The 144179-nt window shown below is 38.8% G+C and overlaps 4 protein-coding genes and 1 long non-coding RNA gene across 7 annotated transcripts; 3 read left to right on the top strand and 2 right to left on the bottom strand.

The window, feature by feature from the left end:
• Positions 1 to 36736: 36736 nt before the first annotated feature.
• LOC122037404 (SH3 domain-containing protein 3-like) lies at positions 36737 to 115081 on the top strand. 2 transcript variants are annotated; one of them, XM_042596868.1, is made up of 4 exons: positions 36737 to 37002; positions 114018 to 114140; positions 114574 to 114643; positions 114779 to 115080. In XM_042596868.1, exons 1-4 carry the CDS (start codon positions 36943 to 36945, stop codon positions 115000 to 115002), a joined length of 477 nt encoding a protein of 158 aa, XP_042452802.1. In that variant the 5' UTR covers positions 36737 to 36942; the 3' UTR covers positions 115003 to 115080. The 2 variants fall into 2 exon arrangements, with proteins under 2 accessions (XP_042452802.1, XP_042452803.1); XM_042596869.1 differs by lacking the exon at positions 36737 to 37002 and adding an exon at positions 112580 to 112725 and having other exon boundaries at positions 114779 to 115081.
• Positions 37011 to 53450, top strand: LOC122037403. Of its 2 annotated transcripts, none has more exons than XR_006127643.1 (2): positions 37011 to 38349; positions 38860 to 39475. XR_006127643.1 is itself a non-coding variant. In XM_042596867.1 (2 exons), exons 1-2 carry the CDS (start codon positions 38333 to 38335, stop codon positions 53399 to 53401), a joined length of 1005 nt encoding a protein of 334 aa, XP_042452801.1. In that variant the 5' UTR covers positions 37011 to 38332; the 3' UTR covers positions 53402 to 53450. The 2 variants fall into 2 exon arrangements, 1 of the variants encoding a protein (XP_042452801.1); XM_042596867.1 differs by lacking the exon at positions 38860 to 39475 and adding an exon at positions 52414 to 53450.
• Positions 115082 to 122928: 7847 nt separating the features above from the next.
• Positions 122929 to 123261, bottom strand: LOC122037406. Its single transcript, XR_006127644.1, has 2 exons — positions 123192 to 123261; positions 122929 to 123093 (listed from the first exon to the last, which is right to left on the bottom strand). It is a non-coding gene; the product is annotated as an uncharacterized LOC122037406 (long non-coding RNA).
• Positions 123262 to 130830: 7569 nt separating this feature from the next.
• On the top strand, positions 130831 to 136402 carry LOC122037394 (SH3 domain-containing protein 3-like). Its single transcript, XM_042596854.1, has 10 exons — positions 130831 to 131088; positions 132382 to 132504; positions 132952 to 133021; positions 133157 to 133305; positions 134042 to 134143; positions 134267 to 134464; positions 134549 to 134611; positions 134696 to 134785; positions 134855 to 134929; positions 136046 to 136402. Exons 1-10 carry the CDS (start codon positions 131029 to 131031, stop codon positions 136163 to 136165), a joined length of 1050 nt encoding a protein of 349 aa, XP_042452788.1. The 5' UTR covers positions 130831 to 131028; the 3' UTR covers positions 136166 to 136402.
• Positions 136403 to 136646: 244 nt separating this feature from the next.
• On the bottom strand, positions 136647 to 139608 carry LOC122037393 (putative pentatricopeptide repeat-containing protein At5g37570). The gene has a single exon (XM_042596852.1). It carries the CDS (start codon positions 139568 to 139570, stop codon positions 137885 to 137887), a length of 1686 nt encoding a protein of 561 aa, XP_042452786.1. The 5' UTR covers positions 139571 to 139608; the 3' UTR covers positions 136647 to 137884.
• Between the last annotated feature and the right edge of the window lie 4571 nt (positions 139609 to 144179).

Genomic DNA, 144179 nt, shown 5'->3' with positions numbered 1-144179 from the left:
AAGAACACATGGTAGCTAGGAAAAGGTTCAGACCTTTGTACAAAATTTTTGTACAGTGGAACCTCTAGGTTTTCCGAGTAGCAACCAACATCCATCAATTGGGATCCAACTCCAATCGATTGAAATGATGATTTTGGGCTGGGTAAGCTAGATTTCAGTATTTTTAGTCTATGTAACCATTCTTAACCACTCGAAACACTTTTGTATACATTTAAGAGGAGTTTTCATGATGAAAACAAGGCTGGATTGGTTAAGGAAGACTAAGTTGAGGTTTAGGTTGAGGTTTGGTTTCAATATTGAATTTTTGAACCTCAAAACTTCTAAATTTGGGTTTCCTATATGTTTAGGGATTCGAAGTCATTGTTGATGCAATGACAGAAGTTACGTGCATATCTTTAGAGGGAGTTACTCTTTAAGGATATGAAAATCTATTTTTTCATACACCTTGGAAGGTGGTTAACCCTCTTTAGTGAAAATGCTATAGGTTGGGCATTTGACTACAATGGAGAGTGGATATCTTCATTGTTCACGTGGTAGATGCTCTCGGATGAGCATTTGATGAAAATGAAGGGTATGAGACCTTCATTTGAAGTGTGTGTGGATATACTAGGTGGTATATGTTGGAACCCCAAGGTTGGTTTTGGTGTGATCAACAAGTTAAGTTAGGTTCTGTTGTTTTCTAACCTTGTGTCTAAGTGTGCAGGAGCTTAGGAGCACAGGTACTCGAGCGGAAGACGCAGCTAGCGAGAAGGACGGCACACGGTGCGTCCGAGGGACGTGGCGCTGCGGAAGAGTACACCGGTGGACGAGAAGGAAGTGCGCGCGATGGTTCCGAGGTACGAAAGCAAGAGCGGAAGATTGCTCAGGGAGCAAGAGACGCAGCTAGCGCGAAGGTCGGCACGGAGTGCGATCGAGGGACGAAGTCTGCGGATGAGTACGCTGGTGGACGAGAAGGGACACGCGGCAATTCCGAGGGACGAGAAGCCGGAGGGAAGCACGCTCGAGAAGACCGGAAGATGGGTTCGGGTGAGCCCTATTCCGGATGTCAGAGATCACCCAATCAAGCGGATCCGGAGCAGAAGACCCGGACCGAGACGGGGACTTAACGGAGAAGTGGTCCCGGACAAAAAGTCAACCGCAGTTGACTTTTTGCTCCGGGGCGCCCGGACCCTGACCAAGATCGCGATTTACGTGATCTGAACGTTGGGGGATTAAACTTTATCCCCCCCAGGGCGCCCGGAACCCTTCCAGGCGCCCCGACCAAGGCTATAAATATAGCCTTGGTCCAGAAGCTCTTCATCAGTTCAGAAATTGTAAACAACACTTGTGTGCTTCCACTGTTTAGATTAGCTTATGTCTTTCTGTGCTTACACTGCTGTAAACGAGGCTTCTCCGCTTGAAGGAGCTCTTAGTGCGATCTTCATCCTTGGATTAACAACCTCCCCGGTTGTAACCAAGTCAAATTCGGTGCCTCGTTTTTATGCTTTATTTTCTGTTTAATCTATTTTTTATGTGTTAGCTTAATCGTACGAGAAAGGGTTGTGTTTGATTTTTCAGGGCTATTCAACCCCCCCTTCTACCCGGCCGCATCGGTCCTACAAGTGGTATCAGAGCCGAGGCGCTTCAGGAGGACTAACCGCCGAACGAAGCAACAAGATGGCCGGATCCAACATCCACGCACCAAAATTCGAAGGGGACTTCGCTAGCTGGAAAAATCGAATGGAGGTATTTCTTGAAATAGATTATGATTTATTACTAACAATGGAATTTGGCTATGAAGCACCAGAGGGCAAAGCAAGAAATCAATGGTCAAAGAAGGAGCAGGCTGACCACGTGGCAAACAAGAAAGCAGAATTCCATCTGCTAAGTGTACTTCCAACACAAGAAGTCAATCGAGTCGGTACCTACAACTCGGCAAAGGAGCTTTGGGAGAAATTCCTGGAGTTACACGAAGGAACATCCGAAGCCAAACTTGCAAGACGGGATTTACTTCGTAACCAGCTTACAAACCTCCGATTTGAAGAAGGTGAAACAATTGCACATCTACACTCGAGGATTTAGGAACTCATCACTAGACTTACGAATCTCGGAGAAGAGGTAAGTAACCGAGATTCGCTAAGGTATGCCCTAAATTCCTTTCCTAGAAACTCAAAATGGGCATCACTAGTAGATGTCTTTTACATTTCAAAAGATCTAGAAAAAATTTCATTAGACGAATTCTTTTCAACTTTTGAAGTGCATGAGTCAAGATGTGCAGGTCCGAAGGAGCCCAAGAATAATGTCGCTCTTAAAGCTTCGAGAGACGAACCTGAGTCAGAATCTTCTCTCGACGACGAGGAAATGGTAATGATGGTAAGACGATTTAAAAATATTTGTAAATCTAGGAAATCTAACCATCCGCAGGGAAGAAAGAAAAGAAACATCCGCTGCTACCATTGCGATGAAGAAGGGCACGTCAAGGACAATTGCCCTAAACTGAAGAACAAAGGGAAGGATAAGGGTAAGAAGCCTATCCAAAAGCGCAAGGCCCTAAAAGCGACGTGGGACGATACGTCGTCGGAATCGGAAGTCGAGGAGTTCTCCGGGCTCGCGTTAATGGCGAGTCATCAAGACAACGACTGCGAGTCAAGCTCTTCCGAAATGAGCATCGAAAGCATCGATGAAGGGGGAGCCACGTCCGAAGAGAGCAGCAGTTCAGGGGGAGAAACCGACAACGAGATCGACAAGGTAAGTGAGGTACGATCTCTTCCTCCTGATAAAATGTTTAAATTCATTAAAATTTTAACAAAAGATTGCTGCAAATTAGAAAATGAAAATAAAGATTTAAAAGCAATATTAGCTACATCTTATCCGTTAGAAATGCTAGATAAATCAAATTTAGAAAATAAAAAATTAAAATTAGAAATTCAAAATTTAAAAATTCAAGTAGAAAACTTGAAAAACTCTGCTTGCTCATCTAAAACCAATTTTAGAAGGTTCAATAATTTGAATTGGTATTATAGATATCACCAGGGACAAATTAAAAATATCTCTAGAAAATATGTCCCTAAGAAATTTTTAGTTAATCCAGTAGGTTGGAACCTTTATTGGGTTCCTAAATCTTGCTTAGTGTAAATTTTAAAATCAAAGTTAGCGCTTTAAGTGAGAAAATTAAACAAAAATTTCTTTATGGACTTTGACTAGAAAGTGGTTGTTGCTCCAATAACCAAGAAGGCCTAGTGCCTCGCCACTGCCTGGAAGCCAAATATTGAAATAAATGTTTAATTAATAAAGCATTAATACTAGAATTATTTAATGCTTTAAAAAGTTATTCAAACATGTTTCAAAATTTTGACATAAATTGTTTTTAAATAATTATTTTTTTTTAAAATTCTATTTTCAAAAATAATTTTTACTTAGAGTGTTTAGAAAAATTTTCAAAAATTATTTTTTCCTAAGTTAAAATTTTACTTAGAGTTTTTTCTGCTTTTATTGATTCAAAAATATTTTTCAAAATATTTAATTAAGTTTTATTGATTGCAAAATTCTTTTTCTAACTTAGAATCTTTTGACTTAGAAATTTTTTTTAAGGTAGCTTTTCAAAATTTTCTAAGTCTTTAACCCTTAGATTTTTTTTGGAACCCCATTTTTTTGTGATCAAAGGGGGAGAAGGATAAGTATAAGTCTAGGGGGAGGTAGCCTAAAACTATTTTTTTTCTATCTTTGTGCACTAAATTGTAAATTTAGTTAGTTTATTTTTTGTCTAGTTAACCCTAGCTTAACTTGGGTTGATCACACCAAAAAGGGGGAGATTGTTAGAACCCCAAGGTTGGTTTTGGTGTGATCAACAAGTTAAGTTAGGTTCTGTTGTTTTCTAACCTTGTGTCTAAGTGTGCAGGAGCTTAGGAGCACAGGTACTCGAGCGGAAGACGCAGCTAGCGAGAAGGACGGCACGCGGTGCGTCCGAGGGACGAGGCGTTGCGGAAGAGTACACCGGCGAACGAGAAGGAAGTGCGCGCGATGGTTCCGAGGTACGAAAGCCGGAGCGGAAGATTGCTCAGGGAGCAAGAGACGCAGCTAGCGCGAAGGTCGGTACGGGGTGCGATCGAGGGACGAAGTCTGCAGATGAGTACGCTGGTGGACGAGAAGGGACACGCGGCAATTCCGAGGGACGAGAAGCCGGAGGGAAGCACGCTCGAGAAGACCGGAAGATGAGTTCGGGTGAGCCCTATTCCGGATGTCAGAGATCACCCAATCAAGCGGATCCGGAGCAGAAGACCCGGACCGAGACGGGGACTTAACGGAGAAGTGGTCCCGGACAAAAAGTCAACCGCAGTTGACTTTTTGCTCCGGGGCGCCCGGAACCAATCCGGGCGCCCGGACCCTGATTTTGACCAAGATCGCGATTTACGTGATCTGAACGTTGGGGGATAAAACTTTATCCCCCCCAGGGCGCCCGGAACCCTTCCAGGCGCCCCGACCAAGGCTATAAATATAGCCTTGGTCCAGAAGCTCTTCATCAGTTCAGAAATTGTAAACAACACTTGTGTGCTTCCACTGTTTAGATTAGCTTCTGTCTTTCTGTGCTTACACTGCTGTAAACGAGGCTTCTCCGCCTGAAGGAGCTCTTAGTGCGATCTTCATTCTTGGATTAACAACCTCCCCGGTTTTAACCAAGTCAAATTCGGTGCCTCGTTTTTATTCTTTATTTTCTGTTTAATCTATTTTTTATGTGTTAGCTTAATCGTACGAGAAAGGGTTGTGTTTGATTTTTCAGGGCTATTCAACCCCCCCTTCTACCCGGCCGCATCGGTCCTACAGTATATGCTCAAGGTTGAGTGTTAAGAATAATGAATGGTATGAGACCTTCGTTATTGTGTTGTGAACAACGAGTGAAGTTGTGAACAACGTTGGATAACTTTTCAGGGGGAAAGTTTTTGATGTGTGCCAATAGGGGGAGAATGTAGGGTTTAAGTTAGGCCTTCATTACCTAAGAGGGGTTTTGCCCTTTAGAAAGGAGGAGAATGGAGGGAATTCTCATTCATATATTGGCATGAAGGAGGTTGAGGCTATGAGATTAGCCTAACTTAAAGGAGGTATTGTCAAATATCAAAACGGGGGAGATTGTTGGTGCAATATTCCCTAGGTCAAGGTTGACATGGTTGACTGAGCTTGAATTGGGTCGAGCTCGAGTCTTGATATTTGGGTTTCGATGTTTGGCAATACATGTAGACAATACATGGAGATTGCAGGTGCAATTGTTCATGTGAAGAGATTGTGAAGGAGAGTCAAGTAGGTCAAGGTTGACTGGATACTTGACTGGAAAGTCTTAGTGAGTAAAGCTAGGCAGAAGAGAAGTCCTGGTGAGTGAAGCCGGGCAGATGAGAAGTCCTAGAGAGTGAAGTTAGACAGTATGAAAAATCCTAGTGAGTGAAGCTAGGCAGAAGGGAAGTCCTAGTGAGTGAAGCTAGATAAAAGGAAAGTCCTGGTGAGTGAAGCTAAACACAAGGAAAGTCCTGGTGAGTGAAGCCAGACAGATGAAAAGTCCTAATGAGTGAAGCTACGAAGTATGGAAAGTCCTAGTAAGTGAAGCTAGGCAGAAGGAAAGTCATGGTGAGTGAAGTCAGACAGATGAGAAGTTCTGGTGGGTGAAGCCAGACATAGGAAATCCAGATGGATCAAGGCTAATCGGACATCTGATGTTGGGAAGTCCAAGTAGGTCAAAGGGATTGACCGGATATTTGACACGAGAAAATCCAGATGGGTCAAAGTTGACCAGAATTTGGTAGAAGTCCAAGTGGGTCGAAGGGATTGATCGGACACTTGGTGAGGGAATCCTAGTAGGTCAAGGGTGAACAGACACTAGGCATGATATATCAACAGGTCATGATTGACCGGATGTTGACTTAGGGGACTTTGGACTTGGTTTTGGGCAAAAATCGTGAGCTGGATCGATCAATCGATCGATTGGCTCATGTCCAATCGATCGGCTGATCGATTGGGTGAGTCCCCACGACAAGCCTCCTCCCAATCGATCGGGCGATCGATTGGGAGAAGCTTGCGATCGCACAGAACAGCTCTGGATCGATCGACTGATCGATTCAGAGCCTCCAATCGATCGGCCGATCGATTGGGAGTTGCGATTTCGCACGATAAGCCTTGGATCGATCAATCGATCAATCCAGACAATTCCTAAAGAGTACAGAGGCGCTCTGGATCGATCGGCCGATCGATTCAAAGCCTCCTCAATCGATTGGGAGCAATCCAATCGATTGGGATTTAACCGTTGGCATTGTTTTTAGCCGTTGGCTAGCATTTCTCTGGGTAGAACTTCCACGGCTTTGATTCTTTCTCTTCAGCGATTCCACAGCTTCTCCACAGAGCTCTCACCACTAGTTCTTGATTATTCTTGGAGGCTTGTGCTGGTGCACGTCCAAGTCAAGAGGCGAGGAAGAAGTTAGGGTTTCTTATGCAAACTTGTAAGATCTCATTGTATTTTGTTTCCCTTTCCTTTCTTCTTGTACTGAGAGTTTGTAAGGCTTCTCCGCCTTCGGTAGTTACTGTAAAGGAGTGTTTTCATAGTGGAAGGTGCGTAAGTGTGTGGATCCTTGGACTAGTCACCTCTTCTTGAGGTGGATACCAAGTAAATCCCTAAAGTTAGCGTTGTGTGTTTGTTTTCTTGTATTTCCGTTGCACATCATCACAAGAGGCAAGCAACAACGAGCACGAGATCGCGCTGAGCTATTCACCCCCTCCCCCGCTAGCTACATTTCGGTCCCAACAGTAACGGAAATACTGCAATATCTCTTGATATCCTTTTGGGAGATAGCGCCGCTGACATGAGGCATGGTTGACAGGTGGATCGTACGGCGGAAGTTTTTACTGTCTTGTCAAGGATATACTTGCTCTGTTAAGGTATGATATCAGAGGTATTTTTTGATAGGTCCTTTTATAAGATGCATTGGAAAACACACCCATGGCTCGAGAAACTTGTACGTCACCCACCAGGGCTCTATATAAAGGGGGTCCATTACCGATGGAGGTACGTGCAATTGCTATTTGGCGTTAGTTCTACTGTTGCTCCACTTCTACAAGTTCCGGTGACTGACTTGAGCGTCGGAGGGTCAACGCTGAGGACCCCTTTCCTGACTCGGAACTAACGTTACTTGTTTTGCAGAGCGGAGCGAGGTCTATAGTCGATCAGCGAAGCTGCCACATCCCCAGCTTTCCTCCTTCATGCTTTCAGACAGGATCAACAACCAAAGAGCGTTGATCCTGTTCGAAAGCGGGGAAGATGGTAAGCTGGGGATGTGGCTGGAAGATTGACGAGATGAAAACTCCAAGTAGTCTTACAACACAAGAGGCGTTAGTGCCGAGACAGGAAGGAGTTCTTAGCGTTGGCCATCAGACACTCAAGTCAGTTTCTAACGGTGTAAAGAATAGTAAGAATGTTGTAGCAAAGAGTGTGTAGAAAAATAAAGTTGCGCATACCTCTGCATATAAATGAGAACCCTCTTTTATAGTATCATGGTAGTGTTTGCACATATATCTCAAAGCATGCGCACATTTTCCAATGCATCGTATGAAAAGATAGGTCAAAAAATGTTTCTGACACACTTCCATAAGCGAATATGCAAATCTCTAATGTGACATGCTGGAAGATTCTAAAGTATGATTTACTTACAGGACATGCTCTGTTGTCAATGGTGTAAGTATCTAAAAGGGTACGATGAGATATGCAGGTGAGTCCCTTTGCAGGTCGACCGGTGGCCGCTCGACCAGGATCTCCCAACTCAATCGTACTGCATAAAGCATTCTCCCTTCACTTATCTTTCCTTGGTCGGAGGGTTGCCTCTCCCCCGAACGATCATGCCGCCTGCTCGGTCGGGCTGGCAACCGGGGGATGTACTATATGTTTGTCTCCTAACTTACGTTATCCACTTGGCCTTGCTCGCCCGATCGGACATGTCGTCCGTCCGACCATGACAGGTCCATTTGACCGATCTCGCTTGATCTGTGGATGTTGTCTCTTTGTCTTCCTTGACTTTAACATCCACATCAGTTGGTCTTCCTTGCATTGACCTAGCTTTGGTGGGGCCCCTCTTCATAACGGTATCACAAACCTTCCTCTTAAGTCTAGTCGAAGGAGGTTGCAAGTCTGACTGACTGGACAGTTAGTATGTTCTGGGCCTCCTTTATCCCGATCAGATGCATTAGGGTTTAGAGATACCGCTCGACAATGAAATTCATTGCACAAGGGTTTATAGCCACCACTCTACTGTGATGTTCGTTGTGCTAGAGTTTATAGTCGTCACTTGACTTTGATATTTGTCGTACATGGGTTTATAGCTGCCGCTCAGCTCTATTGTGGATAGCACTTAGCCATTTTTCTAATTTTCCCTCGATCTCTACTTTGACTGCTCCTTACGTAGTGCATTTTAATTGTCACTAACGTCACCATAATTTCTTGAAAATCATTCGAATCCCTAGCTATTAATGTAAAGTACGTTTCGTCATGCCCCTCTAATCATGTGCTTTCTCTTCTCATTAATGTCACCTGTGATCGAATGTCACGCGACTATTTTTCCTACCACCGCATGCATGATATGGCAGGCGCTTGTTAGGTTTGTTGTGATGGCGCCTTTTCAAATTCCATGATCGCGATGAACCTTCATTTTTCAAAGCCCTTGATCGAGCGGCCTGGATAAATCGCCTGCAGGATTTTTAAGCCCTTAAATTTTTCCTTCACCCTATCGCATTCCTCGTCTTCGTCTTCCTCATCTCCTTGATCTTCTTTCTCTGTTTGTTGCTGGCGATCTCTCCTTTTCTAGTAAATTCTTTCTCCTTTCTTCCTTTAAATCTTTAATTTCTATCCTCTACTCCATTGCGTGCTCTCCTTCCCCACCCCAGTTGTCCCCGAGCTGTGGTATACTTTCATCGAATCCAAATTTAATGGTGATGAGGTCAACCAAATGAAACTGACCTATCATTTTCTTGACGATTATCAAATTGTCATTCCCTCCGCTTATGATCGCCCTCACACGCTTCCTGCTTCCAGATGGCTTTCTCCCTTCATTAAAAATCAGTTTTACGTCGGCCTACGCTTTTCCATCTATCCCTTTTTCTCTGAAATTTGTACATACTTTCACATTCTCATGCATCAGTTAGTGTCCAATTCCTTCAGATTACTGTGCGGGGTCGTTGTATTATTCCGTCTGCATAGGATTCCCCTTATTACTTGCGGGGTCGTTTTACCAAAAGCTATCCGAGCTGGGTGCCTTCCTTTTCCAAGCCCGAGTGGGCACTGTTTACTTTGACAAAATGTCCTCATCGAATAAACACTGGAAAGAACATTATTTCTATGTTCGCTTACCCGCTCGACCCGCTTTCCTGACCGGTTGGTAGATAGAATTATCAAAGCCTCCTTCGCTCAGGCGATACTAAGGCTAGTCGGCTTACCTCCAAGTAGGTACGAGTTTGACCGATCAGAAGTATCATATACAACGGCTTCTCTTGGAGAGTGTCTTGTATGTGTTCGGGCTAAGCCCAATCAGAGCATGCAGATACGTTTAGCTCTAGATCGGAGACAAGCTAATGTTTTAGGAAAAAAGGAATATCGAAGCATAGGATTACAAGTAGTTATAGTCAACAGCTAATGGTTCAGTATACCAACACACTTAGAGATTTTATTGTTGATTATTATTTCTAGTTAGTGGATTTAATTGTAAGTTGTGCATATGAGTACAAATTAAATCCATTAAAATGATCTAATTTAAACTTATTAGATTTCGGGTTATTGGAAGTGGGTTGAATGTGTAGAATCCTTTACCTCAATCTGTTATCATCTATGAACTGATAATGGATTGGTTGCTTATATAAGGAGAGGTCTCTAAGGGTTTAGGGGATCATATCTTGACCTAGTTTCTTATTCCCATTGACAAAAAATTTCGACGTCGTCACCCCTAAGTCCCTTGGAAGATCTTCTCGGTTTGCTTCTGCTTCCTCTTCTTCCTCAAGATCTACCAAAAGACGCTAAAAGACAAAGAGAATAATTCTTCAATCAGGTTCCTTGTTATTTTTGTTTATGCTTATATATTATGCCATGTTTTTGATAAAAATAGATTATGTCTTGTGTTTTCTCGATATGAGTTCTTATTTCATTCCTAGAATTCATGTGGTTAGGAGAAAACTCAAATTTTATTAATTGGTATCAGAGTCACAGGTTCTATTTATCGTTTTCATTAGTAATAAAGTTTAAGTTTTTCATCGATTTGTTATTTATATGCTAGATCAAGTTTTCCTAGTATAATATAATTTTTTGATCATAAAAAATCATATAAGAAAAAATTAGGATAAGTTTTTTTTTTTAGTATTTTGTGTTTTTGTGAAGAACATGAAGAATGACTGAAAATGTCGATGTTTTACTTAATTTTAAGTCAAAATTGTGATGGTTCAATCGATTACTTTGATTGGGTAATCGATTGACAAGTCTAAAATAATGAACAGAAATTGTAAAATACTGAAAAATGACAAATTACCATAAGTAAATTTTCCGAAATTTTTAGGAATTTTCTGGAAATTTTTCGGAGGCTGTATGGCTCGGGTTACGGAGATCAAAATTGAGCCTCGAGAAAGCCTGTTTAGGTTACCACATTTAAGCGAGGAAAAGTTTTAATTTTCTTTTTCTCTTTTATTTTATTTTTGTTTTTCTGTTTCTTTTCTCTTCCTCATTTTCTTTCCTCGACCCGCGTCACCCGCCTCAACCATCGCCGTTTCTTCTTCTTCCCAAAACCGACGCGCCGCCTTGCCTCTTCCATTCCTCACTCGTGCATAAAACAAAGGCCAAGGAAACAACCTTTCTTCCCTCTCCTCAGCCCAAGCGATCCTTTGCCCTAGGTGCCGACGCCGCCGACGCCCTCTCCGATCTCCTCTGTGCCAGCCACTGAGACTCCTCGGCCGAGCTCCCACCGTGCCCTAGCCTTTCGCGGCATCGCCTCACCGATCCTCATCTTCCTCGCGCAGCCGGTGCCCTAGGTTCTTAGCCGGTGCATCTCTACTGGGGTTGCTTCCGGCCAGGAGCAAGGAATTAGGTCCTAGTGTCTTTCTCGTGCCCTAATTTGCGATCCTCCTCAGTCTCCGCCCCTCTGACCTGATGCCCTAGTTCCATTGTTGTCCTCTGCCGGTTCACCACCACAGTAGCAAGTGGAGTTCGCCTGAGAGAAGGCTGCGAATCTGGATTTGGGGTGAAGCTTGCAAGGTATTGGATTAGCAGGATTTGATTTCATGACCTGTACTGGAATTGTAAGCTATATGATGGATATTTGACCTATACAGCAGGGTTTGGGAATTTTAGTGTGGATTTGGAGGTTAGCAGCTCCACCCAGCTCCGGGCATCATTCTGGCAGCAACTACTCCGACTGTAATTCAACAAAGGAGGGCAAATTAGGTAAGTTTAGAGGTGATTTCATTTATACATTGGAGTTGATTTGGAAGGGTCAGGGTTAATGGAGCTAACCCTAATTAACTTGTGAATTATATTTAATTAGGGATTTAAATAATAGATTTAATCTAAGTCTCGGATTTGACTCTAGTTATGTAGCTAACCGAGATTTAATAAATGAATTAGGGTTCTTGGTAAATAAGGATTTTAATTTAGCTATTTTGTTTAAAATAAAAACTTAGCTAAACTGTACGATTTATTACAGGATTCGGATTCGGGACGAGCACATCGACATAGAGGTTGATTAGCTCGATCTACATTGAAGGCGGGTACCTTGACCTATCTATTTGATACGTCTTGTTGATATGTTTAGTAGATTTTAACAAGTAGTAATAATCATGATTATATCTGCATCGCCATGTCATTATTTATTTCCGAGCATGTATTGTTTATTACCTGTTTATTATTTATGTTATAGAGGTAGTGACATGTCATGCTCTATGATATACTGGACTGGTTAGATACCCTACTTGACATGTGTACCTAGATCATATTATTTGATCTACATATCTTGGTACACATTATATGGAGAGGGATAGGATTAGGATATTTCCCGGCTTAGTGACATGCACCATCTTGCATGATTGCATGCTGAGCGGTTGACAGCTCCATTATTGTTGAGCGCATCACCGGTTACATGGATCTGCACACACAACCACTCATGGATTAGTGGTTTTTATTCAGGCAGGGTGTGTTGCAGCAGGTTGCTCTGTTTGGCTCCGTTGGTCCGCTCATGGGTAGTGTGACGTAGCGTGGTAGTCGGCAGGGATTCCTCCCCGTCATCGCGTACCGAGAGATGAGAGCATTGCGCTCCCTCACTATGTTTGAGGTAGGAGGATAGGTGTACTCCAACAACATCCTGTCCACTCGGTCACTCATCAGGAGTAGTGACGACAGAGTGCATGGTTGTCACAGCCCTACCCACTCGGTCTCACCATCGTGTGTGAGATGACTAACTGACGTCAGGGGTGACCAGGACATGTTATTGGCATCATATGCATTATTTGCATTTATTGCTTGTGGTTGCTGCAAATATGTTGCATATTGGATGGATGCATTTGATTGACATGCATACAGGTTTATGATACTCTTCGGTCTGACGACCTTACTTTTCCTTATATCCAGGTCCTGGTTAGTACAGTTACTCCTTACCTTATAGTTTTACATTTTATATCCAGGAGACTGTATGCATATTTATTACTGTCGGTTATTATTTACTATGCATGTCAACTAGGTATTCGCTGAGTTTTGGACTTACACCCCGTTATTACTATTTTCAGGTTGAGGCTGTTCAGGAGGTTCCAGTCGCTAGTCCCCCCCCCACCCCCCACCATTGCGCGTCGCGACGAGTTCGCACATTTCAATTTTTCTTATTATGTTAGACTATGTTTTCAGACTTAAAACTTTTGACATTTGGATCTTGTATGGTTTTGTTATTTGGCAATGGATTTTCATTTGGATGTATGATGGAGTTTTGTACTTTATGGGTGTAGTTGAGTAGGATATTGGATTTGAGCTTTATGGATGTAATTGAGTAGGATTTTAGAGATGGTTTTCCTTATCGTTGCATTAGTTTAATTTCACTATTAAACTACGTGGGTATTTACTTATATTTGTACTGTTATATACTATTATTGTTCTGGACATATTGGCCGAGGTATATGTGGCCCTGAGGGTATTGTAGGAAGTTTCATATTGTCACCCGTACAGGGGAGATGATACCAAAATTTCATCTGGCAGGGACTACCTGGGGCGTGACAGAAATGATGGAATAATTGATTGATCAATCAATTAAAAGTTTTGAGTCACGATAAAATCTTGTTGTGCGATCTTCCAGAGAAAGATGGACAATTGCTTCAAAGGTACAGAGCAATTCATTACGATATATATTGATGATATCTTATTATTTTCAGAAACACGACGGGAGCATGAGCAGCACTTTAAAACAATGCTAAATATTTGCCAGAAGAATGGGCTAATCCTCAGTCCTACCAAGATGAAGATAGCAGTCAACAAAGTAGAATTTTTAGGAGCAATTTTGGGAAATAACAAAATTAGGCTACAACCTCATATCATCAAGAAAATTGCAGACTTCAAAGATGAAGAACTAATGACAATAAAAGATATGAGGTCCTAGTTAGGAATTCTAAATTATGTCCGGAGTTACATTCCTAACCTTGGAAAACTACTAAGCCCCTTATAAGCCAAAACAAGTACAACAAGAGAAAGGCGTATGAATCAGCAGGATTGAAACCTAGTCAAAAGGATCAAACTACAAATTTTGCTCCTTGACTTAGAAGTCCCGCTAGAAAAAAGCTATATAATCCTTGAGGTAGACGGTTGTATGAATGGATGGGGAGGGGTATGCAAATGGAAGCCACAAAAATATGACCCTAAGAGCTCTGAAAAAGTATGTGCATATCCTAGTGAAAAATTCTACCCTCTCAAATACACCATAGATGCGGAAATTCATGCGGTCATGAAGACTATGGAGGCCCGAAAGATCTACTACATTGATAAAAGGGAAATAACTATCCGCACTGACTATCAAGCTATAATACGCTTCTTCAACAAAACTACTGACAACAAGCCATCAAGGGTCAGATGGATGGCCTTTGTCGATTATGTCACGAGAAGCAGCATTGAAGTGATTTTTAAACATATAGATGACAAAAATAACCAACTGGAAAATTCCCTATCCCGACTAATTAACGTGTTAATATTTTCAGGATGGAGGGAGGAACAACTGGATCTTCTCGACCTCTTGGCAGGAGCGACACAGGAAGTTCAGGCCCAACCTAACAGCAAAGTAGTGTGGGAATGCCAACAAATAATTCATCATATCCTAACCTCGCTGAACAATACCAAGCAAGCCTTACCCAGTACCACGTCGAACTCCAACAAGGACTCAACCTGGATAGGGTCAAAGAAATTGAAGTCCAAATGCGAGGAATTTAGTCAGAAGCAGCCCAACAGGCCACAGAAGCCCTGCAGCAGTACAGGGACTTGCACTCAATTAAACTCAAAGAATATTACTGGCAAGCTACTCGACGAAATTGGTACGGCGATTGGCTCCCAGTTGTCAAGCAATAGGATGAAGAGATGGAAATTAATAGCTCTAAAGCTTGTCCAAGATATAAAGCAAAGAGCCCATAATTTTGACTTTTGAGCAGAGTGGTGGACCAAGAACCCACTTGCCCAGAATAATCCAAAGCTACTCTACTTTTGGGGATAGACCGAATCTACTTTTTCTAAAGCACCAAGTCAGAAAAAGATGGATTGAGCCCCTGGGAGCCGTCCATTAGTGTCTACTAGTGTATAAGAATCTTATCACGGGAAAAGTAAGGGAACGGATAAGGATGTTGATGAGACCCAATGAGCACTCAGTCCTTATCGCTCTTGCTATATAACCAGTCTAAAATGCTCTTGCTAGGCATCAGTTGAACATTGAGAGCTTACTTGAGCATAGAACTTGTAAATGTCCCTTGTAATTTTCTTTCTCCCTTTCAAGTCTGTATATTTCTCTAGTTCTTTTATACCTATCTTGTTTAAGGGAGTTAGAAGCACTCTCTGTATGCGCACTCTTTATCGATTAAGAATTTTTCCTAATCGATTAACAAGCTAAAATTGTGACATACTCGATTGGAATCGATCAACTAATCGATTGGTGCCTTCAATCGATTAGGATTGAAGTTCAATCGATTAACAGCTTTAAACTCATGACTCTGTCAATTTTAATTAATTTTAATTGATTGAGTTTGTTTCTTAATATATTGAGATGCTTTTTAATCGATTGAGATGACTCTCTAAAACAATGGACCATTTCTTTACTTATCATCAATTAGGGGGTCATGCAACTAAGGAATGCTACAGTTATGCTAACAAAATTCAAAGGGCTGTCGATTAATGACCTCTTAATCGAAGGCATCGTTCTTCCAAACCTTATCATCCCACTACTTCCCAAACGGATCACTATAACAATGAAGATTATCAATTGGACAAGTGTGCTTGGAGGTCTCCCAAGCGGTAATGAAAAGCATCAACTCCTCCAAGAGAAAACAACAAAGAAAATGACAAAGCTAAGGCTAAAGTCGGACCCCCCCTCAAGGGAATGTTGGCATGATTTTCGGAGGACCAACCAATGGAGATTCAAATCGGGCTTGAAAAACCCACACTCGTCGATTGGAAAATTATTCAATTAGGACCAGTCTAGAGCAAAGAGTCGGTCCCTCCATAAGCTTCGAGCCAGAAGACTTAGAAAGAGTTGAAGCTCCTCATAAGGGCGTAAGCCTTAGTAATCCAAGCTTTGATTGCTAATTATAATGTGAAAAGAATCTTTGCAGATACAGGCAGCTCAGTTAACATAATCTTCAAAAGGACCCTCAATCAAATGCAAGTTGATGATGATGAGTTATAGTCCATAGCCACTCCCTTATTCGGCTTCACTGTGCATCAAGTGTAATCACTCAGCCAACTCTACTTTTGCCTATCACTCGGAGAAAAACCTCTGGAGAGGATCAGACGAATGTCTTTTATAATGGTAGATACTTCTTTCTCTTACAATGTATATTGGGAAGATCGATGCTAAATGCTTTCCAAGCGGTAGTTTCTATATTTTATCAGAAGATTAAGTTCCCTAGTGAGTGATCAAGTCAAGGAAGTCAAGGGAGACCAGTTAGCTTCCAGGAGGTGCTATGTTGACGTTGTCTGTACTGACTCCTGTAAAGTTTAAAAAGTTCAGAAAACATTGCAAGTTGTTTTTGACACTCCTATCACTCGAGCGACAAACGATGAAAAATCTTACCGATCGGAAGAAAAGTAGGAAGAGGTCTAGATTCATCCTGAGCGGGAGCTAATAAAATCAACTGATAAAGATTCGAAAGAGCTTAACCTCCTTGAGCAGGTGCTAACCAAAGGTCTAAAAGGGCTCAACATTCCCAAGCGGAAGCTAATAAAATCAACTAACCAAAGGTCCAAAAGGGCTCAACCTCCTCAAGCATAAGCTAATAAAGTCAATTAATCAAAGGTCCGAAAGCGCTCAACCTCCCCAAGCGAGAGTTAATAAAGTCAACTAATCAAAGGTCTGAAAGAGCTCAACCTCCTCGAATAGCAGCTAGCCAAAAGTTTGAAAGGGCTTAGCCTCTCCAAGCGGGAGCTGATAAAGTCAACTACTCAAAGGTCCCTTCAGGGGCTCAGGCTCCCCGAGCGAGAGCTAGCCGAAGGTTCTTTCAAGGGCTAAGCCTCCCGAGTGGGAGCTAATCAAAGGTCCCTTCAGGGGCTCACCTCCTCGAACGGGAGCTAACCGAAGATCCGTTCAAGGGCTCAGCTTTTTCGAGCCAAAGCTTACCAAAGGTCTAAAAGGGCTCAACCTCCCCAAGTAGGAGCTAATAAATTCAACTAGTCAAGGGTCCCTTTCAGGGGCTCACTTCCCTGAGTGAGAGTGATAACAATGATTTTGCTACACTATTTTGATTCATACATGCATGATTTAATGTTTTCTTTTCATAGATGAAACTCATATTTACATCACATTTCATGCATTGCATTTATTCTTAGACTTAATTATAAATTATCTTATTATGACATTATTTGATGCTAATATTCGATATATTCTTTGTAGGCATTAAAAATGTCATGGACCTGATCAGATCAGACCAGATTTTTGCTCGAATCGTAGTTTAAACAAGACGATCAAATTTTTGAGAAATTTGTACCGTTCATCAAGAACAAGAGATATTTGAATCATCCATTGAAGATCTGATCCATCCAAATCAAGGGGAAGTATATCACAACCATTGATCAAGATGCGAAGCTTTTGATCCAGATCTGAATTTATCCAGTCATTAGATGAGATCTAAAGTGTTCTCAGCCGTTCATTGAGATTTGAGTTGATTTAAAAACCAGTGAGAAGCTACAGTGCTTCGAGCTCGGGCATTTTTCCTCTCCTCGCAATATTTTGCCATTGTTCACCTTTGTCCCCGACACTCCCGTTCCCATTCCAAATCCGAGAGCTAATCTTCTTCAGAGACGGCTATCTCTGAGGCACCGGCGACCGGCGTTCATCCTCCGAGGTCAAAGAGCGACAGAGGGAGGTACCCCAGTCTACGATTTGGATTTTGTTCACCGTCGCATTCCTGATTGAGGGAGATTCCCGATCGACGATCTTCGCATTCAACGGAGCTTGAAGGGAGGTTCCCAGGAGTTTCTGATCCTATTCCGATCCTCATTCCACAACTAAACTAGGTTGATTTGATCAATCGATCTAGTTTGGCAATTGTAGTGTCCAAAATCACTTATTTAATTAAGGAAATTTATTGAATTAAATTATAATTTAATTAGAATCTGAATTTATTTAATTAAGGGAATTTACTGAATTAAATTATAATTTAATTAGAATATGGATTTATTTAATTAAGAGATTCATTGGATTAATTATAATTAGATTTTAAATTTATTTAATTAAGAATATTTATTGGGTTAATTATAATTGCTCATTTGATTTAATTAAGAATTTATTTACATAAATAAATCTAATTAATTCAGCTAGCCCACAATTATGTAAATTTGATTAATCAAGTATATTAAAAAAATAGTAGGACCTAAATATATAAAATTTATAAAGATCTAGTACTTATATAACATATGTGTATAAATTTTTATATAGATTATTCATCAAATTAATTAGAAGTAAAACATTAGAAATATATTATACATAATATAAAAATATATATAACTAAACAAAAATAAGAAGAATATAATATATATATGTATGATGTGTATTATGTAGAATATATAGTATATATTATAATTAAAAAATTATAATATTGAAATATACTAATTATATATATTACCATATATGTTATATATATAGTATTGATACTGTGCGCGACTGTGCGCGTCGCGCACAATATCAGTGTTTTTTTTATTTTTTTTTATTTTTTTTAATTTTTAAATTAAAAAATAATTAAAAAATTTCTTTGTGATTTTATTTATAGGGTTCAGGCTTTGGGTATAGTGTTAAAGCTATTTTGTTTTTTAGATTTTACCTATAGGGTTTAGACTTTCTAATTAGGTTATAGTATTTGGTTTTAAAAAAAAATTAAAATAAAATTAATTTAAGTATTTATTAAGTATTGTAATGTGTTTAGGAGATATATCTATATATTAAATTTTAAATAAGGAAATGTTGAATTTTTTAAATTCAAAAAACTAAAAAAAATTAAAAAATAAAATAAAAAACACTGATATTGTGCGACGCGCACAGTAAGTATATATATATATATATATGAAATTAGTATATGGATATAAATATATATACGAACTTAATGCAATAACTTAGTATTATAAACATGAATTATATGTTACTATATATAGCTAATATAAACATGGATATATATAAAGATAAAATTAGTATATGGATATAGGCTTCTATTTAGAGTTAGAGTTAGTATTAAGTTTTATAAAAATAATATAAATAATTTAGCATTTATAAAACCTATAACTTACTGATTTTTATATTTGTGGATGTATATAGAATTATATTAAAAATTATAATAATAAGATACCAATATATAAATATTTAGTATTTATAGAAATCATTCTTCTAAATAATATTAAAATGAAATATAAATAACATATTATATATATATATATATATATACATATATAGTATAAAAATAAGTGTAAGAACATGTAAATAAGAAATATTATGTATAATATAAAATATAAATTATATAGTATTAAAAAATGTAAGAAAGTGTAACAAAGAAATATTATGTATAATATAAAATATATTATATAAATTATATAGTGTAAATAAAGATTAAAGAAGTAAGAAATTAAAACATGTGGATAAAACTTAGTAGATAGAAATTAAAGGACTTAATATTTATGGATAAAATTTAGTATCTATAAATTTATAGAGAGTATTCACCTAATTAATATAGAAATAAAATATATATAATATATTATATAAAATGTGTAATATAAATTATAAAGCATAAATAAAATTAAATAAGGAAAAAATATATATATCATTTATAAAACCTAAAACTTACTGATTTTTATATTTGTGGATGTATATAGAATTATATTAAAAAAATAATAATAAGATACCAATATATAAATATTTAGTATTTATATAAATCATTCTTCTAAATAATATGAAAATGAAATATAAATAACATATTATATATATATAGTATAAAAATAAGTGTAAGAACATGTAAATAAGAAATATTATGTATAATATAAAATATAAATTATATAGTATTAAAAAAAATGTAAGAACGTGTAACAAAGAAATATTATGTATAATATAAAATATATTATATAAATTATATAGTGTAAATAAAGATTAAACAAGTAAGAAATTAAAACATCTGGATAAAACTTAGTAGATAGGAATTAAAGGACTTAATATTTATGGATAAAATTTAGTATCTATAAATTTATAGAGAGTATTCACCTAATTAATATAGAAATAAAATATATATAATATATTATATAAAATGTGTAATATAAATTATAAAGCATAAAAATTAAATAAGGAAATATATATATATAAAAGAAACCCAACGTGTAACATATTATTTCTATAAATAATATATTATATATAATATAAAATATATAATTAAATAAGAATAAGGGAAAAAAATAAGATTTAATATATTATGTATGTAACGTATAAAAGAGATAAAGTATATATATAAAAAGAAGAGATAAATAAATTATACGGTTTGAAGGATAAAATTTAGACAAAATCTTAATCTCCAGTTCTTTAAACACCCTACCTCCCAAAAGCCCCATCCCCTTGAGGTGCCGCCTGCCTTAAGGAGCTTCTCTCCTTCCCATTTTTCTCCACTTGTTCTAGAGCCCCAAGGGAAGATAAAAAGAGGGAGTTGGTGGTCAAAGATCTAAAGACATGTTCTCCACCATGTTATGTAGTAATTAGTCTGTATAGTCTTGTGTAGTTTTGGAATTTTTATAGCTTGTAAGGTTAGCTTGTTTTTCTTGTTAATGAAAGCATGTTTCAACCTATATGAATTGTGCATGTTCCCTACTTTGTTAAAGCTTTAATTAGTTTCTATGTCTTGTGGAATCTAGATCATGTAGTTCTTGGGCACTCTAGGTAGATTTCGGGTTCTAGGTTTTTGATATGTTTCAGATTAAGTTTAGGTATGTGTATGTGTCCTCTTACTTCTTATCATAATAATGTTATAAGTAATTATATGTGCGAATTTTGGATTTTAGGTTAATGTTTATGTTTCTTCTTAATTCTTATAATGATAACTTCATACAATAGGGATTGATGTTGGTTAGAGTTTTAACGTGTTATGAAAATAATCATGTTTGATAATATGGAAGTACATATTAAATTAGGATTTTTACTAGTTGATTGGTTAGTCGACTAAATACGGATTAAGTTAGGTAAATCGATTTAATGATTAAATAATGGGATTGATGCATGAATGGATTGAATAATTGGTAGAATATTTGGTCAAATTAATTGAAAGTAAATTAATTATGTCGTTGATTGATTAATTTTTAGATTATCTTGTTAACAATATTAATTAATTGGGTTAAATAATTTATCAGCTAGTTAATTGATTATTGACTAATAAGTTTAGAGAATGAATAATTGTTTGGGTTAATTGATTAACTATGCTAATTGAATTTTGATTATCGTGATTAAATAATCCATTAATTAATTAATGAATTAAAGGCGTAATAGATTATTAAGTTCATTAGTGATTATTTTAGGTAATTAATTTGATAGTTATTAATTAATTTAATTAACTCATCCGTATATTGAATTCTTTAAGTGGAGTAATTTAATTATACGGTAACTAATTCTTTAATATGTTGAATAATTGGATTAATAGAGTATTACATGAATTAATTGATTTCATGATTTCTGTTAAGGGATCAATTAAGTGGAGTAAATGTCTATTCAATTTATATCTGTTATAGATTAATTAAGTAATAAATGTGAAGGTTAGGATTTCCCTCGTACTTTGATCAATTAATTGGCGAATTGATGACCTCCTTGCTTAGTTAATTCATATTTACAAATTTATTTAAATTGGATTAATTGAGTAATTTAATTCTAATTAGTTGGAACTCATGGAATTAATTAAAAGCAAACTAATTAAGTTATTGGTTGATTAATTATAATATTAGCTTGATTAACGAAATTAATTAATTGAGTTAATGCATTGACTAGTAAAAAAAAAGGGGGTGATTACTGATTTAAGGGATTAATTGAACATGTTAAATTGTTGTTTGTATTCGATTAACCATCATTAGGAATGGATTAATGCATGGATTAGTTACAATCGGGATTTCTGTATTTTAGGAATTAATTGAACATGTTAATTGTGGTTTGTATATTGTTAGGAATGGGTTAATGCATGACTTAGTTTAACCGGTGATTTAATTACAAATTTATTGAATTTGTAGATGAATTAATTATTAAGTTAAGAAAGCCGCTGCAAAATCGTTAAAGGAATAATAATAATAATAATAATAATAAGATAAATTATTGATTTGTTAATTAACTAATGGGTGGGTCATCACTTAACGAGTCCATTTAATCAATGGATTAATAAGGCGTGCAAGGAGTCTAGTTCAGAGAGAGTCCAGTATCGGATAAATTAATTAATAAAGATTTAATAAGGATACCGTGGGGGAGAAGGCCCTAGAGGGAGCCTGTTTACGGGAGAATGCCCTAGAGGGGGCATGTTTACGGGAGAAGGCCCCAGAGGGAGTCCATTTACGGGAGAATGCTCCAGAGGGAGCCCGTTTACAGGTGAAGGCCTAGAGGGAGCCCAATATCAGGTAAATTAATTAATAAAAATTTAATAAGAATATCGTGAGAGAGAAGGCAGAGGGAGCCCGTTTACGGGAGAAGGCCCCAGAGGTAGCCCGTTTACGGGAGAAGGCCCCAGAGGGAGCCCGTTTATGGGAGAAGACCATAGAAGGAGCCCGTTTACGAGAGAAGGCCCTAAAAGGAGCATGTTTACGGGAGAAAGCCCCAGAGGGAGCCCGTTTATAGGAGAAGACCCCAGAGGGAGCCCAATATCGAATAATTTGAATATAACAAATGATAACGATAATGATAATAATCAAGAGTTAATGAAGATACCATGAGGGAAAAGACCCCATAGGGAGCTCGTTTACGGGAGAAGGCCCCAGAGGGAGCCCGGTTACGGGACAATGCCCCAGAGGGAACCCAATATCGATTTTCATGATCGGCTATGAATAAGTTGGGTTCTTGATATGCTAAGTTTAGAGTCATATTAAGCTATGAATATGTTTATGATATGTTATGTATAAGTATATGTTATGCTATAAATATGTTAAGTTCATGATATGCTATATTCATGCTCGTGTATGTCCATGTATATGCTCATGATTATGGTTGTTAATATGCATGCTCATGTTTATTCTCTCTTGCTTATGTCGATGCCTATTCTTATGTGCATAGTATGCTTGTAGGGAGATCCCAAATTACCTAGTATGTGGTTTCCCTTAGTACACTAGATTATAGTGGCTAATTAATGTATAACACTGCTTCGAACATGCTGAGTATCTCGACTCACAAATTATACTTTTTTCAGATAATGAGACAAACGAGACAGGAGACATTGACCAGTGAGACAGCTCGGAACAAGGGCAGTACAACTCGAAGACCATCCAGATTAAATTTTGTATTTTTTTATATTTATCTTTGAACCGTCTATGTAATTTGAACTAAGAAACCTTTATGAAAGTAAGAATATGTGATGCCCGCGGTTTATATTTTATTATGTGTTTAAAAAAAACTAAGGGCGTTTCAGCAATTCATAGAATCCATCCTTTGTTCTTCGGCCGATGAGATTACCAGTCGAATGGAGCTTGAAGGGAGGTTCCCAGGAGCTATGAGCGCCGCCTAGTAATAGTTGGAAGCTTGTTCATTGTTAGTTATTCGTTGGATGCTTAAAGGGAGGTTCCTTGGAGCTTATCTGTTGGACAGCAGGTTGAGTGAGGTTTGATCACGGGTTTGGAAGTGGAATGTGATTTGTTTTTGTTTACTTTTGATTTCTGATACAAGATCTGATGATCTGATAGTTTAGCTTGAAATTTACTTCCTGTTTTGAATTTGAAATTTTGGTTAATGCAAGTTTGAGCTTAGTTTCAATTCTGAAATTTAGAAAACTCAAGTTCTATGCAACTAATCTGTTGTGCTTGTGATTGAATTTAAATATTGAATGTTTGCTTGAGTTTTAAATTGCTTACTTCTGTTATATGATATTGATTGTGGTTGAGATTGGATAATCTGTTAGTTAATGAACTTGATTCAATGATGCATTAAATTATGAATTTTATTGTGTTAATTTGATGAAGTGATAGAAAATCATGAGATCTCCTGGATTTGGTATTAGTGCTAGATGAAGAAAAGCTTGAAACTGATTATAGATTTAGTCTAGAATTTACACACATTTATTTGTTATCCTTGGAAAAAAAATACGACATGAGACTCTTTACTATAACTCTTATCTTTAGTTTTAATAAGTTCCAATCTTTATTAATTTTGAAGTTTCACGTGACATGTAAAAATGGCAACACCAGAGAGCTAACTGAAGGTCCTCTCAAGGGCTCAGCTTTTCCGAGCGGGAATTAACCGAATGTCCCTTTAAGGGTTCTTCAGAGAATTTGCATGAAACATCCAAGATATTTGTGCAAAATGAGGGCGTAGATTTCTTTAAGGCTTCTCTGAGTCAAGTAGTTTCACCTATACCTTTTGCAGGTCAAGAAAATCTAGAGATGTACCGTTTGAGCCTTTTTCATATATGAGTGCTAAGAAAATCAAAATATTCTTGCGATTACAAGAACTCTTGTTTGGCCGCTGTTCGACACTCTTTGTCCCTGGACTTATATGTCACCAACTCGGATTGTGTCAATTCAAGTTGAATAGTCGACTCCTCGACTCCTTATTTCCGCCACTACTCCCATTAGCCATCTAGTCAGTCTAGCTTCTACCTCCTTTGACTGGACATAAAGGGAGACTTGTGATCAGGTTAATTAGTTAGAGGATCCCCCACGTGTCCTAGTCAATGTTCTCGTCAACGAATGATTGTCACTTGTGCCGATCAGCCAGGTTCATCCTAGTGAATCGATCAATCGGATGATCAACATTCACACCGACTGGACATTAATACACAGGGAAGACATTATGCACCTTTAATACATAAGGAAGACAAAGAGTTAGGAAAGACATTATACACTATTAATACACATGGAAGATAAAAAGTTAGGGGAGATATTATAAAAGAATCTCATTAGCGTACATAGAGGTATGATATTTTTTGGGGACCAAAGATATTACTATTCATCTTCCCTAGCTAGCTCTTCCTCTTCGTGTTGTATTTGACTTGAGCGTTGAAGTGGTAAAAAAACAGGACAACCTCGGTGCCATTCTAACACTCCTCTTCTGCCTTTGTTCATCTTGAGGTGTTCTTTCTCGGTTTGATCTCCCTCTCCTTGCGGTTCCAGCAGCAACAATCAGCACACCTGTATGTTCACTAATGGATCATCCTCCGAGGGTCTTGGCACAAGATCAATGAGCATGCAAACCAATCAATTTCATCTCATACCTAAAATATAAAATATCTTCAACTTCAACCCCTATAAGAGATTTGACCCTTCTTTTCAATTTAGTATTCACATTCCTAGCAGACATAATGGGCCAAGCTTTCGTATAGCGACGACAGCTCTCATCTTTTGCCATCCACCTGAAGAAGCTAAGCCTCTTGTTGAGCGAATTAAAAGTCATAAGGATCATATATACACGGACTCTCTTGGGTCATCTGGCATACGCTTGGAAGATAACTTTATTGAATCTTAATAAGTCATTTGCACTTAGCATGACTTCTAGCTTGCGATTTTTTACCCCTCTTACTTGAGGTTCAATTTACCTTCGAAAGGAGGGTTCTCCTTACCATCATGTGGAATATGAGAAACTTCCTCATTTATAGCAATAGGGACTTTATTTACGGTCTCTTAAGCATCAAGTGAAGGATCAAGATTGAAAAAAATTGGCCAATGGGACTGGCTGAAATAAAGGGAGGTACATTTGATGGCACTAGGGGTGATAGCACGGTACCGAATCCTAAATTATTTATCATATCCAAAATTTCGATATAAAAAAATCATATCATATTAAAATCTCAGTATATTAAATTTTTGATATAGTATAAATTTTATTTATATTAAAATTTTAATATTGATTCGGTATATGTGATATACCGATGCTAAATTATTAAGAAAAGTTAGGAAGTAATGCATTTAAATACAATAAATTACAAAAAAAAAAAAAAAACTTTTTCCCACCGATTAAGTTTGTTTGTGGACAAACATGAACTCAAGCCATTAGGTACATTTATAAGCCTGACACGTTATTATATACAAAAAAAAAATTTATATAATCCTTGAAATAATCGGGATTAAAATTATTTAAAATTTGAATCAATTAAATTTATTTAGAATAATAATATAATTAATAATTAATATGGAAATAATTTTATATGAATAAATAGAATTTATTAGATTTTTTAAATTTTAAAATGAATTTATAAATATTTTAAGATTTAAAGTATTTGAGCCCTAAGGAGTTGACTGAGTTTAAAATTAGGTTTCGTTAATTAAAACTAAGTTTTAATTAAACTTAACATAAGGCTTCAGTTAAAACAAAATTAAATGAAATTAACTAAAATCGAATAAATTAAATTTTTTCAGACTAACTGAATTGACTAAATTTTTTAATAAAAATTAAACAAACTAAACCGATAAAATATCGGTTAATCCAATTTTTAATCGAATTAACTAGATTTATCGATTATTTTTGGATTTATAGATTCACTTAGGTATTTACCAATTATTTATTTATTTTAATTTATTCAATTTAATTTAATAAATGATTTTAAAATCGAGCCAAATTAACAAATATAACTGTGTTTTTTTAACTAAGGAGTTGCAGCTAAAAAAAGAATAAGTTTAATTAGGTTAATTAGGTTTGATTATTTGGATTAATTGATTTGGTATCAATTAATTACTTAATAAATTTAATTGATGTTTAATGGATAATTAGGCATATCATTAATTAGATATTAATTAGTGTAATTAATCAATTTCAACATTTTAACTAGTTAATTAAGATTATTTGTTAATTAATAGTTTGATTAGTTAATTGATTTAATGAATTTAATTGATCAGTTAATTGATTTAATGAGCATGCAAACCAACTAAATTCATCTCATACCTAAAATATAAAATATCTCCAACTTCAACCCCTATAACAGATTTGACCCTTCTTCTCAATTTAGTCTTCACATTCCTAGCAGACATAATAGCCCAAGCTTTCCTATAGCGATGGCGGCTCTCATCTTTTGCCACATCCACCTGAAGAAGTCTCTTGTTGAACGAATTAAAAGTCATAAGGATCACATATACACAGACTCTCTTGGGTCATCTGGCATAGGCTTGGAAAATAATTTTATTGAACTCTTAATAAGTCATTTGCACGCTTAGCATGGCTTCTAGGTTGCGATTTTTTACCCCTCTTAGTTGAGGTTCAATTTACCTTCGAAAGGAGGATTCTCCTCCTTATCATCATGTGGAATATGAGAAACTTCCTCATTTATAGCAATAGGGACTTTATTTGCGATCTCTTGAGCATTAAGTGAAGGATCAAGACCGAAAAAATTGACCAATGGGACTGGCTGAAATAAAGGGAGGCACATTTAATGGCACTAGGGGTGATAGCACGGTATCGAATCCTAAATTATTTATCATATCCAAAATTTCGATATAAAAAAAATCATATCATATTAAAATGTCAGTATATTAAATTTTTGATATAGTATAAATTTTATTTATATTAAAATTTTAATATTGATTCGGTATATATATGTATTATAGCAATACTAAATTATTAAAAAAAGTTAGAAAGTAATGCATTTAAATACAATAAATTACAAAAAAAAAAAAAAACTTTTTCCCACCGATTAAGCTTGTTTGTGGGCAAGCATGAACTCAAGCCATTAGGTACATTTACAAGCCTGACACGTTATTATATACAAAGAAAAAAAATCTATATAATACTTGAAATAATCAGGATTAAAATGGTTAAAAATTTGAATAAATTAAATTTATTTAGAATAATAATATAATTAATATGGAAATAATTTTATATGAATAAATAGAATTTATTAGATTTTTTAAATTTTAAAATGAATTTATAAATATTTTAAGATTTAAAGTATTTTGAGCCATTAGGAGTTGACAGAGTTTAAAATTAGGTTTCGTTAATTAAAACATAAGTTTTAATTAAACTTAACAAAGGTTTCAGTTAAAACAAAATTGAATAAAATTAATTAAAATTGAACAAATTAAAATTTTTCAGACTAACTGAATTAACTAAATTTTTTAATAAAACTAAACAAACTGATAAAATATCGGTTTATCTAATTTTTAATCAAATTAACTAGATTTATCGATTATTTTTGGATTTATAGATTCATTTAGGTATTTACCAATTATTTTTTCATTTTAATTTATTCGATTTAATTTAATAAATGATTTTAAAATTAAACCGAATTAATAAATATAACTGCATTTGTTTTAACTGAGAAGTTAGCAGCTCAAAAAAAAAAAGAATAAGTTTAATTAGGTTGATTGGGTTTGATTATTTGGATTAATTGATTATGTATCAATTAATTACTTAATAAATTTAATTGATGTTTAATGGAAAATTAGACATATCATTAATTAGATATTAATTAGTGTAATTAATTGATTTCAACATGTTAACTAGTTAATTAAGATTATTTGTTAATTAATAGTTTGATCAGTTAATTGATTTAATAAATTTAATTGATTATATAGTTAATTAATTTAGATTAATTAATTAATTAATTACATGATCGTCATCTAGGATTAAAAAATAATAAAATATAAAATAATAATAATAAAAATAAAGAATGAGATATTTTACATCAAAGAAATAATTATCCTTGTATTTTTGTTTACTGATTTTTCTATATCCTTTCTACTTTTTTTAGATTCAAAATAAAACCAACCGAATCAATTTAATTAAAATTAAATAAATCAAAATATTCTTGAATTAAATAAACATATTAATTTTCTATAAAAATTTAATAAATTGAACCGATAAAATATTAATTAATTTAATTTTTGAATAAATTAATCAAATTTTAAGAAAAACAAATGAAATTTAGAAAAAAATTGAGGTCTAAAAGGGAACCATACGAATTGGTCGTACCATTTGGTATAATCATGTCTCGTGTTTTAGCACTTGACATGGTCAGGTTGTGCACCTAATCTGACCATGCGCGATTTATAGTCCGATTTGATTGAAAAATAAATTTATTTAATTTAATTGAATTATAAATTTAAATATTAAAATTAAACTAAATTATTCGAAATAACAGATATTTAAAAAAATAAAATAATCGAACTGAAATTTTAAATTTAACCAGTTAATTCAATTTAATATAATTTTTACTCCCTACTTACTGAACTTTTAAATTTAATAGTTAATTCAATTTAATAGAATTTTACTCAACTCTACTTACACAACACAACACAACACAACACGTTCAATTACTTTTTTTGTGCTTTTAAAGTATTACTTTCCCTTTTGTGGTTATAGAAATAAGGATTTAAAATAGAACAATGTGAAACATTATTATAACTGCTAATCAAGAAAATTCTATTGGACAAACAAAGTACATAATTACTCTTCGTTTTTTTACATAATTTGAATGTTTGTTTAATCTATTTATTTATTTAACATGTTTTCAAATATTAGAGATTTACTTTATTAAATTTCCCACACGCAGTAACAGTCAAACAGCAGAATAAGTGGAGACATTACTAACTAGTGTACCAGTAGTTCGGATCCTCTGTCCCGAAATCTTTCTGTCCCTATATTTTATTGTTGATCGGACAGTCCAGATCACATCTCAAGAATGTCTTGCACATCACAAGGATACTGCACACATCTTAAAGATGTCATGATGCCTTGAAATATGATCTGGACCGTCCGATCGACAGTGAGACATGGGGACAGAGAAATTTTAGGACAGAGGATCCGAACTAGTGTACCAAGCATGGATGCTCCTATCATCCTAAGTATGCCTCAAAGGTTCTCAACTATCCATGTTGGACTATAGGAGTGGGCATCTCATCTCAATGCTCCCTTTGTCCCACAAGTTGTGCATATTGGGTCTGATGCATGCTTGAAAACAAAATGCGTCACTCATCCACATTATGATTATTTTGATGAGACTATTGATTTCTTTGGCCACATAATATCCCTAATTACTTCCTGTATCAATGCTCAAAGAAAGCTTGTGAATAATTCGAATGCTCAATTGATAGACATTGTTTCTAGGCTTGTTCAAGTATTTCAGGTAGGGCTGTAAACAGAACCGTACCGGTATTTGACGGAGCCCGAAGCGAAAATAAAAAATGACCCTTTTATCGATAAATAATTATAATGTTCAGTTTACAAATAATAAATACATAAAATACACAAATAACCCAAAAATAATATATTACATTAATAAAAAGTTAATAAACATTTGAAATAATTATATAAACAGTACTCGTCTAGCTGTTTTAGAGCCAAAAATATTTATCAAATCTGCATAATCTAATTGTCGGACTATTTCTTTCTCAATTGATAACATTGCTAGCCCATTCAGTCTATCTTGTGACATTGTTGATCGAAGATAATTCTTGATTAACATCAACTTTGAGAAACTTCTTTCTGCCGATGCAACTGTTACTGGTATGGTTAACAAAATCTTATAGACAATGCAAGTATTTGGGAATAAATCATTTAGTTTTGTCAGACATTGTAGCATATCAATTGCTCTTTTTTCATTTGTTAAATAACATTTCATGACCATCAACTCTGAACACAACTCATCACCATTAATGTCTGAACGTCCATCGTGACTAAAAAATTGTTGAAGTTTCATACAAGATTTCATCAAGCTTATTAAATGCTCACTCTTTAACTTCTCCAAATTCAATAAAAACCCAAAAATCTCTTGATATTGTTTAAATTGTTCAAATCGAACTTGAAGAGAAGATCGAGCTTGATCAATTATAAATAGAAAATATTCAACTCTAAAAGACTCTTCACCTGATCGTGTTACATTATCATTGTCACTTTCATCAAATTGTTTCTTTCTTCGAATGATGCGTTTTTCTCGAAATTTAGGTTCAATCCCCATTTCACTTGCCATTTGTTTAGCTTCATTCATGGAACTAGCAAACCCTTCTTCTCTAAACTCATTAAGAAATTGATCAAGCCCTTGTAACAGATTGATCGCAATATCAATATCCATATCTTCATATTGAATAAACTTACTCACGGTATTTATTTCTCGTAACAAGTTATACCAAATTACTATTCTAAGCAAGAACTCAAAACTCTCAAGATCATATAGGGCTAAGGTCTCAGCATCACTCTTTGTTTTAGAATCTTCAGCAACTTCTGCCAAGTCAAGTAAAGCATCTCTTATATGTACAATTTGCTCTTTTATGGCTTTTACACTTTCAACAAGACTTTCCCAACAGTTATGTGACAATGACTTAACAGTCAAACTAGGCACCTTATCTTTAAAAATTTTTCATCTCTTTGTAGAGGAAGAAAACAATGTGTAGATGCGTTGCACCACTCCAAAGAATGACTTGGCTTTAGGACAACATTCCACCATATCAACTAAGGTCAAATTAAGACTATGACAACCACATGGTGTATAAAAAGCTTTAGGATTTATTTCAAGCAATCTTTTTTGTACACCTTTGTGTCTTCCACTCATGTTAGATCCATTGTCATACCCCTGTCCTCTTATGTCATCAATGTCAAGCCCAACTCTAGTTAACGTATTCATAGGTTCACTTGATAACCCAAGACCTGATGTGTCATCCACCTTCAAAAACTCAACCCAATATTCTTCTACTTTTGGTGTGTCTGTTGAATCATCCAAACATCGTAGCACTAGAGACATTTGTTCTTGATGACTTGCATCTGGAGTACAATCAAGTATTACTAAAAAATATTTTGCATGTTTAACTTTTGCAATGATTGACCTTTTCACTTCATTTGCCAAAGTTTCTATCAATTCATTCTGAATTTTGGGACTAAAATATGTATATTGAGATTTCCTTGCTTCACAACGTCGAACATGCTCTTCCATCACTGGATCAAACTCAGCAACCATTTCTATCATTTGCAAAAATAGCCTATTATTCTCAACATAAAGTTTCTCATCATCCCCTCGAAAGGCCAAAGTATTTTTAGCAAGTGTTTTCACAATGGAGATTATTCTTGTTAATACTTGCCTCCAATGTTGTCTTTCTTTGTTGATTTGAAGTTGCATATTATAATCAATTGTTTGATTTTTTTTTAAGCCTCTTTTCTGATTCAACCCAAGCAATCATGCAATCCATATGATCTCTACTAGCTTCATGTTGTTTAAGACTTCTATGCATATTACGCCAGTCTTTGTATCCATCATTATCCAAATTCCCCATTCTACTCATCATTTGTTCAGTCTTGAATAACTTGCAACAGAAGCAAAATATTTTATCCAATGAAATAGAATATACAAGCCATCTTCTATCTATTGTTTGTCCATTTGTCATTACCCGTGTATAATGCGATGAATCAAAATGTCTATTGTTACTATCCTTAGGAAACAAAAATCATTCACTCTTTTTGGACTCATTTCTATTAAGTAGTCTCTCAATTTTTGACTGATGTTATTCCAATTTTCAGGATCCTGCAAATTCAGAGTTGAATCTAATTTTTCATGTTGAGAGTCTTCTTCTAGGTTTTCATTCGACTCGATCAAATTGGCAACCTCAGCTAATTCCTCATTTTCATTGTGACTTTGTTCTTCAATCACCAAATTATCCCCTAATTCCTCTCTTTCTATTCTGCTACTTCTAATAAAATATTTGTTAATATCACCGGCTTAACTTTGAATTAATGTCTCCTCCCTTTGTTTCATTTTTCTCTTTTGAGCTCCAGACATATATTTAGGAGGCATTTTCAATATTCTTTTATTATACCTGCAAGGTATTAAAATTGACTATTAACTCAATAATTCATGTCTACATTCAAGAGTAACAATATATTATGTTAGATTTTTTTGGATAGTTTTCTGATAAAAAATTGATTAATCTAAACAGCATTTAATAAGAAGAGGTAGCTACAATTAATTGACAATGTATACAAGAATACTATTAGACTAATTTCAAATTTTCAATCAATAAGAAAACACATTATCTTACAATTTACATAATATATTTATATAAGCTAATTGCAAGTTCAAAAGATTCGATGACCTAACTGATTTTCTAATAGGTGATAGATAAACCATAAAGTAAAAGACATAGCATGGAAAATCATCAAAAATGAAAAGGAGTTTAACCTTTTCTAGAAAATCATCAAAGTAAGCTAATTGCAGGTTCAATTATGAATTAACAAGCCTGAAACTAGAACTGATAAAAGAAAAAAAAATTATGTGAAACTGATAACACAAAAAGTAAAGCAGAGATCAAGACTTGATAAAAGAACGCTAGAGAAAAGAAATATCATCCAATGACCTAACTAACCTTTTTCTCAGCTCTTCGCCCCTTTGGTCGGCCCTCCCCAAAGGCTATGAAGATTTTCAGTCCCGGAAAAGACCTTCCCTACTCCACTGAGCTAAACTCTCTTCAGGCAAATTCATAAGTCAATTTGCTCGAGCGACATATGGAAAGCGCGACTTCACCCCACGGAGCGGTACGAGCGATAGCGACGGCACCAGCAACAACTTATATAAGGAATTAGTGCTGAGGAGCTACTCCGCTTCTCTCCCCGCTTCTGAGCCTGGTGCCGCATTTCACCTTCCAACGTGGAATATATTCATGAGATTACCTACCGGGGTCTTTGATCTTCATGGTCTTGCACCAGTCGCATAATATATTAATATTATAAGAAGATAGCGTAAGATATTAGTTGAAGATAGCGTAAGGTACAACCCGTCCTTACCTCGGCCCTTTCAAGAGAAATATCATCCAATTATCCAATACAAAAGTAAAGCAGAGAAAAAGATTAAAATTTAAACATTTAAACTTAATATTCAGAAAATGATGCAAAAAATAAAATCTAACCAAATTGTCCAATGTCCAAATCCCACTGCTGATGGATCAAGATTCAAGAATGTCAGAAAATTAGAGAAGAAATTGGAAAGAACACTGAACGTCGGAGAAAAATCGTGTGATGTTAGCAGCGTTGGTGCGATGCAACGCTATGCCTATGTGCATAGGCTTAAAATGCCTTCTCCCCTCTCTAGGGATGCCCTGCAGAAGGGATTAGCAAATGCATTAGAGAGATCTAAAAATCAAGTTTTTATCTTAACTTTTTAGAAGATCATTAGAAAAGTAAGAGAAGAGAGGGAAATTATAGGGTTTTTTTCTAAAAAAAAACTTGGGTAAAAAGAATCTTTATTAGACACGATTGTATTTGAGAAATTGGGGCAAAACTCTAATTTTCTTGATGAAATTTAGTCAGCTACAGTTAGGTTAAAAAAATCAAAAGCTTGAGAAATCTTGAGTTCTTGAGCAAACAAATCAATGAATCATGAAAAATTGATCTCGACAGTCGGCAAAATACTGATCTCAAAAAAAAAAAAAAACAAAGAAGCGAGAGGAAGAGGAACTTGCTCGATTAGGATGGAAGCTTGAATGATACTAACCCAGAATTTCAGAATTTGCTCGACGGAGAACCTTCTAGAGATATCCTTATAGAGCATCCGACGGATAAAATCTTTGGCCGCCCGCCGCCAGAGATGCCGAGCAGAATATCCTCAGTGATGGGAACCTTAGATGGCGCCTCGAAGGTTTTTGCCGCACAGCCACAGTTGGATGCATGCAGCGTGCCTCACAGCCGGGAGAAATAAGAAAAGGATTTAGGGAATTCTTTTACCATTCGTATTTTTTGTACAAAAAAAAAAAAATTGGGGCCCCTTCCTGGGCCGGGCCCGAGGCGGTCGCCTCTCTCGCCTCATGAAAGGTCCGACTCTGGCTGTAAATGAACCGAGTCAAGTCGAGCTTTGGGATGTTCAAGTTTGTTTGATAAGGTAACTGAGTCGAACCAAGTTGAGCTTAAAATGAACCAAACTTTTGAAATGATTGTTCAAGTTTGATTTAGTTTATTTTTTAGAAACTTGAGCTTGTTTAAAGCTTGACTTGAGCTTGGTTCGTTTAGATATTATCGAGCTCTCAATTCAAGTTTGGTTCATTTAGATAGTATCTCGCTTTTAATTCAAGTTTGTTTGATTGTTTGAAACTTTTAATTGTTGATTGATTATTGAGTTTGAAAATTCAAACTTATTTATTTATTTATTTTATTATTTATTTAGCATATTGAAAATAATTTTATTAATCAACATGATTCTTGAACATTGTTTATAAAAATTAACGAGTTAAATACATATGTGTTCAAGCTTATTTGTTTAGTTTAATGAGCTATTCAAGTTTGTTTGTTTAATTAATTTTATATATCTTGAATGAACATAAACAAACTCTTATCAAGTAGAATACCAACCTTATTCACGAACGCATAATTCATTTACCGTCCTAATTTCAATTAATACTACTATACTTGTGTATATCTGAAATTTATATTAAAAAAAATTGATATATAATATTTGGTGCCTGTATTATTTTTATATAATTAATTTTCATCAACTATTCTTTATATTAGTAATATATATATATATATATATATATATATATATATATATATATATATGAGGATTTGAGTTGAGATAATCTTAACCATGGAAACGGATTTGACTCTAGTTAGGATCGGTAAAGGCTCAAGCTCCAACCAAGCTCCAATTGTTAGACAGGCTGATGCTTTGGACCAAGAATCTTCTTCTGATAGCATGATGTTTTAATAATAAGATTCTTTATTTTTTTTGCTTTCATTATTTATGACTAACCTCCCAGTAGAATTAAAGTGCACGTCGTAGAAAGGCTAGAAGACAACGACGCAGACAGGTTGAGCAGTAAGTAGAGTTATTGTTTAAACAGATATTATTTTCTTATTCTGATAATAAAGTCTAATTGATCTTATACATTACTTATTTACTGACACCTAATTATGTGACGATGTGTTGTTAATTATTCTATTATAGATATAAAGGAAGTGCAGATTGATCAGGTAGTAACAAATGCTGCACAAAGTAAGCACTCATCAGACTATCAAGTGGTAAGAAATGTTGCACAAGATATGTTTTATAGTATGATAACTTATCTTGTGCAGCATTTGTAACCTGTCTATTAAAGTCTTATATTTTAAAATTAGTTCATCAAATTGATGATAAAATTTATGGAGGTTCTAGTGGATATTACGCACTTGTTACACAACAATCCCTTAGAGGAAGGGCAAACCAAGGGGGACAACGAGTAGGAGAAGTAGAAGTTTGGGCTTTAGAGAGATTTGGTGTGTTGCTCATATTTTACCAGAGATGTTTACTTATAAATCTGATCATATTAGAGCTCGTCAAGAAGTACTTGATGCTACGATCATTGGAGGAAGAGTATCTAACCGAGAAAATGCTCTATAATCTTTTCGATTGCTCATTCGAGAATTACAATCTTTAGCTATAGAACTGAATCACTTTATATTTAAGAAGAACTTCCAGATTAATAGGAAGGAAGTTTGATCAATGAATTAGAATTTCTATTCCATATTTGACCGGTAAAACCAATAAAATTTTATCTAACGGAGAGATAGTTGGAAAGATGACAAAACCCTATACGTTTCATTATAATACCAATAATCCGGAAAAAGATGGATTGTTTTACTACTTGAACCTGCACTTGTTACTACTTCAACCTGCACTTTCTTCAGATCTATAATAGAACAATTAATTAATAGTACATCATATGATTATGTGACATTAAATAAGTTGTAAGATCAACTAAGTTTTATGATCAAAATAAGAAAATAATATCGTTGTCTTTTAGCCTTTCTACGAGGTGGGATGTCTTAGTGAGTTTGGTTAGCAAACAACGATTCTCAGGGCCATATGGGCCTGGCCTATATGCTAAAATATACGAAGTTTTCCTTTTTGGATACCCATATTTATGCCAAGAGAAACAGAGTCGGGTCCCATCGCCACCTTCAGTGACAAAGCGAGTGGTTCTTCACGACAAAATGAGGCAGGAGCGCCGATCTTCGCCAGGCTGGAGTTTTTCTTTCTCCTCTTCCTCCTCCGGCCATCTGTTTCTCTTTTCCCTCGATTCGCCACCAGATCCGCGCGCTGTTAGACAATCTCTGAAACCAGTAGTGCTTCTCCAGGGGTTCGGCGTGTTGGGTCGGCGAAATGGACGCGCTGAGGAGGCAGGCGAGCAAGCTGCGGGAGCAGGTCTCCAAGCAGCAACAGGTGATGCCCTCTTCCCTCGCTTTGCTTGCTCGCTTTTTGTTCTCTTCTCCCTATCGAATTAAGGATCTTCCTCGGTTCCGATCCACTGCTTTCATAAACGTTATCCGCTATCTTAGCGGCCCCCTAATGCCGGCCTCACGGATATAGAATGGTGATGTTCCTTCAAATTGTGATGTCGGGTTGCCCGCTTTTGGTTAGCTATTAACCTGTTCAATGAAGCCTGTTTGGAATAATATGGAATTCAATTCCTTTTAGAATTGAAATTGAATTTCATGCTTTGGAATGATTTTTTAGTTAAGAATTAATATGGAATTCAATTCTAATTTCATCAAATAAGGCAAAAGTAAATCACACCTCTTTATGTGTGTGATCCGGTGAAGAGATTAGGGAGGAGGGCAGTATGGACATTTGGCAGTGGTAGGTTTTTGAGATAAAGGCAGCACTGTTCACAGATAAAAAGAGGGGGGGTTTTCGGGTTTTGGGAGGGGCGGCCGCCAACACAAAGGAAAGTGGGGGGGGCTTTTCTTCCTCTCCATCTGATGCTACTCACTGACGCCGGCACCGGCTATCGTCGCCTCTCACCTCCTCCTCGCGACGGCCAGCAGCCGAACCTCGTGCTCTCTTCGTCCTCGTCTCTCTTTTCCACACCGGCAGCGCATCGGAGCACAGCTGTCGCCTCATGTAGCCATCGTTGCTGCCTTTAGTGGCCGGAGTCGCCGCCTGCGACCACCACAGTGGCCAGCAGTCGCCTCTTCCAGCGCCAGCCGCCGTCTGCAGCGGCTGCCGCTGCCTCTTTCCGCGTTTACCACTATACAGCGGCCGTTGTCTCCTGTCCCAGCCTCTACCGCCTCTTCCGGTAGTCCTACAGCCGACTCCGGCGTCCCGACAGTCGGCTCCGATGGTTGTACATTTGTTATCTCCACTGCTTTTGTCGTAGATCCGGCCCTCAGCGGTGTTTCTGTGCATCCGTTGTGTTTTCCGGCTATCGAGCCGTGATTCTTTGCTATTTGTATTACTGCTATGATGATACATCCATCCGGCAGAGCCGTGACGACTCGATCTGTATCCGACCAGCTCACCCATCCATCCGAGGGCGCCCCCCTGGGCCAGGGTACGTTCTCGTACCTTCTTTGCATTTATTTCAATATTCTATTATTATCCGGATATTTATGCATTTGTGGGATTCGCCTCGAGCACCGAGGTACCAGAGACCGGGGGAACCCGGTCGCTGGATACAGGTACAGTTGACCGGAGGAGGACTTCCGACGATCTGGTCAACGAAGCGGACAGCTCACCACCGGGTCATGAGGATGCGGTCCACATTCCAGCCATGTCACACCCCGGCAGGTTCGTTTTCTCAGCTTCCCGACAGGATCAGTGTGATTTAGATAGGGAATTCAATTCTCCATATTATGTTCATTGTGTCCTCATTCTCTTTTCTTTGTAAAAAAAGAAAAGAAAAAAGATAAAAGGATAAAATGGTAAAACATAAGAATTTCATAATTTAAGTTGTAATTCATTCCAAACATGATAATTGAATTCAATTTCTTATGAAATTCAATTCATAATAAAATTCAATTCAATTCCATGGCTTAAATTATTTTTAAACAGGATGAAATTCAATTTAATTTCATGATTTAAATTATTTCCAAACAAGGTGTAAGTGAATCTAAGAAAATTTGCACTGAAGTTGTCATCCTGTAGAGAGATGATCCTTGACTGAACCAATATGTAGAGTAAATCTAAATGGTACTATCTGGAATTAATTTTTCTATTCTGTTCAGCTACATACTATTTTCAGTATTAGGATTTTTAAACTAACTTGAAATCATTGATCAATTGAAATTTGACTTGTAGATGCAAAAGCTTCAATTGAACGTTTTAAAGAGCAACCCCAATACTTAGCTACTACTTGATACATATTATCAAAGTCAATTACTAACAACAACGGTAAATTGTAACCGGTGGAACTCAGTCAATGAATTTCTTGTCAAATTGCCCAATGCTTTTAGCAATCATGGTATATACTGTTCAGAAAAAACATTGCACAGATGATGTCTTCAAAATAGATGGGTTATCATAACCATTTTCCCTATTTGTTTCTTTTTCTCTTTTTCCTATTCTGTTGCTCTTATTTAAAGTCGTTAATTTGGGTTAGACCCGTCGGATTGACCCGTCTCGCCAAACAATTTAAGCGGATTAGGTTAGAATTTTATCAACCCAAGTCTGCCGCGGGCCGACCCGCTTAGGCCCGTGACCCGCGTGGGTCAGCCCGCGATAGGTTTGGGTTGGCCCGCGGGTTGAGAAACACATGTAAACAGTTTATATCAGTAGTCAATACTGTAACTACTGTTGGTGCAACCTTAGGTCAAGGTTGACTTGGTTGACCTGACTCGAGTTGACCTGACTCGAGTTGTGTTTTGATGTTTGACGATGTTTGACGAGAAGAGAGTTGTAATCTTGATGTTTGACAAGAATAGGTGTTCGGGAGATTGTAGGTGCAACCTTAGGTCAAGGTTGACCTGGTTGACTGATCTGAAAAGTCAAGCTGGAGCTCGAAAAGTCCAAGCAGGGAGCTTGGCATTGGAAAAGTCCAAGTATGGAGACTTGCATCGGAAAAGTCCAAGTGGCACGCGAAAAGTTCAAGTATGGAGACTTGCACGGAAAAGTCCCGTGAGTGGCAAGGCGGTGAGAAAGTCCTAAGCGGGATGTTAGGCGGTTGGAAAGTCCTGGTGAGTGAAGTCAGGCGGTGGAAAAGTCCTAACCGGATGTTAGGCAATGAGAAAGTCCTAACCGGGATGTTAGGCGGTGTGGAAAGTCCGTGGTGAATCCAGGCAAGGGAAAATCCAGATGGATCGGGGATGATCGGACTTCCGGTGTTGGAAAGTCCAAGTAGGTCGAAAGGATTGACCGGACACTTGGCGAGGAGTTCTAGCAGGTCGGGAGTGACCGGATGCTAGGGATGAAGTACCAATAGGTCGAGGTTGACCGGATATTGGTTTGAAGTCTTGGGACTTGGTTTGGGCAAAACCAAGCTCGGATCGGTCACCGAACCGATCCGGTGTCTATATTTTCTCGATCGATGCGGTGACCGATCGATCAACAAGCTCTCCGATTCTTGTCGATGCGTGACCGATCGAAGAAAAAGAGGCGAAAGAAAAGCGACTGATCGGTCCACAAACCGATCGGGCCGTATCTGATCGATGCGTGGACCGATCAAAGACGCAGCATCGCGAGAAGGAAGGAAGGGGATCGGTCGTGGACCGATCCACCTCTTCCCCGATCGTGCGTGGACCGATCGAGTCTACGATGCGCAACGCTAGTTTCTTCACCGCTTCTTCTTCGCAGTATAAAGGATCGGGGCATCTGGTGCGTCACTCTCCTTCTTCCTTCGAAGTTCTCTCTGCTGAAGCTTCGCTTACGGTGCTCAGAGCTTTCTTGAGCTCGGATTCTTGAAGCTTCGCGTGAGCTTCCCCGACAGTTTTCTCGACTGGCTTGCTGTTGCATCTGTCCGTGGAGTTGCTACTTCATCAGGGACCTCAGTCGACGAGAAGGCAAGCTTGTTTGTTTTACATTCATTTTGTTCTTGCTATTCTCTTGTACTCTTAGCTTGCTGTTGCAAGTGATTGTGGCGAGGTTTCTCCACCCACAAGGAGTTGATATTAGCCGGTTCTCCGGGGACTCATCCACCGACGGATTGATAGGGCTCGTCCACCTTACGGACACGCCGAGGAGTAGGAGTATCATCTCCGAACCTCGTACATCGCTGTGTTAAGGTTTGATTTTCTTCTCCTGTTTTCTTTCTACTTTGTATTTCCGCTGTGCTAACCTAATCGTAGGAAGAAACGAGTAAGATTGGGGTCGGCTATTCACACCCCCCCCCCTCTCTAGCCGTACGAAGGATCCTAACAAGTGGTATCAGAGCGAGGTCGCTCTTCATCGGATTCACACCCGTGGGAGCAAAAGCTAGAGATGGATCAATTCGGAGAAGACATCACCATTCCACCCTTCTACAACGACAACTTCGCATATTGGAAGGTAAGGATGATGTATTTTCTTAGGACTAATATGTGGAACTGGTTTTGTGTACAAGAAGGGTTTACTCCTCCAATGGATAAAGAAGGAGAGCCTCTAGAGAAGAACAAGTGGACGAAGGAACAAGTCCACCAATCCACGATCAACAATGAGGTAACTAAAACAATTGAATTTTCATTACCTACTAATATTTTGTGTAAGATAGGTAAATACAACAATGCCAAGGAGTTGTGGGATAACTTGGCCAAGTACCATGAGGAGAGCTCCACTTCAAGCCATGAAGAGGAGCCTAGTGAGCCAAGTAGCTCACATCATGGAGGGAGCGAATTAGAAGTTGAGGGTTACTCAACATCTAAGGACAAAGAGGAGGAGAGTTCTTCTTCAAGTTCGGAGCAAGAAGAAGAAGCTTCTACCTCCGAAAGGGATGAAGAAGAGAGCTCGCATCCACCCTCAACCCTAGGTAACTCAAGCAATTTAAGTTCAATTAAATTACACATTATGTGCTTTGAGTGTAGGGAACATGGACATTACAAGAGTAAGTGTCCAAAGAGGGTAAGAAAGACTCCACCGGCGCCAAAGGTCAAGGAAGCCGGAGTTCCGATACGCAAAGGCAAGGAGCACGTGGTGTGCTTCCAATGCAAGCGAAGGGGACATTATCGGAGTCATTGTCCGAGGGGGAGGCAACCTCACAAGGGCAAGAGACCGAGCACTTCTATAGGGGGAGCTAAGGCAAACCCTAAGGTATCATTTAAGTCTCATTCGTGCAATACTAGTAAGATGCATGCTAGAAATTTTATTGCACTAGTCAATAATGATAAGCATGATAACATTAGAAATCGATACACATGCTTAGGTGCCAAACATGTGAACCTAGATAAGGATAACACTAGGAAAGCCAACCCTAGAATTACCTCATCTAAGGTTAAGGAGAACCTAGGTAGGAATCCCAAATCAACTAGACACATGCCTAGGAATGCCTCAAAGAAAAATGACAAATCAAAAATTGAGGTATTAGAGAAGGAGAATCAAGTCTTGAGGTCAAGACTTGATAATTTAGAAAAGGCTCTTAAAAACATGGAGAAGTCATCTCTAGGGTTTAAGAGTCAAAAACCCAAGTCCAAGGACAAGAAAGGTTTGGGTCACAAACCTAAGTCCCAAATGGTCAAGCCCACTTACCACAATGTTCCATTTGATTATGGAACAAAACCTAGGGCTAGGAAGACCATTACCAAGGTTACAAGGGGAGTCACCCCTATAGTTGACCTTGATGAGACCCAAATGACCAAGGCTTCAAAGCCTAAGAGGGTCATTAGGAGGGTTGCTAGGGAAGTTATCCCTAGTGAATATTTAGTGAACCCAATGAGCTCTAATAGGTATTGGGTTCCTAGGAGCATCTTCTCTACCCCATAGATGGGTTAGAGAGTGTCAACTCCAATTAGAAGGGTAGTTAACCCAACTTTGAGGAAATTGACACTCAAGGAGCATTTTCAAGGTCTTGATAACCCTTGAAAATGAAAAAGGATTATTATTTACTCCTTAAAGAGTAAATTGTGCCATATTTGAAAAATATCGATTTTAATCTCATTTGGCACAATTTAAGAAAACCTAGAGAAATACCATAATTGGGATTTTGGTTGTCTCTTAGGGATATATGGGCAATCTAGGGTTAGATTCTAAGTTAGCTAAGGCTAAGGATACTTAGATAGGGAATTTAGGTATTTTATTTGTGCTAACTTCCCATGATTGGTTGTCATATGTCATGCCATGACATCATATTTAGTTTTATCATCATTTGAAATGTCATGATAGTGCTTAGGCTAGTTTATATGTCATGCTCTATTTAAGTTTTCATACTTTATGCCATGACATCATGACATTGGCACATGTTTTCCATTTATGATATCATATATGCCATGTCATCATCTCTTGCATTATAATCAATAAAATTGATTTAAGGACAAACATATAATTTGATATTGAGATCAAATTGATGTTTAGAAAATGCATGAGAACTTAGCCTAAGTTGACCTTAACCCATATCTCACATCAAATTGACTTGAATGTGGTTTGATGCACCTTAGATGTGTGTGAGATATTAGGATCATGAGTTAGGATCAAGGTGCATAGTCATTGTACCTAGATGACCCTAATTCAAGAAATTAAGGATCATAGGGAAAGCTTGTGTACAAGTCATGTACATCTAGCCCTAAGATTATGGTCCTAAATTCAAATGGTTTTAAAAACATTTTAAAATTGATTTGAAAAACCTTGATGAAGCTTTCCTAGTGATAGCATTCTTCATTGAGCAAGATGATACAAAGATGACTTAAATTTGAACTATTTCAAAGTTTTTGAACTTTGTATCAAGATTGAAAAATGGAAACTATTTTCATAGAAAATTATTTTTCCGTGATAGTATATGGTATGAGGAGTGTATCCTCAAAATTTTACGATTTTTTGAATTTTCTGGAATTTATTAGGAGTTTTTGAATTTCGGAAGGAAAATCAAATCTGATTCAGTGTGGATCGGTCACCGACCGATCCAGAAGTTCGATCGATGCGGTGACCGATCGGTGACGAATCCAATGCGATCGATGGCGTGGATCGGTCCGGGGACCGATCCAGGGGATTCGATCGATGTCCGGGACCGATCGACGCTGCGTTCGATTTTCATTTGGTGCGAAAGTTCACCGGAAGTTGGGTTTGTGGATTTCTAAAGGTTTGAAACTCGAGACATTGTTGGTGCAATGGTCAGGGGGAGTTGACCTTTAGGGAAGTTTTACCTAATTGTCAAGGGGAGTTGAATTTTAGGGAGTTTTTACTCCAAAAGACTTTTAAGGATTAGTGATATGATTATCACTAAGTTGGTTGTTGAGTTTAGTATCGAGGGAAATTTAAGAGTTTCAATGAAAGGTATGGGACTTTCATTGGGAAGTCTTGACCTTGATACACTTCTTTTGATGTGTGTCAAAGGGGAGAATTATGGAGAACCCAAGTTGGGTTATCGGGTTAACCTAAGGGAGAATGTCGGAGAATGTTCAAGAAAAGAACATTGGACATTGGAAGATGGTTGGAAAACCTAAGTTAGGTTATCGGGTTAACCTAACTTGATTTTGGATTTTGTCAAACATCAAGGGGAGATTGTTGTGCAACCTTAGGTCAAGGTTGACTTGGTTGACCGACTCAGTTGACCGACTCGAGTTGTGTTTTGATGTTCGATGTTTGACGAGAAGAGAGTTGTAATCTTGATGTTTGACAAGAATAGGTGTTCGAGATTGTAGGTGCAACCTTAGGTCGAGTTGACTGGTTGACTGATCTGGAAAAGTCCAAGCAGGAGCTTGCACGCGAAAAGTCCAAGCAGGAGCTTGGCATTGGAAAAGTCCAAGTATGGAGACTTGCACGGAAAAGTCCAGCAGGAGCTTGGCACGCGAAAAGTTCAAGTATGGAGACTTGCACGGGAAAAGTCCAGTGAGTGAAGCCAAGAGAAAGTCCTAGCTGGGATGTTAGGCGGTTGGAAAGTCCCGTGAGTGAAGTCGAAAGCTGGAAAAGTCCTAATCGATGTTAGGCAATGAGAAAGTCCTAGCTGGATGTTAGGCGGTGTGGAAAGTCCCGTGAGTGAATCCGGGCAAGGGAAAATCCAGATGGATCGAGGATGAGACTTGGTGTTGGAAAGTCCAAGTAGGTCAAAGGATTGACCGACACTTGGTGAGTTCTAGGTCAAGGGAGTGACCGGATGCTAGGGATGAAGTACCAATAGGTCAAGGTTGACCGGATATTGGTTTGAAGTCTTGGGACTTGGTTTGGGCAAAAACCAAGCTGGATCGGTCACCGCACCGATCCGGTGATATGTTTTTCTCGACGGCCCGGTGACCGATCGGACACGAAGCTCTGTTCGGTTCTTGCATCGATCGGTGACCGATCGATGAAAACGAGGCGAAAAGAAGCGGCTGATCGGTCCACAAACCGATCAGGCCATGTCGATCGGTCGTGGACCGATCAAAGACGAGCATCGCGAGAAGGAAAGGAAGGGGATCGGTCGTGGACGATCCATTTTCCTCTGATCGATGCGTGGACCGATCGGTCTAACGCCTGACGGCTAGTTTCTTCACCGTTTCTTCTTGGCAGTATAAAGGATCGGGGCATCTGGCCACTCTCCTTCTTCCTTCGAAGTTCTCTCTGCCAAGCTTCGCTTTCCGGTGCTCAGAGCTTTCGAGCTCAACCGTCACGAAGCTTGGCGTGAGCTTCCCAGCGTTTTCTCGTGGCTTTGCATCTGTCCGGAGTTGCTACTTCATCGTGGGACCTCACGACGAAGGCAAGCTTGTTTGTTTACATTCATTTTGTTCTTGCTATTCTCTTGTACTCTTAGCTTGTTGTGAGTGATTGAGGTGAGGTTTCTCCACCCACAAGGAGTTGATATTAGCCGGTTCTCCGGGGACTCATCCACCGGCGGATTGATAGGGCTCGTCCACCTTACGGACACAGGAGTAGGAGTATCATCTCCAACCCTCGTACATCGTCGTGTTAAGGTTTGATTTTCTTCTCTGTTTTCTTTCTACTTTGTATTTCCCGCTAACCTAATCGTAGGAAGAAACGAGTAAGAATTTCGGCTATTCACACCCCTCTCTAGCCGTACGAAGAGATCCTAACAAGTGGTATCAGAGCGAGGTCGCTCTTCATCGGATTCACACCCGTGGGAGCAAAAGCTAGAGATGGATCAATTCGGAGAAGACATCACCATTCCACCCTTCTACAACGACAACTTCGCATATTGGAAGGTAAGGATGATGTATTTTCTTAGGACTAATATGTGGAACTGGTTTTGTGTACAAGAAGGGTTTACTCCTCCAATGGATAAAGAAGGAGAGCCTCTAGAGAAGAACAAGTGGACGAAGGAACAAGTCCACCAATCCACGATCAACAATGAGGTAACTAAAACAATTGAATTTTCATTACCTACTAATATTTTGTGTAAGATAGGTAAATACAACAATGCCAAGGAGTTGTGGGATAACTTGGCCAAGTACCATGAGGAGAGCTCCACTTCAAGCCATGAAGAGGAGCCTAGTGAGCCAAGTAGCTCACATCATGGAGGGAGCGAATTAGAAGTTGAGGGTTACTCAACATCTAAGGACAAAGAGGAGGAGAGTTCTTCTTCAAGTTCGGAGCAAGAAGAAGAAGCTTCTACCTCCGAAAGGGATGAAGAAGAGAGCTCGCATCCACCCTCAACCCTAGGTAACTCAAGCAATTTAAGTTCAATTAAATTACACATTATGTGCTTTGAGTGTAGGGAACATGGACATTACAAGAGTAAGTGTCCAAAGAGGGTAAGAAAGACTCCACCGGCGCCAAAGGTCAAGGAAGCCGGAGTTCCGATACGCAAAGGCAAGGAGCACGTGGTGTGCTTCCAATGCAAGCGAAGGAGGAGTCATTGTCCGAGGGGAGGCAACCTCACAAGGGCAAGAGACCGAGCACTTCTATAGGGAGCTAAGGCAAACCCTAAGGTATCATTTAAGTCTCATTCGTGCAATACTAGTAAGATGCATGCTAGAAATTTTATTGCACTAGTCAATAATGATAAGCATGATAACATTAGAAATCGATACACATGCTTAGGTGCCAAACATGTGAGCCTAGATAAGGATAACACTAGGAAAGCCAACCCTAGAATTACCTCATCTAAGGTTAAGGAGAACCTAGGTAGGAATCCCAAATCAACTAGACACATGCCTAGGAATGCCTCAAAGAAAAATGACAAATCAAAAATTGAGGTATTAGAGAAGGAGAATCAAGTCTTGAGGTCAAGACTTGATACTTTGGAAAAGGCTCTTAAAAACATGGAGAAGTCATCTCTAGGGTTTAAGAGTCAAAAACCCAAGTCCAAGGACAAGAAAGGTTTGGGTCACAAACCTAAGTCCCAAATGGTCAAGCCCACTTACCACAATGTTCCATTTGATTATGGAACAAAACCTAGGGCTAGGAAGACCATTACCAAGGTTACAAGGGGAGTCACCCCTATAGTTGACCTTGATGAGACCCAAATGACCAAGGCTTCAAAGCCTAAGAGGGTCATTAGGAGGGTTGCTAGGGAAGTTATCCCTAGTGAATATTTAGTGAACCCAATGAGCTCTAATAGGTATTGGGTTCCTAGGAGCATATTCTCTATCCCATAGATGGGTTAGAGAGTGTCAACTCCAATTAGAAGGGTAGTTAACCCAACTTTGAGGAAATTGACACTCAAGGAGCATTTTCAAGGTCTTGATAACCCTTGAAAATGAAAAAGGATTATTATTTACTCCTTAAAGAGTAAATTGTGCCATATTTGAAAAATATCGATTTTAATCTCATTTGGCACAATTTAAGAAAACCTAGAGAAATACCATAATTGGGATTTTGGTTGTCTCTTAGGGATATATGGGCAATCTAGGGTTAGATTCTAAGTTAGCTAAGGCTAAGGATACTTAGATAGGGAATTTAGGTATTTTATTTGTGCTAACTTCCCATGATTGGTTGTCATATGTCATGCCATGACATCATATTTAGTTTTATCATCATTTGAAATGTCATGATAGTGCTTAGGCTAGTTTATATGTCATGCTCTATTTAAGTTTTCATACTTTATGCCATGACATCATGACATTGGCACATGTTTTCCATTTATGATATCATATATGCCATGTCATCATCTCTTGCATTATAATCAATAAAATTGATTTAAGGACAAACATATAATTTGATATTGAGATCAAATTGATGTTTAGAAAATGCATGAGAACTTAGCCTAAGTTGACCTTAACCCATATCTCACATCAAATTGACTTGAATATGGTTTGATGCACCTTAGATGTGTGTGAGATATTAGGATCATGAGTTAGGATCAAGGTGCATAGTCATTGTACCTAGATGACCCTAATTCAAGAAATTAAGGATCATAGGGAAAGCTTGTGTACAAGTCATGTACATCTAGCCCTAAGATTATGGTCCTAAATTCAAATGGTTTTAAAAAACATTTTAAAATTGATTTGAAAAACCTTGATGAAGCTTTCCTAGTGATAGCATTCTTCATTGAGCAAGATGATACAAAGATGACTTAAATTTGAACTATTTCAAAGTTTTTGAACTTTGTATCAAGATTGAAAAATGGAAACTATTTTCATAGAAAATTATTTTTCCGTGATAGTATATGGTATGAGGAGTGTATCCTCAAAATTTTACGATTTTTGGAATTTTCTGGAATTTATTAGGAGTTTCTGAATTTCCGGGAAGGGAAATCAGAAATCTCTGATTTCAGAGTGTGGATCGGTCACCGTACCGATCCAGAAGTTCGATGATGCGGTGACCGATCGGTGACGATCCATGCGATCGATGAAGCGTGGATCGGTCCGGGGCCGATCGAGGGGATTCTGATCGGTGCGGAGACCGATCGATGCGTGCGGTTCGATTTTCATTGTTGTCCGAAAGTTCACCGGAAGTTGGGTTTTGTGGATTTCTAAAGGTTTGAAACTCGCGAGACATTGTTGGTGCAATGGTCAAGGGGTTGACCTTTAGGGAAGTTTTACCTAATTGTCAAGGGGGAATTTAGGGGGAGTTTTACTCGAAAGACTTTTAAGGATTAGTGATATGGGATTATCACTAAGTTGGTTGTTGAGTTTAGTATCGAGGGAATTTAAGAGTTTCAATGAAAGGTATGGGACTTTCATTGGGAAGAAACTCTTGACCTTGATACCCTCTTTTTTGATGTGTGTCGAGAGAATTGGAGAACCCAAGTTAGGTTATCGGGTTAACCTAAGGGAGAATGTCCGGAGAATGTTCGAAAAGAACATCGGACATTGGAAGATGGTTGGAAAACCTAAGTTAGGTTATCGGTTAACCTAACTTGATTTTGGATTTTCAAACATCAAAGGGGAGATTGTTGGTGCAACCTTAGGTCAAGGTTGACTTGGTTGACCGACTCGAGTTGACCGACTCGAGTTGTGTTTTGATGTTTGACGATGTTTGAGAAGAGAGTTGTAATCTTGATGTTTGACAAGAATAGGTGTTCTGGAGATCGTAGGTGCAACCTTAGGTCAAGGTGACTGGTTGACTGACTGGAAAAGTCAGCAGGGAGCTTGGCGCGAAAAGTCCAAGCGGGGAGCTTGGCATTGGAAAAGTCCAAGTATGGAGACTTGGCCGGAAAAGTCCAGGGAGCTTGGCACGCGAAAAGTTCAAGTATGGAGACTGCACGGAAAAGTCCCAGTAGAAGCCAGGCGGTGAGAAAGTCCTAACTGGGATGTTAGGCGTTGGAAAGTCCCGTGAGTGAAGCCAGGCAGTGGAAAAGTCCTAACCGGGATGTTAGGCAATGAGAAAGTCCTAACTGGATGTTAGGCGGTGTGGAAAGTCCCGTGAGTGAATCCGGCAAGGAAAATCCGGATGGATCGGGATGATCGGACTTACGGTGTTGGAAAGTCCAAGTAGGTCAAAGGACCGGACACTGGCGAGGGAGTTCTAGCAGGTCAAGGAGTGACCGATGCTAGGATGAAGTACCAATAGGTCGAGGTTGACCGATATTGGTTTGGAAGTCTTGGGACTTGGTTTGGGCAAAACCAAGCTCGGATCGTCACCGACCGATCCGTGATATTTTTCTCCGATCGGTCGGTGACCGGATCGAAACAAGCTCTGTTCGATTCTTGTCGATCGGTGACCGATCGAAGAAAAAGGCGAAAAAAGCGACTGATCGGTCCACAAACCGATCAAAGACGTCCCGACCGATCAGGGACCGATCAAAGACGAGCATCGCGAGAAGGAAGGAAGGGGATGGTGCGTGGACCGATCCACCTCTTCGATCGATGCGTGGACCGATCGGGGTCTAATGTGACGCAACGGCTAGTTTCTTCGCTTTTTCTTCGCAGGTATAAAGGATCGGGGGCATCTGCTGTGCGTCACTCTCCTTCTTCCTTCTGGAAGTTCTCTCCTGCCTGAAGCTTCTGCTTCTTCTGGTGCTCCGAGCTTTGCTGAGCTCAACCGCTGCTGAAGCTTCGCGTGAGCTTCCCCGACAGTTTTCTCGACTGGCTTGCTGTTGCATCTGTCCGTGGAGTTGCTACTTCATCAGGGACCTCAGTCGACGAGAAGGCAAGCTTGTTTGTTTTACATTCATTTTGTTCTTGCTATTCTCTTGTACTCTTAGCTTGCTGTTGCAAGTGATTGTGGCGAGGTTTCTCCACCCACAAGGAGTTGATATTAGCCGGTTCTCCGGGGACTCATCCACCGACGGATTGATAGGGCTCGTCCACCTTACGGACACGCCGAGGAGTAGGAGTATCATCTCCGAACCTCGTACATCGCTGTGTTAAGGTTTGATTTTCTTCTCCTGTTTTCTTTCTACTTTGTATTTCCGCTGTGCTAACCTAATCGTAGGAAGAAACGAGTAAGATTGGGGTCGGCTATTCACACCCCCCCCTCTCTAGCCGTACGAAGGATCCTAACAACTACGAGAGTACCAAGGGTTAAATTGTAGCATTTCATTATCTTCTTCGTTGAGAGGAATACTAATTAGGAAAAGCTCATACTTGTGAAGTTGAGTGTGATAGACAAAAGTTACATAAATATATATATACACAAAGTCGATTAATCTTAAAGTAGATGACCTTCTTATTTGATTCATTTATGGGATAAATCTGAAACATACATTATGCACAATGAAGAGCTTGGTGTGTGTACTCAAACTAGATGACCTTCTTAAAAATTGATGACCTTCTTATTTGATTCATTTACGCACGCACAGCCAGGGTACCACTGATCTAAATTGCTCAACGCACAGCCAGGAGTCCTAATTACTATTCCTCTTCATTGCACAATTTTACGCCAGTTTATTATCTTTCTTTGTTATAATTTAAAAATAAAAAATATTACTTTTGACCCAATATAAGTACTTGTTTATGTCTATTTATATTTAAAATACTTGTTTATGAATACATTTGATTGATAAAATATTTTCGAAGTAAAACATTGAAGATATGAACTATTTTTTTTAATTTTTTTTAAAAAATTTGATAGGCCTGCGGGTTGGCCCGCCAAACTCGCGACCCACCTTGGATTGGGTTGGGTTGAAAATTTCCCAACCCGTCAAGTTGATGGCCCGCCCCATCTCGCCAAATGATTGACCCGCTACAGATCAACCTGCCCCACCATGAATTGATCCGTTTGACAACTCTATTCTTATTCAGTTAACATCTGAGGTATGTTGAAGTTTCAACCTTTGAGCTTGTGAAAAGAAAACCAACTGTTAGCCATCATCTAATTTTTTATATTTTTAAAAATTTATTTTATAAAGGCTTACTTTGTACTTTTGATGAAGGAATAAAAGTTCCGTTCAATTGATTTGATTCCAAATCAAATAAAATTTTGATCTCATCTAATTTAATTATTTATGGAATAAAAGTTCCATTCAACATCTTTAAAATGTATATCTTGTATAAGATTTTAAAATGTTAAAAAATATATTAATGAACCTAAAATCATTAACATCTTCATTTGCCAATAAAAATGTATATATATTTATATCAAATAATGAATTTTGATAATTAAATATGAAAAATATATTTTCCTTTCCCTGTTATTATTGTTAGTAAAACAAATCCAACAAAATAAATTAAAAAAAATATCAATTTTGTTTCGCTTTTAATCTAAACATATACAAATTTCTAAAATCCAAATTTAACCATTACATTCTTTAAATAAATAAATAAATAAATATACAAATTAGTATGCTAATTATTATAATTGCTTCAAGCTTAAGTCATATGGAAGTCAACAACAGTATATGGAAGGAGGATTTCTATTTTATTTAAGTTAATTATAATTTAGGTCTAATTATATTATTGAATTTCATTTAATATTATCAATTTTAAATTTATATGTATTTTATTTATATTAAAAAAATCTCAATCTGTAGTAGTTTTCTTATTTTTGTATTAGTTTGTTGTGTACCTTGAAATATAGTCCTTTAGCATTAATTTAATTTTATTTCTATATAGAAATTATTTACTTTATAAGGAAATTATCTTTCGACTTCAATCGAAAATTATTTTAAAATTTTAATTTAGAAAGGGAAAATATGAAGAAAAAAAAGGGGAAATTGTGACAGTTATGGATACAAAAAATATATATGGAAAAGACATTTTAGAATAAAATTTCCATTTAAAATCCAAAGAATATATATATATATATATATACATGTTTATCCATGATTGATCTCTTCATGGATACCGATATCGTTGCCATCGAGAAAGAGGAAAGGGAGGAAGATGCATGTGATCAATACTTCCTTCCCTACGATCTCTTGCTCGAGATCTTCTCCTACCTTCCGGCCAAGATGATCCTGCAACTCCAACTCCTCTCCAGGCCTTTCCGCCGCCTCGCCGCCGACCGCCGCTTCCGCCTGCTGCAATCTCAACGCCACCTCGCCGCCTCCGGCGTCTTCATCGTCGCTCCCTTCGACCAGCAATTGGACTTCTTCCCACTAGACAACGCAGCGGGCTTGCCACCGTCCTCGATCGCGTACCTCAAGGAAGTCGGCGAAGCCGCCTTCCTCCTCGCTTCCTCTCGCGGCCTCCTCTTCTACCGTTACTACGGCGGCGCTAACTTCTTGGTCGTGAACCCCGCCTGCAACGAAAGGAGGATGCTCCCTGCCCCGCTGGAAGAATGCTCCTCGCTGCCGCTGTACAATGGCTTGGCCGTGAAGTTCCTCGACGTCGACGACGACCACCTCAAGTGCAAATATCAACTCGTGTACCTACTGCCCATAAGTTCGACAGTATCGTCCACCCTGTACCAGCTCTGCCTCTACGACTCGGCCGCCGGAGCCTGGATCGTGGACGACCGGCAGGTCGACTTGGGATCGCCCTCCCTAAATCTGAAAAATCTAGTGTTGTTTGAGGGCTCCGTCTTCGTCTCCTCCAGCTCTGCATCTCGCGTCGCCGCCATCGACACCTCCACGAGGCTCGTCAACTTCTTGCCGGCGCCCGACTCCGTCTCGCAGGGGGACGAGATCAACGTGGCGGTTTGGGAGGAGGCGGGAAATAGACCGTGGTTGTGCCTGGTGCATTACGATAGACGCTCCTGCAAATTTACATTGTGGAGGTGGTCAGAGGGATCGATATGGGTTAAGTTCAATGAGGTGGTAGTCGATCGCCGGCGACATGCAAAAGCAATAAAGTATTTCATCCTTCAGGACGGTGGAGCGATGAACGGAATGCTTCTCATTTTCGACGGCCACAGTAGTTCATTCGCTTACTCCTTCAAGTGGCAACAGTTTACCAAGTTGAGTACGAAGATGAGAGAATCCTACAGCAGATTCATAACCTACACAAATTCTCTTCGGCCATGCTAAATGCTAATGCTAAATTGATTAGGATGCTAATGCTAATGCACCACTAGCATTGAAATGCCTTATTTTTATTTATCAATTTGCTCTTTCATCATATGTTCATATTATTATATTGTTAATTAGTTCCCTTATATTACATTCATCTACATGTACTTTGTTATATCACATAAAATTCATTCATACACAAAATTAGTTATGTTTAAAGATGATTGTTATTGAATAATTTGTCTAATTTATCAATACATTAAATCATTAATTTTTTTAGAGAGAATTGTATGACTTTTAAGAAAAATAGATGTTGCCTATTGTTATGTTCGAGTTGGGTCAGAAGTCAGCTTTTTATTCCAGCGGTGACCTACTTGTTGACTTGAAAGTACCATGGATGGTCAAAAACGTTTTAATGGGTTGGTGGCTCGAACACAGATATATTAGTGCAACCGTCACCGAAGGGATTAGGTTTGATTGTGGATTTTGATATTTTTACAAGGGATCTAAATTAGTCTTTCATTGTAGTTAGATATGTGTGTCTTAGTGTAAGAGACATATAAGACACAAATAGAGGTTTGAGAACTATGCTTGATGAGGTCGAGTGATGATATGGATCACGACACGGCCAAGTTGATGTGCTTCATGGCTTGGCTTGAGGTTGGTGTTACATGTGGATGTCTTGGTATGTCTATGGAGATTCGATAAAGTTGAATAAGGCAACTAATACGGCGATAGAGAGAGGTCCATTTGGTACAAGGTCAATTGTCAAGGTGGAGGTCAAGGTCAAGATCAAGGTGGCCAACGCCGAGGTGGCCAAGGGTCAAATCGAGGACAATTGCAATAGTCGGTCGGATCAGTGACGACCAGACCGGCGAGAGACATGTCCGAGCAGACCACCCGTCCAACTCGGGATGATGCATAAGACAACCGACGCTTAGTACGGAGTAGCAGGACGCCAAAGGAGACCGGATAGCTTGTATGAACGGAGGAGTGCACGGAAGAGCAACTAAGGTCGACAGAGCGAAGATATCCCGACCGAGTGACTACCCCACTAGGTCAAGCAACGAGACCGCTGCAATATCTCTTGACATCCTTTTGGGAGATACCGCCGCTGACATAAGGCATGGTTGACAAGTGGATCATATGACGGAAGCTTCTACTGTCTTATCAAAGATATGCATGCCCTGTTAAGGTATGATATCAGAGGTATTTTTTTGACTGGTCCTTTCATAAGATGCATTGGAGAACGCACTCATAGCTCGAGAAACGTGCACGTCGCCCACCAGAGATCTATATAAAGGGAGGATCCATCACTAATGGAGGTACGCGCGATTACTGTTTGGTGTTAGTTCTACTGTTGCTCCACTTCTACAAGTTCCAGTGACTGACTTGAGCGTCGGAGGGCCAACACCGGGAACCTCTTCCCTGACTCAGCATTGACGTTACTTGTTTTGCAGAGCAGAGCGAAGTCTATAGTTGATCAGTGAAGCCGCCACATCCCTAGCTCTCCACCTTCCCGTTTTTGGACAGGATCAGCAACCAAAGGGCATTGATCCTCTTCGAAAGCTAGGAAGATGGCGAGCTGGGGATGTGGTTGGAAGGTTGACGAGGTGAAAACTCCAATTAGTCTTACAACACAAGAGGCGTTAGTACCGAACCGGGAAGGGGTTCTCAGCGTTGGCCCTCCGACACTCAAGTCAATTTATGGCGGTGTAGAGAATAGTAAGAATGTTGTAGCAAAGAGTGTGTAGAAAAATGAAGTTGCGCACACCTCCGCATATAAATGGGAACCCTTTTTTATAGTGTCACGACAGTGTTTACCCACGTATCTCAAAGCATGCACACATTTTCCAATGCATCGTATGAAAAGACATATCAAAAAGTTTTTTTGACATACTTCCATAAGCGAATATGCAAATCTCTGATGTAACATGTTGGAAGTTTCGAAAGTATGATTTACTTATGGGGCATGCTCTGTTATCAGTGGTGCAAGCATCTAAAAGGGTACGATGAGATATGCAGGTGGGTTCCTTTGCAGGCCGACTAATGGCCGCTCGGCCAGGATCTCCCAACTCGGTCGTACTGCATAAAGCAATCTCCCTTCACTTATCCTTTCCTTAGTCGGAGGGCTGCCTCTCCCCCGAATAGACATGTCGCCCGCTTGGCCGGGTCGGCGGCCGGGGGATGTACTAAATGTTTATCTCTTAACCTTACGTTGTCGGCTTGGCCTTGCTCGCCCAATTGGACATGTTGTCCATCCGACCATGATAGGTTCGTTCGACAGATCTCGCTTGATCTGTGGATGTTGTCTCTTTGTCTTCCTTGACTTTGACCTTCACATCAGTCGATCTTCCTTGCATTGACCTATCTTTGGTGGGGCCCCTTTTCATCACTGTATCACAAGTTTTTCTCTCAAGTCTAGTCAAAGGAGGTTGCAAGTCTGACTAACTGAGCAGTTAGTATGTTATGGACCTCCTTTATCCCGATCAGATGCAATAGGATTTAGAGCTGTCACTTGGCTATGATATTCATTACACAAGGGTTTATAGTCACCGCTCGACTGTGATGTTCGTTGTGCTAGAGTTTATAGCCGCCGCTCGACTTTGATGTTCGTTGTGCTAGAGTTTATAGCCGCCGCTCGACTTTGATGTTTGCCGTACATGGGTTTATAGCCGCTGCTTTGCTCTATTGTGGATAACACTTAGCCATTTTCTAATTTCCCCTCGATCTCTACTTTGACTACTCCTTCTTACGTAGTGTATTTTAATTACCGCTAGCATCACCATAATTTCTCGAAAATCGTTCAAATCCCTAGCTATTAATGTAAAGTACGTTTGGTCATGTCTTTTAATCATGCACTCTCTCCTCATTAATGTCACCTGTGAGCGAATGTCACGCGACTCCTTTTCCTACCACCGCATGTGTGATATGACAGGTGGTTGTTAGGTTTGTTGTGATGGCTGCCTTTTCAAATTCCACGACCGCGATGAAGCTTCATTTTCCAAAGCCCTCGATTGGGCGGCCTGGATTAATCACCCACAGGATTTTTAAGCCATTAACTTTTTTCTTCACCCTATCACATTCCTTGTCTTGTCTTCCTCATCTCCTTGCTCTTCTTTCTCTGTTTGTTGCTAGCGATCTCTCCTTTTCCAGTAAATTCTTTCTCCTTTCTTCATTTAAATTTTCAATTTCTATCCTCAACTCCATGGCATGCTCTCCTTCCCCACCCCGGTTGTCCCCAAGCTGTGGTATACTTTCATCGAGTCCAAATTTAATAATAACGAGGTCAACCAAATGAAACTGACCTATCATTTTCCTGACGATTATCAAATTGTCATTCCCTCCGCTTATGATCGCCCTCACACGCTTCCAGATGGCTTTCTCCCTTCATTAAAAACTAGTTTTATGCCGGCCTACGCTTTTTCATCCATCCTTTTTTCTCTGAAATTTGTACATACTTTCACATTCCCATGCATCAGTTAGTGTCCAATTCCTTCAGACTACTGTGCAGGGTCGTTGTATTATCTCATCTATATAGGATTCCTCTTATGTCTTATGTTTTCCACTACTTCTATTACCAGAAGTTATCCGAGTCGAGTACCTTCCTTTTCCAAGCCCAAGTGGGCACTGTTTACTTTGACAACCCTCATTGAATAAACATTGGAAAGAGCACTATTTCTATGTTTGCTTACTTGCTCGACCCGCTTTCCTGACCGATTGGTAGATAGAATTGTCAAAGCCTCCTCCGCTCAGGCGATACCAAGACAAGTCGGTTTACCTCCAAGCAGGTACGAGTTTGGTCAGTCAGAAGTATCATATACTATGGTTTCTCTTGAAGAGTGTCTTGTATGTGTTCGGGCTAAGCCCAATCAGAGCATACAGATATGTTCAGCTCTAGATTGGAGACAAGCTACTGTTTCAAGAAAAAAGGAATATTGAAGCATAGGATTACGAGTTGTTATAGTCAACAACTAATGGTTCAGTGTACCAACACAGTTGAAGATTTTATTGTTGATTATTATTTCTAATTAGTGGATTTAATTGTAAGTTGTGCATATATGAGTACAAATTAAATCCATTAAAATGATCTAATTTAAGCTTATTAGATTTCGAGTTATCGGAAGTGGGTTGAATGTGTGGAATCCTTTATCCCGGTCTGTTATCATCTATGGACTGATAATGGATTGATTGCCTATATAAGGAGAGGTCTTTAAGGGTTTAGGTGATCATATCTAACCTAGTTTCTTGTTCCCATTACAAAAAAATTTTGGCGTCGTCATCCCTAAGTCCCTTGGAAGATCTTGTAAGTACCCCATGGAGGTTTTGATGTGATCAACTGAGTCAAGTTAGGTCCTATTGTTATTTGATATCTTGTGTCTAAGTGTGCAGGAACTTAAGAGCACAAGAAGTCGAGCGAAAGACACAGCTAGCTTGAAAGATGACACGGGAAAGAGTCGACGGGCTCGGTGCGTCTGAGAGACGAGGTGCTGCAGAAGAGTACGCTGGCAGACGAGAAGGAAGCGTGAGACGTTTCTAAGAGACGAGAAGCCGAAGCGGAATACTGCTCGAGAAGGTCGGAAGTTGGGTTCAGGTGAGCCCTATTTCGGATGGCTGAAATCACCCAAGTGAGCAGAGCCTGAGCAGAAGACCTGGGCTGTGGCGAGAGTCAGAGTAGAGGGCCCGAACTGAAAAAGTCAACTATGTTGACTTTGTGTGTTCGGGCGCCCAGATTCATTCCGGGCGCCCGGAATGGGTCCGAGCATCCGGAATCCGAATTTTATCATGATCGACATGGGCATTGATCGACGCGTCGAGGATAGAATTCTATCCCACTTCAGGTACTCGAAACCCTTCTAGGCGCCCGGAACATAGCTATAAATAGAACCCTGATTTCAGTAGTTCCGACAACAACTTGTAAATCATTCTCTCTTTCTATTCTACGTTTAATTATGAGCTATTAACGTTGTAAGAGGCTGCTTTGCCCGAAAAAGATGTTCATAAGTGTGCTTCATTTTCCTTAGATTAGCAATCTTCTCATTGCAAATCAAGTAATTCTCTTTGTGTCTCTGTCTTTTTAATTAGTCTCTTATTTTTTAATACAACTGATCCTGTCCGAATCAACGAACCAAAGGACGCTGGGCACGTGGCGCGCTCCTAGTCGAGGACGTAGGCCTCCGTCTGGTTGCACGAATCTCCGGCGAACCTGCACAGAAATCGGGTCGGGAAGGGTTCCCGGCGTCGACCCTCCGACGCTCAAGTCAGGCAAGCAAATAATGCAAAAGGTGGCTCCAAAGATGATTTTTCGTGTACCTGCGGCGAAGTAAGAGGCTCTATATATAGAGCGAGGAGAGAACTAATGCACGTTCACCGAGGTGCAGACGTGTCAGCAACCCATACCTCGGTATGTACTTGTCAGAGAGCTTACTTGACACCATACTGCTACAGTCCGAGCATGTCTTCGATGGGACAACAGGACACCCCGTTGCCAGACTAGGGGTATAGCGTAGCCATACGACTTGATGGCTGTCAGAGGGTGTTCCCTTCCTTTACCCACCGCCCGGCCGGGACGTCCGTCCGGCCGACCGGGCGAAGAACGTCGTCCGGACGGCCTTAATTCCCTGCGTCGGCCGGGCGGCCCGTCCCTCCGCTCGGTCATTATGTACTGTTTCATTGAGCGTCGGAACCCTGGTCCCTACCAAGGTGCCTTTTACTACCAGATGTCCCTTTCTTCTAAATCCGGTCGGCTCGTCCTTCTCCGGCGGGCCACTGGGCCCTTTGACCTCCCCGTGGTGTTGACCCCTCGTTATGGGGTTCCGGATTCTTACCACCGGATCACTTGCCTCCCCCTCGAGTCTAGTCGAAGGAGGCGAAGTCCGATTGACTGGACTGCCGATCTGACGGAGCAATGATCCTTGCATTAGTCCGCTCAGCCAGGCATAAGGATGCTCATCCGTTCGGCAGTATCTTGTCCGTGCCTTGTGCTTCTCTCGGAATCCATGTCCAATGCTCCCCCCCCACTATTTATCACGTGCACTGCGCATGGTAAGGGGAGCTCATTAAATGCGGCCAGTATCTTGCTGACGCGTGGCTATCGTGCGCTTGTCAGCGCATGGCGGTGGCGTCACTTCCGATGGGACAGCCGCCGTTTGAAATGAACGGCTGGATGATGACCTCGTTATCAACGACCTGGATCGGACGGTGGAGGTTGCTTCCGGGCGACAATATAAAGCTTGCGGCTCCGCTTCCGCCGCCGCCTCGCTGCTTCATTCTCCTCCGGCACTTCTCTGCTCGTTTTCTCTTCCGGCGACCTCGCCCCCTCAACTCTTCGGCAAACCTCAGCCCTTCGTCGATCATCTTCTTTGTTTGTAAGGCCTTTTTTCTTGTTCCCAGCGTTTTCTTCTTTTTGTTACCCGTTTCCTTCAATCGGCTTTTCTCCATTCTTTGCTCGCCCCTTCCCTCGGAATCCTATATTCTCGTCCCTTGACCATGACTAGCACTTCACAGTCGACCGGCGGCGCTCCAGGTCTATGGTACACGACCATGGAGAGCCGTTTTGATGAGGAAGACGCATTGCGTCTCGTCCGGACTTATGACCTGCCGACCGACCACCAAATAGTGTTAGCCACACCGGCCGATCGGCCTCATGAACCGCCGTCCGGCACAGTGCTTTTCTTCCGAGACCAATTTCTGGCCGGACTGCGTTTTCCACCCCACAAATTTTTCTTAGAAGTCTGCAACTATTTCCGCATTCCGCTCGGCCAGGTAGTTCCCAACTCTATTAGGCTGCTGGGCGGAGTGATAGTTTTGTTCAAGCTGAACAACATCCCCTTGGACCCAAAAATATTCCACTACTTCTACTATCCCAAGCAAGCTGAGTGGGGTACCTTTGTTTTCCAGTCTAGGATAGGCTTCGTGTTTTTTGATCATATGCCGAGCTCCAACAAACATTGGAAGGAGCATTTTTTCTATATACGTTTTCCCGAGCGGCCGACTTTCCGCACCAAGTGGCAGACGGCTATGCCCGCGCAACCGGAGCTCGACAAGTTTAGAGGCGACGCGGACTATCTCCATGCAGCCGAACGGCTAGTCAGTCAGCGCTATCATATTGACGAGATGCTCCTTCCGGGAGTAATGCATATATTCGGCTTGTCTTCTATCCCAGCCGATCTGCCCTACAGCATGAGTAAGTTTCCTTATCTTCCCATTTGTTTTGTTCTAACTGATTTATTTTTTGCTTCTGCAGCTGAAGTCATGTGGCGTGCCAGAGCTACCGAGAAGCTCAAACTGAAGGCCGCTCAGATTGAGGAGGTGACGAACAAGGAGGCCGCCGAGCGGGGCCTTGCTCCATCTGATCCGGCCGGCGGAGAAGGTGAGGGGGCACCAATTGTCCCCGAAGCCTCAGATGTCCCTGCCTTTCACAATGAGGCCGCGGGCGACCTGGAACCTCCTACCGAGGCTGAGGTAGAGGGCCGTTCGGCCGATGATGTGCCGCTACGCACTCGGAAGCGCCAACGACCAGAATCTGCCCATGCCTCTAAACTTGATGAGCCACAGCCCGAGCGGAGCGCGGGCGCACCGGTGCTGTCCGGGACGGTTTCCCTCAAGAGTACCCCAACTCCTCAGGGTTCTCCGAGGGCCAGCTCTGAGGTGCCGCCGTCCAGCCCTTCCAGAACTTTGCGTCGTATCAGGCGTATGGGTGAACTTCCCTCCTCTTCTACCGGTGGGCCGTCCGATAAGGCCGCTGCTTCTCAGAGCGAGCCGAGCGGCCAGAATTTGATAAAGATCGTTCTGCGCCTCCCCTCAGAGGCGTACATGGCTGCTGCTGATCGGCCAATGGTCCCCGAGCAGCAGATTACTCTGACGGGCCATCTTGCCCAAGCTTGGATAGATGCTCGGCGTCGCATAGCCAAGATGACTCCCGGGCAGCTCGGCGATAGCAACCTTCAACAGGCCACCGAGGTATGCTCTCCTTTTCTTTGTTTGCATATTCAAATTATGTTTTTAACCTGTGGACATTTGTTGGTAGAACTGGGTGGAGCAGATCGCTATTAGCGATCGATTGGCCGAGCTGGAGGACGAGTTGAAAAAACAAAAAACCGCGGGGGGTAACGGGTAGTCGACTGCCGCTTTGGAGAAGGCCAAAAAATCGCTGGATGCCGAACGGAAAAGGGCTAACGATTTGGCGAGCAAAGTCGTTCGGCTTGAAGCGATGATCAAGCAACGAGAGAAGGAGATCAAAACTGCGACCACTCGGAAGCAACAGACCATCAATGATATGGACCGTATGAAGGTGGAGATCAGGGGGTTGGAACAACGCATCAAAGACTTGGACGCCCTACTGGCCACCGAGAAGGAGGGCCGCTCGGCGGATCTCCAAAGATTCGACGGAGATTTGGCAGAGCTTCAAGCCGCCAGCGATGCCGCCCACGCCGCGCTCAAGGAATACCAAGAGGGGGAGTTGGCCCGCTTTGACGAAGTGAGGAAAGCGTTCCCTTGCTCGGAGGGCTTCGGAGAGAAGTTTACCGACAAGATATCCCTCACGTTCGAGGAGGCGATCAAGGCGGCGGTGGGATATCTAAAGACCAAAGGTCACCTGCCTGCCGAGCTGACCATCCCCCCCGAGGATCTAGCGAGCGTGATGGACACCATCCCCGACGCTCTTTTTGATTTTGATGTGTGAGGAGCGTTTTTATAAACTTTTTTGTATTCCCGCCGTTCGGCCCAAACTATCTCTGTAATGACTTTTTTGGCTTGCGTAATAGATGATCTTCTGTTCCTTTCACCTTTTATTGTGGCAAGAACTTACTAAGTATTCTTTATAACCATTCCGCTCGGCACCTCGCTATGCCAGACAAGCGAATTATCTTTAATGTCTCATTACGCGCCTGATCAGCCGCTCAGCGCGCAAACTTGTTTGCCTCTTTAATTCCGATTAACCATCCTTTGCTTCGCGCCTTACCTCAAAGGGGTTTTCGCTGGATGAGAGCCGCTCGGCCGCCGGCTCGTCTCTTGATATTTAACGTCGGGGCTCGACGGCGCGGTTATTTATAGCCGGTCGGCGCGGCTCTCGATTTTTAACGACGGGGCTCGTCGGCTTTCCGCTCGGACGTTTATAGACGTCGGCTCGTCTCTTGATATTTAACGTCGGGGCTCGACGGCGCGGTTATTTATAGCCGGTCGGCGCGGCTCTCGATTTTTAACGACGGGGCTCGTCGGCTTTCCGCTCGGACGTTTATAGACGCCGGCTCGTCTCTCGATATTTAACGTCAGTGCTCGACGGCGCGGTTATTTATAGCCGGTCGGCGCGGCTCTCGATTTTTAACGACGGGGCTCGTCGGCTTTCCGCTCGGACGTTTATAGACGCCGGCTCGTCTCTTGATATTTAACGTCGGGGCTCGACGGCGCGGTTATTTATAGCCGGTCGGCGCAGCTCTCGATTTTTAACGACGGGGCTCGTCGGCTTTCCGCTCGGACGTTTATAGACGCCGGCTCGTCTCTTGATATTTAACGTCGGGGCTCGACGGCGCAGTTATTTATAGCCGGTCGGCGCGGCTCTTGATTTTTAACGACGGGGCTCGTCGGCTTTCCGCTCGGACGTTTATAGACGCCGGCTCGTCTCTTGATATTTAACGTCGGGGCTCGACGGCGCAGTTATTTATAGCCGGTCGGCGCGGCTCTTGATTTTTAACGACGGGACTCGTCGGCTTTCCAAGGCTAACTCCTTACCAGGCCGAGCGGCCTTGTATCATATCCCGCGCTCGAACAATATTTATGCCCGGCCGAACAGCACGGGTCATTCGCTTACGAGTTTAAATATATACCCCTCCCGGCCGATCGGCTCGGGGGCCTTTGCTCTCTGAGCGCTTGGCCCGGATAATTTATATGCCCCTGCCGAACGGCAAGGGGTCTTACGCAGTAATCCTTTCGGCGGAGAATGCTCAATGTGTTTCCATCTCTTTGCTTCCTGCATCACAAGTACATAGGCAGCTAGCATATACACCAGAATAAATTACATTCGTGCACCTTTCATCCAACCCGATAAGGCTGGAGGTGATTTGCACTCCACGGTCGCTCCAGCTGTCGTCCGTCTTCATTCTCCAAATAATAGGCTCCCGAACGGAGCTTCCCAATAACCTTGAAGGGACCTGCCCAAGGGGCTTCAAGCTTGCCAACGTCGCCGACTGGTTTGACTTTCTTCCAAACGAGATCGCCGACCTGAAACGATCTGGGGATTACTCGTTGGTTGTAGTTCTGCTTCATCCGCTGCCGGTATGCCATCAGCCGAACGGACGCCTTTGCCCTCTCCTCTTCTACCAAATCCAGCTCCATGTTCCTCCGTTCGGCGTTGTCATCATCGTAGCTCTGGATCCGGGCGGACTCAACGCCGACTTCAACCGGAATGACTGCCTCGCCGCCATACACCAAATGGAACGGTGTGACTCCTGTCCCTTCTTTTGGCGTCGTTCGGATGGCCCACAAGACGCTCGGCACTTCATCCGGCCAACTTCCTCCCAAATGGTCGAGCCGAGCGCGCAGAATACGAAGAATTTCCCGGTTGGCCACTTCAGCTTGACCGTTGCTCTGAGGATAGGCCACGGACGTGAAATGTTACTCAATGCCGTAGCTTTTGCACCAATCCTCTAACATCTTCCCTGTGAACTGCCGCCCGTTGTCGGACACTAGTCGGCGAGGGATGCCGAACCGACAAATGATGTGTTGCCAGATGAATTTTTTAACCATTTGTTCAGTGATCTTTGCCAGCGGCTCGGCCTCCACCCACTTGGAGAAATAGTCGACCGCCACTAGTAAAAATTTCCTCTGTCCGGCCGCCATCGGAAATGGACCGACAATATCCATTCCCCATTGGTCGAGCGGGCATGAAACGCTTGACGCTTCCTTCGCCGCTCGGTGGGAGAAGTTGTGATACTTCTGACATGAATCTGAGCGGCGTCTGTTTGTAAAGTTGGCCAAAGTATCCGGCCAAGAGGATCTTCTTGGCCAACGAGCGCCCGGATGCCCCCGCATGATCCTTGATGTACTTCCCGGAGGATGTAAGCTGAGTCCTCCGAGCTTCGCATTTAAGGGCGCGAGAAAGCTTTCTTGTAAAGCTGATCTCCGATGAGTGTAAACCGACCGGCTCTCCTTCTGAGGAGCCGGGCTGCATATTCATCAGATGGTGTGGCGCCCGAAAGGAGGAATTCTATGATGGGTGTCCGCCAATCGCTAGGAAATGTGAGACCTTTCATCCGGTCGACGTGCGCTACCAACAGTACTTTTTCGATGGGTTGCTGTATGTCGACCGGCGTTATTGAGCTCGCAAGTTTGGCTAACTCATCGGCTGCTTGATTTTCCGCTCTGGGTATCTTCTGGATAATAACTTCTCTAAACTCAGCTTTGAGCTTCTCGAAGGCTTCAGCGTAGAGTTTAAGCCGAGCGCTATTGATTTCGAAGGTGTCAGAGAGCTACTGAGCGGCCAACTGCGAATCCGAGTGAATAGTTACCCGACCGGCTCCCACATGCCTGGCAGCCTGCAAGCCAGCTATGAGGGCCTCATACTCTGCCTCATTGTTGGTAGCTTTGTAATCCAGCCGGACGGATAAATGCATCTTTTCTTCTTGAGGAGAGAGCAGCAATATTCTGACTCCGCTTCCGAGCCGAGTAGATGATCCATCCACATATATTCTCCACATAGCTTCCGACTCCTGCCTTTGCACCTCAGTCACGAAATCAGCCAAGGATTGAGCTTTGATCGCCGATCTGGGCTGATACTGGATGTCAAATTCACTCAGCTCCGTCGTCCATTTGATGAGCCGTCCGGATGCCTCTGGATTTAGTAGCACTCGTCCGAGCGGGCTATTGGTTTTGACAACGATCGTGTGCGCCAGGAAGTATGGACGAAGGCGCCGAGCGGCGAGGACCAGAGCGAATGATAGTTTCTTGAGCCCAGTGTAGCGAGATTCAGCATCTTTTAGAATGTGACTAAGGAAATACACAGGCTCTTCTCCGCTCGACCTTACTAATGCTAAGCCGACCGCATGCTCGGTTGAAGACAAATACATATAAAGCGGCTCACCCGCCGTTGGTTTGGCCAACACCGGAAGAGAGTTCAGATATGCCTTCAAGTCTTCGAACGCCCGATCGCATTCTTCATCCCAGTGAAACTTTGTGGCTTTGCGCAAGATTTTGAAGAAAGGAAGGCTCCGGTCGGCGGTTTTAGAGATGAATCTAGACAGAGCAGTTATCCGACCGGTCAATCGCTGAACTTCCCTTGTATTTCTGGGAGGCGGCATATCTTGCAGAACTTTCACCTTGCTGGGATTGGCTTCGATGCCCCGCTCGGTCACTATGTATCCCAAGAAGCATCCACCTTTCGCTCCGAACAGGCACTTCTGAGGATTCAGCTTGACTCCATACTTACGCAACGTTCGGAAGGTTTCTTCCATGTCCTTGAAGAGGTCGACCGCTCGGACAGACTTAATTAGAATGTCGTCCACATAAACTTCTAGGTTCCGCCCGATCTGCTCTCTGAATACCTTATTCATCAAGCGCTGATATGTGGCTCCAGCATTCTTCAATCCGAACGGCATCACATTATAGCAATAAGTGCCGTCGGCCGTCACGAAGCTGACTTTTTCTTGATCTTCACGGGCGAGCGGCACTTGGTGATAGCCCTGGTAGGCGTCTAGCATACAGATTAATTCACAACCGGCCGTGGAGTCCACCAGCTGATCTATCCGGGGCAGAGGATAAAAATCCTTCGGGCAAGCTTTATTAAGATCCCGGAAATCTATGCACACCCTCCATTTGTTGCCCGGCTTGGAGACTAATACTACATTTGCAAGCCAGCTCGGGAACTGCACCTCATGTATATGGCCGGCTTCCAGAAGTTTCTCCACCTCCGTCCGGATGATGGCGTTCTACTCGGCGCTGAAATCTCTTTTTCTTTGTTTTACCGGCCGAGCATCCGGTCGGACATGCAACTCATGCTGCGCTATGCTTGGCGAAATTCCGGGCAACTCATGTGTCGACCAGACGAAGACATCATGATTTCTCCTGAGGCACTGGATCAGCTCCTCTTTCTGCTTCTCCTCCAGATCGGACGCAATAAAGGTTGTGGCCTCCGATCGGGTTGGATGAATCTGCACTTCTTCTTTTTCCTCATAAATTAAAGTGGGTGGCCTTTCGGTGATGGCGTTTACCTCGATCCGGGGCGTTTTCCGAGCAGAATTGGCCTCTGCTCGGACCATCTCGATGTAACATCGCCGAGCTGCTAGCTGGTCTCCTCGTACTTCTCCCACATGGTCCTCCACGGGGAATTTGATCTTCTGATGAAAAGTTGAGACGACCGCCCGGAATTCGCTGAGTGCCGGTCGTCCCAAAATGACGTTGTAGGACGAGGGAGAGTCAACCACTACGAAGTTTGTTGTTCTCGTCCTCCTGAGCGGCTCTTCTCCCAGCGAGGTAGCCAGCCGGATCTGGCCGACCGGCTGAACTTCGTTACCCGTGAACCCGTAGAGCGGAGTCGTCATAGGTAGCAGCTCGGCTCGATCAATTTGCAGCTGATCGAACGCCCTCTTGAATATGATGTTGACTGAGCTCCTTGTGTCAACAAATACGCGGTGAATAGTATAGTTTGCTATTACCGCATTGATGAGCAGAGCGTCGTCGTGAGGCACTTCAACTCCTTCCAAGTCCCTGGGCCCGAAACTGATTTCAGGTCCGCTTGCTCGCTCTCTGCTGCAACCGACGGCATGGATTTGGAGCTGCCGAACGCTCGCCTTTCTAGCTCGATTGGAGTCTCCTCCGGTCGGCCCGCCAGCGATGACATTGATCTCGCCTCGGGAAGTGTTGCTTTTATTTTCCTCTTCCCGAGCGGATGGTCGGGACCGTTCTCTGGACGCTCGGCGATTCTCTCGCCTGGGAGAGCGATGCCGATCGGGAGTCTGTTGCCGTGGCCTATCAACTCGCGTCCGATCGGCTTCCTGAATTCTCTGTCGCCGATCGACTGAGGGAGATCGCCGTCCAGCACTCCGTGGCACAGGATGAGCCACGAAGGGAAGACTTCGACAATCCCTTGTGTTGTGCGTATCCGTCCGGTGGAAGGAGCAGAACATCGGGGTCCACCTCTTCTTCGGTTTGGGCCGGGCGGCGGCTACCTCCTGCACATGGGACCGGACATGGGAAGATCGGATTGCTTCAGCCCTTGGTCCTCTAGGCGGCTGATGAGCGGCGTGCTGTTTCCGCTCGGCTGGAGGAGGCCGCTCGGCGGGAGTTTCTTTTTTCCTGGCCGCCTGTGCTTCTTCCACGTTAATGTACTCGTTAGCCCGATGTAGCATGTGATCGTAATCCCGGGGCGGCTTTCGGATGAGCGATCGGAAGAAATCTCCATCCACTAGGCCTTGTGTGAAGGCATTCATCATGGTTTCCGAAGTGGCCGTTGGAATGTCCATCGCCACTTGGTTGAATCGCTGGATGTAAGCTCGAAGCGATTCCCGGGCCTCTTGCTTGATGGCGAACAGACTTACGCTTGTTTTTTGATAACGCCGACTGCTGGTGAAGTGGTGGAGGAATGCCGTTCGGAAGTCCTTGAAGCTTGTGATGGATCCGTCCGGCAGCCTCCGGAACCACCGTTGAGCCGATCCCGAGAGAGTGGTGAGAAAAACTCGGCACTTTACTCCATCTGTGTATTGATGGAGGGTTGCCGTGTTATCAAACTTACCCAGGTGATCATCCGGGTCGGTTGTCCCATTATACTCGCCGATCGTCGGGGGCGTGTAGTGCTTGGGCAGAGGGTCTCGTAGAATGGCCTCTGAAAATTGGCGATTGGTCCGCTCCGGCGTCGCATCCGCTCGGGGGGCTATCCCCTTCCTGTCATCTCGTCGAGGCATTTCCTCCGAAGAAGACCCCTTATCTCTGTGAGTTGGTAAGGCTTCAGGGGTGCGGAACAGAGCCCGATGAAATGCGACGGTGGCAGGTGGTGCTTCCGTTCGGCCACCAGATGCTGATGTTGCTTGCTGCTCCAGCCGCTCGGATGCGGCTTTCTGTTTTTGCTCCACGAGCTTAGCGGCCCTTGTCTCGATCAGAGCGTCGAGTTCCTCGTTCGAAAGCGTCACCACGTGTTGTCATCCAGCCTCGTCCATTGTTCCCGATCGGATGCAGGAGCGTTCCCACAGACGGCGCCAAATTGATCCTGTCCGAATCACCGAACCAAAGGACGCTGGGCACGTGGCGCGCTTCTAGTCGAGGACGTAGGCCTCCGTCTGGTCGCACGAATCTCCGGCGAACCTGCACAGAAATCGGGTAGGGAAGGGTTCCCGGCGTCGACCCTCCGGCGCTCAAGTCAGGCAAGCAAATAATGCAAAAGGTGGCTCCAAAGATGATTTTTCGCGTACCTGCGGCGAAGTAAGAGGCTCTATATATAGAGCGAGGAGAGAACTAATGCACGTTCACCGAGGTGCAGACGTGTCAGCAACCCATACCTCGGTATATACTTGTCAGAGAGCTTACCTGACACCATACTGCTACAGTCCGAGCATGTCTTCGATGGGACAACAGGACACCCCGTTGCCAGACTAGGGGTATGGCGTAGCCATACGACTTGACGGCTGTCAGAGGGTGTTCCCTTCCTTTACCCACCGCCCGGCCGGGACATCCGTCCGGCCGACCGGGCGAAGAACGTCGTCCGGACGGCCTTAATTCCCTGCGTCGGCCGGGCGGCCCGTCCCTCCGCTCGGTCATTATGTACTGTTTCATTGAGCGTCGGAACCCTGGTCCCTACCAGGGTGCCTTTTACTACCAGATGTCCCTTTCTTCTAAATCCGGTCGGCTCGTCCTTCTCCGACGGGCCACTGGGCCCTTTGACCTCCCCGTGGTGTTGAACCCTCGTTATGGGGTTCCGGATTCTTACCACCGGATCAACAACTATTCATAATTAAGTTATAAGTCGAAAAAGGGTTGAGTTTGTTTGTGCAGGACAATTCACCTCCCCTCTTGCCGACTATCAAGGGACCTATAATTGATATCAGAGCGAGGACGCTTCAGAAGGACTAACCGCCGACCGAAGGAAAGAAACCAATGGTCGGACCAAGCATCGTTCTACCAAAATTTGAGGGAGAATTCGCACACTGGAAACGTCGAATGGAGGTATTTCTAAAAACTGACTTTGAGATTCGTTTAATAATCAAGTATGGTTTTGTAGTTCCTATGAATCAAAACGAAGAGGAGAAGGAGGAGAGTCTTTGGACGAAGAAAGAACAAAATGATTCCGTAGTAAATAACAGAGTGGAATATCACTTGCTGAGTGTGTTGCCGTCTCAAGAAATCAACCATATCGGAAGATACTCGTCGACCAAAGAACTCTCGGAAAAAATTCTGGAACTCCACAAAGGCACATCTGAAGCCAAGATCACAAGATGAGACATACTTCAGAACAAACTGACGAATATCTGTCTAGAAAGAGGTGAGAACATAGTCGATCTACTTGCGAAGCCAAGCTCACCGGACTAGAAAACCTCGGTGAAACGGTAACCAACCGGGACTCGGTACGCTACGCACTCAATGTCTTTCCCAGGACTCCATAATAGACCTCGATAATTGACACTTACTAAATCTCAAAGGACCTGAAGATAAGTACCCTAGAGGAACTCTTTTCTACTTTAGAATTACATAAAACCATATGTGAAGGTACAATAAAAGAGTCAAGCCAGATTATGGCACTAAATGCAACCAAGAAGGATGAACCCGAGTCAGACTCAGAAGGAGATTCTGAAGGTTACATGGCAAGAAAATTCAGAAAATTCTTTAGATCTAACAAATTTAAAGAAATACAGAACAGAAAAAATCCAAGAAATAGAAGAAGGGTTCGATGCTACCAGTGTCAAAAGGAAGGACACAAAAGAGGACTGCCTAGAACTCAAAAAGGAAAATGACAAGATGCCCAAGCAAAACAAGCGCAAGAATCTAAAGGCTACTTGGGATAAAAGCTCATCATCTGAGTCAGAAATAGAAGAATATATCGGACTAGTATTGATGGCGAGCCATGAAGAGCAAAGCACCTTAGAAGCCAACATCGATGAAGGGGGAATGACTTCAGATGAATGCAGCGAAGCAAGAGGAGACTCATGCTTCAAGTCTGATATGGTAAGTGAGGTATGCCTCTTACCTCTCAAGCAACTTTATTTTGATATTAAATTTATGGCAAAATCAATGTGTAGGTTAAAAAGTAAAAATGGTAAATTAAAAAATAAAACTTAGAAATAAAAAGAATTTTGACAAAATCATGTTTAATAGAAGATTTTGAAAAAGTAAAACTGGAAAATGCTAAATTAAAGGAACAAATAGAAAATTTTAAAAATTCTATTCAAATGTTTCTGTTTTAAATGTTAGAAACTATAAAGGATTAAACTGTTACTATAGATTTCACAAAGATCAAATCAGAAAAGTGACAAAAACTTATGTCATTAGAAAATACTTAATTAACCCAGTAGGTAGAAACATATATTGGATTCCGAAATCATGTCTAAATTAATTTATTCGCATGCTCTATTTTTTATTTAATAGTGTCAAATAAATTTCTTAGCATGTGCTATGTTAGAATTTAATTATAATTTAGTTTTTTAAGAAATAAAATTTCATTATACAACATCGACAAAGTTAAAGTTGTTTTGTTTACTTTTTCTATGAATTTCTAAACAAAACCCATTTTTTTATAAAAATAGTTTCTATACTTTTTTTTTGCAAAATTCATTTTTTACAAGAAAAATAATTTCAAAATTTTGTGAATTATTTATACCCATGCCAATTTTTAATATTTAAAATTCTCGATCACTAAGCTTCTGAAAGTTTAATTTTTCTGCACGACTACTTAAAATTCATTTTAACTTAAAATATTAGTTTAACTTAATTTTTTTAACCTAAAAATTTATTTAAACCTTCAACTTTTTTTTACCACTTAAATTTATTTTATGTTCTCGTGCAAATTTTATGTCTATGTTTGAATGTCTCTGATTAATCGTTCTCATAATTAATTAAATTGTTCACCAACTAGACTTTCTTTTAAATTTTCTTAATCATTTTTAAGCTTAACCCTATTTTGAATGTGATCAATATGGGAGAATTAGAAGTTAAGTTTAAGGGGGAGGTATATTTTTCAAACTATTACATTTCTAAAGTCTTAAAACTTGAATATTTATTTGATGTCTTATTTTACCCTAACTTATCTAGGATTGATTTACATCAAAAAAGGAGAGATTATAAGTACTCCGTGAAGGTTTTGATGTGATCAACCGAGTCAAGTTAGGTCATGTTGTTATTTAATGTCTTGTGTCTAAGTGTGCAGGAACTTAGGAGCACAAGAAGTCGAGCGAAAGACGCAGCTAGCGAAAAGGATGACATGGGAGAGAGCCGACAGGCTCGGTGCGTCCGAGGGCCGAGGTGCTGCAGAAGAGTACATTGGAGGACGAGAAGGAAGCGTGGGACGTTTCCGAGAGATGAGAAGTCGGAGCGGAAGACTGCTCGAGAAGGCCGGAAGTTGGGTTCAGATGAGCCATATTCCGGATGGCCAAAATCACCCAAGCGAGTGGAGCCGGAGCAGAAGACTCGGACCGTGGTGAGTAGAACCGGAGTAGAGGGTCCGAACCGAAAAAGTCAACTATGTTGACTTTGTGTGTCCGGGTGCCCGGAACCCGAATTTTATCATGATTGACGTGGACGTTGATCCACGCATTGGGGATATAATTCTATCCCACTCCAGGCGCTCGAAACCCTTCCAGGCGCTTGGAACAGAGCTATAAATATAGTCCTAATTTCAGTAGTTCCGACAATAACTTGTAAATCATTCTCTTTCTGTTCTACTTTTGATTGTGAGCTATTAATGTTGTAAGAGGCTACTCCGCCCGAAGGAAATCTTCATAAGTGCGCTTTATTTTCCTTGGATTAGCAATCTTCTGATTGCAAACCAAGTAAGTCTCCTTGTATCTTTGTCTTTTTAATTAGTCTTTTATTTTTTAATACAAGTGTTCATAATTAAGCTATAAGTCAAGAAAGGGTTGAGTTTGTTTGTGCAGGACAATTCCCCCCCCCCCCCCCCCCAACATCAAGGGACCTACATATCTTCACAGTTTTCTTCCGCTTCTTCTTCTTCCTCAAGATCTTCCCAAAGATGCTAAATGATAAGGAGAATAACTTTTCAATCAGATTCCTTGTCATTTTTGTTATGCTTATATATTATGCCATGTTTTTGATAAAAGTAGATTATTTCTTGTGTTTTGTCGATTTGAGTTCTTATTTCATTCCTAGAATTCATGTGGTTAGGAGAAAACTCAAATTATATTAATTGCTATCAGAGTCACAGGTTATGTTTCGTTGTTTTCATTAGTAATAAAGTTTAAGTTTTTCATCGATTTGTTGTTTATATGTTAAATCAAGTTTTCCTAATATAATACAATTTTTTGATCGTAAAAAATCATGTAAGAAAAAACTAGGATAAGCTTTTCTTTTCTTTTTTTTTTTGAGTATTTTGTGTTTTTGTGAAGAACATGAAGAATGACGAAAAACGTCATTGTTTTACCTAATTTTAAGCCAAAATTGTGATGATTCAATCGATTACTTAATTGATTGACAAGTCTAAAATAGCGAGCAAAAATGATGGAATTGATTGGTCAATTAATTAAAAGTTTTGAGTCACGATAAAATCTCGTTGATCGATTAAAAAAGTTTCCTAATTGATTAACAGGCTAAAATTGTGACATACTCGATTAGAATCGATCAATTAATCGATTGGTGCTTTCAATCGATTAGGATTGAAGTTCAATCGATTAACAGCCTGAAACTCATGACTACGTTAATTTTAATTAATTTTAATTGATTGAGTTTGTTTCTTAATAGATTGAGATGGTTTTTAATCGATTGAGATGACTTTCTAAAACAGTGGACCATTTCTTTACTTATCACCAATTAGGGGGTCATGCAACTAAGGAATGCTACAGTTATGCTAACAAAATTCAAAGGGTTGTCGATTAGTGACCTCTTAATCGAAGGCATTGTTCTTCCAAACCTTATCATCCCACTACTTCCTGAATGGATCACTGCGACAATGAAGATTACCAATTGGACAAGTGTGCTTGGAGGTCTCCCAAGCGGTAATGAAAAGCATCAACTCCTCCAAGAGAAAACAACAAAGAAAATGACAAAGCTAAGGCTAAAGTCGCCCCTCAAGGGAATGTTGGCATGATATCCGGAGGACCGACCAATGGAGATTCAAATTGGGCTCGAAAAACCCACACTCGTCGATTGGAAAATTATTCAGTTGGGACCAGTCTGGAGCAAAGAGTTGGTCCCTTCGTAAGCTTCGGGCTAGAAGACTTAGAAAGAATTTAGGCTCCTCATAAGGATGTACGCCTTGGTAATTCAAGTTTTGATTGCTAATTATAATGTGAAAAGAATCTTTGTAGATACAGACAACTCAGTTAACATCATCGTCAAAAAGACTCTCTATCAAATGCAAGTTGATGATGAGGAGTTATAGTCCATAGCCACTCCCTTATTTGGCTTCACTATGCATCAAGTGTAGTCGCTCAGCCAACTCTACTTTTGCCTATCACTCGGAGAAAAACCTTTGGAGAGGATCAGACGGATGCCTTTTATAATGGTAGATACTTCTTTCTCTTACAATGTATATTGGTAAGATTGGTGCCAAATGCTTTCCAAGCAGTAGTTTCTATATTTTATCAGAAGATTAAGCTCCCTAGTGGGTGATCAAGTTGAGGAAGTCAAGGGAGACCAGTTAGCTTGCAAGAGGTGCTATGTTGACGTTATCCATACTGACTCCTGTAAAGTTTAAAAAGTTTAGAAAACATTGCAAGTTGTTTTTGACGCTCCTATCACTCAAGCAACAAACGATGAAAAATCTTACCAATCGGAAGAAAAGCAGGAAGAGGTCTAGATTCATCCTGAGCGGTAGCTAATAAAATAAACTGATAAAGATTCGAAAGAGCTTAACCTCCCTGAGCGGGTGCTAACCAAAGGTCTAAAAGGGCTCAACATTCCCAAGCGAAAGCTAATAAAATCAACTAATCAAAGGTCCAAAAGGGCTCAATCTCCTCAAGCAGAAGCTAATAAAGTCAATTAATCAAAGGTCCGAAAGGGCTCAACCTCCCCAAGCGAGAGTTAATAAAGTCAACTAATCAAAGGTCTGAAAGAGCTCAGCCTCCTCGAACAGCAGCTAGCCAAAAGTTTGAAAGGGCTTAGCCTCCCCAAGTGGGAGCTAATAAAGTCAACTACCCAAAGGTCCCTTCAAGGGCTCAGCCTCCCCGAGCGGGAGGTAACCGAAGGTTCTTTCAAGGGCTAAGCCTCCCCGAGTGGGAGCTAATCAAAGGTCCCTTCAGGGGCTCACCTCCTCAAACAGGAGCTAACTAAAGATCCTTTCAAGGGTTCAACTTTTTCGAGCCAAAGCTAACCAAAGGTCTAAAAGGGCTCAACCTCCCCAAGCAGGAGCTAATAAATTCAACTAATCAAGGGTCCCTTCAGGGGCTCACTTCCCTGAGTGAGAGTGATAACTATGATTTTGCTATACTATTTTGATTCATACATGCATGAATTGATGTTTTCTTTCATAGATGAAATTCATATTTACATCACATTTCATGCATTACGTTTATTCTTAGACTTAATTACAAATTATCTTATTATGGCGTTATTTGATGCTAATATTTGATATATTCTTTGTAGGCATCAAAAAGGTCATAGACCCGATCAAATCAAACTAGATTTGTGTTCGAATCATAATTTAAACAAAACGATCAAGCCTTGGAGAAATTTGAACCGCTCATCATGAACATGTGAGTTCTGAATCATCTATTGAAGATCTGATCCATCCAAGTTAAGGGGAAGTTGTAGTATCCGGAAACTCAATGGTTTAATTAAAGAGGTTCACTTAATTTAATTAAGAATTTATTTAATTAAGTTAGCCTACAACTAGAAAATGTAGAGTAAACAAATAATAAGATATAAATGCATAAAATTTTTATATAGATTATCCATCTAAAAGATAATTGACATATTATAACATAAAATATATAATATAGATTATATAATAAATGTCTAGGTAAATTAGATATTATTATATATATAGAGAGATTTAATCTCTATAAATAATATATTATATATAATATAAAGAAGATAGGATCAATATAATAAAACGTATAGAGAATTACAATATTATAATATAGGAATTATATATGATATATATGGATTACAAATATTTATATGTGATATAAATTATATAAGAAATTTACGTGGCCGAGTGTGACTGGTGTCCTTAGCCCGGGAGCTCACCAAATCTGCGTGGCCGAGTGTGACCGGTGTCCTTAGCCCGAGAGCTCACCAAAATTCTATGTAGTTGAGTGTGACCGGTGTCCTTAACCCGGGAGCTCACCAAAATTTCATGAGGTGGAGTGTGATCGGTGTCCTTAACCCGGGAGCTCACCAAACTATGTAGTTGGGTGTGACTGGTGCCCTTAGCCCAGGAGCTCAATAAGTCTATGTGATTATGTTTATTTTCATGCTTAGCTTATGTACACGATGATGCTTATGATTATGTCCATCCTTAGTATATACGTTTATGTCATGTAAGTATGCTTATGTCTATGTTTATTCATATGCTCATGATTATGTCTATTACATGCTTAGTTATTTACATGCTTATGCTTAAGTTTTTGTTCATCTATAGTATATACGTTTATGTCATATAAGTATGCTTATGTCTATGTTTATTCGCATGCTCAAGATTATGTCCATTACATGCTTAGTTATTTATATGTCTATGCTTAAGTTTTTGTTCATCTATAGTATATACGTTTATGTCATTTAGGTATGCTTATGTCTATGTTTATTCACATGCTCATGATTATGTCTATTACATGCTTATGCGTATGTTTGTATGCCTATGTCAACGCCTGTGCTCATGCCCATAATATGTCAGTAAGTAAGTCCTAAGTTACCTAGCTCAGGTACCCCGGAGTACACTAGATTATGGGTGCTACCTATTGCATCACACGGTTTGGAATATGCTTATGCCTATGTTTATTCACATGCTCATGATTATGTCCATTACATGCTTAGTTATTTATATGCTTATGCTTAAGTTTTTGTTCATCTATAGTATATACGTTTATGTCATGTAGGTATGCTTATGTCTATGTTTATTCACATGCTCATTATGTCTATTACATGCTTAGTTATTTACATGTTTAGTTATTTACATACTTATGTGTATGTTTGTATGCCTATGTCAACGCTTGTGCTCATGCCCATAATATGTCAGTAAGTCCTAAGTTACCTAGCTCGGGTACCCCGGAGTACACTAGATTATGGGCGCTACCTATTGCATAACACGGTTCGGAATATGCTGAGTCTCTCGACTCACAGATTATCACTTTATTTTTTTCAGGAAATGAGATGAATGAGGCAGAAGACAATGACTAGTGAGCCAGCTCAGGACCATGGAAGTACAACCCGAAGACCTACTTTAGGTTACCTTTCCGCATAGTCTAGTAGTTGTTTGTTTGCAAATAAATTCAGGAACCCATGTTAAGAATTCAGTATTTTCTTTTATGTCGACAGTGTTGATGTAAGTTTATAGATATATATGTTTTGTTTTCCAAAAAAAAAAATTATTAGGGACGTTTCAGAAGTAGATCACAACCATTGATCAAGACCCTAAGTTTTTTATCTAGATATGAATTTATCTAGTCGTTAGATGAGATCTGAAGCATTCTCAACCATTGATTGAGATTTGAGTTGATTTAAAAACCAGTGAGAAGCTACAGTGCTTCGAGCTTGGGCATTTTTCCTCTCCTCGCGATATTTCGCCACTGTTCACCTTCGTCCTCGACGCTCCCGTTCCCATTCCAGATCCGAGAGCTAATCTTCTTCACCGACGGCGGTCTTTAAGCTGCCGACATTCATCGTCCGAGGTCAAAGAGCGACAGAGCGAGGTACCCAGTCCGTGATTTGAATTTTGTTCACCGCCACGTTCCTGATCGAGGGAGGTTCCCGATCGGTGATCTTCACATTCAATGGAGCTTGAAGGGAGGTTCCTAGAAGTTTTTGATCCTATTCTGATCCTTATTCCACAGCTAAACTAGGTTGATTTGATCAATCAATCTGGTTTGGCAATTCACAGAATCCATCCTCTTTCTTCAGCCGATGAGATTACCTCAGTCGAACGGAGCTTGAAGGGAGGTTCCCAGGAGCTGTGAGCGCCGCCTGGTAATAGCTGGAAGCTTGTTCATTGTTCGTTGGATGCTTAAAGGGAGGTTCCTTGGAGCTTATATATTGGACAATAGGTTGAGTGAGGTTTGATCTCGGGTTTGCAAGTGGAATGTGTTTTGTTTTTGTTTACTTTTGATTTTTGATATAATTGCTTAGATCTGATAGTTTAGTTTGCAATTTACTTCATGTTCTAAAAATTGCAATTTCAGTTAATGCAAGTTTGTGCTTAGTTTCAATTCTTAAATTTAGAAAACTCAAGTTCTATGCAACTAATCTGTTGTGCTTGTGATTAAATTTAAATATTGAATGTTTGCTTGAGTTTTAAATTGCTTACTTCTGTTATATGATGTTGATTGTGGTTGAGATTGGATAATTTGTTAGTTAATGAACTTGATTCAATGATGCATTAAATTTAGAATTTTATTGTGTTAATTTGATGAAGTGATAGAAAATCATGAGATCTCCTAGATTTGGTATTAGTGTTAGATGAAGAAAAGTTTGAAATTGATTATAGATTTAGTCTAGAATTCACATATGTTTATTTGTTATTCTTGGAAAAAAAAAATACGACTTGGGACTCCTTACTACAACTCTTATCTTTAGTTTTAATAGGTTCCAATCTTTATTAATTTTAAAGTGCCATGTGAAATGTAAAAATGGCAACATCGGAGAGCTAATTGAAGGTCCTCTCAAGGGCTTAGCTTTTCTGAGCGGGAACTAACTGAATGTCCCTTCAAGGATTCTTCAGAGAATTTGCATGAAACACCCAAGATATTTGTGCAAAATGAGGACGTAAATTTCTTTAAAGCTTCTCTGAGTCAAGTAGCTTGGCCTATACATTTTGCAGGTCAAGAAAATCTAGAGATGTACCATTTGAGCCATTTTCATATCTGAGTGCTAAGCAAATCAAAATATTCTTGTGATTACAAGAGCCCTTGCTTGGCAGTCGCTTGACACTCTTTCTCCCCAGCCTTATATGCTGCCAGCTCGAATTGTGTCAGTTCAAGCTAAATAGTCATGACTCCTCGACTCTTTATTTCCGCCACTACTCCCACTAGCCATCTAGTCAGTCTAGCTTCTACCTCCTTTGACTAGATATAAAGGGGAGACTTGTGATCATGTTAGTTAGAGGATCCCCCACATGTCCTAGTCAACGTTCTCGTCAACGAATGATTGTCACTCGTGTCGATCAGCCAAGTTCATCCTAATGAATCGATCAATCAGATGATCAACATTGACACCAATTGATCATTAATACACAGGGAAGACATTATGCACCTTTAATACATAAGGAAGACAAAGAGTTAGGAAAGACATTATACACTATTAATACACATATAAGATAAACAGTTGGGGGAGATATTATAAAAGAATCTCATTAGCGTGCAAGGAGGTATGATATTTTTTGGGGACCAAAGATACTACTATTCATCTTCCCTAGCTAGCTCTTCTTCTTGTTGTTGTATTTAACTTAGCGTTGGAGTGGTAAAAAAATAGGACAAGCCCGGTGCCATTCTAACACTCCTCTTCTGCCTTTGTTCATCTTCAGGTGTTATTTCTCGCCTCAATCTCCTTCTCTTTGAGGTTCCAGCAGCAACAATCAACACACCTCTGAGTTCGCTGATGGATCATCCTTCAAGGGTCTTGGCACAAGATCAATGAGCATGCAAACCAATCAAGTTAATCTCGTACCTGAAATATAAAATATCTCAACTTCAACCCCTATAAGAGATTTGACCCTTCTTCTCAATTTAGTCTTCACATTCCTAGCAGACATAATAGGCCAAGCTTTTGTATAGCGATGACGGCTCTCATCTTTTACCACATCGACCTGAAGAAGTCTCCTGTGGAGCAAATTAAAAGTCATAAGGATCATATATACATGGGCTCTCTTGGGTCATCTTGCATAGGCATGAGAAGTAACTTTATTGAACTCTTAATAAGTTATTTGCTCTTAGCAGGGCTTCCAGCTTGTGATTTTCTACTCCTCTTACTTGAGGTTCAATTTACCTTCGAAAGGAGGGTTCTCCTCCTTATCATCATGTGCAATATGAGCAGCTTCCTCATTTATGGCAATAGGGACTTTATTTGCGGTCTCTTGAGCGTTAAGTGAAGGATCAAGACCCGAAAAAAATTAACCAACGGGACTGGCTGGAATAAAGGGAGGCACATTTAACGACACTAGGGGTGGTGGGCACGGTGCTAAATCCTAAATTATTTATCATATTCAAAATTTTGATATAAAAAAATCATATCATATTAAAATGTCAGTATATTAGACTTTTGATATAGTATAAATTTTATTTATATTAAAATTTTAATATTGATTCCGTATATGTGTTATACCGATGCTAAATTATTAAGAAAAGCTAGGAAGTAAAGCATTTAAATATAATAAATTGCAAAAAAAAACACTTTTTCCCACCGATTAAGCTTGTTTGTGGGCCGAGCATGAACTCAAGCCATTAGGTACATTTATACAGTGCGTCTAACACGTTATTATATACAAAGGAAAAATCTATATAATACTTGAAATAATCAGGATTAAAATTATTAAAAATTTGACTAAATTAAATTTATTTAGAATAATAATAATATAATTAATAATTAATATGGAAATAATTTTATATGACTAAATAGAATTTATTAGATTTTTTAAATTTTAAAATTAATTTATAAATATTTTATAGATATAAATCAATTAGGATTTAAAGTAGAATTAGGAGTTGATTGAGTTTAAATTTAGGTTTCATTAATTAAAACATAAGTTTTAATTAAACTTAACATAAAGCTTCAGTTAAAACAAAATCTAATAAAATTAACAACTTATTTTTTTTAGTTTCAAACTAACTGAGTTGGCTAAATTTTTTAATAAAAACTAAACAAACTGAACCGATAAAATATCGGTTAATCTAATTTTTAATCGAATTAATTAAATTTATTGATTATTTTTGGATTTATATATTCACTTAGGCATTTACCAATATTTTTTATTTTAATTTATTCGATTAAATTTAATAAATGATTTTAAAATCCAACCGAATTAACAAATATAACTGTGTTTTTTTAATTAAGGAGTTGATTAGGTTGATTAGTTGGATTAATTGATTAGGTGTCAATTAATTACTTAATCAATTTAATTAATGTTTAATGGATAATTAGTCATATCATTAATTAAATATTAATTAGTGTAATTAATTGATTTCAACATATTAACTAGTTAATTAAGATTATTTCTTAATTAATAGTTTGATCAGTTAATTGATTTAATGAATTTAATTGATTAAATAGTTAATTCTTAATTAATTTAGATTAATTAATTAATTAATTAGATGATCGTCATTTAAGATTAAAAAAATAATAAAATATAAAATAATAATAAAAATAAAAAATGAGATATTTTACATCAAAGAAAATAATCCTTGTATTTTTGTTTACTGATTTTTCTATATTCTTTCTCCGTTTTCACATATTCTCTGACACTACACCAAAAAAAAAATACAGCATTATAGAAAGAATATTTCGTCGCTAAACTAGATTAGCGATTGATTAACGACAGAATCATTACGTCGATACGAGTTTTGTTGCTGACTGTATTTAGAGACGGAATTTAATATTCCGTTGCTATTTAAAGACTGAATATATATTCTATCTCTAAATTTAGAGACGGAATATTGTACCGTCGCTAAAATTTTAGCCATGGAAATTTAATCATTGGTTGCTAACCATAGAGTTTTTCTGTTACTCCCTCTCCTTGCGGTTCTAGCAGCAACAATCAACACATCTGTAAGTTCACTAATGGATCATCCTTCGAGGGTCTTGGCACAAGAACAATGAGCATGTAAACCAATCACCCTTATAATAGATTTGACCCTTCTTCTCAATTTAGTCCTTACATTCCTAGCAGACATAATAGGCTAAGCTTTTGTATAGTGATGGCGGTTCTCATCTTTTGCCACATCCACCTGAAGAAGCCTCCTATGAAGCGAATTAAAAGTAATTTTAATTCCAAATAAAATTATTAGGTCATCTGACATAGGCATGGGAAGTAATTTTATTGAACTCTTATTAGGTCATTTGCGCTTAGCATGACTTCCAGCTTGTGATTTTTTACCCCTCTTACTTGAGGTTCAATTTACCTTCGAAAGGAGGGTTCCCCTCCTTATCATTATGATGAGCAGCTTCCTCATTTATGGCAGTAGGGATTTTATTTGTGGTCTCTTGAGCCTTAAGTGAAGGATCAAAATCTAAAAAAATTTGGCCAACAGGACTGACTGAAATAAAGGGAGGTACATTTGACGGCACTTATAAGGGTGGTGGGCATGGTACCGAATCCTAAATTATTTATCATATCCAAAATTTTGATATAAAAAAAATCATATCATATTAAAATGTCAGTATATTAAATTTTTGATATATCAAATTTTTAATATAGTATAAATTTTATTTATATTAAAATTTTAATATTGATTTATGTGTTATACTGATACTAAATTATTAATAAAAGCTAGGAAGTAACGTATTTAAATACAATAAATTGCATAAAAAACACTTTTTCCCACCGATTAAGTTTGTTTGTGGGCCAAGCATGAATTCGATCAATCCATTAGGTACAGTATGATACATTATTATATACAAAGAAAAAATCTATATAATACTTGAAATAATCGGGATTAAAATTATTAAAAATTTGACTAAATTAAATTTATTTAGAATAATAATAATATAATTAATAATTAATATGGAAATGATTTTACATGAATAAATAGAATTTATTAGATTTTTTAAATTTTAAAATGAATTTATAAATATTTTATAGAGATAAATCAATTAGTATTTAAAGTATAGCTATTAGGAGTTTACTGAGTTTAAATTTAATTTTCATTAATTAAAACATAAGTTTTAATTAAACTTAACATAAGACTTCAGTTAAAATCAAATTGGATAAAATTAACTAAAATAAAATATATTAAATTTTTTTCAGACTAATTGAATTACTAAATTTTTTAATAAAAATTAAATAAACTGAATCGGGAAAATATCGATTAATCTAATTTTTAATCGAATTAACTAGATTTAACAATTATTTTTGGATTTATAGATTCACTTAGGCATTTATCAATTATTTCTTATTTTAATTTATTTTATTTAATTTAATAAATGATTTTAAAATCGAAACGAATTAGCAAATATAACTGTGTTTTTTTAATTGAGGAGTTGCCGTTAAAAAAAATAAGTTTGATAAGGTTTGATTATTTGAATTAATTGATTAGTTATCAATTAATTACTTGATTAATTTAATTGATGTTTAATGGATAATTAGGCATATCATTAATTAGATATTAATTAGTGTAATTAATTGATTTCAACATGTTAACTAGTTAATTAAGATTATTTGTTAATTAATAGTTTGATCAATTAATTGATTTAATGAATTTAATTGATTATATGGTTAATTCTTAATTAATTAGATTAATTAGTTAATTAATTAATTAGATCATCGTCATCTATGATTAAAAAATAATAAAATATAAAACAATAATAAAAGTAAAGAATAGGATATTTTACATAAAAAAATAATTATCCTTGAATTCTTATTTACTTATTTTTCTATATCCTTTCTCTTTTTTTTTCACATATTCTCCTCTAAATCCTAAATTAGTGTATGTGCGTTTCTAATTCAAAATAAAACCAACCAATCAATTTAATTAAAATTAAATAAACTAAAATATTCTTAAATTAAATAAGCATATTACTTTTCTATAAAAAAAATTTAATAAATTGAACCGATAAAATATCAATTAATTTATTTTTGAATAAATTAACCAAATTTTTAAGAGAAATAAATGAAATTAAGAAAAAATTGAGGTCCAAAAGGGAACACATACAGATTGGTCGTACCACTTGGTATGATCGCGTCCCGTGTTCTAGCACCTGACATGGTCAGGTCGTGCACCTAATACGACCATGGCACGATTTATAGTCCGATTCGATTGAAAAATCAATTTATTTAGTTTAACCGAATTATAAATTTAAATATTAAAATTACACTAAATTATTCGAAATAACAGATATTTAAAAAAATTAAAATAATCGAATTGAACTTTTATCTACCAACAAGTTGGTCTCAATGTTCCCTTTGTCCCCACCCACTATACGGATGGTATTTTTATCTATCAACATGTATGTAGATTATGATTATTTTGTTGAGATTGGTATCAAAACAATGCTCTGCATCCTTGAGTTTAGGTGTATTACTATACATTACAAAGGTTCGGTAGAAGATCATTTTATTCTGTATTAATGTGCTAGAAGTTGGCATATCCCAAAGGTTGTTTTAATTACGGGATCTAGAGGCAAAAATTGGCAAAAATTTGTGGAAACTTTTTCCCTTACAGATAATACAATCTACTAACAGTATATTCTATTTTTATGCTGGTATAAAGGATAGTTTTCTCCTATATTAGTATCATCCATCTTAGTTAAGCATAAGGAAACACAATTAACTTGAACTTTTAATGTCTGGTCAAATCAGGTGGTCCGACTCTCAACAAATTACACCTGACAAAGGGTGATTCGTTCGTCTCAGTGCCTTCATTAATCCATTTCTAGGTCAACATGGATAAGATAAATCATAAATAACTATTAATCATTAGTGTAAGTGGCCAAGGCATAGAAGACGAAGACATGTTCGAACGTGCTGAGTTTTAACCCCAAAATTTCATATGACAATACTCTATGCTTTAACCATCGCACCATCTTGAGGATTCAACAACAACAACAAATTCCATCTGGATCTCAGATAAGGAAGGGAGAGGGAGAGCGACCAATTGATGACGACATTGACAGATGACGCAGCTACATCATAAAGAAAAACACCAGAAAGGCCCTCCTCCATTTTGGCCGGGCCGACAATCCCCTATGCTTTCACCTTGATGACATCGTATCCTCTCTTCTCTCATCCCTTTTTTTAGAGTCGACCCTTAATCTTAACCGTTTAGATGATTACAATTCATTTCATGATTCAAAATTATCTATTCCCAATTCAGGTACGGTTCGAAGTCCTCATGCATTCGACTTGAAAAGACATAAGCTGAAACAAGAAATTTGATTTGCTATTCTTTCTTTGCTAAATTTTGTAAACTTATTACACAAGGATAATCATACTAAAGTATTGCCAAAAACAAGTGTATTATGTCTTCTCTCTCTTTTTGTTTTATTTGAATTAGGGGCAAATAAGTTAAGTCACATGCTCACGAATGACTCGATCAAAATTTGACTTAGCTCGAAGTTGATCAAGTTAGAGCTGATTTTATTAAAAATTGAGTCGACCTCGAATCTAATTATTATTGGTTCAATGACTCATCGAGCCAAATAAGTTAGTAATAACATATACTTTTATAATATATTAATTTATTTATTAAAAAATAATAAAAAAATAAAAATTCAAGCTCGAGTTCGAACTCAACTCTATAGAATCGAACGGGCTCGAGCGAGAGTCGAGTCAATATAAATCGACATGAGTCAAACTCAAATCTATGACTCAATGTCAAGCTCGAGCTTGACTCGGTTCGACTCGTTCCTGGCCCTAGTTTGAATGTCGCAGTTACACTGAATTGGTGGTATTTCTTTGAACAATACCCAAAGCTATTAAGACTGAATCATAACCTCAGGTAATTCTTCTTTTCAAAGAAATTATATTAAATTATCTTCTCGCAAGTTGGAAAATTTTCTTTTATTTTGGAGTCCATCAAATTATTCGTGAGATAGATGGTTATTAGAATAACGGTAAAGTTGTTATTTTAGCGAACCTTATAGGACGATCTCATACCCCTTGAAATAAGGTAAATCATGAGATATTTATCCTAGCACAACAGTACTTTACATAGGAGAAGTTAAACATTTAACGAGATATTTTATATCCATTAAAAATTAACTCTAATTGTAAGATCTATTAAAATAATCATCTTATAGGTACCGCGAACAATAGAATGGTTGATTAATCATAATTTTGAAAGATAAAACATCCATCAATAGCCACACATGTAAAATTTTCTATCTGTTTTTTTTTTTTTTTGGCTGTTGCTTTTGGTTGAATGTCTCTTTGTTTTGAAGGTGGGTGAATTTGAATAAGTTGTGCATAGTTCACTTATATTGAAGTCTAATTAACTTCTATTTCTGGGTTTTTTTAAGTTCAGCAGTAATAGTATTTTCTGAGATTTTTTTTCTAGTAAATCACGTTAACCCTTAGCTACTTGTAAATAAATTCACGGTTTATCTTCTTGTTTTGAATTAAGTATGATTTATTCATTCTCTTTCTATGTCATAATAGGAAACAATCTTTAGTCTTTGTTATATAAGTTGTGAACTTTGAGTTCCTTTTGATAGACTCTAGATGGTTGTATACTAAATTTTAAAACGCATATCACATACAAAAAAATCTGATATTAAAAAAGTTATATCCTATTAAAATTTTGATATATTAAAATTTCAATATGATGTAAATTTCATATCATTTATATTTCAGTATTAGTACGGATTATCGTACTGAAATATTAAATTTTATATCAAACAATTTGGTATAATAAATTTTTGATATATCATAATATCGATATGATTCAATATATTTCAATAAGATATATAAGATGTATTAAATTTTTTCATATTTTTCTACTTCTACCCTATAAAACTAAGCCAACTAAAGAAATATACCTTGAAAGGATTAATCTACATACCTCATTTATATTGGTTGAGACTGTTAGTACACGGAATATCAGACGATTGAATCTAAATTTTGATTATGGCAAAAGATCCAAAGTTAAGATTACTTGTTGTCTAATAAAGTTGAATAAATTTACAGGAAAGTTCTAAGTGTGCTTAGGCAAAAATCCTAGTAAATTCTAGGCAGATGAAAAATCCTAAGAGGAGGTAACCTTAGGTGGTGGAAAGTCCTAAACCGCAAGGCAAAGTCTTGGCGGGTCGAGTACTTTGGACGAAATCCTAGAGTCGGGGGCTCTAGGTGAAAATCCTGATGGTCGCGGACCAGGTGGAAGTCTGGACGGATTGTGAAGCGGACATTCAGCATGAAGACTTGAAGTCTCGGATGCTGAGCAAAAGTGCAGGCGGTCTAGAGGACCTGTCTGGCAAAACGGTACACTCTCCTGAGAGGAGTAGGTGAGGACACGTTCTCCCGAGGAGGGAACAGTACACGTCGATTCGGCCTAAAGTTTCAACGAAACTCAAAGTCAGAACCGGATAGTCAGAGACTGACAAATTTATATTATATATGGTTTATTGCCTGGACTAACTTTATTTTACAAGAAAAAGCAAGGCTGGAAAAAAACTGATCCGGGCGCTCGGAAGGGTTTCGGGCGCCCGAGCCCGAAAAGTTATCCAAAAGCTGACATAGAGCGCGTCGATTGGCCGGGACACGTGGTCCAAGCGCTCGGAACAGCCTATATAAGCAGCATTCGATCGGGGTCTTAATAACAATGTTCAGCATGAAGACTTAAAGTCTCGGACGCTGAGCAAAAGTCCAAACGGTCTGGAGTGTTGGGGTTGCAAGGTTGCAAACATAGTCCTATATTGAAAACACATGGAAAAGATCATGAGTTTATAAGAAAAAGATATCTCCATTGGCATGAGGCATTTTGGGTAGAGCACAAGAGCAAAACCATGAGGGCTTAGGCCCAAAGTGGACAATATCATGTCATTGTGAAGATATCTAAATTCTTTTCGATCCTACAATTGGTATCAGAGCCCGGACTGCCAGAAGGTTTAACCGCCGACTGTGCACAAGAGCTATGGTCTGATTGAACCATGTGAGTACAATATTGACCTCGAACAAAGAAAGTGGGGGCTCCTATGTTCGGATCAAGAGGACCAGACACCAGGCAGGAAGTCCTAGTAGGTTGGGTGGACCGAGGGGCATGAAGTCCTAGTTGCGGCTAGGCAAGGAAGTCCTAGTAGGTCGGGTAGACCGAGGGACAGGAAGTCCTAATAGGTCGGGTAGACCGAGGGGCAGGAAGTCCTAGTAGGTCGAGTAGACCGAGGGGCAGGAAGACCTGGTGGGTCGAGGATCGGACGTGGGAAGCCCATGGTCCTTTGTTTGAGGGGGGGATTGTTGGGGTTGCAAGGTTGCAAACATAGTCCCATATTGAAAACACATGGAAAAGATCATGGATTTATAAGAAAAAGATATCTCCATTGGCATGAGGCCTTTTGGGTAGAGCCCGAGAGCAAAACCATGAGGGCTTAGGCCCAAAGTGGACAATATCATGTCATTGTGGAGATATCTAAATTCTTTTCGATCCTACATGGATGACCTGTCTGGCAAAAAGGTACACTCTCCTGAGAAGAGTAGATGAGGATGCGTTCCCCCGAGAAGGGAACAGTAGGCGTCGATGCAACCTAAAGTTTTAGAAAAACTCAAAGTCATAACCGGACAGTCGGATGTTGTCAAATTTATATTATATATGGTTTATTGCCCGGACTAACTTCGTTTTGCAGGAAAAAGCAAATCTGGAAAAAACTAGTCCGGTTGCCCATACCCGAAAAGTCATCCACAAGTTGATGTGAAGTGCGTCGATTGGCCGGGACATGTGGTCCAGGCGCCCGGAACAGCTTATATAAGCAGCATTCGACCGGAGCTTAATAATGATATTCAGAACGACTTCTGTGTTACAACCGAAAAGTAGCTAGAGGGGGGTGAATAGCTTCGCGTGTGCTCGTCGTGCTTCGTTGCTTGTTTCTTCAAAGTGATGCGCAGCGGAATACAAAGAAACAAACTACAACAATGCTAACAATAGGATTTTACTTGGTATCCACCTCACAAGAGGTGACTAGTCTAAGGATTCACGCACACACACACACACACACCTCCACTAATAAACACTCCTTTTCGGTAACTACCGAAGGCGGAGAAGCCCTACAAGACTCTCAATACAAGTAAAAGAAAGGGTAGTAAAGAATAAGCAAAAGCTTACAAGAGATGCAGTAAAAACCCTAGCTTCTTCTTCTTCTCGTTGCAACTCGCCTCTTGACTTGGATGAACCTCTAAGAACCTTCAAGAACTGGCGGTGAGGAGCTTAGAGAGTGCTGGGGAGGAGCTGTGATCAATCTGGAATGAATCGGTGAAGAGATGCCGAAGGAAATGAACGCCTGCGGCTTAAATCGACGCTAACGGTCGAATCCCGATCGATTGGAATGCTCCCAATCGATCGGGGAGGCTTTGGATCGATCCACGGATCGATCTAGAGCGCCTCTGTGCTCTGGAAAAACGGCTGGATCGATCCACGGATCGATCCAGCGCTTATCGCGCGAAGCAGCAGCGTCCCAATCGATCCACTGATCGATTGGGACCTCTGGATCGATCCACCGATCGATCCAGAGGGGTTCTGTTCGCGGGGACTCACCGGATCGATCGGCCGATCGATCCAGATCTTCTGGATCGATCCACTGATCGATCCAGATCTGCTGGATCGATCCACGGATCAATCCAAACCTGCTGGATCAATCCACGGATCAATCCAAACCTGCTAGATCAATCGGCTGATCAATCCAGATCTTGGTTTTTGCCCAAAACCAAGTCCAAAGCCCCCTAAACCAACATCTAGTCAACCATGACTTGTTGGTACATAAGACCTAGCATCCGGTTGTTAGAGTGTATACTAAAAGCCTAGCTTTTGGTATAAATATTTATCTAGAAATAAGAATCACATTGGTCAAAAGTCTACATTTATGATAAATGTAGTTGCTCAATTAATTTATATTGTAGATAACATGGTGTGTGGTGTCACACACAGAAGATCATGTTATTGGTTCCTTATAAATTATAAACAGTAGCTCACGACCAAGATGGAAAGGAACAAACCATTGGAAGGTCGTAGTGTAATTAGGTATTAGTATATCTTAACTATATAATTACACTAGTACACTTAGAGTGTATTGAGTAGGACCATTTGAGGTCGTTCCTTTTATACTGACTTTATAAAGGAACAAAGACCTCAGTTATTATGGAAGTGTGTGCTCTTAATCCTAATATAATAACAAGCACATATATTTGATATTTATTTCTTTAATTTATCAATGGGTGAGATTTAGTTCGATGAATCAATAAGCCCGATAAGTTGGGAAATGATATCACTTATAGTGTGTGTTGTTGATTATAGAAGGAAACTGTGTCCTAGTAATCTAGGTTGAGAATGTCCCCAAGAGGAGCTCATAAGGATTGTCATGTTAAACCCTGCAGGTGGACTTAGTCCGACATGACGATGAAGTTGAGTGGTACTACTCTTGGAGCTAGATATTAATTAAGTGAGTTGTCAGTAACTTACTTAATTAGTGGACATTTGTTATCTTAAACACAGGGAGACTAACACACTCATAATAAGAAGGAGCCTAAAATATAATTTGGGATTGGTGCGGTAGTTCAATAATAGTTCTCTAGTGGAATGAATTATTATTGATAAAATTAAGTTGTGTGTTCGGGGCGAACACGGGATGCTTAATTTTATCGGGAGACCAAAACCAATTCCTCCTCTCGGTCCCTATCGTAGCCTCTAGTATATAGAGATTTATACCCACCGCATACCCACCTTCTTACCCATCCAATGGGGCCGGCCAAGCTAGCTTGGAATCCAAGCTAGGGCCGGCCAAGACCAAGTGGATGAGTTAAGTTGGTGGCCGGCCAAAGCTTGAGTCCCAAGCTTAGGTGGCCGGCCACTAGAATATTAAAAAGGATTTTTATTAAAATTATTTCTCATGTGGATATCATGTTTTTAAAAGAGAGTTTAAAAATTAAAAATTTCCTTTTATAGCTTTCTATAAAAGATTAAGAGAAGAGATTAATCTCTTTCCTTATTTGTAGTTTAAAAGGATGGTTTTAATTTTTGGTAAAAACTTTCCTTATTTGTAAATCATCTATATGTTTAAAAGAGAGTTTAAAATTTGAAATCTTTCCTTATTTGTTGATTAAAGGAGGATTTTAAATTTTAAGAAAACTTTCCTTTTTAAACATATTCATGATTTAAAAGAAAGTTTAAAAATTAAATATTTTCTTTTATAAGTTTCTACAAGAGATTAAGAAAAGATTTGATATCTTTCCTTATTTGTAGATTAAAAGAGATTTTAATTTTTAGAGATAACTTTCTTTTTATTCACATGTTTAAAAGAAAGATTTTAATTTATTAAATTTCCTTTTTATAAACCAATCATGAAGGGATAAAAATTATTGAGAAATTTTTATAAAATTCCGGAAGCAAATAAGGAAGTTTTAATTGGTGTTTAAAATTTTATTTGCTTGGAGTTTTTTTTTGTGGCCGGCCATTATAAAATTGAGAAAGAAAATTATTTTTAATTAAATAAATTTTCCTTTTCAATGGCAAAAGAATTAAGGAAGTTTTTATTAAAATTTCCTTATTTGCCAAGATCAAGGATTATAAAAGAGGGGGTAGAGGAGGCTTCATTGCTAATGAATCTATTCTATTTTTCTCTCCCTCTTTTCTTCTTCTTGTGGCCGGCCCTAGCCTTTCTCCTTTCTTCTCTTTTGGTGGCCGAACCATACATCTCTTGGAGCTCTTGTTGGTGGCCGGACCTAGGAAGGAGAAGAAGAAGAGGAGGAAGCCTCATCTTGAAGATCCCTTGGAGTATTGGTGGTGATCAAGTTCTTCTTCCTTGGAGGTGGTTCTTCTTGTGGCCGAACCTTGCTTGGAGAAGAAGAAGGTGCGTGGTGGTTCTCGTCTCGGAAGATCGTCGCCCACACGACGTCCGAGATAAGAAGAGGAATACGGTAGAAGATCAAGAGGTTTTTCTAAAAGGTATAACTAGTAATTTTTCTTTCCGCATCATACTAGTTATTTTTGGAAATAATACTAAATACAAGAGGCTTACGTTCTAGTGTTTCGAATATGGTTTTTCGAAGTTGTGTTCTTTTGTTTCTTTCTTTTCCTTGTGATTTGATTGTTCTCTTTGGTTAACCTAAAGTTATTTTAGGAAATTAAATATTAGCTTTCTATTAAAGGTTTTGTCTAGTCGGTGGTGGTTGCTCCCATATCCAAGAAGGCCATGTGCCTCGCCACGTCAGTACTGGGAACCTTTTATGGAAATTAATATTTAATGGAATTAATAACTTAAGGAGACTTGGGTCAAACGTGTTAAGTTCCGCAGGAGATCCAAGTCAAAACCTAAAAGAACAAATAGATTAAGTTTTGGATCAAACGTGTAAAGTTCCGCAGGCGATCCAAAATTTAATTTAAAAGAACACATGGTAGCTAGGAAAAGGTTCAGACCTTTGTACAAAATTTTTGTACAGTGGAACCTATAGGTTTTCCGAGTAGCAACCAACACCGGTCACCCTTGACCAGATAGGACTCTCTCACCAAGTGTCTGGTCAATCCCTTTGACCCACTTGGACTTTTCTCTTCTTGCCAAGTATCCGGTCAGTCCCTCTGACCTACTTGGACTTTTCTTTCTCGTGTCAAGTATCCGGTCAATCCCTTTGACCTACTTGGACCCTCACCAGATGTCTGGTCAACCTTGACCCATCTGGATTTCTCTTGCCTGGCTTCACTCACCAGGACTTTCCCAATTGCCTAGCTTCACTCACTAGGTCTTTCACCTGGCTTCACTCACCAGGATTTTCCTCCTGCCTAACTTCACTCACTAGGACTTCCCAATTGCCTAGCTTCACTCACTAGGTCTTTCACCTGCCTAGCTTCCCAGTCAAGTATCCGGTCATCCTTGACCTACTTGACTCTTCTTCAATCAACTTTGTATTGTCAAACATCGAAACTCAAACCAAGACTCAAGCTTGGTCAACCAGGTCAACCTTGACCTGAGGGATGTTGCACCAACAATCTCCCCCTTTTTGATGTTTGACAATACCAACACTATCACTTACAATACCACATGTAAGTTAGGCTAATCCCATAGCCTAAACCTTCTTCATGCCACTAGGTAATGAATACATAAGTTAATCCCTTCATTCTCCCCCTAAGAGGGCAAACTCCCTCTAGGTGATAAAAGTCTAACTTACTCCCTTTCATTCTCCCCCTATTGGCACACATCAAACCATGCCCCATTTTTGGGCACACATCAACAAATTCACTTGTTGAAAACTCTCCCCCTGAAGAGTTGTTCATCGTTGTTCACAACTTCACTCGTTGTGATCAACACGATAATGAAGGTCCTATACCCTTCATTATCCTTAACCCTACATTCTCCCCCAATGTAGGCAAGTGCCCATCCTTGAGCATTATCCACTTGAAATCACTTGAACAATGAGGATATCCACTCCCCATTAAGGTTCAAACGCTCAAACTTGAGCATGTTCTTAACGGAAGGTTAACCACCTTCCAAAGTTCATGAAAAATAATTTTTATGTCTTTAAAGAGTCCCTCCCCCTAAAGACATGGTGGTAACTTCTGTCATTGCACCAACAATGACTTGGAATCCCTAAAACTTTAGGAAACCCAATTTTAGAAGTTTTGAGGTTCAAATATTCAAAATTTGAAACAAACCTCAACCTAAACTTCAACTTAGCCTTCCTTAACCAATTCATCCTTGTTTTCCACACGAAAACACCCGTTTTATGTATACACATGTATTTTCAGGGGTTAGGAATGGTTACCTAGACTAAAATAGGTTCAATATGCTGAAAATAAGCTTTCCCAGTCAAAATCAGCATCGTCGATCGATTGGAGTTGGGTTCCAATCGATTGAACCCTGCTGAATCGATCCACCGATCGATTCAGTCTTCTTGGATCGATCGGCTGATCGATCCAGCGAGCTTCTGCTCGCTAGAATTGCCTTCTGAATCAATCCACTGATCGATTCAGACACTCCAATCGATCCATGGATCGATCGGAGCTCTGATAGTTGCTGAATTTCAAATTCAGCCAACTTCAGAAACCCCTAGAAAATTCTATAAAAATCTAAAAATCATGAAATTTCGTGTAGACACTATTTAGGACATACTTTATCATTGAAAAATAGTTTTCTATGAAAATATATCATATCTTCAAAGATTGACACAAGCTTGAAAACTTGCTAAAACTTTAGCGTTTTCTTCAAGTTTGTGTCTAACTATTCAATGGTGATTACTATCAAAAGATAGCCTTCACCAAAGTTTTCCAAAAGTCTTTTAAAATAATTTTCAAAACCAATATCCCATCACATTCCTTGGGCTTAATGCACATGACTTGTACATTAGCTTTCCCAATGATGGGAAAACACATAACTATGTGTTTTGATGAACCTAAAACTCAAAAGAATGCACTAAATCAACATGTTGAGTTTTGTTCATCATCCTAACATCTCACTTGTATCTATTGTGGACAAAACACATACAAGTCATCTTATAGGTCTTTGTGAGATGTAAAATTTGGTTTTGCCCTATTCTAGGGATCATGCATATCTATCTAGGCATTTTAGAGATATTAGACATCCACCCAGGATGTCACTTGTTAATAAGTGTTGTTAAATGTCATTTGTCCTTAATTACAAGGAATTAAACTTAATGCATGATTATGCTATGGCATACATCAAAATGAAATAACTTTCAAAAGAAAAATTCCTATAATTACATGATGTATGTATGACATGACATGGTATTTTTGTATTTTCATAATAAGGTATGAGTGCAAAAATAAACATGATGTCATGACATATAATGGGCAAACAATCATGACAAGATTCAGCATAAATAAAATATACCTAGATTATCTATCTAAGTATCCTTAGGCTTAGCTAATCCTAAAACTTAAACCCTAGATTTGCCCAAAGTGCTTCAAGAAAGTGTCAAAACCTAATTTGACATTTCTAATTCTCTTGATTACTTTATGCCAAGTGAAATTAAGCATATTCCCCAAGTGTTGGCATATTTCATTATTCCACAAGAGAAGCACTTTAATTTAAGGTTTAGATTTGTCTTAAATTATTAAGAAAATACCAAAATCCCAACTTGGTATTTCTTATGTTTTCCTTAATTTTGCCATATTTTTTTTAAAAAAAATAAAATTAATACTTCTCAAATTTTGACACATTTTACTCTTCCAAGGAGTAAATGATAATTTCATTTCATTTTCAAAGGTTAACAAAAACCTTGAAACTGCTCCTTGAATGTCATTTTCCTCAAAGTTGGGTTAACTACCCTTCTAATCGGAGTTGACACTCTCTAACCCATCTATGGGGTAGAGAAGATGCTCCTAGGAACTCAACACCTATTGGTGCTCCTTGGATGCTCTAGGTACTCAGTAGGGATAACTTCCCTAGATACCTTCCTAGTGACCTTGTTGGGCTTCTTAGAAGCCTTGGTCACATTTTCTAGGTCAACTCTAGGGATACCCTCCCTTGTGACCTTGTTAGTGACTTTCTTAGACTTCTTAGAAGTCTTAGTCACTTTGGTTGCAAAGATACTTCTAGGGATATCTTCCCTTGTATTCTTGACTTGACCTCTAGACCTAGGGTTGGTTCCATAATTATATGGAACCCTATGGTAAGAGATTACATCCTTCTTAGCCTTTGGTTTGTATCCCAAACCCCTATGACCATTAGATGACCTTTGTGCTCCTAGACCTAGGCTATGCTCATTTTGCCCTTTTAGGATATTTTTCATCCTTTTTAGGGTCTTTTCCATTTTATCAAGCCTTGACCTCAAGACTTGATTTTCTATCACTAAGTCCTTAGTTTTTGGTTTTCCATTAAATTTATGAGCATTTTTATTTCTAGGCTTGTAGCTAAGGTCCTTAGTGTGATTGCCTAGATTTTTATCTACCTTCCTAATCCTAGGTGTGGTAGTTTTAGCATGGTAAGCTACATTATTTTCCTTAATTTTACCATGCTCTCTATTCTTATGGTAAATAGCATTAAAATGATATAAGTTAGAACTAGCATGCTTTTTACCATAATGTAAAGGGGTAGGCTCAATAAAAGTTACATTCCTTTTTACCTTAGAGGCTCCCCCTTGACTTGAGCTTCCTCCTTGAGCCTTGACCATCTTCTTCCCCTTAGGGCATTGACTTTGGTATTGTCCCTTTTGATTGCAAGAGAAGCACACAATGTGCTCCTTGCTCTTCTTTGTTTCGAGGATGATTTCCTTTGGCTTCTCCTTGCCCTTAGGTGTCACTTGGCCCTTCTTCTTGGCCAATTTAGGGCACTTACTTTTGTAGTGCCCATGTTCCCTACATTCAAAACATATAATATGATTCTTATTATTAATTGAACTATTTATACCTTCTTGTGTAGGGGTGGCACTTGCTCCTCCATTTGATATGAATGTAGAGGCTTCCTCTTGATCCGAAATCGATTTCCCTCCAATTGATTTATCTTGACTTGTGGAGGTGGAAGCTTCTTCATCCTCTTCTTCTCTTGACCCGGATGTGGAGGATTCCCCTTCTTCTTGATCCGGTGTCACCAAGAGCTGCTCCCCCTCAATCCTAGAGGTGGAGGCTTCACCTTCTTCTTCATCCTCTTGTACATGAAACAAGGAATATGCTCCTTCCTTGCTCTTTTGATTACACTCCCTTGAGAATGAAGCTTCTTGGATTTCCTCTTCTTCGGAAGTTGAGCATCTCTCAACTTCGGAGTCCTCCTCTTGATCTTGCTCCAATGAGTCACCCTCTTTGGATTCTTCTTGGTTAGGTACAGTGGAGGGGATCTCATGAGCCTTTTCCAATTTTCTCCATAGCTCTTTGGCATCTTCAACTTCTCCAATTTTCTCCAAGATGTTGCTCGGCAATAGATTGACCAAAAGCTTGGTCACTTTGTCATTGGCCTCACATCTTTGGATTTGTTCTTGGCTCCATTTACTCCTTTTGAGAGCTTTGCCCTTTGAATTCCTTGGAGCCTTAAAACCTTCCATTAGAGCAAACCATTGCTCTATCTCCATCATCAAGAAATTTTCAATTCTTGATCTCCAAGAATCGAAGCTTGTGGATGTGTATGGTGGAGCCACCCTTGTATCAAATCCAAGTCCATCTTGGAATTTCATCTTGAAGTTGAGCTTCTTGAATTCTTTGACTTTGATGAATTTGCTCCAACTTCTTCACCCTCTAGCTTTGCTTGTTATGTTTGCCCCTTCCGGCGGTGATTCCGGTGAAGAGCAACCTTGCTCTGATACCACTTGTTACGACCGAAAAGTAGCTAGAGGGGGGGGTGAATAGCTTCGCGTGTACTCGTCGTGCTTCGTTGCTTGTTTCTTCAAAGTGATGCGCAGCGGAATACAAAGAAACAAACTACAACAATGCTAACAATAGGATTTTACTTGGTATCCACTTCACAAGAGGTGACTAGTCCAAGGATCCACGCACACACACACACCTCCACTAATAAACACTCCTTTTCGGTAACTACCGAAGGCGGAGAAGCCCTACAAGACTCTCAATACAAGTAGAAGAAAGGGTAGTAAAGAATAAGCAAAAGCTTACAAGAGATGCAGTAAAAACCCTAGCTTCTTCTTCTTCTCGTTGCAACTCGCCTCTTGACTTGGATAAACCTCCAAGAACCTTCAAGAACTGGCAGTGTGGAGCTTAGAGAGTGCTGGGGAGGAGCTGTGATCAATCTGGAATGAATCGGTGAAGAGATGTCGAAGGAAATGAACGCCTGCGGCTTAAATCGACGCTAACGGTCGAATCCCGATCGATTGGAATGCTCCCAATCGATCGGGGAGGCTTTGGATCGATCCACGGATCGATCCAGAGCGCCTCTGTGCTCTGGAAAAATGCCTAGATCGATCCACGGATCGATCCAGCGCTTATCGCGTGAAGCAGCAGCGTCCCAATCGATCCACTGATCGATTGGGACCTCTAGATCGATCCACCGATCGATCCAGAGGGGTTCTGCTCGCGGGGACTCACCGGATCGATCGGCCGATCGATCCAGATCTTCTGGATCGATCCACTGATCGATCCACGGATCAATCCAAACCTGCTGGATCAATCCACGGATCAATCCAAACCTGCTAGATCAATCGGCTGATCAATCCAGATCTTGGTTTTTGCCCAAAACCAAGTCCAAAGCCCCCTAAACCAACATCTAGTCAACCATGACTTGTTGGTACATACGACCTAGCATCCGGCCACCCTTGACCAGCTAGGACTCTCTCACCAAGTGTCTGGTCAATCCCTTTGACCCACTTGGACTTTTCTCTTCTTGCCAAGTATCCGGTCAGTCCCTCTGACCTACTTGGACTTTTCTTTCTCGTGCCAAGTATCCGGTCAATCCCTTTGACCTACTTGGACCCTCACCAAATGTCTGGTCAACCTTGACCCATCTGGATTTCTCTTGCCTGGCTTCACTCACCAGGACTTTCCCAATTGCCTAGCTTCACTCACTAGGTCTTTCACCTGGCTTCACTCGCCAGGATTTTCCTCCTGCCTAGCTTCACTCACTAGGACTTCCCAATTGCCTAGCTTCACTCACTAGGTCTTTCACCTGCCTAGCTTCCCAGTCAAGTATCCGGTCATCCTTGACCTACTTGACTCTTCTTCAATCAACCTTGTATTGTCAAATATCGAAACTCAAACCAAGACTCAAGCTTGGTCAACCAGGTCAACCTTGACCTGAGGGATGTTGCACCAACATTCTGCACTTGCGCGCTGCTTCGATAAAGCCTCTCGACGTCCGAAAGCTGCTCCGACGACGACTATGCTGAAGATCTATTTCTCCAAGTCGTTAGTATTGCGTTATTTAAAAGTTACTTGTACTACAATTGTAAATCTTTTGTACCTTTTGATTGATTAGTGAATTGTCAATCGAAAACACTCTCACGTGCGGGTCTTGGAGTAGGAGTCATCATAGATCCGAACCAAGTAACTCTTGGTGTTTGTGTCATTGTCTTTCTTTCTTTTCTTTATTATTTCGCTGTATTTTTACTCGATTGTTTTAAATGAACGAATTAGTCACGAGCGCTATTCACCCCCTCCCCCTAACTCAATGATCCTACATAGGCGTGTTTAGAAACTTCAATATCCTAACAAGTAGGATTCTCATGTGATTACTTTTTTCTATGCATTCTTCCTATATGCTAGACTATTATTTTTTTACCAACCACTTTTTTTTATAATCGATATCCAAGATTTGATTAATTTTAAAGATAACCGATTAGGTCTTATGAAAGTTTCCCATTAACCATCTATATTAAAATAAATCGGGAAGCTTAGATGAATCATGATGAATGGACCAGCATCACAAATTTTTCAAACTCCCTCCTTAGGTGTGTTGTCTTGAGTGAGATTTAAACTTTCGTTAGTTAGGAAGTCTATCCCATTTCTTACCATTGCACTATAGATCTGTTTTTTTTTTTGTTACATTGGTCTCTCAAGAAATGAAGTTAGTTCTGGATCATTTTCCTCTACTACCAGTTTATGCAATCTATATAGTGGCATTTAGATGTCCTAACCACATGTTAAGTTCTAATGAGACTTTGTAATTAATTATGAATGTTGGTGGCTTACAAACATACTAGTTTTCAGTTTTTCAATCCAACTGATCATGGTTTAAAATTGTATACTATGCAACATAAAATGAATGGAATATGCCTTTTCACTTGTCGCTCGGCACCAATACCAGCACTAGCACCGTAGGCCGACATCATCCCGTAGCAATCTTCACAGAGTCACAGAAGCTACCATGATCCCACGGCGACCTCAGCTGGGTGTTCTTTGCCATTCCTTAGCCCCTCTCTTTCACACCTTCTTTCACTTAGAATAAGCTAACTAAATTCCATTCATCTCATGTTCGGTATTCAAGAATTGGAGTTTTGTAAGTGGTTTAACAACAACCATAATAAATGAATACTTTCGATTGATTCCCACATTCTCCACGTGTCCTCGAATTGTCACCTATGTTACCCATGTTTCCCGGAATTAAATGATTGTTGTTGCTCATTTGTTTTGGATTAAATGAATATGTTTCCCGCCTTCTACGGGGATAACAGCTACATTATATTGCCCACGTTTTCAGCCAACAATGATGACTTAGATTATCAATAGTTGGCACCATTCTGGTTTAGTTAGGATGTGTTTGAATCTAGGAACAAGACATTGGGATCGATTAGTGTGGTGCTGGGAATCTTGGTGTGAGTCCGGAGTTAGGAGTTGGGAGGCGAGGGTCGATGCCACTTGTTGTTGACTTTGATTATCATTTTGATGAGACTATTGACTTCTTTGGCCACATGATCTCCCCAATTACTTTTGATCCTGTTCGGTAGTCGAGGCGATGAAAGTTGGGGATGTGACGCTCCGGTTGATCGTGTGTTGACTCCGCGCGACCCTGTAATCATAACTACATTAGTGCCGAACCAAGGAAGGGGTTCCCGGCGTTGGCCCTCCGATGCTCAAGTCAGTCATCGGCAATGTATGGAAGCAAAGCAAAGTAACGAACAGTAACAGCAACAGTGGATTCTCTCATACTTCCGCTGAAACTTGGACCCCCCTTTATATAGAGCTCCTATAGCGCACATGCACGCTTCCCAAGGCATGCTCACTTCTCCACGATTTCAATGAAAAGATGTATCAGGAAAGTGTCTCTGACACAATACCTTAATGAGCCAAGCATATTTCTAACGTGACAATAGAAACTTCCGCCGTACAATTGTCTACCTGACCATATCGTCTGTCAGCGGCATTACCTCCTAAAAGGATACCGACAAATACTCATTTTGTCTATTATTGGGCTGAGCGGAAAGGACGCTCGGCCAGCATTCCACTATCCTTTGTTCCGCTGATGTTCCGAACGGGATTAGTGCTTGGCTAACGGATCGACTCCTTGGCCGAGCCAGGAAACTGCTTGGCCATAATATCGATGCGTCTGAATGTAGTTTGCTCGATCATCACTCTGCTCCGCTGATTTCGAGGATTGATGTAAGGCCAAATGGGGTTGCCGCTCGGCATGCCTTTGTGAATACTTGCTTTTTGAGCGTCGGATGCTTGGTGTCTTCCCGAGTTATACTGATGTGGGATCGAGTCTTCTTTATCCCAGTCGGGCGAGTGGACTGCTTGAACGGCCGAGGATATAGGACGTTGGTGTTGGTGCAACCTTAGGTCAAGGTTGACCTGGTTGACCCGACTCGAGGTGACTTGACTCGAGTTGTATTTTGATGTTTGACTTGGGAAGATTGTTGGTGCAACCTTAGATCAAGGTTGACCTGGTTGACCCGACTCGAGGTGACTTGACTCGAGTTGTATTTTGATGTTTGACTTGGGAAGATTGTCGGTGCAACCTTAGGTCAAGGTTGACCTAGTTGAGTTGCATGTTGATGTTTGACACTCGTGAGAGAGTTCTATTCTTGATATGGGACAAGAATAGATGTTTGGGAGGTTGTTGGTGCAACCGTAGGTCAAGGTTGACCTGGTTGATCTGATTCGGGAAAAGTCCAAGCAGGGAGCTTGGCACTGGAAAAGTCCAAGCAGGGAGCTTGGCACGCGAAAAGTCCAAGTATGGAGACTTGGCACGGGAAAAGTCCAAGTATGGAGACTTGGCACGGAGAAGTCCTGGTGAGTGAAGTCAGGCAGTGGGAAAGTCCTAACTGGGAGGTTAGGCAGTTGGAAAGTCCTGGTGAGTGAAGCCAGGCAGTGAGAAAGTCCTAACTGGGATGTTAGGCAGTGTGGAAATCCTGGTGAGTGAAGCCAGGTGAAAGTCCTGGTAAGTGAAGCCGGGCAAGGGAAAAATCCAGATGGATCGAGGGTGATCGGACATCTGGTGATGGGAAGTCCAAGTAGGTCATAGGAGTGACCCGATACTTGGTACGGAGAGAAAAGTCTAAGTGGGTCAAAGGGATTGACCGGACACTTAGCGGGGAGTCCTAGCAGGTCAAGGGAGTGACCGGATGCTAGGCGCAATGTACCAACAGGTCAAGATTGACCGGATGTTGGTTTGGACTTGGTTTGGGCGAAAACCATGAGCTGGATCGATCTGGTGATCGATCCAGTGATACCGAGAATATTCTGATCGGTCTGGTGACCGATCAGTAACACATCAGTAGCATACTGTGTGTTAACTGATCGGTCTGGTGACCGATCAGGAGTCGATCAGAAGCCGAACAGGATCGAGGCGCAAGAGGGGCTGATCGGTCTGGGGACCGATCAGCACAAAGCCTGATCGGTCCCCGGACCGATCAGGAGGTTCCCTGATCGGTCCATGGACCGATCAGGGATGGAACAGAAGCGAAGGCTTCTTTCCTGATCGGTCTGCAGACCGATCAGGATGTTGCCTGATCGGTCCACAGACCGATCAGGGTTCTAGCCGTTGCGACGCAACGGCTAGTTTCTTCGCTGTTTCTTCTTCGCAGGTATAAAGGGGTCGAGGGCTGCTGCTGTATACTCCTCCTTCTTCCTTCTTTTCTCCCTTCTGCTGAAGATTTGTGGGCTGCGATAAGAGCTCTGTTGAGTTCTTCTGAAAGCTTCGCGTGAGCTTCCCCGACTGGAACAGCTGCTGCTGTTAGGGTTTCTTGAAGCTGCTGCTTCATCTGGACTCCAGTCGACGAGAAAGCAAGATTGGTAGAGTGCTTGTGTATTCTTATTGTATTTCTTGCTTATTCTTTGTACTTGTACTCCTGTTTGCTGTTGCAAATAAGTGTGGCGAGGTTTCTCCACCCAGAAGGAGTTTTTATTAGCCGGTTTTCCGGGGACTCATCCACCGACGGATTGATTGGGTTCGTCCACCTTACGGACACGCCGAGGAGTAGGAGCATCATCTCCGAACCTCGTACATAGCTGTGTTAAGGTTTGATATTCTTCCTTTTGTTTCTAGTTTATTTTTCCGCTGCGCTAACGAATTGTAGGAAGAAACGAGCGATTTGGGGCGGCTATTCACACCCCCCCTCTCTAGCCGAGTACGAAGGATCCTAACAAGTGGTATCAGAGCAAGGTCGCTCTTCGTTGGATCAACACCCGGGGGAGCACGAGCTAGAGATGGATCAACTCGGAGAAGACATCACAATTCCACCTTTCTACGATCGCGACGACTTCGCGTTTTGGAAGGTAAGAATGAAATATTTTCTTATGACTAACCTTGAAAATTGGAGTTGTGTTCAATTAGGATTCAAGCCTCCGATGGACAAGAAAGGAGAAACCCTAGAGAAGAAGAAGTGGACCAAGGAACAAGTCCACCAATCCCTAGTCAACGACGAGGTAATGAAAATATTTGAATTCTCATTACCTAACGATATATTGTGTAAGATAGGTGGTTACAACAATGCCAAGGAATTGTGGAACAATTTGGCCAAGTTCCATGAGGGGAGCTCCACTTCAAGTAATGAAGAGGAGTCAAGTGAGCTAAGTAGCTCACTTCATGGAGATGTGGATTTAGAAGTTGAGGGCCACTCAACATCTAAAGAAGAAGAGGAGAGTTCTTCCTCAAGTACGGAGCAAGAAGAAGAAGCTTCTACCTCCGGAAGGGATGAAGAAGAGAGCTTTCATCCATCCTCAAACCTAGGTAACTCAAGCATTTTAATTTCTAGCAAATTACACATAATGTGCTTTGAGTGTAGGGAATTTGGACATTACAAGAGTAAATGTCCAAAGAGGGTTAGAAAGACTCCACCGGCGCCCAAGATCAAGGAAGTCGGAGTCCCGATACGCAAGAACAAGAAGCACGTGGTGTGCTTCCAATGCAAGCGAAGGGGACATTATCGGAGCCAATGTCCGAGGGGGAGGCAACCTCACAAGGACAAGAAGACGAGCACATCGATAGGGGGAGCTAAGGCAAACCCTAAGGTAATCTCTAAGGCTCACTTTTGCAATTCAAATAGAACACATGCTAGTAGTTTGATTGCAATTACTAATAATGATAAGCATGTTAATTATAGAAATCAATATATGTGCTTAGGTGCTAAACATGTTAGCTTGAATAAGGACAACTCTAGAAATGTCAACCCTAGGAATAACTCATCTAAGGTTAAGGATAATCTAGGTAGAAATCCCAAAACTACTAGACATATGCCTAGGAATACCTCAAAGAAAAATGATAAATCAAAACTTGAGGTATTAAAGAAGGAGAATCAAGTCTTGAGGTCAAGACTTGATACTTTGGAAAAGGCCCTCAAAAATTTAGAGAAGTCAACTCTAGGGTCTAAGGGTCAAAAACCCAAGTCCAAGGACAAGAAAGGTTTGGGTCACAAATCTAAGTCCCAAGTGGTCAAGCCCACTTATCACAATGTTCCATTCGATTATGGAACAAAACCTAGGGCTAGGAAGACCACCACCAAGGTCACAAGGGGAGTCACCCCTAGAGTTGATCTTGATGAGTCCCAAATGACCAAGGCTTCAAAGCCTAAGAGGGTCATTAGGAGGGTTGCTAGGGAAGTTATCCCTAGTGAATATTTAGTGAACCCAATGAGCTCAAATAGGTATTGGGTTCCTAGGAGCATCTTCTCTACCCCATAAATGGGTTAGAGAGTGTCAACTCCAATAAGAAGGGTAGTTAACCCAACTTTGAGGAAATTGACACTCAAGGAGCATTTTCAAGGTTTTGTGAACCTTTGAAAATGAAATGGAATTATCATTTACTCCTTGGAAGAGTAAAATGTGCCATTATTGAAAAGAATGATTTTAATTGGCACAATCTGGGAAAATCTAGAGAACTCTCGAGGAAAAATGAAACATGCCAAGTTTTGAGGATAAATTTGATCTTTAAGTGGCATGAATTAATCTAGAGTTCAAGAAGTGTCAAAATTAGGATTTTGGCATTTTAGGGCAATCAAGGGTTAGATTTTAAGTTAGCTAAGGCTAAGGATACTTAGATAGGGAATTTAGGTATTTTATTTGTGCTAACTTGCCATGATTGGTTGTCATATGTCATGCCATGACATCATATTTATTTTATGATCATTTAAAATGTCATGATAATGCTTAGGTTAGTTTAAATGTCATGCTTTATTTAAGTTTCACACTTTATGCCATGACATCATGACATTGGCACATGTTTTTACTTATGAAATCATTATATGCCATGTCATCATCTTGTGCATTAATGATCAATGAAATTGATTTAAGGATAAAAGCACATTTTGATATTGAGATCAAATTGGTGTTTAGAAAATGCATGAGAACTTAGTCTAAGTTGACCTTAACCCATATCTCACATCAAATTGACTTGAATGTGGTTTGATACATCTTAGATGTGTGTGAGATATTAGGATCATGAGTTAGGATCAAGGTGCATTGTCCTTGTACCTAGATGACCCTAATTCAAGAAATTAAGGATCATAGGGAAAGCTTGTGTACAAGTCATGTACATCTAGCCCTAAGATTATGGTCCTAAATTCAAATGGTTTTAAAAGCATTTTAAAATTGATTTGAAAAACCTTGATGAAGATTTCCTAGTGATAGCATTCATCATTGAACATTGTGATACAAAGTTGAGTTAAACTTGAACTATTTCAAAGTTTTTGAACTTTGTATCAAGATTGAAAAATGGAAGTTATTTTCATAGAAAACTATTTTTCCATGATAGTATATGTTATGAGGAATGTATCCTCAAAATTTCACAATTTTTGAAATTTTCTGGAATTTTCTAGAGGTTTCTGAATTTCGGGAGAAGAAATCAGAAATCTGCTATCAGACTTGTGGACCGATCAGGAGGTTGCCTGATCGGTCCAGGGGATGCTGATCGGTCACTGGACCGATCCAGGGAATCCCTGATCGGTCTGGTGACGATCAGGGCGTGCCAAATGCTGATCGGTGGGGACCGATCAGAGCGTGCCAGTTTCTGATTTTCAGCTGTTGGTCTGAAATTTCAGCTGGAAGTTGGGTTTTGTGGATTTCTAAAGGTTTGGAACTCATAAAGACATTGTTGGTGCAATGGTCAAGGGGGAGTTAACCTTTAGGAGGAGTTTTACCTAATTGTCAAGGGGGAGTTGACTGTTGGGGGGAGTTTTTACTCCTTAAGACTTTTGAGGACTAGTGATATGGGATTATCACTAAGTTGATTGTTAAGTTTAGTATCAAGGGGGAAATTAAGAGTTTCAATGAAAGGTATAAGACTTTCATTAGGAAGAAACTCTTGACCTTGATACTCTCCTTTTTCTTTTTGATGTGTGTCAAAAAGGGGAGAGTGTTCATTGGAGAATTATTGGAGAACCCAAGTTAGGTTATCGGATTAACCTAAGCTAGGGGAAGAATGTCAAGGAATGTTCGAGGAAGAACATTGGAATTCTTTTTTATGTGTGTCAAAAAGGGGGAGAATTATTGGAGAACCCAAGTTAGGTTATCAGGTTAACCTAAGGGGAGAATGTCCAGAGAATGTTCAAGGAAAGAACATTGGACATTGGAAGATGGATGGAAAACTTAAGTTAGGTTATCGGGTTAACCTAACTTGATTATGGGTTTTGTCAAACATCAAAAAGGGGGAGATTGTTGGTGCAACCTTAGGTCAAGGTTGACCTGGTTGACCCGACTCGAGGTGACTTGACTCGAGTTGTATTTTGATGTTTGACTTGGGAAGATTGTTGGTGCAACCTTAGATCAAGGTTGACCTGGTTGACCCGACTCGAGGTGACTTGACTCGAGTTGTATTTTGATGTTTGACTTGGGAAGATTGTCGGTGCAACCTTAGGTCAAGGTTGACCTAGTTGAGTTGCATGTTGATGTTTGACACTCATGAGAGAGTTCTATTCTTGATATGGGACAAGAATAGATGTTTGGGAGGTTGTTGGTGCAACCGTAGGTCAAGGTTGACCTGGTTGATCTGATTCGGGAAAAGTCCAAGCAGGGAGCTTGGCACTGGAAAAGTCCAAGTATGGAGACTTGGCACTGGAAAAGTCCAAGCAGGGAGCTTGGCACGCGAAAAGTCCAAGTATGGAGACTTGGCACGGGAAAAGTCCAAGTATGGAGACTTGGCACGGAGAAGTCCTGGTGAGTGAAGTCAGGCAGTGGGAAAGTCCTAACTGGGAGGTTAGGCAGTTGGAAAGTCCTGGTGAGTGAAGCCAGGCAGTGAGAAAGTCCTAACTGGGATGTTAGGCAGTGTGGAAATCCTGGTGAGTGAAGCCAGGTGAAAGTCCTGGTAAGTGAAGCCGGGCAAGGGAAAATCCAGATGGATCGAGGGTGATCGGACATCTGGTGATGGGAAGTCCAAGTAGGTCATAGGAGTGACCCGATACTTGGTACGGAGAGAAAAGTCTAAGTGGGTCAAAGGATTGACCGGACACTTAGCGGGAAGTCCTAGCAGTCAAGGGTGACCGGATGCTAGGCGTAATGTACCAACAGTCAAGATTGACCGAATGTTGGTTTGGACTTGGTTTGGGCGAAAACCATGAGTGGATCGATCGGTGATCGATCCGGTGATCTGAATATTCGATCGATGCGGTGACCGATCGATAACATCGATATCATGTGTTAACTGATCGATCGGTGACCGATCGAGTCGATCGGCCGAGGATCAAGGCGCGAGGAGGCGATCGGTGCGGGACCGATCGGCCTGGCTGATCGGTCCCGGACCGATCAGAGAGTTCTGATCGGTCCATGGACCGATCGAGGATGGAAAGCGAAGGCTTCTTTCGATCGGTCTGCGACCGATCGAGGATGTTACTGATCGGTCCAGGCCGATCGAGTTCTAACGTTGCGCAGCGGCTAGTTTCTTCGTTGTTTATTTGTTTCTTCTTGGCGGTATAAAGGGTCGAGGGCTGCTGTATACTTCTCCTTCTTCCTTCTTTTCTCCCTTTGAAGATTTGTGGTGCGATAAGAGCTCTGAGTTCTTCCAAAGCTTTCGTGAGCTTCCCATTGGACAATTTCTTCTGTTAGGGTTTCTTAATTTCGCTTCATCGGACTCAGATCGGAGAAAGTAAGATTGGTAGAGTGCTTGTGTATTCTTATTGTATTTCTTGCTTATTCTTTGTACTTGTACTCCTGTTTGCTGTTGCAAATAAGTGTGGCGAGGTTTCTCCACCCAGAAGGAGTTTTTATTAGCCGGTTTTCCGGGGACTCATCCACCGACGGATTGATTGGGTTCGTCCACCTTACGGACACGCCGAGGAGTAGGAGCATCATCTCCGAACCTCGTACATAGCTGTGTTAAGGTTTGATATTCTTCCTTTTGTTTCTAGTTTATTTTTCCGCTGCGCTAACGAATTGTAGGAAGAAACGAGCGATTTGGGGCGGCTATTCACACCCCCCCTCTCTAGCCGAGTACGAAGGATCCTAACAGTTGGTTGTTGGTTGCTACTCGGAAAACCTAGAGGTTCCACTGTACAAAAATTTTGTACAAAGGTCTGAACCTTTTCCTAGCTACTATGTGTTCTTTTAAATTAAATTTTGGATCGCCTGCGGAACTTAACACGTTTGATCCAAAACTTAATCTATTTGTTCTTTTAGGTTTTGACTTGGATCTCCTGCGGAACTTAACACGTTCGACCCAAGTCTCCTTAAGTTATTAATTCCATTAAATATTAATTTCCATAAAAGGTTCCCAGTACTGACGTGGCGAGGCACATGACCTTCTTGGATATGGGAGCAACCACCACCGACTAGACAAAACCTTTAATAGAAAGCTAATATTTAATTTCCTAAAATAACTTTAGGTTAACCAAAGAGAACAATCAAATCACAAGGAAAAGAAAGAAAACAAAAGAACACAACTTCGAAAAACATATTCGAAATACTAGAACGTAAGCCTCTTGTATTTGATATTATTTCCAAAAATAACTAGTATGATGCGGAAAGAAAAAATACTAGTTATACCTTCTAGAAAGACCTCTTGATCTTCTACCGTATTCCTCTTCTAACCTCGGACGTTGTGTGGGCAACGATCTTCCGAGATGAGAACCACCAAGCACCTTCTTCTTCCTTCTAGGTTTCGGCCACCAAAATTCTCCAAGAGAAGTAGAGGTCCAGCCACCACCAAGCTCCAAGGGATGCAAGAAACAAAACCTCCTTTCTCTCTTCTTCTTCTAGCTAGAACCGACCACCATCAAGAGCTCCAAGAGGGATTGCCACCGGCCACAAGAAGAAGAGAAGAGAAAGAAGATAGGGCCGACCACCAAGGAGGAAAAGAGAGGAAGAATAAAATAGAGTTTATTCACCCATGAAGGCACCTCTACCCCTCTTTTATAATCCTTGGTCTTGGCAAATAAGGAAATTTAATTAAAACTTCCTTAATTCTTTTGCCATTAAAAGGAAATTTTATTTAATTAAAAATAATTTTCTTTTCTAATTTAATGGCCGGCCACCTTAATCCCTTTAATCAAGGAAATTTTAATTCACACAAGAATTAAAACTTCCTTATTTACTTTCGGAAATTTATAAAAATTTCTCAAATAATTTTTCCCTTCATGGTGGTTAATAAAAAGGAAATTTAATAAATTAAAATCTTTCTTTTAAACATGTGGATAAAAAGAAAGTTATCTCTAAAAAATTAAAATCTCTCTTAATCTACAAATAAGGAAAGATATCAAATCTTTTCTTAATCTTTTGTAGAAACTAATAAAAGAGAATATTTAATTTTTAAACTTCTCTTTTAAATTATTATCATGGTTAAAAGGAAAGTTTTCTTAAAAATAAAATCTCCTTTCAATCTACAAATAAGGAAAGATTTCAAATCTTTTCTTAATCTTTTGTAGAAAGCTTTAAAAGGAAAGATTTAATTTTTAAACTCTCTTTTAAAACTATGATATCCACATAAGAAATAATTTAAAAAAAAATCCTTTTTAATATGATGTGGCCGGCCACCTAAGCTTGGGCTCCAAGCTATTGGTCGGCCACCTTAAGGCTTGGCCGGCCCTAAGCTTGAGCTTCAAGCTTAGCTTGGCCGGCCCCTATTGGTTGGGTAAGAAGGTGGGTATGTGGTGGGTATAAATCTCTATATACAAGAGGCTACGATAGGGACCGAGAGGAGGAATTGGTTTTGGTCTCCCGATAAAATTAAGCATCCCGTGTTCGCCCCGAACACACAACTTAATTTTATCAATAATAATTCATTCCACTAGAGAACTATTATTGAACTACCGCACCAATCTCAAATTACATTTTGGGCTCCTTCTTATCATGAGTGTGTTAGTCTCCCTGTGTTTAAGATATCGAATGTCCACTAATTAAGTGAGTTACTGACAACTCATTTAATCAATATCTTAGTCCGAGAGTAGTACCACTCAACCTTATCATCATGTCGGACTAAGTCCACCTACAGGGTTTAACATGACAATCCTTATGAGCTCCTCTTGAGGACATTATCAACCTAGTATCTCTAGGACACAGTTTCCTTCTATAATCAACAACACACACTATAAGTGATACCATTTCCCAACTTATCGGGCTTATTGATTCATCGAACTAAATCTCACCCATTGATAAATTAAAGAAATAAATATCAAATATATGTGCTTGTTATTATATTAGGATTAAGAGCACACACTTCCATAATAACCGAGGTCTTTGTTTCTTTATAAAATCAGTATAAAAGAAACGACCTCAAATGGTCCTACTCAATACACTCTAAGTGTACTAGTGTAATTATATAGTCAAAATAAACTGATACCTAATTACACTACGACCTTCTAATGGTTTGTTCCTTTCCATTTTGGTCGTGAGCTACTGTTTATAATTTATAAGGTACTGATAACATGATCCTCTGTGTGTGACACCACACACCATGTTATCTACAATATAAATTAATTGAACAACTACATTTATCATAAATGTAGACATTTGACCAATGTGATTCTTATTACTAAATAAATGTTTATACCAAAAGCTAGGCATTTAGTATACACCCTAACATTGGTCAACTTTGACTTTGACCTACACCGTGGATGTGACCCTCTGCGGGGTGGGCCCCTCATCACCGCGTCAACTTCCTGTATCAATGCTCAAAGAAAGCTTGTGAATAATTCATCAATGAATGCTCAATTGATAGACATTGTTTCTAGGCTTGTTCAAGTATTTCGGGTAGGGCTCGTTTATTTCAGGTAGGGTTGTAAACGAGCCAAGTCGAGCCGAACTTTTGGATATTCAAGCTTGGTTGATAAGATAACTGAGTCGAGTCGAGTCGAGCCAAGCTGAGCTTAAAATAAATCAAGCTTTTAAATGATTGTTCAAGTTTGATTTAGTTTATTTTTTACAAGCTTGAGCTTGTTTAACTTGAGCTTGGTTCGTTTAGAGCTTTCAATTCAAGCTTGGTTTGAGTTTGATTCGAGCTGGGTTCATTTAGATATTATTGCGCTCTTAATTCAAGCTTATTTGATTATTTAAAACTTTAATTATTTGATTGGTTATTGAGTTTGATAATTCAAATTTATTTATTTATTTTATTTTATTTTATTATTTATTTATTTAGTATATTGAAAAGAGTTTTATTAATCAGCATGATTCTTAAACATTGTTCACGAATGTTAACGAGCTGAACGCATATGTATTCAAGCTTATTTGTTTAGTTTAATGAGCTATTGAAACTTGTTTGTTTAATTAATTTTGTATATCTTGAACGAACATAAACAAACTCTTATCAAGTAGAATATCAAATTTATTCACGAACGTTTAATTCATTTACCGTCCTAATTTTGAGTAATACTACTATACTAGTCGATATCTGAAATTTATAAGAAAAATTGATATATAATTTTTGGTGCCTGTATCATTTTTATATAATTAATTTTCATCAATTATTCTTTATATTAGTAAAATATATATATTTGGGGATTTGACTTGAGATAAACTTAACCATGGAAACGGATTTGACTCTAGTTAGGGTCGGTAAAGGCTCAAGCTCCAACCAAATTGTTTAGACAGGCTGATGCTTTGGACCAGAATCTTCTTTTGATAGCATGATGTTTTAACAATATGATTCTTTGATTTTTTGCTTTCATTATTTATGACCAACTTGCCAGTAGAAGTGCACGTCCTAGAAAGGCTAGAAGACAAGGACGTAGACAGGTTGAGTGCAGATTGATCAAGTAGTAACTAATGCTGCACAAAATAAGTACTCATCAGACTATCAAGTGGTAACAAATGTTGCGCAAGATAAGTTTGATAGTATGAGGATTTATCTTGTGCAGCATTTGTAACCTATTAAAAAGTCCTATATTTTAAAATTAATTCATCAAACTGATGATAAAATTCATGGGCATTCTAATGGACATTACGCACTTGTTACATAACAACCCTTAGAGGAAAGGCAAAGCAAAGGGGACAATGAATAGGAGAAGCGGAAGTTTAGGCGTTAGAAGGATTTGGTGTTGTTCATATTTTATAAGAGATGTTTACTTATAAATTTGATCGAAGTACTTGGTGCTACGATTATTAGAAGAAGAGTATCTAACTCCTAAGATATTTCAGAATCTTTTCGATTGTTCGTTTGAAAATTAGGATATTTAGTTATAGAACTAAATCATTTATCATCTGATAAGAATTTCCATATTAACTAACTCGCAAGCACATGCGAATTGACAAAGGAGCACCTCCGGCGACGGAGAGGCTTAATAACAGAGGATTGAGGTCGGCTGTCTTAGTGAGTTTTGTTAACAAACAACTATAGTCAGGCCCACATGGGCCTGGCCTATATGCTAAAATATACGAAGTTTGCCTTTTTGGGATACCCACATTTTTGCCAAGAGAAACACAGGCGGGTCCCATCGCCACCTTCAATGACAAGGCGAGTGGTTCTACACGACAAATGAGTCAGGATTGCCGATCTTCGCCAGGCTGGAGTTTTTCTTTCTCCTCTTCCTCCTCCGGCCATCACTTTTGGCCCCCACGGGCGGGATCAGCCGGTTATGACATGGTATTCTTGCATCATGAGTCGGGAGGTCGAAGGTCTGCGGCAGCAATTGCGATAACATCAATATCTGTCCGTGCTAAACACCTAAGACCGCCATGTCATAGCTGGGCCCGTATTCACCGTGATTTACTCCCTCTCATACTTGTGGGGCCGGGGTGAGGGGGCCGCTGGGTTGGCGGTTCCAACCTTTTGCATCATCTATTTCTCTTTTCCCTCGATCTCGCTTTCGCCACCAGATCCTCGCGCTGTTAGACAATCTCTGAAACCAGTAGTGTTTCTCCAGGGCTTCGGCGTGTTGGGTCGGCGAAATGGACGCGCTGAGGAGGCAGGCGAGCAAGCTGCGGGAGCAGGTCTCCAAGCAGCAGCAGGTGATGTCCTCTTCCCTCGCTTTGTTGTGCTCGCTTTTTGTTCTCTTCTCCTTATTGAATTAGGGATCTTCCTCGGTTCCGATCCACTTCTTTTAGAAACCTGCGATTAATTAAGTGCCATTATGTTCATCAATGTATGTTGATGTCCCTTCAAATTGTACTGTCTGGTTGCTCTTTTGGTTTGCTGTTAACCTGTCCATTGAAGCGCTCCATAAGTGAATCTAAGAAAATTTGCACTGAAGTTGTCGTCCTGCAGAGAGATGATCCTTAACTGAACCAATATGTAGAGTGAATCTAAATGGTACTATCTGGAACTAATTTTCCTATTCTGTTCAGCTACATGCTATTTTCAGTATTAGGATTTTTAAACTAACTTGAAATCATTGATCAATTGAAATTTGACTTGTAGATGCAAAAGCTTCAATTGAACGTTTTAAAGAGCAACCCCAATACTTAGCTACTACTTGATACATATTATCAAAGTCAATTACTAACAACAACGGTAAATTGTACCCGGTGGAACTCAGTCAATGAATTTCTTGTCAAATTGCCCAATGCTTTTAGCAATCATGGTATATACTGTTCACAAAAAACATTGCACAGGTGTTGTCTTCAAAATAGATGGGTTATCATAACTATTTTCCCTATTTGTTTCTTTTTCTTTTTGCCTATTCTGTTGCTCTTATTGGGTTAACATTTGAGCTATGTTGAAGTTTCAACCTTTGAGCTTGTGAAAAGAAAACCAACTGTTAGCCATCATCCTGTCCTGTCTTATTATTAAAATCAATTACCAAATATTGGTAAGTTGTACGTGGTGGGATTTGACTAGTGAACTCATATCTAATTGTCCAATGGCTTGACCAATCGTGCTATAGACCATTCACCAAAAGCTGATATAGAGCTTTTAAAATAAATTATTTTTTATTTATTAGTTTCTTGTTTACTACCATATTGCTGCCCCTATTCAAAGACTAGTAATTTCATCGTTTAGAGTCAGCACTCATTGAAAATCTAGGGAATTTTCGGTCATTTACCTATATTTTTATTTAATGCTTTCCAGTTCTCCTGGTTTTGAGCAATTCTGTCTATTCTACAATTTTCATTCTTAGACTTAAAAGAGATGTAGCAAGTTGATCCCCATGTTGTTTCAGATGTTTCTATTTGACTCATTTATCAACATTTGCTTGTTGTCTTTTACAATTTTCCCATTGTAATTTAACTTAACATGGGAGTTTCTTAAGTTGTCTAATCATCCTACATTTGATATAAATATTAATCCTGGGGAATTTCAGGCAGTGATAAAACAGTTTAGTACGAGTGGTTATGGGAGCTCCGATGTGATGGTCATAGATGAAATTGAACTGCAGAGACATCAACAACTAGAAAAGTTATACAAGTCTACTCGTGAAACTAGGGTAAGAAGAAATGGGCTATACATTTTTCTGCTGTCTTATTTTCTTCTTTTAGTTTCTAAATATTGCTCATTTATCTGGAAGATAATAATATGCATTCATATTGCATCCGTCAGTATACATTTCTTACACGCAAATTAGCTAAGTGTCTGGATGCACAAGAGGCATATAATATTCATTATTTATTATTTATTTGGACATTGAGTGTATTTGTGCATTCATAGTTAGCTTATATTCTCATATTTGGATGGTTGTTAAAACCCATGCCCCTAAATTCCTAGTCATCCCATATTAGACTTCCTAACAGGATTTGTTTCACATCAATCTCTAGGTTTTCTATTCTTGAACTTCTCGGAAGAGGAAATTGAATATCCATAAAAGCAGTCATGTTAACCTTGACTTGATTTCTTTTCTTTTTGTTTGTTTGTTTGTTCAGGATTTTCAGAAAGATACTGTCAAAGCAGCTGAAGCATATGTAACCATAGGGCATAGACACATTGAAATAGGTAAAATTGTATGGCTAAACTGTGTATCTTTATTGTTCATTTTTTATACCTTGGGCACCATATTCATTTTTTTGGCACACCTTTTTAATTAAAGGATTTCAGATATGCATGAACTTATCTGGAGATATATTTTAGGTTTAAAGTTATCAGAAGATTGCTACAGATATGGAGGTGAAAATCATGCTACTGATGCAATTCTAGCCAAGGCAGCTGCTTTGTATGGTGGTGCGATAAGAAATGTAGAGAAAGAGCTTGAAGATTTCAGTTCCTTTCTGACTTCACAGGTTAACATCGCTATTTGTTTGGATCTTTTTCGCGTGAATAGAGAATTTGGTTTGTTCCAATTATCTATCCATTAAGTTTTTTTGTCTGCCATATTTTTTGGCTATCAAGTATACAATTTATTGTAATGCTGTGAGGCTGACTACCAAGAAATAACATGCTTAAAATTACTTTACCAATGTTGTTTAATTTACATAGTATCTATCATGAGCTATCTTTTTTATCTGTCTTGTACATTAGTACTTTTCCTTTAAATATGGCATGTAAAAATTTATTCTGACAAATAGTGAACTAAGGCATAAGCATAAAAGTCGGCTTTTTTTTTTTATATTTTGTGTTCCGATAGAAAATTCAATCTGTTTTCCTTTTTTTATCTCTCAATGCCCTTTATTCTTTATTTTCCATAGAATAAATCATTAATTTCATGCTGTAAAGGCTGACGTTATGTGACACCACATAATGTTTTCCCTTTATTGATTTTTTTTTTGTGTTAAAAACCATTGAGTCGATGATGCTATGCATACCAGAAATTAATGACTACCATTATGCATGAAACATATTTTTCTCATCTTTGAGACTGTTTAACTTTTAAGCTACAAATGTAAACCTTCCGTACCTTAAATGTCAATTGTCGAGTCGTGTGGCGCTGAGCATTTGCTTGTGTTGGAGTCTAAACATCACTCGACGTATGTGCTCCTAGCGCATATGTATTCAGGGGTGGGGATGTGGGATGATAGGGCTCCAATGCAGATAACAATGAGGAGTAGAGGGTTGAGTAAAGTCCCAGGTTGGAGCTGGGTGGAGATCAGGAACCAGGTGCAATAAGTCGCATCCTCAAGTCGAAGAGATATACGAGATGCTAGAAGTTTTAACATACATGCTATCGGCCATTTCTGCATAAGATACTTAAGTTTTTTGGATTCAAATCCATATGTACATGCCATCTTCAACAAGCATGGAATCGTGGAACAAAGGATTTGTCAAATGTACTTGGAATAACATGAGCATACAAAATGGTTAAGGATTATTTGATCCTCTCTATCACACGAGAAATTGTGTCGAAAAGCCATCTGTTGAACATGTAGAGAGCGAAAACATCCTCGTACGGAATCTCAACTTACTGCAGAAATGAATGCAGTTCCCTCAAGAAGAAGCAGAAACTCTTGCGCATCCCTTCTTCGACTGTAATTCTTGTTCATTCATATCGTTCGTTCAGAAAAAGGAATAAGGTTATGGACATTGAACCAATTGTCTTTCTTTGAAAAGAGCAACGATCATGGTAGTCATTAATTTGATCTTTCTTTGAACTAATTGTCTTTCTTTGAACCAATTGTTAACTTGTTGAAACGTTGTCCAGATAATGGTTTAGTAAAGATATCAACGATTTGATCTTCAGCAAAAATATAAGAGACGGATAACTGTTAAATTGTCACACGTTTACGAACAAAATGAAAATCAATTTCCACATGTTTTGTACGAGTATAAAAGATTGGATTTGCTTTGAGATATGTTGTTCCAATATTGTCGCACTAAATTTTTGGTGCAATATTTGATGCAAGATGAAGTTCAGAGAGAAGTTATTGAAGCCAAATAATTTCTGACGTTGTATTTGCTATACCTTTATATTCTGTCTCAGTGCTTGAACGAGATATTGTATGTTGCTTTTTCGAATTTCATGAGATAAGATTTCGTCCAAGAAATATTGCATATCCACTAGTAGCGCGTCTATCTTCAGGAGAATTTGCTCAATCCGCATCACTATATGCATGTAAATCTCAAGACGACTGGCGATATAAAAGAAGCCCATGTAGAATAGTACCTTTGAGATATCGAAGTATTTTTTTTACATTATCCCAATTTTATTCAGTTGGAGCATGCATGAATTGACAAACACGATATACCGCAAAAGTAATATCAGGGCATGTGATAGTGACATATTGTAAGGCTTCAACAATACTTTGATAAATCTGTGGATCATACAGAGCAAGAGAGGATGAAGTTGGAGAACCAAGAAAAACATATTGTAGTGAACGAGAGTCAAGTTTTAGTTTAGAATAGGAGCGTAACTATGGGTAACATGCGCAACCAAAAATTCGAAAGAAAGTGTAATCAGGGGTTTGATTATAAAGTTTTTCAAAATGACACTAATAATTGAATAATGGAGTAGGAAGTCGATTTATGAGATATACTGTAGTGCTAACAGTTTCATCCCAAAACTTACGTGGAACTGATGGATGATGAAGAAAAGCTAAGGCAGTTTCAACTATATATCTATGTTTTCTCTCAACAGAGTCATTTTATTCTGGAGTGTGAGAACAAGAAACTCAATGAACAATTCCACAAGAGACAAGATGACGATGGAGAGCTTGATATTCGCCTTCCCAATTAGAATGAAAAGAGAATATTTTACGATTAAAATATCGTTCAACTTAAATTTTAAAATTATAGAATATATCAAATAAATCAGATTTCCTTCTCATAGGATAGATCCAAGTATATTTATTAAAATGATCAATGAAGGTAACATAATATTGGAAACCTTGATTAGACAAAATAAGTGCAGGGTCTCAAACATCAGAATGAATTATTTCAAGTGGAAAATTAAAAATATGATCAGATGAAGAGAAAGGTAGTTTATGACTTTTAAATTCTATGCAGACTCTACATGAATGAGATGGAGAAGAGGTAATGGAAGTAGGTAAACCATACCTATTAATGATTGACTGAACAATACGAAGGAAAGGATGACCAAGTCGAGCATGCCAAGTTGATTTATTTGTGCATTCACAACAAAAGTTTTGATTGAAGAACTTTGAAGATAGTAGAGGTCATTTTTAATTCTCCCATAAAACACAATAGCATTTGTTCCTCTATCCTTTTATAAGATAATGATTATGATGAAACTCAAAAATGACATTGTTATCAAGACAAAACTAACGTGTAAAAAGTAAATTTTTAGTAATAGATAGAACATGAAAGACATTGCGCATGTAAAAAGTTCGATTAGATAAATGAACATATGTGTTTCCAAGATTAGCAATTTGTAAACCTAAATCATCGCATACTTGAACCGTATCTAAGCCATAATATGATATTGCGTCTGTAAGGATATTATAATCTGATGTGACATGATGAATTGCTCTAGTGTCAATATACCAATCAGTAGATGAAAATTCTGGGGTTTTACCACAAGTAGGCATAGATGAGAGGACTTAGGATATAATTATGAAATAGATAGTTGTCTTGAGGCTGTAGGACCACCAATGAAATTTGAGTCAAATTGCCTAGGATATTGAATATCAAAATGTCCAATTCTGAGACAAATTTTATATTTTCCCCGAGACCAATCAAGTTTTTTAGGGCATATATTTCCAGTATGACCAACAATGTGACAAATCTGACATCGATCTGAACTTTGCTTTTAGCCTTTTTGATGTCGTTGAGTATTTGACATCTAAAGTAAAAATAGCTTGTCCGACGGTAGTTGTTGGACGACGTCACAAGAAAGAGCTTCTATCTTGTGGATGACGGTCGTGGAGAAAAACCACAGAGATAGAATCGTTAAGGGAACTTTTTTTTTTTGAAGAGAAACACAGAGATTAAGGAAGAGGAAAGAGAAACAAAGGGGTTGGCGGCGAAAGAAAATAGAGAAAAATAAAAAAAAAATTAAAATGCGTAGGAAAGAAGAAGAGGTTTGAGGGAAAAAAATAAAAAATAAAAAATAAAAATGATTCGTCATTTATTGGATCTCCACTCAAGAAGTTGAGAGAAGATAAAAATATATGATTATGATACTATGTAAAAAGAAGAATATGGAGAGAGCAAGAAATAACATGAGAATAATAAAATCTATTGTTGATTGATATTTGTCTTTAAAGATAATACAATATATAATGTTCAAAAAGTACTTGGTCAATTGACCAATTAATGAATAACAAAATTATTCTAAGAATAATTCTAATAATTATAACAGAATTATTAGAATAATTCAAATACTAATTTGATTTATTTTGATGATTTAATTAGTTAATTTTATTAATTCTCTTTATCTCTTATAATTCTCTCTAGAACATATCGTCCAAACAAATTATCTTCAGCCATGCTAAAGTGATTAGCAAGAAAATAATTGTCGGAATAGTTTGACCATTAAAAAGATTATATTTGTTTTATTTATTTTGTACCTTATTTTTTTCATATATAAAAATTATTTTCTTATCTTAATCCAGAATTAGTGCCTGAAGTTAATTTTTTATATTTTTAAAATTTTATTTTATAAAGGGTTACTTTGGACTTTTGATGAAGGGAATCTTGACGTTTACTGGGGAAATTTTTAAATTTCTTGTTTTTATAAATTTTTTAAAAATATAAAATTCCATTCAATTGATTTGATTCCAAATCAAAATAAAATTTTGATCTCATCTAATTTAATCATTAATGGAATAAAAGTTCCATTCAACATCTTTAAAATGTATACCTTTTATAAGATTTTATAATGTTCAAAAAAAAATTAATGCACCTAAAATCATTAACATCTTCATTTGCCAATAAAAATGTATATATAACAAATAATGAATTGATAATTAAATATGAAAAGTATATTTTCCTTTCCCTGTTATTATTGTTAGTAAAACAAATCCAACAAAATAAATTTTAAAAAATTATCAATTTTGTTTCGCTTTTAATCTGAACATATACAAATTGCTAAAATCCAAATTAAACCATTACTTTCTTTAAATAAATAAATATACAAATTATAATTTAGGTCGTATTATAGTATCGAATTGCATTTAATATTATCAATTTTAACTTTATATGTATTTTATTTATATTTAAAAATTTCAATCTATATTAGTTTTCTTATTTTTGTATTAATTTGTTGTATACCTTAAAATATAATCCTTTAGTATTAATTTAATTTTATTTGTATATAGAAGTTTTACTTTCTAAGAAACTTATTTTTTTACTTCAATAGATTTTTTTTTAAAAAAAATTAGAAAGGGAATATGAAAAAAAAGGAAATTGTGACATTTATGGGGAGAAAAAGTACATACGGAAAAGACAAAGTCTATCAATGTTTTTAAGAATAAAAATTTCCATTTAAAATTCAAAGAAAAAAAACTATATATATATATATACATACATGATATCTAACCTGCCTCACCAATCATGCTCTGACTCTTTCATCTTTCCTGAACTTCTTTCCATTAACTCTGCGTGCTCTTCCGCTCCTCCCCTCCCTTCGTTCCCTTTTCTTTCCGAGCCTTCCTCTGCCGAGCCAAAGAGAAATTCACTTTAGATTCTTCTTTCTACCAGATCTGAGGGTTGCTTTAGCTAGGAGAAGGAGACGCTCCGCACCAATCGTCTTGTTTTGCACAGGAATCAGAAAATTACGTCCTGACTACTTCAGGATTTGAACTCACGCTCTCAAGAGACAAATTTCTACGCATTAACCGCTCCAGATAACCCGTGGGGCGGTTCAAGTCCTGTAAGGGATAGGTTAGAGGTGATCTCCTCATGGATACCGATATCGTTGCCCTCGAGAAAGAGGAAAGGGAGGAAGATGCATGTGATCAGTACTTCCTTCCCTACGATCTCTTGCTCGAGATCTTCTCCTACCTTCCCGCCAAGATGATCCTGCAACTCCAACTCCTCTCCAGGCCTTTCCGCCGCCTCGCCGCCGACTGCCGCTTCCGCCTGCTGCAATCTCAACGCCACCTCGCCGCCTCCGGCGTCTTCATCGTCGCTCCCTCCGACCAGCAATTGGACTTCTTCCCGCTAGACAACGCAGCGGGCCTGCCACCGTCCTTTTACGCGCACCTCAATGTTCTCCGCACCGTTGCCTTCTTCCTTGCTTCCTCTCGTGGCCTCCTCTTCTTCCGTTACTACAGCTACGCAAATTTATTGGTCTTGAACCCCACCTGCAGAGAAAGGAGGATGCTCCCTGCCCCACCGGAAAAAGGCTGCCCGCTGTCGTGGTACAATGGCTTGGCTGTGAATTTCCTCGACAACGACGACCACCTCAAGTGTAAATACCAACTTGTGTACCTAAAGCCCATGAGATCGAGTGTATCGTCCAGCCTGTACCAGCTCTGCCTCTACGACTCGGCCGACGGAGACTGGATCGTCGACGACCGACAGATCGACTTGGGATCGCCCTACCTAAATCTGAAAAATCTAGTGGTGTTTGAGGGCTCCCTCTTCGTCTCCTTCAGCTCTTCATCTCGCGTCGCCGCCATCGACACCTCCACGAGGCACGTCAACTTCTTGCCGCCGCCTGACTCCGTCTCGCAGGGGGACGAGATCAACGTGGCGGTTTGGGAGGAGGCGGGAAATAGACCATGGTTGTGCCTGGTGCATTACGATAGACGCTCCTGCAAATTTACATTGTGGAGGTGGTAGAAGGGATCGATGTGGGTTAAGTTCAATGAGGTGGTAGTCGATCTCCGGCGACATGGAAAAGCAATAAAGTATTTCATCCTTCACGACGGTGGACCGATGAACGGAATGCTTCTATATTTAGACGCCCGCAATAGTGCATATGCTTACTCCTTCAAGTGGAAGCAGTTTATCGAATTGACGAAGAAGAAAAGAGAATACTATACCAGATTCATAACCTATACAAATTCTCTTCGCCCATGCTAAATGCTAATGCTAAATTGATTAGGATGCATGGGAGTAATTAATTATTGGATTGCATTAATATTGTCAAATTTATTTTTATAGGTAATTTCGCTATAATGTTGTTACTTTAATTTGTGGTACAATGTAAGACTACTTATAATAGATTGCGGTTCGACATTTTTTTTTTTTTTTTTTGAAGAGTTTTGTGTATTGAACTACGTACCTTATTTTTAGTTTCACCGTTACATGTAATTCAAGAAATATTGATATAGGTTGCCTTGCCTTATTTTTATTTATCAACTTGCTCTTTCATTATATGTTCATATTATTATATTGTTACTTATATTACATTCATCTACATGTACATTGTTAAATCACATAAAATTCATTCATGCACAAAATTAGTTATGTTTATAGATGATTGTTATTGAATAATTTGTCTAACTGATCAATACATTAATTTTTTTAGAGAGAATTGTATGACTTTTGAGAAAAATAGATGTTGCCTATTGTTATGTTCGAGTTGGGTCAGAAGTGAGCTTTTTATCCCAGCGGTGACCTACTACTTGTTGGCTGGAAAGTACCTCGGATGGTCAAAAACGTGTTAATGGGTTGGTGGCTCAAACAGAGATATATTAGTGCAACCGTCACCCAAGTGAATGGGTTTGATTGTGGATTTTGATATTTTTACAAAGGATTTAAATTAGTCTTGCATTGTAGTTTGATATATATGTATGTCTACGTGTAACATATAAGACACAAATAGAGGTTAGAGAACTCATGCTCGATGAGGTCGAGTGATGAAATCACTACAAGAAAACATGACTTCATAAACGAAAAAATCAATTTTTGAAAGTCACTTTTCGGTTTCTAAAAAAAACTTGAGACGGAATATTCCGTGTCTAAAATCCATTATTGAAAGCTCTAATTTCAAATACAAAATCTGTCTCTAAATTTTTTTTAATCTATTATTAATCCATTTTAAATAACATATAAAAAATAATTTTAATTTGATTATAAATCCGTTTATAATTATTATTGCTATTTTTTATTATATTATATTTCTATATTCTTATCTACTACAAGAAACACACACATATTTCAAATAAATATTTAAAATAACTAATTTCTAATCCAAAAGTATAATTAACATTGGGATAAATAAATATTTACATCATCTAAGCAAATGTATAAATTTTTAAATCTCACCTTAAGTATTCTAACTTTTACATTCTATCACAACGCTCATGATCACAGGGATCAGATCTTCCAAGATATAAATGATTTGAATATTTCACCTCTTGAATCATTTTACAAACCTTCTCCTTTTCTTTGCTTTGCCTATCTTATTTGATAAACTTTTCTTCCCTCTATCTATTTTCTGTGATAAGAAGTTCAATACTTTACTTTCAATAATTTCTTCATCTATCCTCTTGCTAGTAGCATGCATGTCTATGATTTCTTCCCTTTGCCCTCCTTTGTCTCAAACTCCATGAGATGAATTACTTCATACGGATTAATGAACCAACCAAGTTTGTTGAGACAATCTAGAAAAATAAAAACATGAAATGAGTAAGTTTAATAAATATAAAAATAAGCATGCAATGAAATAACCTTTATCAGAAAAAAAAAAATGACTACTTACCAACAGTACAAATTTATATTATCTCCATTGAGATTTGGACCACAACCTAGGAGAGAAATGAGATAATCAAACTTAGGACAATTAACATGCAATAACATTATTTGTTTAGAAATCTATACTTGAGTCTAGGTCATAATTCTTATATTCTCACAAATATGTCATCAACGATATTCTAATTAACCGATTATATTTTTAATTGATATCAAGTTCATTATCCTAACTGATTTTCAAAGTCTTGACTTATCTGCCATCCTTGCAATCTTCAAAGCACCTCAACAAAAGGGGAAGCACTTTTCATCCTGAGAGTCCAAAATAACTCATGAACATGCATACGCTTAATTTTAGTAGAAAACTACAACTTTTCCAACAGCTACACCCTGGTCGATTGATGCACAACCAAACTTTCTTCACCATTGTTTTCTGGTCGTCTTGAAATGCTACACTCATAAAAATGAGATCATATCAGACTAAATAATAAATTTCTTTTGCCAATTATATTTACACTAGAAAAAGAAACTCTTGGAGTTTGAATTTTGAACCAAGCATATATAAATTACTTTGATAGATATTTCACAATAGCAATGAGTCACCAGATTCTTAAAAACCAAGTTTAGAAAACTACTATCTTATTCACTAAGATTTTCCAATCAAAATATATGAAATTACATATGGAACACCAACCAAGTCATCGACCTTGATACTAATACAATTTACAAAATTTAGAATCATGGATATATGGGATCCAATAAAGCAATTTAACAAGTTTAAAAGACATCATTTAGTATTTACCTTGCATTGCAATTGTCTAGCCTTGATAGGAGAGGAACGACTAAACCAATTTAATGATTCAACACGGAATGTCAGCCGCCTTTTATTTAATGAAAGTAGTTTCTTGATTAAGAAATCACATTGTTATGGATAAATTTTTCAGCAACATACTTGCAATGATTGATTCAAGTAATATGAAACAGAACTAAGCATTAGCCATAAGTTATAGCTGAATCATGTAATGCAGTGAATATCATAAAATAAGAGAGAAGCATTTCTATCACCACTGTAATGTTCATGCAACGATACAAGGGAACATAGCAAGATATGTCCTGAGGCAATACAACATACTAGGGTATACCAGGAAGCCACAGACCTTGTTCTTTATGGAATTCCGATCAAATTTAACTTTGCCAAGTAATGCAGACCTTGATATTGTTAGGTTCGGAGCGCAGCGGAAGACATATAATGAATCATGGATCTTTCGTGGTACATATAGTTTTACACAAAATTATATAAAAACATACCTCGAGTCCTCGATAGGTGTGAATAATATCACAGACAAATAAGACAGATAAGAGCCCCACGTGTGACTCCTCTAGCGGTATCCACGCGCACTAGATCACGAACTTGACACGATCCGTTAGGTGTTAGCCTCTTGGATTGACAAAGCCTTGGAAGCACTACGATCTCTTTCGAACGAAGAAGAAGTTGACGAGGGAAACTCGGATTAGAATAATTCATCTTTGCATCTTTCCAAAGATCGATGACTACTTATAGCCTCCAAGGAATACGAAGAGTTAAGTTCTCGATAAATTCATCATTTATGATCTTCATTAATTAGGAAGATGAAGAGTTATAGGCTTCATAAATTCTTCATTATAGCCTTCATTATGATAACTCTTCAAATTCTTCATTAATTATCATTATGATGACTCTTCGAATTCTCCATTAATCATCATGATTATGGCTATTCAAATTCTCTCTTCTTTGTATCAAATAAATCCATATTTGATTTTGATCTCGACTAGCTTTCGATACCATTGTTCATGTCTACGTGCTATGTGTGCGACCCTCTAGGTTTTATACACGAAGGCAATGTAAATCCATACACAGAATAAGTTAACCGTCTAGCAACAGTTTTTAGCCACCCAACGCGATAAAATTAATATCAGTCATAAACTGTAAACTACTATGAATTGATTACTGTATAATTTAATCTCTTCATCTAAAGCCTACATCCCAATTAATTCGGTACATTAGCATCATTACCAAATTAATTGTTTTACTTGATTTCCAAGATATAATAGACTCTTCTTGAATGATAAATCATTCCTCCCATGACCATGGATTTTGAGGCACTAATATTTCTATCAAGCGGCCAGGATGTTAACTCCTAATCCAAGAGAGCGATGAATCCTCTATTGACTCAACACTATTCTCTCTACGTTTTGTCATACACTCAACTACCGTATTAATCACAATCCGATTAAAGACTGCTTTTAACGATGTCAAAGCACATAACTCCACACATAGAATAAATGAAGGTCTCAAGTCAAAAGATCAGTTACACTCGTTCATAAGAGGAATAACCAATGATACTTAATATGTGGTCTCCTCTTAAGCGGGTCGTGTCCAGTGTACCTCTAAACTCAAGGCACCCCCAAGTACAACTTGGATATTCATCCCTAAGTCTATCTCGACCTAGTCATACTCAGCGTTGATCTAGATATTCATGTCACCTCTAGATATCTGCCCGATCAAGGACTATTTTTATATTAATATACCCATTAATCTACGGGACTTTATCATTAATTATATACGTACAGAAAAGTAAATAATCAATGATAAATACTTGCCTTTATTAAATAATTATTCTCAAAATACATAAGGAGTGTCTTAGCACATAAGTGCACACACTAACAGATATCAGCGTTGAGGCCTGATAGATCTCTAGAGCCTTAGCTTCGAGTTCAATCTTCCTCTCCTCAAACTCCTTGGTGATCTCCTCCTGTAACATCAAGATAGATTATATATAAGCAAATTAAAGAAGAAGAAGAAAAAATATTGTTGGGAAATAATTATCGACCTGTGATTCCTCAAATGACTTGCAGGCCTCTATGGTCGCAGTCCTCTTGCCGGTCCCCAACACAAACACCTTCTTGATCGTCGGAAATAGCCTCAACCTCCAATTACTCGCCATCTCCGGTACGGTACGGTTTGATTGACAAAAACTTGTCTGAGAGAAAAAGAAGAAAAAAACTTAGAGCAAAACAGAGAGATTGAAATGGCAGGAGGAGGAGACGCATACTGAATGGAGGTGTCTCTTTATTTTACTTCTCGATCTTACCAGGCTGCTACATGGCTTCTGCGTTCGCCATTAATAAAAGCAAGCCGAGAGGGCATTGATGGAAACCACAACGACCTCGCAACCATAGGCGGCCAAGCGCAACCGCAGTGACCTCGCGACTGCAAGAGGTGGGCGACCTCGCACCAGCAAGATGCGGTCGAGCGACGAAATCCCCAAGAATGGCGAAATTGCTACGACTAGAGAAAGAAAGGGAAGAGTTGATTTAGGTTACAAAGAGGGCTCAGGCAAAAAAAAAAACATATTAAGAAAAAAATAATACGGGCTAATAAATTTTAGAGAAAAAATAGTTTATAATATTTGTGAATAATGAGATAAATTTATAAATCCCAGTTTATTTCATCACAAATTTGAGTAATTTAGAAACTAATTTTTTATCTCAATTGTTTATATTTTAAATGATATTTTTAACATTTTTTTAAAAATCTATTTATACTTAATATTTTTAAAAATATATATATAAAATTTTATTTCAAATCTATTTCATATTTCATCTCAAATTTCATTTTATACATTATATTTTTAAAAATAAAATAAATTTATCTTCGTTAAATTTTAAATATTTTTTTTATAGAAATATGGTTTCAAATTCTATTTATAATCCATATTTATTATTTTAATAAAAATTTATATTTTATTTTGTCTTCAATTGGTTTTAAATTCTAGTTCTATTTTTTATATTATATTTAATTAAAGTAAAACAAATTAGTGATTCAGTATAAAATCAATCTTTGATTTATAAAAATCTGAAACAGATTTTATTTCTGTTTCAAATATTCATTTATAATCTGTATTTATTTTTGTTTATAAAAATTTATTGACAATTTCGTCTCAAATTCATTTTAAATCCTGTTTCAAATTTATTTTTCTATATTATATTTTATTTAATTAAAATGGATTAGTAATTCGGTAGAAAATCTGTTTCTGATTTACTAAACTTTGAAACAGATTTTAATTTCATTTTAGAAATCTGTCTCTGAAGCCTTGTTTTCTTGTAATGAATGGATCACGGCACGACCAAGTTGATGTGCTGGATGGCTTGGCTCGAGGTTGGTGTTACATATGGATGGCTTGGCATGTCCATGGAGATTTGATAAAATTGAATAAGGCAATCAAAAGACATTGATACTGTCTGAAAATAGAGAATATGGTAACGAGGTGAAGACTCCACGTAGTCTTACAACACAAGAGGTGTTAGTACTGAGCCGGGAAAAAGTTCTCAGCGTTGGCCCTCCGACACTCAAATCAGTTTCCGACAGTGTAGAGAATAGTAAGAATGTTGTAGCAAATAGTGTGTAGAAAAATAAAGTTGTGCATACCTCTGTATGTAAATGGTAACCCCTTTTTATAGTGTCACTGTAGTGTTTGCGCACACATCTCAAAGCATGCCCACGTTTTCTAATGCGTTGTATGAAAAGATAGGTCAAAAGTATTTCTAACACACTTCCATAAGCGAACATTCAAATATCTGATGTGACATGCTGAAAGTTTCTAAAGTACGATTTACTTATAAGGCATGCTCTGTTATCAGTGGCGTAAGCATCCAAAAGGGTACGATGAGATATGAAGGTGGATCCCTTTGCAAGCCGACTGGTGGCTGCTCGGCTAGGATCTCCCAACTCGGTCGTACTACATAAAGCAATCTCCCTTCACTTATCCTTTCCTTAGTTGGAGGGATGCCTCTCCCCGAACGGTCATGCCGCCCGCTCGGTCGGGCCGGCGGCCAGGGGATGTACTATCTGTTTGTCTCATAACCTTATGTTGTCCGCTTGGCCTTGCTCGCCTGATCCGACATGCCATCCATCCGACCATAACAAGTCCGTTCGACTGATCTCGTTAGATCTGTAGACGTTGTCTCTTTGTCTTCCTTGACTTTGACCTCCACGTCAGTCGGTCTTCCTTGCGTTGACTTATCTTTGGTGGGGCTCCTCTTCATCACTGTATTACAAGTCTTCCTCTCAAGTCTAGTCGAAGGAGGCTACAAGTCCGACTAACTGGACAATTAGCATGTTCTGGACCTCCTTTATCCCGATCAGATGTATTAGGGTTTAGAGCTGCCACTCGACTATGATATTCATTGCACAAGGGTTTATAGTCACCGCTCGACTGTGATGTTCGCTGTGCTAGAGTTTATAGTCATTACTTGACTTTGATGTTTGTCATACATGGGTTTATAACCACCGTTCAGCTCTATTATGGACAACACTTAGCCATTTTTCTAATTTCCCCTCAATCTCTACTCTGACTGCTTCTCCTTACGTAGTGCCTTTTAATTGCAGCTAGCATCACCATAATTTCTCGAAAATCGTTCAATTCTCTGCCATTAATGTAAAACACGTTTGGCCATGCCCTTTAATCATGCGCGTTCTCTCCTCATTAATGTCACCTGTGATCGAATGTCACGCGTTGCCTTTTCCTACCGCTGCATGCATGATATGACAGGCAGATGTTTAGGTTTGTTGTGATGGTTGCCTTTTTAAATTCCATGACTGCGATGAAGCTTCATTTTCCAAAGCCCTCGATCGGACGACCCAGATTAATCGCCTGCAGGGTTTTGAAGCCCTTAACTTTTTTCCTTCACCCTATCGCATTCCTCGTCTTCGTCTTCCTCATCTCCTTGCTCTTCTTTCTCTGTTTGTCTTCGACGATCTCTCCTTTTCCAGTAAATTCCTTCTCCTTTCTTCCTTTAAATCTTCAATTTCTATCCTTTACTCCATGGCGTGCTCTCCTTCCCCACCCCCAGCTGTCCCCAGGCTGTGGTATACTTCCACCAAGTCCAAATTTAATGGTGATGAGGTCAACTAAATGAAACTGACCTATCATTTTTTCAACGATTATCAAATTGTCATTCCCTCCACTTATGATCGTCCTCACACGCCTCTAGACGGCTTTCTCCCTTCATTAAGGACCAGTTTTATGCCAGCCTACACTTTCCCATCCATCTCTTTTTCTTTGAAATTTGTACATACTTTCACACTCCCATACATCAGTTAGTGTCCAATTCCTTCAGACTACTGTGCGGGGTCATTGTATTATTCTGTCTATATAGAATTCCCCTTATGTCGTGCATTTTCCACTACTTCTATTACCAGAAGCTATCCGAATCGGGTACCTTCCTTTTCCAAGCCTAAGTGGGTGCTGTTTACTTTGACAAAATGCCCTCATCAAATAAACACTGGAAAGAGCACTATTTCTATGTTCGCTTACCCGCTTGGCCCGCTTTCCTAATTGGCTGGCAGATAGAATTGTTAAAGCCTCCTCCACTCAAGCAATACCGAGGTTAGCCGACTCATCTCTAAGCAGGTACAAGTTTGGCCGGTCAGAAGTATCATATACAATGGCTTCTCTTGGAGGGTGTCTTATATATGTTTGAGCTAAGCCCAATCAGAGCATGCAGATATGTTCAACTCTAGATCGAGACAAGCTATTGTTTTAGGAAAAAGGAATATCGAAGCATAGGATTACGAATAGTTATAGTCAACAGCTAATGGTTCAGTATACCAACACACTTGGAGATTTTATTGTTGATTATTATCTCTAGTTAATGGGTTTAATTGTAAATTATGCATATGAGTACAAATCAAATCCATTAAAATGATCTAATTTAAGCTTATTGGATTTCGGGTTATCGAAAGTGGATTGAATATGTAGAATCCTTTACCCCGATCTGTTATCATTTATCGACTGATAATGGATTAGTTGCCTATATAAGGAGAGATCTCTAAGGGTTTAGGGAATCATATCTTGACCTAGTTTTTTGTTTACATTGACAAGAAAAAAATGTCGACGTCGTTACCCCTAAGCCCCTGGGAAAATCTTCTCCGTTTTCTTCTACTTCCTCTTCTTCCTCAAGATCTTCCAGAAGATGCTAAAAGACAAGGAGAATAACTCTTCAATCAGGTTCCTTGTCATTTTTGTTTATGCTTATATATTATGCCATGTTTTTGATGAAACTAAATTATGTCTTGTATTTTTTTTATTTGAGTTCTTATTTTATTCCTAAAATTCATGAGGTTAAGAGAAAACTTAAGTTCTATTATTTGGTATCAGAACCACAGGTTCTGTTTCATCATTTTTATTAGTAATAAAGTTTGAATTTTTCATCGATTTATTGTTTGTATGTTAGATCAAATTTTCTAATATAATATATTTTTTTTATCGTCAAAAATCATGTAAAAAAAATTAGGATAAACTTATTAAACTAAGGAATCTAATTAAAACCATGAATTATCAAAATGAGGCAGGAATGGCATGATTCTGGCTCTTACCTTACATGCGGCACCACTACCTAATTATAAACTAACTCGCAAGCACATGCGAATTGACAAAGGAGCACCTCCGGCGATCGCCGGAGAGGCTTAATATTTTGTTAACAAACAACTATAGTCAGGCCCACATGGGCCTGGCCTCTATGCTAAAATATACGAAGTTTGCCTTTTTGGGATACCCACATTTATGCCAAGAGAAACACAGGCGGGTCCCATCGCCACCTTGAATGACAAGGCGAGTGGCTCTTCACGACAAAATGAGGCAGGATTGCCGATCTTCGCCAGTCTGGAGTTTTTCTTTCTCCTCTTCCTCCTCCGGCCATCTGTTTCTCTTTTCCCTCGATCTCGCTTTCGCCACCAGATCCGCGCGCTGTTAGACAATCTCTGAAACCAGTAGTGCTTCTCCAGGGTTTCGGCGTGTTGGGTCGGCGAAATGGACGCGCTGAGGAGGCAGGCGAGCAAGCTGCGGGAGCAGGTCTCCAAGCAGCAACAGGTGATGTCCTCTTCCCTCGCTTTGTTGTGCTCGCTTTTTGTTCTCTTCTCCTTATTGAATTAGGGATCTTCCTCGGTTCCGATCCACTTCTTTCAGAAACCTGCGATTAATTAAGTGCCATTATGTTCATCAATGTATGTTGATGTCCCTTCAAATTGTACTGTCTGGTTGCTCTTTTGGTTAGCTGTTAACCTGTCCATTGAAGCGCTCCATAAGTGAATCTAAGAAAATTTGCACTGAAGTTGTCGTCCTGCAGAGAGATGATCCTTGACTGAACCAATATGTAGAGTGAATCTAAATGGTACTATCTGGAACTAATTTTCCTATTCCGTTCAGCTACATGCTATTTTCAGTATTAGGATTTTTAAACTAACTTGAAATCATTGATCAATTGAAATTTGACTTTTGGATGCAAAAGCTCCAATTGAACGTTTTAAAGAGCAACCCCAATACTTAGCTACTGTTTGATACATATTATCAAAGTCAATTACCAACAACAACGGTAAATTATACGTGGTGGAACTCAGTCAATGAATTTCTTGTCTAATTGCCCAATGCTTTTAGCAATCATGGTATATGCTGTTCACAAAAAACATTGCACAGGTGTTGTCTTCAAAATAGATGGGTTATCATAACTATTTTCCCTATTTGTTTCTTTTTCTTTTTGCCTATTCTGTTGCTCTTATTGGGTTAACATTTGAGCTATGTTGAAGTTTCAACCTTTGAGCTTGTGAAAAGAAAACCAACTGTTAGCCATCATCCTGTCCTGTCTTATTATTAAAATCAATTACCAAATATTGGTAAGTTGTACGTGGTGGGATTTGACTAGTGAACTCATATCTAATTGTCCAATGGCTTGACCGATCGTGCTATAGACCATTCACCAAAAGCTGTTATAGAGCTTTTAAAATAAATTATTTTTTATTTATTAGTTTCTTGTTTACTACCATATTGCTGCCCCTATTCAAAGACTAGTAATTTCATCGTTTAGAGTCAGCACTCATTGAAAATCTAGGGAATTTTCGGTCATTTACCTATATTTTTATTTAATGCTTTCCAGTTCTCCTGGTTTTGAGCAATTCTTTCTATTCTACAATTTTCATTCTTAGACTTAAAAGAGATGTAGCAAGTTGATCCCCATGTTGTTTCAGATGTTTCTATTTGACGCATTTATCAACATTTGCCTGTTGTCTTTTACAATTTTCCCATTGTAATTTAACTTAACATGGGAGTTTTCTTAAGTTGTCTAATCATCCTACATTTGATATAAATATTAATCCTGGGGAATTTCAGGCAGTGATAAAACAGTTTAGTACGAGTGGTTATGGGAGCTCCGATGTGATGGTCATAGATGAAATTGAACTGCAGAGACATCAACAACTAGAAAAGTTATACAAGTCTACTCGTGAAACTAGGGTAAGAAGAAATGGGCTATACATTTTTCTGCTTTCTTATTTTCTTCTTTTTGGGTGTTTAGTTGACATTAGTTTCTAAATATTGTTCATTTATCTGGAAGATAATAATATGCATTCATATTGCATCCGTCAGTATACATTTCTTACACGCAAATTGGCTAAGTGTCTGGATGCACAAGAGGCATATAATATTCATTATTTATTATTTATTTGGACATTGAGTGTATTTGTGCATTCATAGTTAGCTTATATTCTCATATTTGGATGGTTGTTAAAACCCATGCACCTAAATTCCTAGTCATCCCATATTAGACTCCTAACAGGATTTGTTTCACATCAATCTCTAGGTTTTCTATTCTTGAACTTCTCGGAAGAGGAAGCTGAATATCCATAAAAGCAGTCATGTTAACCTTGACTTGATTTCTTTTCTTTTTGTTTGTTTGTTCAGGATTTTCAGAAAGATACTGTCAAAGCAGCTGAAGCATATGTAACCATAGGGCATAGACACATTGAAATAGGTAAAATTGTATAGCTAAATTGTGTATCTTTATTGTTCATTTTTTATACCTTGGGCACCATATTCATTTTTTTGGCACACCTTTTTAATTAAAGGATTTCAGATATGCATGAACTTATCTGGAGATATATTTTAGGTTTAAAGTTATCAGAAGATTGCTACAGATATGGAGGTGAAAATCATGCTACTGATGCAATTCTAGCCAAGGCAGCTGCTTTGTATGGTGGTGCAATAAGAAATGTAGAGAAAGAGCTTGAAGATTTCAATTCCTTTCTGACTTCACAGGTTAACATCGCTATTTGTTTGGATCTTTTTCGCGTGAATAGAGAATTTGGTTTGTTCCAATTATCTATCCATTAAGTTTTTTTTGTCTGCCACATTTTTTGGCTATCAAGTATACAATTTATTGTAATGCTGTGAGGCTGACTACCAAGAAATAGCATGCTTAAAATTACTTAACCAATGTTGTTTAATTTACATAGTATCTATCATGAGCTATCTTTTTTATCTGTCTTGTAAATTAGTACTTTTCCTTTTAATATGACATCGAAAAAGTTATTCTGACAAATTAGTGAACTAAGGCTTAAGCATAAAGTCGGCTTTTTTAAAAAAAATTTGTGTACCGATAAAAAATTCAATCTGTTTTCCATTTTTTTTTTGTCTCTCAATGGCCTTTATTCTTTATTTTCCATAGAATAAATCATTAATTTCATGCTGTAAAGGTTGACGTTATATGACACCACAAAATGTTTTTCCTTTATTGATTTTTTTTTTTGTGTGTTAAAAACCATCGAGTCAATGATGATGCTATGCATACTAGAAATTAATGACTACCATTATGCAAGAAACATATTTTTCTCATCTTTGCGACTGTTTAACTATTAATGCATATATCCCACATCATGCTAATCTAAAGTTTCCCTTAGTTTACTGTATTTTTTAAGCACAAATGTAAACCTTCCGTACCTTAAATGTCAAGTGAAAATCCAATTTTCTTATTTTTGTCAAATGGCTGTTTCAGGTTGTAGAACCATTAAGGGCAATGGCAACTGGTGTGCCACTCGAGGATGCTCGTGGCCTTGCCCAACATTATAGTCGCATGAGACAAGAGGCTGAGAGCCTGGTAATTGATTCTACAAACAAGTAAAAAGGGTCTTCTTGGTATTGTTTGTGTATAACATCTAAATAGATGCATCAGGTTTATCATGTTTTTGTAGTTTTTCTTTGATTACTGAAGCATAAACAGGCGGCAGAAATTTCAAAAAGGCAATTACGGGTGAGAGAATCTCCTAGTCTGGAAAACACCTCAAAGTTTCAAGCCTCTCAGGCCAAAATGCTCGAAATAAAAGCAAGTATGGCAGTGTTGGGAAAAGAAGCTGCTGCTGCATTAGCTGCTGTTGAGTCACAACAGCAAAGGCAGACTTTTCAACGTATAGTTGACATGGTATGTCTTCGCGTTCAGTGTTGACAAAATTATTACATAAAGTTATCAGATTTCTGTATGCTTCACTTTGTTCTACTACTGAAGGTAGAGGCTGAAAAATCTTTTCATTTAAGAGTAGCTGCTATACTTGATGATCTTGAAGCGGAGGTATTTACTTAGCTGGTGATTTATGAATAAGGTATTCTTCATCATTTGGAAATCTGTTTAGATTCGGTACTACTATTTCTACAGATTGTCACTGAAAAACAGCAAAAGGTATCTGCACCTCCTCCTCTTCCTTCTCACAATCGCTCTGAAAAAGCCATATACTTTCTTGCCGAGGTATCTTAAATTTGTTTGAAACTTTTGCAACCTGAGTTTATGCTAATACATACTTCTATATATTTCTAGGCTATTCATCACTTCAATGCTGCTTCTGAAAAGGAATTAAGTTTGGTGGTAGGAGACTATGTTGTCGTACGAAAGGTTGGCTTTCTGGATCAATTTGTTTTAGTTCATTTAGTTTATTTTTTATTTGAAACTCAGGGTCATTTTCTTCGTTCCATTGGGGAACTCTTTTCAGATGCTTAATCCATGACGATAACACTAGTTTTTTTTTTCCTCATATAAATAGCGGAAAGGGTAGAGTACTAAATTATCACATATATTGCAATCTGTAGTCTGTACATGAACTTTTGTTGCTATTAAAAACATCAATATTTGTCTCTTTTTGGACACTGTCAAATTAAATTGATGGCAGGCAGAAAGTACCGTTTTCCATCTTAAGCTGAACTCCCAGCAAGGAAGATAAAGAGTAGCTAGAGAGAGATTTGATTTAAAAAATAATAGTAATTAAAACATGATGTTATAACGTCAATGGCTGATTGTATGTCCAGGCCCAGCCTTAGATTCACCTCATCCTGTTGTTAATTTGATTTGGAGGATCCGAAATGAGAAACTTGTGAAGGGTGATGTATGTTTCCTCAACCAAAAAAATCTGCAGAACTGCAACGTAGGTGATAATTTTTGTATGATTTATATAATTAACTTAAAAAGAAATAAAAGGCTTAGAATTGATGTCAATTGTTGGACCTAGAAGTGGAAAATTCTCAATCCTCAATTTCATCTGCTAGAATTTTCTAAGGTGTGGAATCAGATAAGAGGAAAATATTGTTGACTGGCTCCAAGGATAACAAAGACAATAGCTCTGTAACCATCAGAAGATGTTCAGGAGTTCTAACACAAGGAATGCAAATAAATTATGGCGTTCATACAAATCCATAATGTAGCCTTGACAAAGCATTTTAAATTCTTCATCTTGCATGAATATCAGTGTTTGCAGCCCAAACAACATTTATTAAGAATATTATGGGATAGTATTCATTATCTTTCATCTGTAGAACAAAGACACTATGACTACTTATTATTTGTAAAGCCTTTGCCACTCTCAGGTTGCTCTATGACGACTTAGTAAATCTATACTTATTTCTTGAACAGCTTCAAACAAATGAGTTACAAATTCTTGCCTACTGAAATTGTTCGATATAAGGCTTTAAATTTAACATGCCAGTATTCTCTCCCATGCAATATTTGCACCTTCAGGAGTCTCCATCGGGATGGTCTGAAGGAGAATGCAGAGGCAAGGCAGGTTGGTTTCCGTCAGCATATGTGGAGAGACGCGAACATATTCCTCCTAACAAAGTCTTTTCCCAAGCCTTCTAACTGCCATCGCTGTATCAATTTGTTGGTTGCTGTTAGCAAGCTAAGTGATAACATTGAGAATCAATCTATGATCATGTTGGCCAGAGCCATCTTAAATTTATGCTAAGCATTGAATATTGTATGATAATGATTACTGGATCAAATTTTCCCTTTTCTTTGGTTCATTTTTGAACACGAGCTATTTGGGATTATAGGTGCTGCACAATGAAGAATTTTAAGCATTTTTGTGTTTATTGATCTTAATAATGTATCCACATTTGATAGCCTCCATCTTTGCTATCATCATTACTGTGTTTCTATTGCACAAGAGTCGGAAGAGATTTTGGTCATGCTTGAAATTGGAATTTTCAGTCGTAACTTGGTCAGACACATGGAGTCACTGGATTGTGTGATATAACTACTTTCAACAAAATTGGATGCACACTAACATAACAAGCGGAACACTAACAGCTGCAGAAAACTAATTACTGAGATTTCTGTTGCTTCATGTATCCTACACTTCATACTGACCAATCTACCAAGTTGTCCAGGTACAGTCTTGAGAGATTTAAAGAGAATCAAGACATGCTTCATAAACATGGTAAAGTAGCTGAATATTTAGATTGATATTTGATACATCATCAAAGTAATAATATCTCCTTGTTGAAACATCAGCAATTTGTTACATCAGGCAGTAAAACATTCTATACTCTCATCGAAGATTGTAAATGGCTAGTGAAACTGTCACTTCCATTAATGTTTGTGGATTTTGATTTTTGGGCAGTTGAACCACAAAGAACAAGAAAGGCCATTGGAAGTTCAGAAAGTTTCATTTATATGATGCTCCGGTTTCATAAAATAAAAGCTTGAGGATGTTGAATTGACAGTGATTTCATCATATAGAGTCGTTTCCAAGATTCAATGTTCCAAATGACAGCAATTTTTACAAACATAAAGAACTGCTACATGCTGGGGCTGTTAGACCAGCCGAGACTCACAAGATACTGCTGCCTGAGAAAGCTCAATGAAAGATTAACTTGAAGGTATACAAACCAGCAAGCTGCTCACCCTTGCAAGGTAATAGAATAAGTCTCGTTTACAAGACAAATTGTTTATCTGGGAAATAATAAAAGGTTGGCATACATTTTCGCAAGATCATCAAGTAAGATATTTGGACATCCGAGCAAAAATAAAATGAAGTTGAGGCCAGCAAACCTTCATCACATTTCTAAGTACAGTTCTGATTTAGTTAAGATCATAATCCAGAGGACTTGGCATTGTTTCAAGCATCCTACAACAACATTTATCCACTGATATCTCGTCGGCGATGGAATTCAATCGGATATGAGAATGTTATCATATTTGATACCCTTTCCGTGTATGCAACCTTACCTGGCACTGGTAATAAATTATCACCAACTTCAGAAGCATAATCAATCTCACGCCCAACACCAGCAATAAATATGTGGTCTGTTGGAAAATAACATGGTTAGTGTCGACTTGCAGATACTTTCAGTAGAAGTCTATTAAGTCTGTTAGTAGAAGCCATGCCAATTCTTCACACAAGAACGAGGAGAAACAGACTTGTCATCCAATGAATACTGTTCAGAATTATTCTACTCCAGTCCTGAATATGATTGACTTTCCAAGAAACAAATTCTGAAACTGTGCAATCATGAAAAAACAAGTCTGTCACTCCATCAAAAACAACCCAAGAGCAGGAACACAGTTCTGGATAGCCTAGCTCCAAGTACAACCGGGCAGTTTTCTAATCCCTTTCTCTCTCATAGTAGCTCTCACCTTAGGTACATCAGCCCACCTATCTGCCACAGCATAGATGTTTGAGAGCACCACATAGTTACCTGCATTTGTTGGCTCTAACTCGAAGAGTCTTTTGGAAATAACTTCCCCTAATTCTATATCGCCATGAATTTTACATGCCCCGAGTAGTGCCCCCCAAGCTCCAGCATGAGGCTCCACAACCATTGATTTGATTAGATCATAAGCTTCTTTTAACCTTCCTGCCCGCCCAAGAAGATCTACCATGCATGCATAATGATCGGAAGAAGGAACAATTCGATATTTATTCATCAACTCAAAATACTTTTTGCCTTCTTCGACTAGACCAGCGTAGCTGCATGCTGTTAGGACCACTGTGAATGTAACATCATCAGGCAAAAGCCCTTCCTCTAGCATTTGAGAGAATAACTCCAACGCTTTGTGTCCTGCACCATGAATAGAATACCCTTGCATCAGAGAAGAATAGGAGATCAAGTCCTTGCTCGGCATCGATTCAAATAGCCTAGCAGCTCTTTCCATGTTTCCACACTTTGCATTCATGTCTATCAAAGCAGCCAACACATGGGCCTTGGTGATGTCGATTCCATTCTTGATGACATATGAGTCTACCCATTTGGCCAACATAAGGCTGCCTATCTGGGAGCATGCTGACAGCAAACCAACCACAATATGGTCATCAGGCTTGATATTCAGATTGTGCATCTCAAGGAATATCTTCAGAGCATCACCCGGCCGGCCATTCTGAGCAAACCCTGAGATCATGGCTGACCATGAAAACAAATCCTTATCTGGCGATTGCTCAAACAAGAACTTAGCCGATGCCAGGTCCCCTGCTTTAGCATACCCATCTATCAGTGAAGTGTAGGAGATAGCATCCTTCTGGGGCATTTCATCGAAAAGTTCACGGGCACTTACCAAATCGCCAGACTTGACGTAGCCATCGATCATGGAGTTCCAAGTTACCACATTTCTCTTCGGCATTTCATCAAAAAGAGACCTCGCGGATGTTTGATCGCCGGAACTCAAGTAGCCAGCAATCATTACTGTCCAAGACACCTCATTCCGGAGTAGTAGCGAATCGAACAGCTTCCTCGCTGCGCCAACCTCGCGGCACTTGCGGTAGAAATCAACGAGGGCGGTTCCGACGAAGACATCCGTCTCCAAGCCGCAGCGGAGTATGGTGGCGTGGACAGAGGAACCTACGTTGATTTCCTCCGAACGGGAGCAGGATGAGAGGAGGGAGGGGAAGGTGAATTCGTCAGGAGGCACGGGGGAGCGTTGGCGGAGGAGGTTGAATAGGGAGACGATAGTGGGGAGTGGGGAGCAGCGCGCGTGGGCGCCGAGGAGGGCGTTCCAGGTGATGAGGTTGGGGGAAGCGATGCGGTCGAAGGAGGAGGAGGCGTAGGCCGGGGCGGAGAAGGCGGCGCAGAGGGAGAGAAAGCGGGTGGCGAGAACAGGGTGCTGCTCGAGGCCCTTGCGGACAATGTGAGCGTGGATCTGCTGGAGACCGAGAAGCGAGCGGCAGGAACTGAGGAGGCTGGCGACGGAGAGGGCGGAGGGCGACGAGTAGAAGGAGGATTTCGAGACGGCGGTGGCGGAGGAAGAGGCGGAGCGGGGCGCGGTCATAGGGCGAAAAGGATGGTGGGACCGGACTCGATTGATTTTGGATTTCGGTGTGATTTTCTAAATTGGGCTTTGGAGCCAAACGGCCCAATGGAGGCTACTTTTATATATTTCCTTCTGTGTTTTTACTAAACTGTGTATACTTTAAAGGATAATTTTAAAATTATTAAATTATATATCTATTTTTAATTTTATCTTTATCAATCGATGATGTTTTAGAATAGTTAAATTAATTTAGGTGTATATCTAATTTTTAATTAAATCATCGATTAATTTTTTTAATTAGTCAACTGATTACTTTTTTTTATCAAAATCGGATTGATATGAAACTAATTCTTATGTGTTCATCTATCCCTTTTGATTATATCTATATTCTCAAAAATCAGTTTAACGTTTAGTACACCAGTCGATTTTGTCAAAAATCAGCTGATTGACCAAATGACCTCAGATTGACATAAAACTAATTTTCATATGTTCCTCTACCTCTCTTGATTATATTCATATCCTCAAACGTTAATTTAACACAATATATTGAGAACAATAATTTTTTAACATGAATATATTTGAAAATTTTAATTCGTGTTCAAAAAATTGATCAACATAATATATTAGGTCAAATTGATGTTTGAGAGTATGGATATAATTAGGAGAACTAGTCGAATTCATATGATCTATTTTCATATTGATCCTGTCGGGAATCTGAGAAGACGAAACTACCGAAATGATTTGGCTGGAATGTTGACCGCATCTCCATGACAATGAAGAGAAGTGATGAGCTGGCTTTTATGTTGACTAAGTCGTCAAGTGTCCTTTGGTCAATGCTACCTGTAACCAACGACCGGATTGCCCCAGTCGCTGGTACCTCGATGCTCGAGGAATGTCCCAGGAATATATAAGAAACAGGTCAAATGAATAGTGAAATAATGAAGTCAATGAAGGATGAATACGGTAACATACCCTGGCCTAAGGGGTGCCCAAGGGTAGACCGGTGAACTGGTCATGACTTTGATCGAGTTATCGCGGCCCTGAAAGGTAGATGAATGTGAACTAGCTGCAGAGCTGGATCTGTGGGCGACGACACAGAGTCAGGTGCAGCATGGATTCAAAAGGTGACACATAGGCCGAAATATGACAACGACACCTAGGCCGGAATACCTGGCTCGCAAGCCGGAGCACGGCATACAGGTCGAGTAATACCAATAGCTCACAATCATAATAGTGGTGTGAAGAGCAAAGCACAGCGGCTCGATTGTCGGCACATAGTAATGGTTAGATCTGCCCCGAAAGCGACGACTACTACTGTAGAGGTGTCGGCTATAGCGCTGTCAGGAGGAAATAACGCTGCCGGCAATGGTTGTAGACGCCGAAAAAGAGGAGGCAGTGTTTGGGTTGCTGGCACGTCAAGGGAGAGGGAGAGGCGGCGTGGTGGAGTCCGAGTGGAGAGGGGGGCCTACGGCGCGCGGCGCTTGCTGACGAGAGGAGAGGGAGAGGAAAGAGGGGGCGGCGTCGGAGGTGATGCGTGGGTTATCCAGGCCTGGTGGGCAATAGTTGCCGGAGGTGTCAAGGTTCGGCGGAAAAGGAGTTTCTGTCAGAAAAGGGGAGGTCTCCTCCAATAGATCCGGATGACGACGAGTGAGGATCCAGCGAGCGAGGAGGGTGTTGTCGACATGCGTCAGGCCTCGTGTGTGAGAGCGAGGGGCTGCTAGCAATGGGTGCGGCTGGCATCGACGGAAAGGAAAAAAACCTCTATCCCCTCCCCTCGGTGCCAGCAGACTTGGACAGAATCACCGATGTGGAAACACTCTCGCATCACCCAACGATTATAGTACTCGGGTTCATCGATGGCAGCAGGGACGACTCAGCCGTTGGGACCGCCAACGTGGAACTCAAGGCCGGAGACTCAGAGAAAGGAGGAGATCGAGAGTAGGAGCAGGAAGGAGAGACGAACCAGATCTTCCTCCCCTCTTTAAATGCCCTCTCCTCTGACCCTCAAACATATTCATGTATATTAGGTCAAATTGATGTTTAAGGACATAGATATAATAAGGAGAGGTAGGCAAACATATAGGAACTTGTTTCATGTCAATCCAAACAGGTTGATAGATCAAACCACCTCATATTGATGCGAAACTAATTCCTATGTGTTCGGCTAGTTATCCTAATTATATACACATCCTTAAATTTCAATTTGACCAAATATATTGAGAGCAATCATTTTTTTAACACGAATATGTTTGAAATATTCAATTTATGTTTAAAAAATATGGTTGATAGACTAAACGACCTCGGATTGATATGAAATTAGATCCTATGAGTTCTGCTTGTTCTCCTTATTATATTTAATTTGTTAACGTCAATTGATCAATTATCTTTTGAGTACATACCCAATTCTCATTTGAAAAAATCTTCTTTATTGGAAGAAGAAATAAAAAGAAATTCAGAAAATAAAGCAAAATCTTTGAAATCCGTATCATGCCCTCAAACATTAATTTGACCAAATATATTGGGAACAATGACTTTTTGAACATGAATTAAATTTTTCAAATATATTCGTATTTAAAAAATTATTGCTCTCAATATATTGGGTCAAATTAAAGTTTAAGGGCATGGATATAATCAGGATAATTAGCTAAATACATAAGAACTAGTTTCATGTCAATCCGAGGTCGTTTGATCCATCAGCCGATTTTGTCCAAGATGTACCAAATGACTTCGAATTGAAATGAAACAAGTTCATATATGTTTGTCTACCTATCTTGATTATAGTCAAACTCTCAAACATCAATTTGACCCAATATATTAAGAGCAATCATTTTTTTAACATGAATTAAAATTTTCAAATATATTCATATTTTAAAAATTACTACTCTCAATATATTGAGTCAAATTGAAGTTTGAGAACATGGATATAATAAGAAGAGATAGTCGAACATATAGGAACTAATTTTATATTAATCCGAAGTCATTTGGTCCATCAGTCAATTTTGGACAAAATCAACTGATAGATCAAATGACCTCGGATTGACATGAAACTAATTCCTATGTGTTGGTCTACCTCTCCTTATTATATCCATGCCCTCAAACTTCAATTTGACCCAATATATTGAAAGTAATCATTTTTGGAATACGAATATATTTAAACAAATTAATTCATATTTAAAAAATGATTGTTCGTAATATATTAGGTCAAATTTATTTGAGTGCATCAATATAATTAGGAGAGGCAGACGAATGTATAGAAATTTGTTTCATATCAATCCAAATTCATTTAATCCATCAGCCGATTTGAGACAAATCGGTTGATGGATCAAATGATGTCAGATTGACATGAAACTAGTTCCTAAGTATTCGACTAATTCTCCTGATTACATACATGTCCTTAAATTTCAATTTGACCTAATATATTGAGAACAATTATTTCTTTTAACACGAATATATTTAAAAAATTTAATTCATGTTTAAAAAATTATTGCTCTCAGAACATTATGTTAAATTGATGTTTGAGTGCATAGATATAATATAGGAATTGTTTCATGTCAATCCGAGTTCGTTTGGTCCATCAGCTATTTTGGACATCCAAGTTCGTTTGGTCCATCAGCCGGTTTTGTCCAAAACTGGGCGATGGACCAAACGAACTCGAATTGACATGAAACAAGTTACCATATATTCATCTTTCTCTCCTGATTATATCCATACTCTTAAACATTAATTTAATCAAATATATTAAGAGCAATGATTTTTTAAAATACGAATATGTTTGAAAATTTTAATTTATGTTTAAAAAATATGATTGATGAACCAAACGATCTCGAATTGGCATGAAGCTCTATCCTATGAGTTCAGTTAGTTCTCTGATTATATCTATACCCTCAAACATTAATTTGACTTAATATATTGAGAGCAATAATTTTATTAAATATGAATTTAAATTTTCAAACATATTCATGTTAAAAAATCATTACTCTCAATTTATTGAGTCAAATTAACATTTGAGGGCATAGATAAAACGAGGTAGAGAAATATATAAGAACTAGTTTCATGTCAATACGAGGTCATTTGGTCAATCAATCGATTTTAGACAAAATCAGTTGATGTACCAAACGACAAATTGACGTTTGAAGGTATGGATGTAATCAGAATAGATAGAAAAATATATAAAACTAATTTCATATCAATTTAAAGTAACCTGATCTATCTACCGATTTTATCTAAAATCGATTTTAATTAAAAAATAAATTATCACTTGACTATAAATACACAGCTCAATCGATCCAACTGTTTTAAAACATTAGTCGAATAAAATTTAAAATATATATATATGATTTAGTAATTTAAAAACTATCCTACTTGACACATGGATATTTTATAAATTTATATACGCGACTCAGTCTATACATATTTTTACTTTATTACGTAAAAAATGATATTAGAAGTTTAATCTAATAATCTATGATATGTTAGATCAGGATTTTTATGTTAATTTATTCTAGTGTGTCCTATTTAAAATACAGTTTTTACTGAATTATATAGATAAGTTTTTAAAATATCTAAATTATATATCATAACTTAAAAATTATTAAATCATATGTTGACTTTCTATTTTAGCCCCATC

This window comes from Zingiber officinale, unplaced genomic scaffold (assembly GCF_018446385.1).
Source record: "Zingiber officinale cultivar Zhangliang unplaced genomic scaffold, Zo_v1.1 ctg31, whole genome shotgun sequence".
NCBI classification, from domain to species: domain Eukaryota; kingdom Viridiplantae; phylum Streptophyta; class Magnoliopsida; order Zingiberales; family Zingiberaceae; genus Zingiber; species Zingiber officinale.
The sequence above is the reverse complement of the archived record's forward strand: the minus strand, read 5'-3'. Positions and strand labels throughout refer to the sequence as shown.

Bases quoted from the DNA above. Each gene is read 5' to 3' on its own strand.
- LOC122037404 (XM_042596869.1), top strand. From the start codon at position 112,666: ATGGACGCGCTGAGGAGGCAGGCGAGCAAGCTGCGGGAGCAGGTCTCC. The intron at 112,726-114,017 runs GTGATGTCCTCT...GGGGAATTTCAG, and splicing joins AGGTCTCCAAGCAGCAGCAG to GCAGTGATAAAACAGTTTAG. The intron at 114,141-114,573 runs GTAAGAAGAAAT...TTGTTTGTTCAG, and splicing joins AGTCTACTCGTGAAACTAGG to GATTTTCAGAAAGATACTGT.
- LOC122037393 (XM_042596852.1), bottom strand. From the start codon at position 139,570: ATGACCGCGCCCCGCTCCGCCTCTTCCTCCGCCACCGCCGTCTCGAAA.
- LOC122037394 (XM_042596854.1), top strand. From the start codon at position 131,029: ATGGACGCGCTGAGGAGGCAGGCGAGCAAGCTGCGGGAGCAGGTCTCC. The intron at 133,306-134,041 runs GTTAACATCGCT...TGGCTGTTTCAG, and splicing joins ATTCCTTTCTGACTTCACAG to GTTGTAGAACCATTAAGGGC. The intron at 134,144-134,266 runs GTAATTGATTCT...AAGCATAAACAG, and splicing joins GACAAGAGGCTGAGAGCCTG to GCGGCAGAAATTTCAAAAAG.